The sequence below is a fragment of the Betta splendens genome, chromosome 4, assembly GCF_900634795.4.
Source record: "Betta splendens chromosome 4, fBetSpl5.4, whole genome shotgun sequence".
NCBI lineage: Eukaryota > Metazoa > Chordata > Actinopteri > Anabantiformes > Osphronemidae > Betta > Betta splendens.
The window spans coordinates 21,173,442-21,293,256 of NC_040884.2; the positions used below are offsets into that span (position 1 = coordinate 21,173,442).

At 46.3% G+C, this 119,815-nt stretch overlaps 10 protein-coding genes across 18 annotated transcripts in view; 7 read left to right on the plus strand and 3 right to left on the minus strand.

Moving 5' to 3' along the window:
• map3k15 (mitogen-activated protein kinase kinase kinase 15) overlaps window positions 1–8,558 on the plus strand; it is a 13,740-nt gene extending 5,182 nt beyond the window's left edge. For 2 of the 5 annotated variants that reach the window (XM_029148375.3, XM_029148376.3), the window contains 16 exons: window positions 134–221; window positions 304–437; window positions 518–645; window positions 920–1,050; window positions 1,491–1,596; window positions 2,217–2,374; window positions 2,461–2,644; window positions 2,733–2,910; window positions 3,367–3,541; window positions 4,504–4,689; window positions 4,777–4,882; window positions 5,018–5,258; window positions 6,755–6,867; window positions 6,939–7,045; window positions 7,131–7,207; window positions 7,619–8,558. In XM_029148375.3, coding sequence (XP_029004208.1) covers window positions 134–221; window positions 304–437; window positions 518–645; window positions 920–1,050; window positions 1,491–1,596; window positions 2,217–2,374; window positions 2,461–2,644; window positions 2,733–2,910; window positions 3,367–3,541; window positions 4,504–4,689; window positions 4,777–4,882; window positions 5,018–5,258; window positions 6,755–6,867; window positions 6,939–7,045; window positions 7,131–7,207; window positions 7,619–7,712 — 2,206 coding nt within the window. In that variant the 3' untranslated portion in view covers window positions 7,713–8,558. Of the gene's footprint in view, window positions 1–133; window positions 222–303; window positions 438–517; window positions 646–919; window positions 1,051–1,490; window positions 1,597–2,216; window positions 2,375–2,460; window positions 2,645–2,732; window positions 2,911–3,366; window positions 3,542–4,503; window positions 4,690–4,776; window positions 4,883–5,017; window positions 5,259–5,392; window positions 5,905–5,976; window positions 6,868–6,938; window positions 7,046–7,130; window positions 7,208–7,618 lie in introns of those variants that run through there. The other 3 variants (XR_008694482.1, XR_008694480.1, XR_008694481.1) reach the window with 3 other exon arrangements.
• A 6,662-nt stretch (window positions 8,559–15,220) lies between these two features.
• Window positions 15,221–16,581, plus strand: ccl20b (chemokine (C-C motif) ligand 20b). The gene is made up of 4 exons (XM_029148662.2): window positions 15,221–15,394; window positions 15,527–15,626; window positions 16,112–16,186; window positions 16,273–16,581. Exons 1-4 carry the CDS (start codon window positions 15,313–15,315, stop codon window positions 16,337–16,339), a joined length of 324 nt encoding a protein of 107 aa, XP_029004495.1. The 5' UTR covers window positions 15,221–15,312; the 3' UTR covers window positions 16,340–16,581.
• Window positions 16,582–16,864: 283 nt separating this feature from the next.
• On the minus strand, window positions 16,865–26,844 carry LOC114852857 (uncharacterized). The gene is made up of 8 exons (XM_055508679.1): window positions 26,716–26,844; window positions 23,174–25,608; window positions 22,821–22,938; window positions 21,261–21,515; window positions 21,207–21,210; window positions 17,757–20,271; window positions 17,386–17,503; window positions 16,865–17,261 (listed from the first exon to the last, which is right to left on the minus strand). Exons 1-8 carry the CDS (start codon window positions 26,817–26,819, stop codon window positions 17,012–17,014), a joined length of 5,799 nt encoding a protein of 1,932 aa, XP_055364654.1. The 5' UTR covers window positions 26,820–26,844; the 3' UTR covers window positions 16,865–17,011.
• Window positions 26,845–29,345: 2,501 nt separating this feature from the next.
• cnksr2a (connector enhancer of kinase suppressor of Ras 2a) lies at window positions 29,346–66,564 on the plus strand. Of its 3 annotated transcripts, none has more exons than XM_029146397.3 (24): window positions 29,346–29,503; window positions 36,364–36,527; window positions 37,168–37,370; window positions 41,109–41,196; window positions 41,701–41,742; window positions 41,927–42,046; window positions 42,352–42,411; window positions 42,613–42,681; window positions 43,345–43,491; window positions 44,226–44,338; window positions 44,447–44,589; window positions 45,200–45,289; window positions 46,765–46,979; window positions 48,117–48,171; window positions 49,787–49,962; window positions 50,602–50,675; window positions 50,773–50,844; window positions 51,257–51,324; window positions 51,545–51,642; window positions 52,034–52,246; window positions 52,347–52,488; window positions 52,918–53,142; window positions 53,726–53,913; window positions 64,721–66,564. In XM_029146397.3, the coding sequence occupies exons 1-24, from the start codon at window positions 29,440–29,442 to the stop codon at window positions 64,766–64,768; spliced, it is 2,877 nt and encodes a 958-aa protein (XP_029002230.1). In that variant the 5' UTR covers window positions 29,346–29,439; the 3' UTR covers window positions 64,769–66,564. The 3 variants fall into 3 exon arrangements, with proteins under 3 accessions (XP_029002230.1, XP_029002229.1, XP_029002231.1); XM_029146396.3 differs by lacking the exon at window positions 64,721–66,564 and adding an exon at window positions 55,413–57,088; XM_029146398.3 differs by lacking the exon at window positions 53,726–53,913.
• LOC114853249 (kelch-like protein 34) lies at window positions 57,348–60,722 on the minus strand. The gene has a single exon (XM_029146399.3). The coding sequence runs from the start codon at window positions 60,305–60,307 to the stop codon at window positions 58,511–58,513; it is 1,797 nt and encodes a 598-aa protein (XP_029002232.1). The 5' UTR covers window positions 60,308–60,722; the 3' UTR covers window positions 57,348–58,510.
• Window positions 62,501–69,475, minus strand: smpx (small muscle protein X-linked). 2 transcript variants are annotated; one of them, XM_029146401.2, is made up of 5 exons: window positions 69,363–69,475; window positions 66,681–66,740; window positions 64,683–64,769; window positions 63,923–64,083; window positions 62,501–63,059 (listed from the first exon to the last, which is right to left on the minus strand). In XM_029146401.2, exons 2-4 carry the CDS (start codon window positions 66,714–66,716, stop codon window positions 63,934–63,936), a joined length of 273 nt encoding a protein of 90 aa, XP_029002234.1. In that variant the 5' UTR covers window positions 66,717–66,740; window positions 69,363–69,475; the 3' UTR covers window positions 62,501–63,059; window positions 63,923–63,933. The 2 variants fall into 2 exon arrangements, with proteins under 2 accessions (XP_029002234.1, XP_029002233.1); XM_029146400.1 differs by lacking the exon at window positions 69,363–69,475 and adding an exon at window positions 68,194–68,376.
• Window positions 69,476–70,434: 959 nt separating this feature from the next.
• Window positions 70,435–78,473, plus strand: mbtps2 (membrane-bound transcription factor peptidase, site 2). The gene is made up of 11 exons (XM_029148627.3): window positions 70,435–70,738; window positions 71,568–71,716; window positions 72,223–72,361; window positions 73,061–73,164; window positions 73,463–73,590; window positions 74,948–75,066; window positions 75,685–75,865; window positions 76,016–76,122; window positions 76,827–77,025; window positions 77,136–77,211; window positions 77,420–78,473. Exons 1-11 carry the CDS (start codon window positions 70,664–70,666, stop codon window positions 77,640–77,642), a joined length of 1,500 nt encoding a protein of 499 aa, XP_029004460.1. The 5' UTR covers window positions 70,435–70,663; the 3' UTR covers window positions 77,643–78,473.
• Window positions 78,474–80,745: 2,272 nt separating this feature from the next.
• phex (phosphate regulating endopeptidase homolog, X-linked) lies at window positions 80,746–89,714 on the plus strand. Of its 2 annotated transcripts, XR_005897641.2 has the most exons (24): window positions 80,746–80,861; window positions 80,950–81,133; window positions 82,972–83,028; window positions 83,101–83,262; window positions 83,356–83,439; window positions 84,890–85,116; window positions 85,207–85,275; window positions 85,667–85,783; window positions 85,962–86,045; window positions 86,150–86,292; window positions 86,374–86,467; window positions 86,549–86,677; window positions 86,752–86,853; window positions 87,182–87,259; window positions 87,341–87,444; window positions 87,529–87,587; window positions 87,711–87,765; window positions 87,864–87,931; window positions 88,009–88,139; window positions 88,246–88,311; window positions 88,443–88,547; window positions 88,620–88,696; window positions 88,805–89,118; window positions 89,201–89,714. XR_005897641.2 is itself a non-coding variant. In XM_029149231.2 (23 exons), exons 2-23 carry the CDS (start codon window positions 81,010–81,012, stop codon window positions 88,905–88,907), a joined length of 2,238 nt encoding a protein of 745 aa, XP_029005064.1. In that variant the 5' UTR covers window positions 80,746–80,861; window positions 80,950–81,009; the 3' UTR covers window positions 88,908–89,714. The 2 variants fall into 2 exon arrangements, 1 of the variants encoding a protein (XP_029005064.1); XM_029149231.2 differs by having other exon boundaries at window positions 88,805–89,714.
• Window positions 89,715–95,212: 5,498 nt separating this feature from the next.
• On the plus strand, window positions 95,213–103,290 carry ptchd1 (patched domain containing 1). Its single transcript, XM_029148720.3, has 5 exons — window positions 95,213–95,584; window positions 95,839–96,410; window positions 98,072–98,786; window positions 100,838–101,550; window positions 101,645–103,290. Exons 2-5 carry the CDS (start codon window positions 95,997–95,999, stop codon window positions 102,743–102,745), a joined length of 2,943 nt encoding a protein of 980 aa, XP_029004553.1. The 5' UTR covers window positions 95,213–95,584; window positions 95,839–95,996; the 3' UTR covers window positions 102,746–103,290.
• Window positions 103,291–104,656: 1,366 nt separating this feature from the next.
• On the plus strand, window positions 104,657–117,907 carry LOC114852861 (mucin-2). The gene is made up of 21 exons (XM_029145524.3): window positions 104,657–105,075; window positions 107,246–107,337; window positions 107,417–107,742; window positions 107,843–108,110; window positions 108,724–108,753; window positions 108,936–108,968; window positions 109,341–109,475; window positions 109,584–109,625; window positions 109,710–109,786; window positions 110,211–110,314; window positions 110,504–110,637; window positions 110,973–111,084; window positions 111,156–111,220; window positions 111,304–111,351; window positions 111,577–111,644; window positions 111,726–111,763; window positions 111,882–111,924; window positions 112,010–112,044; window positions 112,124–112,251; window positions 112,333–112,450; window positions 112,588–117,907. The coding sequence occupies exons 1-21, from the start codon at window positions 105,041–105,043 to the stop codon at window positions 117,905–117,907; spliced, it is 7,251 nt and encodes a 2,416-aa protein (XP_029001357.3). The 5' UTR covers window positions 104,657–105,040.
• The last annotated feature ends 1,908 nt before the right edge of the window (window positions 117,908–119,815 follow it).

Consider the following 119,815-nt stretch of genomic DNA (forward strand, 5'->3'; position numbering starts at 1 on the left):
TGTGTCAGTCCGTGTGCGTGTTTGCTTCTGTTCGACACGTGCGTAGTGTCGAGTCACGTCGGCGTGCGACCATCGCACGTGAATGCGTGGATGGGAACGCGCCAACGTTAATAATGTGCGTGTTTGCTTCCAGGTTCTGCTCCATGGTGAAGGAGATGATATCTGATGGCACAGGAAACGCTGTGGAGCTGGAAGGCGAGGGAGACGGAGACACGCTGGAGGTCGGGGCCCGTTCGCAGCCGCGTTATGTTGCTGTACACGCATCTCTCTGTAAAAAGGCTCATTAGCGGTATGTGTTGGCAGTACGAGTATGACACCAATGAGACCGGGGACCGGGTGGTGCTGGGACGCGGCACCTATGGAGTGGTGTACGCTGGGCGGGATCTCAGCAACCAGGTGCGGATCGCCATCAAAGAGATCCCTGAGCGAGACAGCAGGTGGGTGTGTGAGCGGAGCACGCAGGAAGGTGAAGCCCGTGATGGATGAGTAAAGAGGTTCTTCTGTGTTCGCGGGTCAGGTACTCTCAGCCCCTTCACGAGGAGATCGCTCTTCACAAGTACTTGAAGCACAGGAACATCGTTCAGTACCTGGGCTCCGTTTCCGAGAACGGCTACATCAAGATCTTCATGGAACAAGTGCCTGGAGGTGTGTTTGTACGAGGCAGAGGAGGTCACGGCGTGGAAGTGCTGTGGTGCAATAATGCGATTATTTTGTTTGGCAAGAGAGACAGTTGTTAATGCTATAAAGAGAGTCAACAGAGCGACGTGATTCCCTAAAGGTAGAGCGATAGACAACAATGCCCGACTAATGGGCAGAGATCGATTCCTGTGACCTTTGGGTTGCCGGGCGGTCTCTCTACGACTTGGTCGTCTTCCCGTCTCACGATGGGTTGCGGACACTCCTTTCCTCCTTTCCCCAGGAAGCCTGTCTGCACTGCTGCGGTCCAAATGGGGTCCTCTGAAGGAGGCCACCATAATCTTCTACACCAGACAGATCCTGGAGGGCCTCCGGTACCTGCACGAAAACCAGATTGTCCACCGAGACATCAAGGTACGTGGAGTCATGACGAGGCCTGATGTAAAGACTGGGAGCTGTCAGTCTGAAGGAAGTTATATCCATAAATAAGGCCCCGCTCTGTATGTTGACATACTTTGACCTCAATAATTACTCTGAGGTTCGCCCAGACGAATTCCTGAAGTCCAATACAGTACACAGCCTCTAACAATGTGATTAAAGGTGATTACCCTGTGGTTTTGCTGTGTTGAGTTTTGACATGTCACATTGTCTGCTCCGCTGGTCTGATGACTCACGGTGACAGAAACAAAAGCCCCATTGACATCATCGCTCACACCTTTTCCCTGCATTCAAACATCAAAGGACTGACAGAGCACCTGTCACTTTGGGCTTCACAGGACGGGAGGCCTTCGAGGCCGCGTGTCGCTGTATTTCAATGCGGGTTGTTCAGTCTGTGCCTGTCTATTTCCCGTTAGGGCGATAACGTCCTGGTCAACACGTACAGCGGCGTCTTGAAGATCTCAGACTTTGGTACCTCGAAGCGTTTGGCTGGAGTCAACCCCTGTACAGAAACATTCACCGGTAATAAATAACTTCATACGTAAACACATTAATGCTTTTGATTTGTAACCAGCATGTTCCAAAATTCACACATTTCTGTTTGACTATGAATCTGTTTCATTACTGTAGTAAATGGAGTTCAGGTCTGTGACTCCACTCACAGACAGAGACTCACAGGCCCGAGCTCGACAAGGCGTCATGCATAAACACAAAGTAATTCAGTCTGAGCTGCATAAATGGAGTCATAGATATGTTGAAGTCTCCGACTATGAGTGTAAATATCAAATGACCCTCGAAATGTCAAGAGTCACTATCGGCCTCTATGGAAACAGGAGCGCGGACACACATGGACATGAACATTCATTGGCCATCTGTCCTTCTCCAGCAGCCAGCAAGGTGTGTAATTAGATTAGCTAATCAGGCAGAGGCAGAAGGGTGTTTGCCTTTCATTAGCAGGTGTGCCTGCTCACTCTCCCTTTATAGCTCCGTTTCTATCTGTTTACATCAGCATGCAGGGCAGACCTCGAATACCAAACCTGCTCCCAAATGTGGATTCCAAACAGAATATAGACTTAAGAGTTGTTAACCAGCAGCCTGGTGTCATCGCCCACTGAGTCCTCCGTCGTGCTCTCTGTTTCCAGGCACTCTCCAGTACATGGCACCAGAAATCATCGACAAGGGTCCTCGGGGGTACGGAGCCCCCGCTGACATCTGGTCCCTGGGATGTACCATCATTGAAATGGCCACTGGCAAACCCCCCTTTCACGAGCTGGGTGAACCTCAGGCAGCCATGTTCAAGGTGCCGCAGGGAGAAGGTGGATTTGAAGGGTTTGTATTGAACGGCATTTAAATATTACACCGCTGGTGCCGTGCTTGTGTGTGTAGGTGGGCATGTTTAAGATCCACCCAGAGATCCCGGAGTCTCTGTCTCTGGAGGCCAAGTCGTTCATCCTGCGATGCTTCGAGCCGGACCCCCACAAGCGCGCCATCGCCTCCGACCTGCTCAGAGACATCTTCGTCCGGCAAATCACCAAGGGCAAGAAGAGCAAGATCGCCTTCAAGCCGTCAGGTCAGCGCACGCGTGCGCCCCATCGTCAGCCCGTGGGCCGTCAGTAGCTTGAACAGATACTCACGCAAGTCCTCTGCGTCCGTTGCAGACAACATCCACAGCGTGTCTCTGCCGGTGCAGTTGCAGTGCGAGGCCACCGGGAGCAGCAGCAGCGAACACGGCTCCGTGAGCCCCGACTGCGACTCCAAGCACGACGTGTTCTTCCAGAAGAAGAAACACTCCGGCCCCGACGCCCTCCTCAAGCGCCCCAACTCCAACTACCTGAGGTGTGCACGCGCTGTGACCTATTAGTGGATTAAAGACTGACTAGAACCTAATTGATTTTTCATTGGAAGCACAACAGATTTTAAAGGGTCAATGGAGAACCATATGTTCCCGCTGACTTGTCCTCCAGTTGAGGTCACGTGAAAAGATGTGAATGACTGTGTGTGTGTGTGTATTTCTGTGGGTGGCTGGCAGGTGGCCTCGATATGCTCCCAGTGCACTCCGCTGCTTTTTACAGCACTGATATAAGGAAGTCAGAGGGTTTTATGGGCTTCAGCTGGCGGCTGAGCACACACGCACCAGCGCACGCACACGCGCAGGCGCAGGCGCGAGGGTGTGCGTGCACATGTGCACCGTCCCGGGTAGCCAGGAGAGGCTTCCATCTGTAAATAAAGATGCCTGCGTGAATCATTAGCAGTTTTATACTGCCGTGAGATCAGTGTCTGCGTGTGTTGCAGCGTGCCAGATGAGGGGCTGGCGTCAGAGGATCGCAATGCCCCCCCCTCCCCCGAGGACAGGGACAGCGGCCTGTTCCTCCTGAAGAAAGACAGCGAGAGACGGGCCATTCTGTACAAGGTGCTCAACGAGGACCAGGAGAAGGTCATCTCCAATCTGATGGAGAACCACATCCAGGTAGAGTTCACATCATCGTGATACAATGCGCTAACAATCCGAAGCTTCTGGAATTGACCACTAGGGGACGCAAGCATCACAGTTCTCACGAATCAGAGTAAATTGATTGAATGTTGATTGATTAAAAGTCCAAAACTGGTGGGTACGTCTTGTGTCAGAGCTGTTCTAGGTTCGACTTTAGATACAGGACACACTGACTGTAGCGATCTCCATGACCGCTCTTCCACCTAATGATAGAAGTTTAGGCCCAGGCACATTTTCTCGTTACCAGTGACTGTAGGTTAGAGACGTGGAAAACCCTGCTGCAGCCACCTGACAAGAAGAGATGAACCAGCATTCTCCACATAGCTAACAGCTAATGATAACAAAGAGACATATGCAGTCGTGCGTCAAAGGGTGGGAGGGGCGAGCAACATAAACAGGCTTACAGTAGTTGTTACTGAGGTTGGCTCCTCTCAGGTGGTTCTCAGAAGGCAGATTAAAAGGGGTTGGAATGAATGTGAACCATAATACAGTGTATAAATCTACTGTTTGTGTGTGTGTGTGTGCGTGTGTGCGTGCGTGCGTGTGTATTTGTGTGTGTGTGTGTGCGTGTGTGTGGTGTAGTCTGTGTGTGTGGCGGTGGTGCTGTATGTGTGTGTGTATTGTGTGGTGTGTGTGTGGGTGTATTGAGTGCGTGTGTGTGTGGCTGTGTGTGTGTGTGTGTGTGTGATGCTGAGTGTGTGTATTTGTGTGTGTGTGGGTGTGTGTGTGTGTGTGTGTGTGTGTGTGTGTGCGTGCGTGTGTGTGTGTGCGTGTGTGTCTGTGTGTGTGCGTGCGTGTGTGTGTGTGTGTGCGTGTGTGTGTGTGTGTGTGCGTATTTGTGTGTGTGTGTGTGTGTGTGTGTGCGTGTGTGTGTGTGTGTGTGCGTGCGTGTGTGTGTGTGCGTGTGTGTCTGTGTGTGTGCGTGCGTGTGTGTGTAGGGCAGCGAGGAACTCCAGCTCTCTGTCGAACACATCAAGCAGATCATCTGCATCCTCCGAGACTTCATCCATTCCCCCGAGCGCCGCGTCATGGCGGCCACCATCTCCAAACTAAAGCTGGACCTGGACTTTGACTCCACCTCCATCAACCAGATACAGCTGGTGCTCTTTGGCTTCCAGGACTCGGTCAGTCCACGCAGGAGCTCACACAGTGAAGTAAATGCAAAAAAAAAACATGGATTTGCCCTTGATCTGTGTGTTTAACATTGTCAGGTGAATAAGGTGCTGAGGAATCATCACATCAAACCCCACTGGATGTTTGCTATGGATAACATCATCCGCAGAGCTGTGCAGGCTGCGATCACCATCCTCATACCAGGTACTGTAGGTGGCTCAAACAGCTGCAGCCGAGCTTTTGGCACCACCTAGTGGACACAGATGCGATCATCAAGTCATGCAAGTGACTGTCAGTCATCTCCACAGACCGGCTAGTCAGATGTATCGTCCTTCACAGAGCTGCAGACCCATTTTGGCCCAGCGTCAGAGTGTGAGGGGGCTGAGAAGGAAGATGAGGTGGACGAGGAAGAGGCAGAGTTTGTTCCCGGTCTAACTTCCCACAACGACGACTCTGGGACGGCGGCCGATCCCGCCCCCTCCGCGGCGGGCACGCTCAACTGCGCCCCCCCTCAGGAGCACCAGCGCTCCCACCACCAGCTGGGCGCTCAGCTGGGGCGCCTCAAGCAGGAGACCAACAGGTGATGAGCACAGTTCCCTCTGTGGGCAACAATAGCGTTCCTACAGACACCCACGCGCATTAGGAAAAAAACGCTCCGCTCACATGGTGTGGAGGGAAACAACGGTCATGTGATTCCTGTCATATTTGTGGAAGGAACTGGAACATGGGGAGGAATGTGCACCTACCAGTCCAGGCCCGCAGGCACAAACGTGAACGCAGCAGAGCAGGAGCTGCGTGACGCAACAGAGTGCAAGCACAGCACAACGCAGAAGTTACTTTGTCAGGTTATTTTCACGAAATATATGATCGTCAAGAAAGTAAAATGACGGGTGAGTTGTGTAAAAGTTCTAAAATTTCTAAAAAATAGCTAAAGTCTCAAGACGTCAACTGGAAACTGCAAATGGAATTCAGATCTACTTCCTTCAGAACAATCTTCATCTGCCAAGGCCACATTAAATCACTGTCGTCACCCAGATTAACATCAGGCAGAACTGGATGGAGACAAACAGCACGCTTTGGCCTCCACTCACATGCCTGATGGAGCAACGCAGCCAGGGCTTGAACCGCTCTGAGCTGCCACGTTAGCGCTGCTGACCCGTCTCGCGTCCCCTTTAGCTCTGTGGCAATGGGACGACTTTCACTCCAGGCCCGAAGGTTTTATTCAGGTACAGGTCGTGCTGAACATTTTAAGGGAGGTTCAGCTTCGCTTCAGACCAGTTTCGTTTTTTTTTTTACAGAATCGGAATGATGAGGCGCCGTCCACGGCCGCTGCACGCGCTCCACAGCTCTTTGACTCACTGACAGCGATAATGACTGTTGATACAAGTCATTGCTTGTTGCATTAGCGTTTGGCAGTTTATTCAGTTTGCGGGTTCACACATCTGATTCACAACAAAAGGTTCAGCAATCTTGTGCAGCTCTCAGAAACGCTTCATTTTGATCTAATGAAATTAACACTTGTCAAGTGTCACAGTCGAGTCAGAAACGCTTGACTCCCGTCCGGGAGACGCCTCGGCACGTCCTGGTCGGTTTCACAATACGTGAAATCTGAGTGATTCCATGAGGTTCCTGTCAGTCTCATCAGTTAGGGCTGAGTGTGTGGGCCAAGATAGATAACATTTGCTTAGAACTTAGAAGCGTAGGCTTCTTATTATTGACTTGCCTTCACCTGAGGCACGTTTATCCATCGCTACCCGTCCTGGCTGCCAGTCCAGCTTGATCAACCCGGCTGCACCAGTTTTAAAACCTCAGCCAGGATGATTCATTGCTAACTAACAATGGTGATCTTAAATGTAATTGATGGACATATACAGCGCTCCAAATGTATTCCTGCTGCATCACTGCACCTTCATGCTGAGCCGCTGATGGTTCCAGCGTTTTACAAACACAGGACATGCAGATCCAGAGACAAACAGACGTGAGAAGGCAGAGGCTCAGACTCAGTGTCCTGTTAAAGCCAATGCGGTGGTCTGGTTGGGCGATGTTCTGACGTAGCAGATGCTACTGCCGCTGCAGGCTGCTGGAGGAGCTGCTGCAGAAGGAGAAGGAGTACCAGCAGGTGCTGAAGGCCACGCTGCAGCAGAGGACGCACGACCTGGAGCTGGTCAGAGTCAGACACCGGCCACCAGGTAGACGCCAGGGCATTCTCTGTTCCCATCCCATGTAGCTCTGTGCGGCTCAGACGCTGTGTGTCTTACAGACGCCTCACTTCCCTCCATCTTCCACGTCCCGGCGGACCACGAGCCAGACAAGCAGCTTGTGGACTGGCTGAAGGAGCAGGGCGCCGACGCCGACACCGTCGACAAGGTTGAATGTCTGAGCGCTGTTTGCCAGCAGCACGTAAGCACGCGGCGCCACGTGTGGTTTCACAGCTGCTTTGTGTGTGTCCTAGTTCGTGCTGGAGGAATACAAACTGACTGACATTCTGAGCGACGTCACCAAAGACGACCTGCGCTGCCTACGCCTACGGTAGCTACCTGCTTATAGCAGCTTATGCTTCATTTCATTTCTCCATGTTCACCGGTGGCATCCTGTTGATGTTAGTGCATCAATGTGAGGGCCTCGGGTTCTGGTAGGGCTCTTGTTCTATGATGTCATCCATTAGCGTAGGCGTCTGGTAGGATGCTCAGACGCTCTTGTCCTGCTTTGTCTTTTGACTGTGTCTTCTTACCAATTAAAAGAGCTTGAGTGAACAAACACAAAGTAGAACATGGAGGCTAATGATAAAACACCGTTCATGTAAATAATATGGTTTGTTTTGCATTTCTGCCACACGACATTTTTGTTTGTTTCCTCTGGCCTTTTTTACATCAATTTTTCGGTTCCTCTTTTGAGTGCAGCGTCACCCTGGCTCAGCTGACTGACGTGTCTGTCCCTCAGGGGCGGAGTCCTGTGCCGCGTCTGGCGGGCCATCCAGCGGCACAGGGAGCGCGAGCGGCTGCGGAGCGGCGCGCTCGCGGAGGACGAGGCGTGACGCGCGCGCACGCACATCCACGCACGAGCGGCCCCGCTTCGCCACCTCTTCACGCTCTGCACGCAGGACTGACGCGCGTGCGTCCCCGCGGTCGGACCTGACCGGACCAAAGCGCTTTGGCACCATGTATGTTCCTTTGAGTGCACTCAAAAACAGCCGTCGGACTGGAAGTCGACGACCCTTGGAGTGTGTTGGATTCTTCATAGAGGGCAGTTTGCGTAGTATCTGAAGCTCAGTGCTTTCCATGTGGCCATCCATGTCCTACGGATGTTTGAACCCATGCTCCACAAAACATTTGGCCTTTACATGTATTATTGTGTTCTCAAATACAGTACATAGATCTTTATAGCTTTATTATCTCCTATCTTTACCACTTAATGAACTAGTAGCTACGCAGCAGGTCAACCATCCTGTTTCTTTACTAATCTATGGTAAAAAAGATGAAGCCGCCGCTTCTTACTGTTAAGAAACGAACTGCGGACCCTCTGACCAAATAACGGAGACCACCCTCAGAAATATGAAATAAATATATCCACACTCACATCAGATGATGTTGCCTGCTGCCATGGTGCCTTTCTACTGTGTGACTGAAGCTCTGTGTTGGACAGACAAATGCCTTATATGTTGTGATGTTACTATTGTGGCCACAATTGTGGTCATTTGTTGACCCTGCACACACACGTCTCGCTGCCTTCACACTCGTGTGCATGTTATTTATTAGTCGTGTTGTATTGTCTACGTGCGCATCTGTGCTTGAATGTTTTTCCAACAATTATGTAAGTGCTTGTTTTTTTCATTGTTGCTTTGTAACTGCAATAAACAGAAACACAATGGAGCCACTGCAAACTGTCTGTTGCTGAGATATGTGCGTGGTCAGTGTTCATCATCCTGGAGGGTGAATAAAACACTAAAGGAGAACCGGCTTCCTCTTAATGTTTAGGCTGTAGAAACGACGGTTATGCAGTGGCCTCATATCATCTTCTGGCGTTTCATTCATGTGTTACAGAGCCAGGGGCCTGGAGGAAGGAAAGTTAATTAACTTTTACAAAGGCAAAACCAACAACTCAACATAGTTTAGAGGAGTAAATTGCTGTTTACTACAGACGGGCTCCCGCATGTTTGACAGACTGAATGCAGACTGAACTGCAGATTGTGTTGTGATACCGTATGTCACATTCCACATATTACTGCTGCTCGTTGCCAGAGTTTTTCCATCGACTTCTTTCCAATCACTCCCTTAGTTGCAACAGCTATGTTAGTGTATCTATACCATGTCTGTGTTGACGTTTGACCCAGTAATAGAAACAGACATAATCCAGCTCAAATCCAGGTCCTAACAGCCTATTTAGGCTCCATGTGATTCAGGTAGAGCTTGATTGGCCTTCCCCTTCTGTAAAAATCAATCAGTCTATTTAAGCTACCGGTGAATTCCAGAGCCTGTTGAGAAGTAGAGTTCAGTTCAAAGTGTTTTTTTGTTTCCTGGTTGTTGCCTCGTGTTGTTTGGACCAGTAGTTACACGGTCTAGATGTTAAGTAAGTTGTTGCTAGTATTGTGACGGACCATTAGCCTGGCAGAAGGAGACGGAGATCGACCAAAAAAAATGGTATCTACGCAAATGGAAAGCTCCAAGCCTGCCCCAAAACAAACAAGACAAGATTCTTACAAAATGGCTGAGAAATTAGCAGTTATTAGCAGTTGAAGTTGAAGAGCAGGCATGCAGACAGTTTAGCAAGGAACACCGTTCTGGGACATTTTATTGGAACCGGTTTCTATCAAGGATATAGTTTCAGTGGCAGAGATTAATGAACACTTGGTAGCTGTGGAATGACCAAGCGTCAGTACTTCAACCATCTCATGGTCACTGAGCTGAACACTCTATGATGATGCTTCAGCTCTTATTTCATATACTGTAACTGTTTTTTAAAATAAATGGAGGAAAGGAAGCAAACATGAAATATGTGAGAGCTTGTACTGTACCTGTACTTGTATCACAATGTCTGTATTTTATTGAGGAAATACAAGTACTTTACTCTGTACCCGTTCATCTTTCCCACAGTTTTAAATAGCCTTCTACACGTATGTGGAAATAACCTTGATAACCGTGCTATGCAATTTTTGCTTTGGCTTGAAGACGATGTTTATGCACGGTTCTGAAGACGAGTTATTGTTTGGAAGATGGTGAATGTCAGATTAAAACCTGCAGTAAACAGATTGACACAGATAAACAAGTAGGAAAACACGAGCGTAAGAGAAATGATGAAGCTGTTATTTTGCAGAAATGTAAACAAATGCAACTCACATCAAATTAGTAACAATAGGAGCCAAAATAAACAGAATCTTTTTTTTAGAATGAGTAGCTATTGTAGCTTCTAAAACACAAGTCAATGGCAGATGAAAATCATGTGTTACAGTAAATGAAATAACAGAAACTGCTCCTGGTGGAAGTGACATGCAAGTAGGTGAAGAGTCCTCCCACACAGTCATTTGTAGCCGTTGTGTCTGAATAATCTGAGGATGTAAAACCATCCAAACATCCTCTACCAGGACCAGGTTGGTGCCTGAATCCAACCAGCTGCTTATGACGATCTAATATTTACAAAACAATAACGGGAAAGGTAGTGATATATGACTGCATCCAGCTGTAAAGCAGATATTATTTATTATGGAGTCTTTTCAAAACATATGGTACAAAAGACCCTTGGCTGTATTGTACCTGGCGCTGGGTGGGGCCTGTGTGGGTTTTCTCAGCAGCACAGACTGAGAGTGAACAGCCACTCGCACTTACTAATATTAGATTACTCTGATAACGCTCGATATTATTAGCCGGGATTAAAAGCACCAACACAGAATGAACTGTGAAAACGAGAAGAGCATTTAAGCAGCTCCGTGCCTTTTTATTTAGTAACCGAAGACGCGTCCTAACAACAGCTGTTGGTGATTCTCGTTCAGCCGTTGGACGTCCTCTGCTGCCACTGCCTAGTTCTTCCAGTCGCGTTGTTGCTGCCGGACACAAACACAAAGTCGATCAGTGTTACTTCACAGTGACATGAAGTCTTTTAAACAGCAGGTCTATTTATAGTCGGGGAAAAATACGACTTGTTTTTGATTGGCAGCCGCAATTTGTAGCTAATAGAATAATAGATAATGAGCCAGATAGAAACGCTGTAAGGCTAAATTTGATTCAAAGGGTCTGAAATACAGGCCCACGCATCTGCCTTTTTCACATGAGAATGATTTGTGTGCATGTGAGTCTACATTACCACAGAATGCGCAGAAGGTTCCTCATCTTTCGGGGTCGTGGGTTCACACACATCTGGTGGTGTCTCACGGTCATCACGCTAGAGAGGAGATGTACAACAAGCACGATGAAGACGGATGGGAAGTGTTGGAAACCTTTCGTCACTACTGTCCGATTGTTGTGGAAGATGATACCGGCAGTGAGTTGGGAACTAGTTTGAACTGAACGGTGGTGGGCAGAAAAAGGGCAAACAATGAAAGCAGGAAAGAGGAACTTACACTGCGTTTATGTTGCAGCCTTCTGTGATACCCTGCCACCGGCACCGCACCTTCGCCTGTACACGCATCAAGCTTTGAGGTCGGACCCTAGTGAAAGCTGTACAGCACTGACGGTGCCCTGCAGCCACACACGCACAGACAGAGGAGTCATTCAATATGTGAATCAGACCACACCTTGATAGCAAAGTAACAAAAATACTGCAGCTTTTGTACTTTTATATAACATTATGTTTGACTTTGTAAGTGACAGGTTTGGATTTTTAAACTTTTTTGTGGTTGCGCAGCAGCTGTACATTTTAATATTACACATTTTAGTATTTGTACAAAACAAGAAAGTTGTGTGTCAGTTTGCCAAGAATTCACATACTCGTACATACTGTAAACGCTAAAAAAACAGCAACTCGATGTGGTTTTAAAGCTGATTGTTCCTACCTGCAGCGTCGTGCATGTACGTGACCACGATGACCAGCCAGAGAAGACCCATCTTAAAAATAAAAGCGCGTGTCATTGCACCAGTGAAGAAGCCACAGCTCCTACTGAGACGTTGGGAAGTGGGTCTGAGACGGAGCTGCAGCTGGTTATTGTTTGCAGCTCCTGTGGGACTGAATGTTGGGAAAGGAAAGGGAGGGCTCACCAGTGTCTCGTTTCTTACCTTGCATAATCGGTGCTTTCCGCAATTTGACAGGGCATTTTCTATTCTATTTAAACACACTATAAGAAACTATATCTGTCAAAGGATTTATACTGTAGTAATTTGATTAGGACTCAATCCAACAAAAAGCGTTCACATGACTTTTTTAAAACCCAAACAATGACTTTGTTCCACTTCCTTTTCAGTACCATTGAGTTGACCTTAAACCTCCAACAGCCAAGAAAACACACTGTTTAGATTAACGTTTGATTCCTGCTGCTGCGATTCTCAGCAACAGTGAAGTAACCAAACCCTTGCATCACACTTCACGGCGTTTCTGTAGATACAACTTATTGTATGCAGGCATAAACCAACAATTAATGAAACATCATGTAAGAAACACCAATGAAACTTTGCATTTGGATTTTACTGTAAATATAATGAGAATCTCTTTGCTGTGCGGGACTGTGGCAGACTCGTGTTTGGGTTTTCCTCCGTCTGACGCCACGCAGGTTAATTAATGTACAACGAGTGTTCACCGTCTGCGTATGAATGAAGGTTATTAATTAACCGGACTTCATGGAAGCCTGCTGTTCACTTCCTGATTCTCACTGAAAAGGAATGTGGTCAAAATGTTTAGTTGACATTTCTCTGGTACGAAGGTCCTAAATCAGGATTTTTAAGCCACAGTTCCAAATTCCAATCTGACGAGCTGAGAATGATTGTGTGCATCCACCATTGTATCCTAGAGGCCAATTGTAAATGATTAATGCAGTGATGTAGTTTGGAAAAGTCAGAGGGTTTTACCGAGGTTATCAAGCCAAAGCCAGAGCAGAGATAAAGGTTTGGTCACAGACTGTAGTTAAGTTAAAAGGTTTGACTAATTGCACATTTTTAATAGGAAAACTTGCTATAAAGTAATTCTAATTTGATTATTATAATATATTATATATTTGGTGTTGAAGGTTGCTGCACGATCTCTGTCTCACTGAGCAAACCAATCTGTCAATAGAAGGAGCTAAACAGGAAGAATGAATGGGAAGCTTGAAAGTCGATAACCTTGAACCCAGGTTACATGGGTTTAAGATACATTTTCATCATGTTCTTGTTGAGTTTGCGTCACCAACGAGGAAACGGCAGCATATACGTGACACCCATTTAAATGTCAGCACAGGCCCACTTACTGCCAGGTACTATTTTTAGCTCCGTTCTATTTTTAGAATAGAAGCGGCCTCATGCCTTTCAGATTCACTGCTCATAAACAGATCAGAATGTTTGGATTTCATAGAGAGCAAGTACGTGAACATGTGCTACTACATCACAATGCAATGGAATGGAAACCTTTACAGATAGTATGTCTGATAATGTGCACTTCACTGTTACTTAAAACGATAGTTATAATTATGCAACATTAGTAAAACTGACCACAGTCAGTGGCTACTTAGTAGTAGGTAGAGTAGCTCAAATCAACAGGTTCTGTTATTTCATTAATCCTGTTCATAGCAGAGATAGAATTAGGTCTCTCTTCATCAAAGAACAGAACTAAATGGCCATTTGTGTATATTGTAATCAATTACTTTTGTTGCATGAGTCCAAATGTTAAAGGCCATAATAAATTATAATCAAATGATCATCTCCTAAATGAAGACCCCAACCTGATCTCACTCTGATCAGGTGTAACTATACACTGCGCAATGAATATGAACATCAGAGTCTCACTTACAAACAGGAAGTTCTGGTTGTTTATGTACAGTACTGGAGTTTGTATTAGAGTAGGTGTGAGGTGTAACAGGAGGAACGGCTTGTGGGCGGGTGTGTGATACAGTAAACTATTCAGTGGTTCAGTGGCCGCACCTCGCAGACTTTTTTGACCTGTTTTGCAGCAGCATATGATTCATTCTGGCTGTTGTCAGACATTTGAATTTGGATTATGATGCAACTTTAAACCCTGTGGTTTTACAGATTAGTCAATGAAAAGATAAAGAAAGGAAAGTCCTGTATTATTACCACCATCAAGGTCAACACATGATGCAATGCAGGGTTTGTCTCATTAGGCTGAACTACTTGCTGTAACCAAGCACTCATGAGTCCAGAGGATCAGTCCAGAAGTGGAGGATGCAGCATGTTGCAGTTTGGTCATGACCTAAAACTGAACGGCTGCAACTCAAGTTGCATCTCGGATGATGTGAGGTTGACATCATCCATTAGCAAACACCAACCCTTCTGAACACACTGTCACCTACAGGTGCTGGACATATCATTAGAATATCATCAAAAAGTTGAAACGTCAGAATTAAAATAAATGAACATTTGAAATATGTCAGTCTTTTTAACTCTTTGATGATATTACAATTTTATGACCAACACCTGTATTAATATTTTACATCTCAGTCAACCAGGAAAATGACATCATTTCAGGAAGAAGATCTTCATTAAACAAATTAATAACCAGATCTTAAACATGCAGCCAAAGAGGGACCCAAGGTACTTTTACAGAACTCAACCACACACCTCTGTTCTTGTGTTCAAGCTAAGTAGCTATCTCAGTTATGTACTTTTCAGACTTCCTCTTTTGAAGAATGGTGTCACCTGTCACATAGATTTCAAGTAAGAGATCACTTAAAAGCTAATACTTATTTATTTTTTATTTAATATTGAGCCTCAGATCTTCCAGTAGGATTTTTGTGGCACATGATTCATGTATATAAGACAAACCACCATGCTCGCTTTTCACATACTGTTGAAATTCCAGTCCTTGAGGTGTTGCGAGTGAAGTAGTTACTGAATAACTTATGACAGAAACTTACAGCATGAGAGGGCTCAAGCTACAGCACGTGGCTTCATGCGTCTACGCACAAGTCATTTAAATATCATAAATAATAAAGTCGACGGGTCACAGTCCATCATAGCAGGCATTAACCTCCAGAATAAAATACATAATGATATAATTACTAAACTAAACTACAGTATGAGTAAGCAGTTGGATCACACTTACTTTGATAAAGATTAATATTTATAGTATGACTGTTTGCAATAAACGTTAATATCAAATCCCCATTAAGCTCAGTAAGTCTGAGCAGAACTGCACATTTTAATGTTGATCTGCACTTTTCACACACTTCAGATTTTCCTGAAAGACAAAGCATCAAGCGCTGATCTCTATGTGAAAAGGCAAATTGTTTCCACTGAGCGCGCCTCATGCCTCAGTACATTTCCTCTCACCTGGCCCTTGTCAGGCGACAGGTGTGCCTGGATTTTTTTTGTTTTTTTTCCTGGCTCGCTTCCACTCCGCTAACAAGTGGAATTACACAATCCAGCCCATCAGGGGAAAATCCCCGCGACTGCTACTTAAGGAAGGCCAGAGTGTGGCCTGTCACACTCTCCCTGGGCATCTTCAGAGCCTTACAAGCCTCGAGCCTCTCCAGCCTCTCACTGACATCGACCTGCTGATCCATGGCAATCCGCAAAATGCATCTCCTGGCAGCTCTGTGCTGCTTTGTAATCCTCACCACCTTCGTTTGTGACACACAATCTGGTGAGTTCACAAAGTGCAACATGATACATTTAAAGAGAACTTGTGCTATTCTTAGGCCGTATTATTATTGTTGTACAGTTTGCATTTGTACTTTAAATGAAACTGTCATTTATGCTATATTTTTGTTTGCAGCCAGCTGTTGTGTGAGCTACAGCAGGCGCCCGGTGCACTGCAGACGCCTGATAGGCTACACCATCCAGCACATCAACGTCTGTGACCTCCCAGCCATCATGTAAGTTAATGGTTTCATTTATATCACAGTCTGTGCTTAAATTAGCTATACGTTATCACTACAGATGCTCATACTGAGACCTATTAGCATATTAATGAACAGCTTAAAGTTTGGCCAGACTATTAGACTAACTAGGCCAAGAGTCACCAGGTGAGAGAGGGAGCTATTTAAACAGGCTGCCAACCAGTAGAGCGTTCTGTCTGAAAACGCTGATCACGCTCTCTGATACTATTGTTCTTCAGGGTCGGGCTGTTTTGTTATCAGTTGCATCATACTGTATTTTCAGTGTGTTACCACTTACGAAAACAGATTCATTCAGTGCTCACTGACTTTTTGAGGGTGGTGAGTTTGGACCTCATGTGAGGTTACCGTGATTCTCAGGCTGGAATGAGGCCACAGGGAGGGAAGGCGCATTGTGCGTGTAATTATGTGCATGTGTCTTGGGTGCGTGTGATCATTGTTTCTCTCTTTCCTGGATTCTACAGTTTCCACCTGCCAGGAAGGTTCGTGTGTGCCAACCCCCGTGAGGAATGGACCCAGCGAGCAATGAAATGTGTCGAGTGAGTATAAACAAGTCTGTGTGGGTGCGTTTAACAATTGGGTTCATTCAACAAACTCAAAATCTTTTTTTCTTGTCTCTGTGCAGTGAACCCAGGGGAAAGCGGAAGTCCACTAAATATACTGATGCTTCAACACCTCAGATTCACGCTTAAACCTTTAAAAATACTATAACACAAACTGTTCTATGATTTGTGTTGTTGTGTTTGGAGATATTTATTCTGTTTTATAAACAGGGAAGTGTAATATTGTTAATACATGTGTGGTAAACTGATGTTGCAGTGAATACCAGAAGGATGAGAACAAGTTTTTATTTACCAACTGCAGAGGTCATGAAACATAATCTGTTGTAACTTAATCTGAAGAATTTATTAAAACATGTTATTTAACTATGAAATTCTGTCTGTGTTTCTGTCTGAGCATGTAAAATTTTGTCACATGTATTACAACATCCAGAATAACACATTTTTTTAATCTTACATCTTCTATCTTTATCTTACTTTATCTTATAATAGTTAACAGAACCAGTACAATACAACATACACAAGAAATCACTTAGTTAGCACAGGAATAAGAATATGAATAAGAAAACCGACCCAGGACAAGAGCATGAAAATAATCTGAGTACTTTATTCAAATGTACCCAAACTGGATTTTGAAGAAAATGTAAGTAAATTAAGTTTAAGTAAATTTGAATTTCTTCATTTTCATCATATGAACAATATATTTGTTTATACAGTACATGATGATGCTCAAATTGGTCGTTTTATGGTAAAATCAGTCAATCATACCTGAAACATGAGATCTATACCCCCATCCCACTTCCTCTATTTCCCCCATGGTCTGTCTGCCACAATCACTTGTAATCTTTCGCCACCAAGATCTTGGTTTGTCTGCAGCGCCTGGTGGAGCTTCTCCCAGAAGACCTGGGTGTGCTCGCTGGCTTGGGCCCAGCTCAGGTAGGTCTTCTTCTTCAGCAGTTTCCTCATGCGGTAATAAGGAGACAGAAGGTAAGTTGGAATCTCCTCCAGAAACACCAGGATCAGCACGTCCTTCCTCTCATCAAAAAGGCGAAAGCTACAGTGGGCAGAGACAGACATAATAAAAAAACAACAACATAAGACAACATAAAGAAAAGGTCCCGGTCAGCTTAATCACAAATAGTTCATTAACAGAGATGAGATGTGCAGCAGCATGGTACCTGGCCACCTGGATCTCTCTAGAGCACCACTCACTCTCCAGGTACCGGCGACTGATTACACAGATGGTCTTTCTGCTGCTGTAGATGGCATCAGTGATGTTGTCTATGATGGCTTTACCTTGAAAAGATAAAAGGTCTCCTCAATAATAAAGATGCTACTGTATGATGACACCTTCTGGATTGTAAGTGGAAATGCATGATGATAAAAGTGTCCTGAGGCGACACTAGAGACCATCAGGTTTCTCTGGCAACAAGAGATAAGACTTCGGGTGGGAATCATTACCTTGTTCTCGAGGTTAGTTATAACGAATAGGGCTTTTTACAATTTAAAGTACTCATATAACCTCTAAGTTAGTAATAAGTCGTCCTACCTGGCTCAAAGTCTCGGTGGTGCAGACACAACTTCCAGCCCTGCTCCTCCTCCAGTTTGGGCAGCAGCTCTCCAATGACCCACGGCTCATGATGAGCGTTGTAGGAGATGAATGCATCGTACTCATTAGCAGAGTCCTTGTTTTTATGCTTTGAGTCAAAGACCAAAGCCAAGAGGAGGTAGTAGGCGTACGCCAGCTGCCACCTCAGGAAATGGTAGGTGAAGGATGCCACCATGAAGACAAGGACCGTGCACAATGTGGACATAAAACAGATGAACTCGATGTCTATTAAACACGACTGAACGTCGAGCCTCAAAAGTTTCATGCCTTTAAGATCCGAAGGGTAGTTGCAAACAAAGTTATAGGCGTCATAAACTTGGGTTTGGGTGTTGTTCTTTGTCCAGTTGAGGAACCAGGCATTGTCACAGTCACAAGAGAAGCTGTTACCTTGCAGATCCAGATAAAGGAGAGCTGGCAGAGCCCTGCTGCCCATCGTTTCCTCACTGATGACTGAATACTGGTTCCTTCTCGCCTGCAGGAACTCCAGCTGGGTAAGGTTGGCATTTATGAGGAAGTCGAGGGAGCGAAGACTTGTTCGAGAGATGTAGAGGCTTTTAAGGTTTGGAAGTGGGGAGAAAAGTTCTGGAGAGAGATTCTGAAGGTCATTGGAGCTGATGTCCAGTGTCTGCAGCCGAGGCGTGTATGTAAACATGTCATTTTCCAAGGCTATGATTTGAATGTTTCTCATAATGAAAGACTGCAAATTTGTCAATCCTTGCAGGAAGTTGGACGGAAGGTGAGCCTTCTCTCTCCGATGCTGTGAAGGAATGGCTAATGTCTCGAGTCGGGTCAGATTCAAAAAAGGAGGCTCGTGCAGCTGCGAGCTGCTGTTATATCTTACATGATTTTCCCTAAAGTCTAACCTTCTTAAATTTATAAGGTCGTTGAAAATACCTTTGCTTAGTTCAACTTCTGTAATTTGGTTTTTCTGTAGCAACAAGACAGTTAGATTCTTCAGGCCAATAAAACAGCCTTTTTCAAAATGTCCCAGTTGATTGTCATGTAGTGACAAGTTTTGCAGCGACCTTAAGCCTCCGAACTCTCCGTGTTTGAGAGCAGTGAGGCTGTTTGCATTCAAACGCAGCTGCTGGAGATTGGGCAGGTATTTACTAAAAGCACCCTTTAACTTGGACAGGTGGTTGGTCTCAAGCTTCAAAACTTGTAGTCGCGGTAAATATTTAAAAACACAATCACTTGGAGCTGAAGCCTGATGGGCAAAGTCTTCACATCCAAGAGTTTTGAGTCGGTTATTGTTCAGCTCAAGCACCTGAAGAGCTGGTAGATCCCTCACTGCTGCTGGTACAGATAGAAAACGATTGTAACTCAGACTCAAGATCCTCAACCTGTGCAGAGGCCTGAAGGCGTCATCCTGGATCTCGTGTATTCGATTCTGTGCTAAATCTAACTCAGTTACATTAAGGCACCTGTCAAACATCTGTGACGTGACTGAAGTGAGCCCGTTTTGCCAGAGCTGCAGTGAGGACAGGGTTGGGATGGAGCAGGAGATGCTGATGAGCGCTGTGAGGTTCTGTTTCATGCCATTCATCCTCAGAGTCCTCAGTGAAGCGTTGACAGTCTGTATTAACGACTTCATGTCATCAGAAGCCATTTGAAGGCCGCTAATATCAAGAGTGGACACTCTCCGGAGGAACGTCTGGTCGCTCACCTCCCATTTCATCTGCTTCTGTTGGGAGCCACCAAAGCTTAACCAGGTGAGCTCTGGGAAGACGTCCGCCGTGATCCTGAAGACGCTGATTGGATTCTGGGACAAATCAAGGGAACTGAGCTCTAGTGACGTGTTGGTCAGTTCCTGTGAGTGAAACGTGGTGAAACCGTTGCCTTTAACAAACAGCTTTCTCAGATGAGGCAGCTGCTGTAACACTGTCTGAACCTTCACCATGTGGTGCAGTTTGTTGTGAGAAATGTCTAGCGTTGTTAAACTTGTCAAGGGCTTAAAAGTGGCGGAGGAAACAGTTTTAATGTGATTCCTGATAATGTAAAGCTTGACCAGTTTGCTCAAGCCATCAAATAGACCATCCTTGAGTTCAACAAGTTTATTTTGGTTTAGATTTAAGTCCTTAAGGCAAGTCAGACCAACAAAGGCACCGCTGTCTATCTGTGAAATGTTGTTGTTAGTTAGATCTATTTCCACCAAAACAGTCAGGTTTTTAAAATCTGACCTTTGTATTCTTGAAATGTGGTTTTTAGACAAGTCAAAGCCAGTCACTGTTGAGGGAATCCCTTTGGGAACAGCAGTGAGTTCGCTCCTCTCACATTTTGCAACTTCGTTACTGATTCGACAAAACCTCAAAGCAAATCCAGCAGCTGGGATAAGGAAAGCGCTGATATTCAGTAAACAGAGGAAAACAACACGCAACTCCCAACACTTGGTTCCTCTCGTTAGCATCGTTATGTCTGCTCCAACTCCAGGACCCAACAAGAGGAATAAAATGTTCTACCCTTGAAGCTGAATAAAACATGACAACAACAAACAAACAAACAAACAATAAGGTCTCAGCAACCACTGCAGGTTGAATAATCAAGACAAAGCTACACAATATAACAACATTTAACTTGAAGTTGTTTTCAGTTTAAAAAAAATCAACATTTAAAATTAACATTACATTAAAATTTCATATTGATATTGTCCTTATGAAACTATGAGTATGACTATAAAATCGTCCTACTACTTACAGAATGTAAAGTGATGAACGTTCTTCTTAAAAGAGAAAGAGAAAAATAATGTGTGTGTGGGTAAAGTCCAGTCATAAAGAGTCTCACTGCCTTTAATCACTACTACTTTGGGCTGAGGAAGTGAAAGCGAAATGTTCTGTACCTTATTATTAAACATGATTTGTTTACTGTGTGTGTGAACCACAGTAACAGGCAACTTTGTAACCTGTTCTGTTTTTCAATTTCCTCATAGAGGTCCAGTGAAGGGACAGAGGAACCTCAACACCAGTGCTTATTGGCTGCTTTGTACAATAGGTCTGACAAAATATACTTTGTTGAGGAATTTCCTCAGTCATTTATAAATGTTCAGTGAACCACTTGATTTCTGCTGCATCAGGCTGCAGAACCTAGTTTATCTGCCAACCCACTGGCTCATTCATGAGGCAGTGATTCTTTTAGCAACATCCCTCAATGATCCTGTTGACCAAAGATTGCGAGGTGAAGCGGGTGCAGAAAAAAAAGTTCCAAAGTTTAAACAGATGGGAAGCCTTTATTGTCTGCACATATTCCGTAAGATTTTATTGCTAAGAGAAATAGTTTTTTTATTATCATTTGTGTGAGTTTCTCAGACGTTTCCTGAATTGTTACACTTATTACAAATCAAAAAGGAAAGCTCGTACTGTAACACGTCCCACTATGATCGATACTGTACTGTACAGCACTGAAAATATACAGCGACGATCAAGCGTTATCAGCCTACAAGCAACGGGCTAAACTGCAGAACTGCGCTGTCTGTCCACCACGGTGAGAAGCAACCTGTCTCCACCAAGCTCCTCTCTGGTCTGCAGCGCCCGGCGGAGCTTCTCCCAGAACAGCCCCGTGTGCTGGCCGGCCCGAGGCCAGCTCAGGTACGTCTTCTTCTTCAGCGTTTTCCTCATGCTGTAGTAAGGAGACAGCTCGTAGGTGGGGATCTCCTCTAGGAACACCAGGATCAGCACGTCCTTCTTCTCATTGAAGAGCCGGAAACTAGACAGAGGAAGACAGATGAAGAGCCTTCACTAGTATGTTCAGTACTGTGTATGGGGTGCCGAATGTAGAAGGCGCACATATAACTAGTTTTCTCACATTTAACCAAATGACAAAACATGTTTTCTCACATTTAGTTAAATGTGCAAAAGTCTAAATGTAAATGTAAATGCTAAATGTAAATGTAAATGTAAATGTAAATGTAAATGTAAATGTAAATGTAAATGTAAATGTAAATGTAAATGTTAAATGTTAAAAACGTTAAATGATTGCCGAGTGTAAAACCGAATTTTCAAGTAGACCCCACCCCTACCCTCAAACAGCACTCGTAATGCTGATCCCGGATCAGTAACGTGGACTCAAACACCTCAAACAGTGCACACAGCTCCGCTCACATCTGACCTTGGACGACAATACTGGAGTGAACCCTGAAGTCGAAGCAATTATGGCCGCCAGCTCCTACTCCCTCTCGTTAGCGGAGATTGAACAGGCTGTAACGTCAGGTGTGCGGTCTGAGGCTCCGCTTCAAACTGCTGTTCTGTCGTAAACACCATTAATGGGGAGTTAAGTCGGTTAAAATAGAATATTTCTGTGGCGCCGTGGAGAATTAGCTAGCTAACTTTACTAGCTAGCCGAAGTTACTTCCACGCTATAAACGAAGGTTTCCAGGTCAGATGTGGGCGGGGTTTGCGCGCACTGTTTGAGGTGTTTGAGTTTGCGTCACTGCTCTGAGATCAGCATTACGAGCGCTGTTTGAGGGCAGGGGTGGAGTCTGCTTGCACATTCATGAATATTCAGTCTTACACTCGGCGAACATTTACATTTACGTTTAACATTTACATTAACATGTAGACTTTTGCACATTTAACAAAATATAAGAAAAATTGTTGTGTCATTTAGTTATACAGTATGTGAGAAAACTAGTTATAGGTGCTCCTTTTACATTCGGAACTCCATAACTGTGATGCCTATACTTGAATCTAAATCTATGGCTTCTGTTTTGACATGTGTACCAATAATTAATTTCTGTGAAAACGAGACAAAGTATCAGCCTCTAGGTTTGCCTCCATGCTTTGACCACAAACTGTACAACTAATCTGAGTACTGACAGGTAAACGGCACCAGTTGGTGGGCGGGTACATTAGGGAGCAAGCAAACGCTTTCCCGCAAAGCTAAACTTGGATGCAGGATAAATGGGCACAAGTGAGGATTTAAATGAAACTTTTGGATCAAAAGCATCCAAGAAAAAAAGAGTAGGAACAGATTTATTATCATAGCACAGAGTTTAGAGAGCTGGCACATTACCTGGCCACCTGGATCTCTCTGGAGCACCACTCACTCTCCAGGTACTTCCTACTGATTACACAGATGGTCTTTCTGCTGCTGTAGATAGCATCAGTGATGTTGTCTATGATGGGTTTACCTTAAGAGAAAAGAGAAAAGAAAGCTGTCACTGACGCACCAAGGGTCCTCTCCTCTGACTGAGTATAGGAAGGAAGGACTATGGTCACACCTTCTGGAGTAAAGATAAAAGTCTACGATGAGACCAGGATCCTTATGGCTAATACTTGTGGATTGTCTGTTTGACAACTAAAACTGGAAACTAAAAACATTTTTTTTAATGGTTAGTAGAAAAAGGTAGACTAAAGACGTCCCACCTGGCTCAAAGTCTCGGTGGTGCAGACACAACTTCCAGCCCTGCTCCTCCTCCAGTTTGGGCAGCAGCTCTCCAATGACCCACGGCTCATCGTCGGCGTTGTAGGAGACGAACGCGTCGTACTGGTTGGGACCTTGCCTCTTTCTTTGTTGTCTGTCCACAAGCAAAGCCAAGAAAAGGTAGTAGGCGTAGACCAGCTGCCACCTCAGGAAATGGTATGTGAGTGCTGACAGCATGAACAGCAGGATCATAAATGTGGTGGCCACGAAGCAGATGAACTCAGTGTCTATTAAACAGGACTGGACGCCAAGGTCTAAAAGCCTTTTCCCTTTAAAAGGTGGGGGATAGTTGCAAACAAAGTTATGGCCGTCGAAAACCTGGGTTTTGGTGGTTTTCACCCAGTTGAGGAACCAGGCGTTGTCGCAGTTGCAGGTGAAACTGTTGCCTTGGAGATCAGCATAAACAAGAGCTGGCACTGAATCCAGTGCTTCTCTCCTGATGACTGAATACTGGTTCCTTCTCGCCTGCAGGAACTCCAGCTGGCTAAGGTTGGCATTTATGAGGAAGTCTAGGGAGCGAAGACTTGTTCGAGAGATGTAGAGGCTTTTAAGGTTTGGAAGTGGGAAGAACAGTTCTGGTGAGAGATCCTGAAGGTCATTAGTGCTGATGTCCAGTGTCTGCAGCTGAGGCGTGTATGTAAACATGTCATCCTCCAGCGATAGAAGCTTAATGTTTCTGGCATTGAAGACCAGTAGGTTGGTCAAACCTTGCAGGAGGTTGCGAGGCAGATGAGACCTTCCTCTAGAGCTCTGTGTCGGCATCGCTAACGTCTCCAGGCGAGAGAGCTGGGAAAAGGGCGGTTGTTGCAAAGCTGCTTTGTTTTTGTATTTTATCTGATTATTTCTAAGGTCCAATCTCCGTAAATTGATCAGATCCTGAAAAGCCCCTTTGTTCACCTCTTCCTTCTTAAGAGAATTCATCTGCAGCAGAATGTCCGTGAGATTCGCCAAACCGGAAAAACAACCCCTTTCAAGAAGTTTAATTTTATTTTGGTGTAATGACAAGTTCTGCAGCGACACCAAGCCCCTGAAGTCTCCACGTTTAACCCCAGTGAGTCTGTTTCCATTTAAATGCAGCTGCCGAAGATTTGTCAAATAATGTTTGAACGCACCATTTAACTTGGACAGATGGTTGCTGTGGAGCTTTAACACTTGCAGTCGTGTTAAGTCTTTGAAGATGCATTCTTTTAAAGCTGAGATTGAATTCTTGAAAAGGCTGAGCTGCCTAAGTTTTGTCTGATTGGCAAAATCATCACATCCAACTTGGCTGATTTTATTAGTGTTCAGATCTAACTCTTGGAGAACTGGTAGATTCCTCGTGGCAGCCGGCACAGATGAAAGCTGGTTGTGGCCCAGATTCAAGATCCTCAAACTGTGCAGAGGCCTGAAGGCGTCATCCTGGATCTCGTGTATTCGATTCTGTGCTAAATCTAACTCGGTTACATTAAGGCACCTGTCAAACATCTGTGACGTGACTGAAGTGAGCCCGTTGTACCGCAGCTGCAGTGAGGACACGGTTGGGATGGAGCAGGAGATGCTGATGAGCGCTGTGAGGTTCTGTTTCATGCCATTCATCCTCAGAGTCCTCAGTGAAGTGTTGACAGTCTGTAGTAACAACTTCATCTCATCAGAAGCCATTTGAAGGCCGCTAATATCAAGAGTGGACACTCTCCGGAGGAACGTCTGGTCACTCACCTCCCATTTCATCCGCTTCTGTTGGGAGCCACCAAAGCTTAACCAGGTGAGCTCTGGGAAGACGTCCGCCGTGATCCTGAAGACACTGATTGGATTCTGGGACAAATCAAGGGAACTGAGCTCTAGTGACGTGTTGGTCAGTTCCTGTGAGTGAAACGTGGTGAAACCGTTGCCTTTAACAAACAGCTTTCTCAGATGAGGCAGGTGCTGTAACACTGTCTGAACCTTCACCATGTGGTGCAGTTTGTTGTGAGAGATGTCCAGCGTTGTTAAACTTGTCAAGGGCTTAAAAGTGGCGGAGGAAACAGTTTTAATGTGATTCTTGTTAATTAGAAGCTCAGTGAGGTTACTCAGTCCAGTGAATAGATCGTCTCTGAGTTTATAAAGTCTGTTATTATTCAGATTGAGCCTTTTGAGGAAGACCAGCCTGGCAAAGGTTTCGTCATCGATCCTTAAAATGTAGTTGCGACTTAAATCCAGCAGTGTCAACAAAGGCACATTGCTGAAATCAGATCTTCGTATTTGTAAAAGTTTGTTTTGAGACAAGTTAAAGTCTGTGACTGATGAGGGAATATCCTGAGGAACAGCCTCAAGTTTTCTCTTGACACACAGGGCTTTATTGTAACTGATTCTGCAGGTCGTCAGTGTGAATCCCGTTCCTGGAACAATCAGCGTGCTGAAACTCAACAAGCAGAGAAAAATCACTTGTTGACACTGTGCGCGTCCTTTTATCTGAATTCGTTGGTGAGCTTTCACGCCTCGGCCCATTTTAAACCTATATAGTTAAACGAGTGATTTGAAGTTTCTTGTAGTTTGTTGAAGCGCTTCAATCCTGCAAATACAGTAAAACAAAGTCTGTGAACATCCCAAACATACAATTCACAAAAATGTCCCAAGAATTCTACTAATTCCCATTGTAGTGATTGTAATGGATCATGTTTTAGAGAATAAACATTTTAGCTGTACCTACATGTTGTAGTCTGACTAGACACTGGCTGCCTCATCTCATGAAGGACTGACTCTCCCATGAAGCCCCAGTTAAATGACTTTTACTTCTCTCTTCTGCATACTGTTGTTCTGTATTTAGTCAAAGTAAACTTGGTCACACGTGATTCACGGCCTTGTTGAAAGACCTATTGACTAATCACTGAGAGGAAGTGAGAAAACAACCCTCAACTCGGTCATACTGTATTACATGATTAATAAAACTATCAAAAGTTTAAGATCAGAAGATCATTATCAGAATTATCAGAAGATTAAGTACAAAATGAGAGCATGCTCTACGTTGTTTTCCTATATTTGCCCCTGGTTTAGTCACGTTTCTAGCACATCCCAGCAGGTGACGCTGCGACTCCTATAGTACAGCTCAGGGACTGAATCCTCTGTCAAAAGAATCCAGAAGGAACTGAGTGCATCATCGCCTGGTCCAAGACTTTTACAAACTCCCTCTATTTACCTTAGATCTGAAGTTTCAAATAAAACGAACACGAGGTGACTCTATCAAATGCAGTTTGTTTTAAAGTCGGCGTGCATCTTGTTTTCCAAAGTCCAGCAGTAACCATGGACCACTAAACCACTTTACCTTTTACCTTTGACCTGTACATGTACATGTATGTTACACAGTCAGAATCACATACATGAAATGAACCAAAGTATGGCAACGAGAAGCGATTTACTCCTCACTGTTATTCTTCTTCTTACAACTGTCAGCTTGGTTTAAGTAATATGGTTAAAAAAAAATGAAATTACCTTCAAATTACAAAGTTTTGTCAGATGATTTCTTACTTACTGCTTGTTGTGGAGCAGTAATCCACAGGATCTGATGTTGGAGATGAACCTTTCTTCCAGATGAGTAAGATACTGTGAAGCCCATTTAAACCATGAACGATGCATTTGCTCATCCGGTTCTGTGACTCAACACATGTATCTTTCTAGTTTCTTCTTTTTTCACAATAGATAGACTGAGGAAGTAAGAGTCGCCTACAAGGTGTGTTACTGAATGGCAAACGTTTGACCTTTTTTCATTCAGTGGGAAACAGTGAAAAGGAATGTTTGACTTTGTACAGTGACACATGAAATGATTTACTGTGTTTGTCACCAACCGATGATTCTTTTTTTAACCAACATTCATGTTAATTTACATGAATGAATGAATGATGTCAGTGAGGTGAACTTTGCTTTCACTTCACTTTATACAATAACTGGTGTCACAATGCAATGACTCAAGCCCAATTTCACACTAGTCTGATTATGAAAAAGTCCATATTTGCAAAATCCTCAAACGTTTTGGTTTGTTAGTAAAACGGTACATTTATTGGAGTTTAATGGAAAGAACCTGCAGAGGAAATGAACACATCAGCTCATGGGTGTGCACTTCCCACACGGTGAGGTAATTTTATTTTATCTAGGGTCCCAGAGTTTGTATCCAGTAGTTCCAGTAGTGAGTGAAGGCTGTTCCTGTTTGGTGTCACAACCGAGAACATGCGTAAACAATCGCATCAAACTCTACAGGTCTCTCCCAGACAAATTAAAGTTTTTAAAGTTATATAATCATGAGCTTCTTCACAGATCAAAATGTCTCCTGCTCTTGGAGGTTTCTGAGTTTGGTTCTTCAAAAAAAAGTTTAAGCTGTAATAGTGTTACAGTATATTAAACCACTTTGTTTCACTACTGATTGCACAAGCTCAGTTTGAAAGTGATGCTGCAACTGGATTTTTTCCTTTTACCAGTTTCTACGTTGAAATGAAAGAAATGTGGACATGATGTCATTGGTTTCCCGTAAACAGGAAACAGGTAAATCATAATTTTTACAAACGGTTTATATTAAAAAGATAAACCAGATATAAATTAATAATAAGCAGTATGTTTATTATGTATCTATATTATAACTTGTACAGTTCGTGTCTGATATTTTTCTATATATGGAAGCTAAGTGACACATGCCTCAGCTTCCAGCAGACGCAAAGCGCGATGCTGCTGCCGCCAGCAGGGGTCTCCGTTGGGAAAGGAAACTGTGGCTCTGCCTCCGCGGAGCGCGTGCATGCATCCACCTACAGAGGAGGTGACGCAGTATTGAATCAAATGAGAGGCAAAGAGATCTGTTTTTTATCTCCAGGACTTCTTGCCCCTTGCTTTCCTTAAACAGATCTGTGTGCCGTGAAAGTGTGTGCTCGTTCAAACCATGTAGCACATAAATAAAAAATGATTTCATTAGCGTGAATAATGTTCCAACCCTGTGATTGACTGGTCTGGTTCAATGTCACCCGGGAATTGCTTCCCCAGGATAAAAGCAGCCGTAGCTAATGAATAATAATGATCTTATCACATACTCATTATGTGATCATATTAACTCGAATTACTACATTACTAGGTCCTGCTACATGAATATGTATAAGAAATAATCACGACGCGTGAGGAAGGTTTATCTGCCAGAGACCAGTCATTAAAATGCTGCAAAGGGAAATACTACAAACAGGAAGTCTTCTATGATGGAGCTCCATGCTGAAAAAAACACAAAAAAGTTTAGTCGTTCAAAGGTTTGGAGATTTGCGTCTCCCTAGTGAGCCTCGGAAACATACTTGTAGGGTTCCAAAATTAAAGACAGAAGCGCCGCTACTTTTTTAACATAACAAATTCCAGACAAGGGGAGAATGGCCACTGAGAAATGGCCCTGGAGTGGCTTCATTAAGTTTCTGCGGAAAGTGAGCCCCCTGCTTTCACGTCCCCAGAGCTACTCTCCCTCTCTCCATCACACGCTCATGCGGCCTGATTAAACATCCTCTGAGAGCATCTATTCCCCATATCTGCTCATATCTGCACGGTTATACCTCCCCAGAGGGAAATACACCAATGTAGCGCGCGGGAAGACACCCACGGGCTGCGTGCACGGTTTAATATCAGATGTGGGGAGGGCGAGAGAGAGAGAGAGAGCGAGAGAGAGAGAGCGAGAGAGAGAGAGAGAGAGAGAGAGAGAGAGAGAGAGAGAGATGCTGTCTGGTGTGGAGTCCAGTGTGACTATCTATCCTACGCTGCTGCTGCCGGTAACGGAGCGGCTGCGCACACACCTACACACACTCCTCTCCATCTCTACCACACACACACACTCACACACACACACAGTGGGAGCGCAGGACCGGACTGGCGCACTGAGAGAAAGGAGGGAGGGAATAGAGAGAGAGAGAGAGAGAGAGAGAGGAAGGGAGAGACAGGCGACACATGTCAGATCGGATCGAGCAGGGGAATGTACCGGATTCCGCCGCACACACACCCGGTCCGCCCCGCACCAAAGGCTGCGCTGCGTTAACGGGACACGACACCGGGCTGAGTCCGTGGCGGGAGGAGGACAGGACCGGGATAGTGTAGGAGCAGTCACCTGGCGGCGCAGGGAGGCGAGGGAGGGATACGGGGAGGGAGGAGGGCGGGCGGGTCGGGGGGAGGCGTGATCGGCTGACAGAGCGTTGTTGTGGGGTCCCGCCGCTCACGCGCAACGGAGAGTCCGCGCAAAGTTTCCTCGATGGCGTTGGTGATGGAGCCGGTGAGCAAATGGAGCACGAGCCAGGTGGTGGACTGGATGAAAGGTACACACACGTTATAATGCGCACGATCACATAACAGAGCGAAATCCCCCAAACTGCACACCTGGCTGCACGTGAGCACAGGGACTGATGGACGTGCCATGGAGACAGAGGCTGGTGCGCTGTTATGCTGCGTGGGAGGTGTGTGTGTGTGTGTGTGTGTGTGTGTGTGTGTGTGTGTGTGTGTGTGTGTGTGTGTGTGTGTGTGTGTGTGTGTGTGTGCCCATGCATCATCCTGGCACACGATGATCTGAGGGTGATGATGTAATGTGCGATGTGTGAGTGACAGGAGGAGAAGCAGTAAAACTTTACTGGAGAGAGCAGAGGTCGCTTTAGAAACTTTCTAGTGTTTGTTGAGTGGTTATTGGGTTATTATGAAGGAGTGAGACTGTCAAACAGTAGGCACAGACATTTGCCCCCCACCTGTCCAACATGCAAACGCTGTAGGAGCCCAGATGGGAAGGGAAACAACTGCTGCTGCTGCTATTTGTAGTTCCTGGCTCCCACCTTTTGCTGCAGTTGTTTAACTTTGAAGCCGTTTCTGTTTTAATTCTGCATCCTTGCTGTGGCAGGTTTTGCGACGCTTCGCCTGCCAGGCCCCATATGCAATAAAACCTAAATTAGTATTTTCTCAAGTATAACTGAGTTTTGTTTATAGGTGCATATGATACCTCTCAGCGATCAGACCACAGATTATAGTCATGCATAATTCATCAGCAGAATGATTAGGTCTGTAGCCAGCGGCTTGTGTGAACACAGTAAAATACTTTTACACATTTGAAAAGAAATTGCTGATGCTGATACATCGTGCTTCAGCATCTGCACTGCTGTTTGGCATCGTTATGGTGACGGCACATCCACAATAAAGAGCAGGTTCTTCAGCGACAACTTTCCCTTTTTGCATAATGTGCTTTCATTTACCTCTAATAAAATACTTTCGTTGTGATTTGTTGCCATCAACCTTCTGGGAAAAGACAGATTTATCACGTAACCCACTTCAGTTCAAATGAGCTGCTGCGTTTTAGCTGGGATGTCGTTCCCGCTCACGTTCCATTTAGGAGAGTAATATATGTCCAGTCTGGCGAAAGCGGCAGATGTGAAGGTCGTTCAGAACAGAGTCTACTCTGTTCATAAAAGCAATCTGGCCGTAAACAGAGGCCATAATTTTTCATTTGCTGGCAGTGAGCAATGATGTCATATCCTAAATAATTCTCCCAGTATCAAGGTTTTTTAAGGGATAAAGGCACCAAAACAAAGTTGTGTTGTGTTGTGTTCTGAATGTGTTATTTAACAGTCCTTATTTAATGTTTAGCACCAAACACACACATTGTTAATGTACATGACATATTCTGAAACATCTGCTAATGCAAAGATACAATTAGCAAACCAGATGTGATGAACCGGTGAGTTCTGCTTTGGCCTGCCTGGTCACCTTCATCCCTGTCTCCTCATTTTGGCCTGCCTGGTCACGCTCACCCAGTTCCTCCCAAACCTTAGCCCATTTGTCCCTGCAGTCTACCTGGCCCCGCTAGCTCCGCCCACCGAGTCACCTGGGTGGCATCAGTCACAGCCTACATTCAAAGCCCTGCGTCTTCAGCCAGTCAGTGCCCGATTGTTTAGGTGGATTCCTCATATGTTGCGTTCTGTATGCTTAATTACCTGCCACTAAAGCGATGTGCCTCTTGCTGGGCTTTGGATTGTTGTTACTTTTGTGTTGTGTGGGTGAACTTTGCCTGCTTGCTGGATCCTCTTGTCTCTAACCCTGCTGGATGTTTTCTCCTTCCTGGTATTATTCTGCTCACTTAAACACAAAACGAATTCAGACCTTTATGTTCTGCATCAGGCTTTATGCAGTTGTGCTACTGATACTTCATCCGGTGATAGAATTATTTTGTTGTGTGATCTTTGCTGGGACTGTTCTGACCTTTTCAAAGAAACAATAATAATTTTTTCAGCCGTGCTTACTTCGACTCGTGTCTACTGTAGTACTTATATTGTTAGTATATAGGATGTATGAAGAAATCTGGATTTGACAAAAAATATAAATAGAATTTTCAATAATTTATTATGACCTTGTGACCTATAAAAGCGTCGCCATCATGTCTGCAAATGCCAGCAAGCTGTGCCAACATGCATCGTGACTCCCAGTTAAAAAACACAGGCTGATCTTCCGCTGCATCCAGTGAGAAAAATGACAAATTATTGCTAATATTAGCAATAAGTGTTATTAAAAATGTCAGTGTGTTGCATAAAAAGCAGGTCAGAATGAGTTGACTCACGCTGTAATAAAATGCAAATTGAATCGTGACCAAATGTATTTACATGGTGGACTGTGTCAGATTCTCTGAGCCACTTTGTGACTGGATGGTTTATTGGCTGGTCATGTGCATATGGCAAGTGTTTATATGTGCTCCCCTGTGTGTGTGTGTGTGTGTGTGTGTGTGTGTGTGTATGTGTGTGTGGGTAGATGGTGAGTTGTTCGTCTCAGACCGTCTGTGCAGAACAGCTGACAGACGCACACACCCGCTCAGAACAGAAGGCTCCACCCTGGTCCTTGGATATTTGCGGACACACACACACACACACACACACACACACACACACACACACACACACACACACACACACACACACACACACACACACACACGTGGCATGGCTTAGTGCGGCATTTGGTTCATGCTCGGTCTCTTGGGTGTGTCTGTGGCAACAGAGGGAAACATGATACAGTAAAGTGTGTGTGCAGACGTTCAGATCACATGTGCCACAGGCGTTTGGGGCCAAAAGGTCTGGCCATGGTGGACTTGGCAACGGCTGCGTACTGGCACGACTGATGCTGGAACAATATGGGAGTGGTGCACTTCAATGGTAATGTGAGACCTCCCTGCACATTTCTGGCCTTGCTGAAAGTTTTAGCTCTCCTTCCTCTTATCTGGTCACAGAAAACGCTGGGAAATTTGCACCCAATTTATCTGCCACGTATTTTGACTGCTGGAGTTGAAAATCAGCAGCGGAACACATCTGATGACACCACTTGCCGCAGCAGTAATCTGCCAGAGAGAGGGTCTGGACGCTGCGCTTGATCGTTTTAGATTTTATTTATCAAAGGTGAGACATGACAGGAGGATTGAGACGATCTGCATCCGTTTGCATTCAGAGATGCCGGTGGCTATTTGTCGGGGGGTCGGGGGGTCAAGCTGAAGCTTTGAGATGCAGTGGGAGGCTCAGTGCATCACTTTTTTTTCATAATTCTCCCTTTTTATTCCTGATCTTATAGCAGTCAGAGGGCAGCTGCTGCAGCGGCAGACTCGCCAGCGCCACTTTTAAAGTCCAATGTTTGCTGGCTTCCTCAAGATGCTGGCTTGAGAAATGCAGCCTTCGTGTTGATTGACAGGTGCGATTGACAGATCCCTCGTCTGAATCTGTCTCCAGCTCCTGGATTCGCACACAGTCCGACATCCAGAGCTTCTGCTTACATAATAAACAGCAGTTTCTCCAAGTTTGACTGTGGCTGTGGTTCCAGGTTTCCAAATTACTTTCTTCAATTTGAAAAATTTGGTCTCTTGTGGTACAAAGTAGTGTTTTTACAAGTAATGAGTTTTTAATACTTTTAGTAGTTTGGTTCTTGGTGATGGTCAAAAGCTTTCAATTTGCTCCCTTGTGTTTATGTCATGGAGGTTGTTTGCCTATTTGTAGGAAGTTGTAGTGAAGTCTTATGTTATAGAAGAAATTATAGTTATTGTCTTAGTCCAAATAACAAAGACATACATTTATGTTGACACACAAACAAATTCAAAGTTTGACTTTTCTGCAATACAACACTGGGATTGGACTTGGCAGCCATCTTGTCATAAACTTCCTTCTAATAGCTGTTGGGCTTCTAACGTCCTGCATTAACAAATCCCCGGCACAGTCTGAACACTCTTCTAACTTTTATTGTTCTGAAGCCGTAGCTGATGACGCATAACCTAACAGGGAGAAACTGAGCTTTTATGGGACTCTCGAAACATCCCAGAAGTCACAGCAGAATCAAGCTTTATTAGATGCGCGCGCGTGTGTGTGTGTGTGTGTGTGTGTGTGACAGAGAGAAAGGGGGAGTTTGTAGGAGTTTGGCTTGACTGCTGTTGTGAAAAGTGTGCCTCTGTGGGAGTAAGAGTGTGAGTCAGCTATGAATCACACGTTTTCTGTACCAGTCAAACCCATGCGCACACATGAACCTTCTCACAGAGACCCACAAATACTGTATGTACAGAAATGTGAGTGTGTGCGATTGTACAGTGACACTATTACACAACAAACCCACGCAGACACTGAGCTTGTGATTGTCAATTTGGAGGAATATTTGAGTGGCACATTTGTGCTGGATGTACAACGGCACACGTATTAGCATACGCTGGTGTGGTGGGTCTGCAGCTACTGCATCTGGGGTCTGACAGAACACAGGACGAGTGGAACGTGTGAAAATGAATGAATTCATGGAAGGAAAAGTCGAAAGTTTGTCACACTAACATAAGTAAGAAGCTCGTTTCTCAAAGTGAGAAACCTCCCAGTTTATTTCCTCTTTATTATGGACAGGGTTGGGCAGCAGCATTAAGCATACTGTATGTCGCCGCTTCGGTCCCGCTGATGTAACTTACAGTTTGACTCATCAGCATTCAGGGCATTCACGCGCTGCCTCGCTGCCAGCGATAAGCCGCGCTGATTATCAGTGATCTTTCGCCACACAGCGCATCTCTCCCCTTCTGCTTCTCTCCGCCGCTCTCAGCAATAGTAACACTCGGCGTGTGAGCGCCAACATTGTTTTAATCGGCTTCACGTCTATTAAGAGTCAGCCCGCGTTGCCGCTCGTTAGGACTAACGCATGGCTGTTAGAGAGGAGCGAGTGCGAGTAAAACTACCTGGGTGTGGGAACGGTGGAATGACTGTGGATGTGCAGCCCTGGCTCCTCTGGGGCCACGCTGCAGGGGTTTGCTCCATTCAGTGGCACCGGTGAGGTCCGCTGTCAGAGTCGGAAGCACATAATTTAAGCTCCAGCATGAAAAATGGGCCTAATTGGACCCAAGTTATTAAAACTAATATTTTGTGTATAAACTAAACCAAACAAGAGGACTTGGACTAGATTTGACAAACTCCAATGAACTGTGACCTGCCTCTAACAACACATAAATCACATTGGAGCAGTTTGACATTTCTGTCCTTATCGCGTCTGCTCACATTTGTTGTTGCTGAAGTCGTGAGTCGAGACATTGCATCGACATCAAGTCTTTGGGGTCCAGATAGCAGAATCAATTTGCTGAGTTCTCCTGCTAAATTAGAGGACAGCTCTTTGGTCCTTTAAAATCTGCAAATGTTTTATTTATGTTTCTAAAAAAATGTATGAATAAATGTTGGTCTTTTTGACAAGCATGATTTATAGCATTTTACAAGCAAAGTCTTCATTCAGACTGTAGATGAGGCAGATAAGGGCGAGCGCAGAGGCTGTTCGCATGGCGCTGATGAGAGCTGGAGTCTGTGTGTGTGTGTGTGTGTGTGTGTGTGTGTGTGTGTGTGTGTGTGTGTGCGTGTGTGTGTGTGTGTGTGTGTGTGTGTGTGTGTATGTGTGTGTGTGTGTGTGTGTGTGTGTGTGTGTGTGTGTGTGTGTGTGTGTGTGTGCATTTTAGCAGCTGGCTTATGAAGATGTTTTTGCTTTTTTTCCCTCTCATCATCCGCTTTTCCTCCCCATCTTTGTTAGCGTGGTTATGATAGATGGGCGTACTGTAAAGCAGGGACTTGAAACGGGGGAAATCGATGCTTGGCCTCAGAGGTGTGTGCGTGCGCGTGTGTTTGCCGCTCGGCTGTTTGTTAAGTGGTCAGAGGCTGGATACGCTCATTGTTTTGGGAGCCAGGGGCTGCAGCTGAGCTGCTCTGTCTCGATCTGCTTTCCTTTGACTCAGCAAACATACTCTGGCCAGACGCACGCACACACACACACACACACACACACACACACACACACACTGACACAGACGTTACACAATCACACCGTCCGCACCTGAATGGCTGCCTGATTGTCCACCTCCTAACCTTTTGTTCCAGTCCCTTACAGTAACTTGTTTCATGCACACTTTGTTTATTTTGGGTCCTTTTGGGGAATATTAAGTGGACCTAAACTCAAGTATATTGCTGATCTCAGACTCTTTTGAACTGTGTCTTCACAGATTATGTTGAAGCGTTGTGTGCAGCACATACGGCCCCATTCTCTGCTGTAGTTTTGGTGTCGTTCTTTTCTCTTTCCGTTTTATTCCCGTTACACGATGAAACCGGCCTCAGACTCACATTTGGCCTCGCGTGTTCTCTGCCTTAAGGTGTCTCCGAAAGAAAACTTATGCTTCTATTGCAAAACGTGCAAAAGCTGCAGCTGCTGTATTTTCGGAGAAATGCTGCAGTGAGCAGCAGTAAAAAACTAATCCCACATCTTCTTGTGCAGACAAAAACAAATCCATCCTCCCCATAGGCAGAGTTTGAAGAGGGACGTGTGTCTGATTAGTGCTCCTGGAGCAAAGACCAAACCCGGGAGTGTCATTTGAAGCAGGTGATTGATGAGGCGATCAACGAGTGTGTGAGTGGACGGGCAGAGAAGAGCGATGGTGTTGTAGGGGTTATGGTCCATTGTAGCCTATATGGCTCATCAGTTTCAAGAACATAAGTGTGATTACACAGTATAAGCTGCAGTGGAGCGGCTTTCTAACACTTTACCTGCTTCACACATGATTACTGTCCATCCATCCCATAGCCAGCCAGCAAACTGAAGGCTTACCCAGACAGACCACGCTCCGAGGCTCGTTGATTATAAAGCCTGTAACCTGTATGCGTGTTTATTTCAGGTCTGGACGACTGCTTGCAGCAGTACGTGTGTGTGTTTGAGCGCGGAGGTGTGTGTGGGGAGCGGCTGCTGAGGATCAGCCACGCCGAGCTCGAGGAACTAGGAGTGTCTCGCATCGGACACCAGGAGCTGATCCTGGAGGCCGTCGACCTGCTCTGCGCTCTGGTAATTGCCCGCGTGTTTGTTTTGCAGCTTCGATGCCGACTTCACGGCTGCAGCTTTATGTTGAATGCTGCTCTGCTCCCATGCACCGTGCACTGGACAGCAGAAGGTAAATTGTGGGATCTTAACAGTCACAGGTCCACAGTAAAAACCAGATCTATTTGCTATTGTTCTTGTTTATAATGGCCAGTTGTCTAATTTGAATTTTGTGCAATGACAAATGTTTTCTGGAGCTTTTGTGAAGCATCAGAAAAACGATGATGCATAACCCGTCTGTATGTGTTCCCTCGGACAGGGTTTTCATCAGTCAAATAAGCTTACACTGAAAAGTCTGTAACTCTGAAACACTCAAGCCTCTTATTAGCTTTAGTCTAAAACAAAACGTTTTTAGCTTTGATGGTTTGAAATGAAGACACTGCAGGAAAATGTAACTTATAAAATCTTAGAACTAAACCAAACAAATCTTTGATCTATACAAAATTCATATGAAGTAAAATTTCATTACATTAAATGCATCAGCGTTTTTGGGCAAAAGCTGCTCAACATGTTGACAAGTTACAGGATGTCATTTGTATTCACGGCTCTTTACGATCTGAAGGTTCAGCCAATCCGTTTCTACCTCCCCGTGCACGCGTGTGTGCAGAATTCAGGTCTGGAGACGGAGAGTGTCCGGACTCTGGCTCACAAACTTGGGGCCTCGGCCAAGAACCTGCAGAACTTCATTTCCAGCCGCCGCCGGAGCAGCCAGTCGGAGAGCCGGAGCTCGCGACGACTACCAAACGATCTGCTGACCTCCGTGGTCGACCTCATCACGGCCGCCAAGAGCCTGCTCGCCTGGCTGGACAGGTAATGAGTTTGGAGAAACACTCCCGCACTGAGACTTGTACAAAGGCGCGTTTGAGATGAGGCTGGAAGCTGCAATAACTCTTTTTCTAAGACACAGAAGTAAAACTGGGATAACAAACAGACAGAGCTCCAAGGTTTATTAGCCCCGCCCACCACAACTTAATTAGCCCTGCCCCCCATCTACTGAAGCTAAACCGCCTTGAATCGGCTCTAATGGACATTTTACAAGCTCATCAATCTGCAGATTGACCAAAATATCAGCAACAAGTTTCAGCTTTATGGTCTTATATAAGATCAAATTGAACATTACTGAGTAGGAACACGATGTGAAGATGCTTCCCTCAAATGAATACAGACGTCTTGAGTAGATTGGCATCTTATTTTGGCGGGGTTGAGGATCCAGCTGCCAGAGCTCAGATCATGATGCTGCCTCTAAACCCCATGCGTGGTTTTGTGTTGTGCGTAAAAAAATTACTAGAATGATCAATATTCCCCCTCCTGAAGTCAAGCATTTAAAGCTCAGGTCTTCGATACAGTACATATGCTCCTGCACAGCTGGTTGTTGACTGCCTTTGAAGTATATATATATATATATATATATATATATATATATATATATATATATATATATATATATATATATATATATATATTTCCGAAGGGATAATGTCAGAGCGTTTTCTCACCGTGTTCCCCCTCGCTCCTTTCTTCTCTCTGTCACTTCGTTTATTCATGACTCGACGCGATCTCCTGCGCACAACACACACATCACATACAGAACTAAAGGTCTTTGACATCAGTTCTTGAAAATGCCAGGCGCCCACGTCCGTCCTCGGGCCACCAAACACAAACACACGCGCGCCGGATGCATATACAGCCGCGTCCACGCACACTCAGACCCATAGAAACGCCCACGCACTCACACACACACACACACGCCCACACGCAGGCGCGCAGACACACGCTTACGCAGGCGCACACGCAGGCCGCCCACGCGCGGTGATGCAACTGTAAATGGCAAAGCGACACTGAAATGGGGAAAGACTGAGCCGAGCTCGTTATTCCTGAGTCCAGGCGTCGTCTCGTGGTCTCGTTTTTGTTTTTATCCTGCTCCTCGGATGCTCAGACGTAAGGAAAAGAACGTGTTGCAGCTGTGCATTATCATTAGGAAGTTTTTATACTGGATGAACGCTACAGCATGTGGCAGATAACAGCTAATAATGATGTGGAAAGGTCGTAAGATCCACACACGTTGGCTGGAATCTGTCAAACGCTGAGGACTCCTTCCTCCGCAGACTCACATTAGCACAGGCCGCGTCCGAGGTGAACCTCTGTCTCCCTCTGATTGCTGCTTATTCGTCCTCTCAGGGATGGAGGCAGCCGCCAACAGCACGTGGCAGTTTCTGTCTAAACGACTCGGAGACATATCGCAGCCTTTTCATGTATAAAATAGCACCGTAGGTTGAGCGCAGACGAGCTTTTTGCCTCTCGCTCACACAGTCACGCCCGATGATTCTCTGCCTCGTCGTGATAAACATCATTTTGGTCTCCACACAGGCATCGGATCCACACACACGCGGCAGAAGGCAATTTATTTTTTGTTAAAGCTGTCGGGAGAGAAGTGAAATCATCCCTCTGCGATGGATGAAATTCACAGTCATGTTCCTCTTTCTCTGAACTTTTCATGTTGAAATATGAATTAATAAGGCGGCAAAAAAGACCAGATTTTATGCCGATAGCTTGTAAATGCAGTGGTAGATGTTTTATTTCTGTAAATCTACTCTAACCATGTTGTGAATGAGCAGACTGAGCCTGGGGGAACAGGCTCAGTGCGGTCCGATCACTTAATCAGCCATAAAAGCAGCTTAGAACATGAAGCCATGATGTTTTTGGGATGCAATATTCTCAAGTGTTGCATAATTTGTTGAGCATTGATTTTCCCCAATTAATGTGAATATGTCACGCAGGAAACAGAGATTGAGCGTTGATTGATGGGATTAGTAACAAACCGCTGGAGGAGAAACGTCTGTTTCAGAGCTTCAAACTAAATCTACCAGAATAAAGGCAGTTATTCTGATTAAACACAAAGAGTAAAGGCAGTCTGAACAAACACAGATGCACTTTTCATTTGCTTTTTGAAATAGTCTGACTTTCAGAGGCTCCAAATAAATAAAAGATGTTTGCACAGCGCTGCCAGAGTGCGGCAGTTCACTTCCTGTTTTCCTTGGATCTGCTGTGACTTTGTGGAAGAGGCGTCTCCGTCCTCTCGGACTATTTGCAGCCGCCATCTCTGTATGTGGGTCTCCTAAAAGCGGCGCGGTAACCGTTCCCAGCATGCTCTTTGCAGCTTAGCAGGTTTTCCCCCCTTCCCGCAGACCTAGTTTTTATTACATCACATTTTTACAGAAAACTATTTTGTGTTTGCTCAGGCTGCGTTTGAAGATCTGACGCAGATGCTGAGATGCGCAGAGAGGAAATATCTGCAGGGGTTTTTAAATTAATGGTCTCCTGAAAGTTGACACTAAATGCGAGGTTCACTAGTTTTCTACTTGCCCTTGACAGCAGCACCTTTGTATCAAAGCGGAGATGAATGCTGTCATATTTCTCTGTATCGAGACACCTCGAAGTGTGTTAACACACAAGTATGTTCACACAGATGTACAAACAATCACTGGAGCTGGAAAGGTTTATACTTTTCATCTAAGTCCTTGTTTACCGTTCGTGTTATGATGTAAAAGTCTCCGGATGTCTCTCAAATCTGATGCAAATGGCGCCAATCTCACCTTGAGGCCTTGGGTAAATCCAGTTACCTTAATTAGCTTTCATCTCATGCCGGTGGACTCCGACCTCCCTCTGCCAGCCGGTGTCATCGCTCTGGCATGTTTTCCCAGTGTTTCTTGAGGGTCGGAGCCCGACTGTGGGCAAACAGTCTGTGTAGCCTTAGGTCCTGCGTATATATAGCACTCAGCCTCAATACTGATGACCCAAATCACACACACACCACAGATAAATCATGCACCAGAGGATGTGGCCGAATTTAAATCTAGGTCTTTAGAACAATGAAGTAAAGTAATGTGATGTGTGTGATTGTGTGTTCCTGTTGTTTAGTGCTTTACATGTATGTCATTCTGTTAATTCATGTCGGACCAAACAAACTATATCCAAAAAAGTAGGTTTCAGTAATTAAATTATTTTCTGTGGGTCGAGCAGGTAGCTCGTGACAGATAACAACCTGTTGCCATGACAACCGCTGTGCTACAGGGGAACTACTTTGTCCTCTGGGCACTCGCTCCACATTTGAAATCAAAAGTGTTACCTGATCCGAACGGGCGGCTCTCATAGAGACGGGGGAGACGTGATATGAGGATAATGATGCACATTTATGGACAATCTCCCCTGGAAGCCATTTATAGTTTGAAACGAAAGGGCCACAAATAGTACACATAGTATAGGTGTGTAAGAAAACTGATAACTTACAGTAAACTCTTTCTCTTCGGTTGGTGATGATGTCAGAGCATCTCATACCAGTTGTCAATTTATCTGCTGATTATTTCCTTCATTTTCATTCACAGCATCATCGATGGCCCTTGCACTTTCACTCAGTGGACGCAATGTTTTGCGTCCACTGCACAAATTGATTCTCCTGTGACTCCTGATCTGCCTTTCACTTCCTCTCCACATTATCTAATCCTGCAGAAACGTCCTAAAACACGCCGGTGCCTTATCTGTTCCTCGCAGGTCTCCCTTCGCCGCCGTGGCCGACTACTCCGTAACCCGGAATAATGTCATTCAGCTCTGCCTGGAGCTCACCACCATTGTACAGCAGGTGTGTGGACTTGTTTGTGTGTGTCTGTGTGCGTTAGGGAAGATGATAGCTCCTATTCTCCTCCGCTTGAAGTGCATGTCAGAGGGGAGCTGCTGTGGGCTGTCATATCCCCATCTGAACGGCGTGTGTGTGGGTGGGACGCGGCGGCAGCAGCCTCAGCCTCAGCATCAGCCTCAGCATCAGCATCAGCATCAGCATCAGCATCAGCATCAGCATCAGCATCAGCATCAGCCTCGCTTCGCTCCCTACATCCTTGAACCAGACTTGATTCCCGGCTATTTATGTCCCCGCAGTCTGTCCTTTGTATGACTGACGTGTGTATAAATAAGAGATAGACGTGTGTGTTCGCGTGGGCGTGTTTTCACAGAGCAGGTGTAGCGATCAGTGATGTGAGGCCTCGGCTGAAAGGGGGAGCGAGGGGAAGGAAATGCTGCGTGGCGTTTCTGAATGTTTGCGAGACAGGATGTTCTGCTCGCGCTACATTAAATTCTCCCTCTCCCTCAGGACTGTACGGTGTTTGAGACGGAGAACAAAATCCTTCACGTGGTGAGTCCTGCCTCCTGAGGCCAGCTGTTGCCATTTGCTCTGTGTTGATGGGCAGCGTCTTCTATTCACATGCATTTATACAATAAACGCACATTAAGGTTGCTCAAAGTAAAGAAAAGGAGAGAAGCAGGAACAGCTTCAATGTGTTTGTGATGGTGGTGCTGTTGTTTGTCCTTCTCTGCAGTGTAAGACTCTGTCCGAGGTGTGTGAGCACATCGTGTGTGTGTCTTCAGACCCGCTGGTCTCCCAGTCGGCCCACCTGGAGCTGGTCCACCTCACCAACATCAAACCCTCTGAAGGCCTGGTAACCTCCTGACTGTTTGCCTTATTGCTTACATGATGCACCTGTAATCTGCATAACCGTCTCGGTCTCAGAGATGTGGACGCGCTGCATCGGCTAATTAAAGCCGAGCAGCTGAAGACGATGCAGGAAATGTGTCCGCGTTTAATTAGAGGACAGCTACAGCGGCTCTCTCTGCTTTTAGCATGAATAATGTAAATGAGCTGCAACATACAACACACTGGGAGACAAAGGAGAGTGAACTTTCATGCCACAGATGCCATATTTCATCTGAATTTACAACCCTTTTTTGTTTTTCTGTCCATCAGGGAATGTACATCAAGTCCACTTACGATGGCCTGCATGTGATCACAGGAACTACTGAAGGGGTGAGAGCCTCTGAGCCACTAGTTCACATTCAAATGCTGAATTGAAGCGTTTGCATCCATAATATCAGTGCAGGATGTTCTCTGTGTTACATTAGAGCTTATTTGAATCCTCTTTGTTGTGAATGCGCCCAACTCTGTTACTGTATGTGGAGATCAACAAACTGGGATCAATACACCGTCTTCAGTTTTGTTTCTCTGTAGTCTCCAGCTGACCGCTGTAAGAAGATCCATGCAGGGGATGAAGTCATTCAAGTCAATCACCAGACGGTGGTGAGTTAGTGTGTGTGTGTGTGTGTGTGTGTGTGTGTGTGTGTGTGTGTGTGTGTGTGTGTGTGTGTGTGTGTGTGTGTGTGCGTGTGTGCGTGCGTGCGCGCGCCTGTTTGACCTATTGATGAACAGATTGTTTTACTCACATCCAATGCAGGATGTAAACAAATATTTGAAGTATGTGCAACACAGCAGTAATTCATTTGGTTTAAAGTGTCAGAAACTTATGAGAAAATGTGATGAAATAGGTGTAAATCCATGCAGGGTGCATAGTAATAAGTGTGATTATACCAGATCCCAGATCAGTCCCCGATGTAATTAGAATGGAGCTTGTTTGTCCAAATGAGAAAGTTATCTCACTGCGGCCATTTTTAATTGTGTTTACAGTGAGGTTCTGTTAACGAACCTCATAAACAAGCAACGCTGGCAGATAGTTTGTGCAGATAGTGACTAAAAATGTAGAAAGAAGCTTTGTTTTCAAATTGAGAGCAGGTTACATCACATGAAAGCGCTATAGATAGCCTCACCACCTCCACACCCACTTGCTTCGCACAGAAGGCTCAGCCAGATTCAATCACGATGTGGACAGGATTCAGACTCGCTGCCGAGCGTGACTGTGACGGCCGCTGCGTCCCGGCCCTGACCCCCGTCCTCTCCCGTCCGCAGGTGGGCTGGCAGCTGCGCAACCTGGTGGGCTCGCTGCGGGCCGACAAGGGCGTCGTGTCCCTGACCCTGAAGAAGCGTCCGCAGAGCACGCTCAGCTCCGCCCCGGCGCTGCTCAAGAACATGCGCTGGAAACCCCTGGCTCTGCAGGTTGGGGGGGGGGGTGCTCTACCTTTTATAGACTTTATCTGAGCGCCGCTCTGGCCTACATGAGTCCTCACAGCGTTCACGCTCCCGTACGACTGCAGCCAAAGCATGTAATTAGGTCGGGGTGCTGCGGCTCAGCGGGGGGTCTGTTTGTCAGCTGAAGCAAATGAAACCGATGGCACCCGACACCCACTTTCCCACAGCTCCCACAAATTATGAAACTTTATCTCCCCCAATTAACACTGATTATCTCACCATCGACGGGGAGCACACAAATTAGAAGACTTCCCCCCTTCCCTCCGTCACTGCATGCATGACTACATTAACCAAACCTTCCTCAAGGATAGTTAAGTTTTGATTTTTATGATCTCGCAATTATCTGTGTCACAAGATTGAGATGCACTAACCAGTTAAATGCTACCATCTGAGAACAGCAGAATCGCTATAGCAACAACAACACACCCCATAAACAGCCTGTCTCTAATCCAAACCACCTCATTTGAAGGTGAAACACTTAAATTGGCTTGTGCTACATGGATGTAGAATGTATGTTTGCTTTCCAAAACAGAACTAGCTCAGAACAAAATGATGATAAGTTTAAAGTAGAGATCTGGAGTTTGAACAAGTGTTTGTTTTATGATGTCTCTTATTGTTACATGTTTTAGATTTATTTAATGTTAATTAAATAAGCGAAAACCTAAATTTACAAACTGAACACGTTTTCTGACCTCTTGCAGCCAACCAGAAGCCCAGGCAGCAGTTCAGCCACGCCCTCAGGCACGCCCACCAAGAGCTCCGCCCTCCAGGACCTCTACATCCCCCCTCCACCTGCTGAGCCATACACACCCAGGTATCGTATTGGTATTGTTCGTTTGGCTGCATGAAGACACAATCTGGCGACAAGCTCTGACTTTGATTTACGTCTTGTTCGGTACATCTGCCTCTGCTGTTGCCATAGAGATGAGACAGGAGACGAAGCATCTCGTAACCACGGTGGCGTCAGCCTCGCTAAGCGCTCTGAGTCACCAAACTCCTTCCTGGACCAAGAGTCTCGCCGGCGAGAGGAGGAGGAGCCTGTGTACTGCACCACGCCCACTTATGGTACTCTCTCATGATGGTGGAGTGTGTGAGAGAGAGAGAGAAGGGGGATTGAGTTCATTCTTCATTCTGCTGCAATGAGCCACTTAGAAACACAACAACACATGAGTGTATGAATCAACCGTCCAGATCAACGTGACTAGAAAAGGTTTGAGAAAAGTCATGGAACAAGTCAAAATCTAAATCAATCATTTATTATTTCATCTTGCATCTTGTCTTTTACCACTGTTTAACAATCCAATTGCTTTTCAAATTACTTTGCCAACCAACAAAAGCACTTTAAAAGTGCTGGAAAGATTCGCACAGAGCTGAATAAAATATCTGATGTGTGATAAAAGCACGGAAAGCAGCAACGCCAAGAGTAAACAATGAGAAGATGAAATGATAGACAGTGTGGAGGTATGTCAGAACGGGTCGGATGGATTCATCCTGAACCTGTTGCCTCTTAATTTTTGAAACTTGTACGTCTAAACTAGAATGGTGTGAATTTGACGTAATAGATTTAGCTTTTCCTAATGTGTTGAAGCGATTTTTCTCGCTGCCTCGTCAGTTTCCCACTTTCTCCTTGTTTTGGTCAATTTGAATACATTTTAATACTGCTGTGTCCTTGCAGGCAGGCTGAGGCCCATCTCCATGCCTGTGGAGTGTAACTGGGTGGGCGACTATGAAGACCCGGCCAAGCTGAACAGAGAGAGCCGCAGAGGTGAGCCGCGGCGCGTGGAGTGCATATGCGTTCGCGCGCGCCTCCTGAAGAGCCTGTTAGAGTCTGCTAAGGGTCCCCGTCTCCCGTATTATGAAGAGATCAGCGTGTGGAGATCAATGCGCCTCCGTTCCTTTCTCTAATTCTCTCTCGGCGATTAGCATCACAGAGAAGCGAAATGAGAGGGGATGAGGAGGGAAGGGAGAAAAAAAGGGTCGACAGTCGGCACAAAGGCAGAGGAAATGAAAGGGAGGAACATAAAAGCGCTGGAAAGTAAGGAAGGGATGCGAGGAGGGGGCAAACTGGAAAAACCCCCCGACTATTTTCCCTAACCTCCACCTGAATCGCTCACGCAGTTGCTATGGAGACGCTGACAGCAGCTCCTCTCGGTGTTTCATTTTCCTCTGGCCGCTGCCTAGCAACCGGGGGGAGGACAGCGGGGCGGGAGCCGTGGAGGGAGAGGTTGAGGAACCTGGGGATGCTCGCGGGTGAGGAGAGGTTGAAAAGGATGAGAGAGAGTTGGGGAGTGGGCCTAAATATGAGCTGCACGCGAAAGCCTCACATTTACACACGCCGATGCCGCTGACTGTGCGTCGATACAGCAGGTGTCACTTATTCCACAGACACATGAATGGAGCTGTCAGTAGGAGCAACTCCAGCTCGGTGTTTTGCCGAAGCTACACGACTCCAGAGAAGGTTTTCTGTTTCAGCCTGAGCAGCGGCTGCACAGATAGGCAGGAAAACTGACAGATCTTACTGGATAAAGAGGGAGCAGAGGTCTATCATCTTCTATAAACCCTGTTGAGCTGAGAATGACAGAATCCAACTAAAATAAACTTTATACCTTGATAATCTCTTGAAGCAGGTGAACGATGATGTGACAGTTTTAGACATATCTTGATTTTCTATGTCTCACGACTCCAGTTGTTTATTTGCCTTTTCTCTCACGTGACAAGCAGCAGTGGGAGCGTTTGTTCGGAGCCTCTTCAGTCCTTTTGTTGACTGACGGCGTTGAGCCCTTGCTCCTCAGCTTTAATCAGATCATACACAGTCTTCCCAAAGCAGCTGCTGTGTGTTTTAGTGCATCATAGAGGCGACAGATGCAGTAAACCTCGGAGTTGATGGATCCTTTCAAATCCCTTCAAATGGCAAATCCAATATATTACAAATTTATGCATTTGCATATTAAAATAATAAAACAACTGATTAGCTCTGTAATGATGTGCTGATTAAAGGTCAGAATCTGTAACTCAGATACTAATGGTGTAATTTTGATGAATTTGTAACAGATGTGACCTTTATGCTCTGTTTTATTTATATATTTTATATACGGTTTCCAATTAACCCAGAAAACCTCAGTGAGATTACAGTAAAAGTCCTTGTGTGCAGCGGAAGATCAAACAGAAGATCGATATAAATGTAAAACGTACACATTATAACTTGTGAATCAGCAGATGTGACAACTGCGTGTTTCACAGAAGCGTCGCTGATGCGCTACGTGGGACTGTCCGGCGGGGACGAGAGGACCAGCTCGGACGACTACTCGTCCCACACGGCCCGGCCAGGCAAACGCTCCAACGACACGGCCAAGCGCACCAAGAGGCGGAGCCACCACAGCCAAAGCCCCTCCCACTACGTCCTCCAGACCAATCAGAGGGAGTCTCCTCCCCGAGACCAGGCCTCCATCTACCACGTAAGCCAGCTTTCATGACGTCTGTTCCATTTGTGTTTTATAGGTTTTAAAAGGTTAGAATGACCATGCTAGCTTAGCTTAGCTTGAAGCTTAGCTTAGCATGAAGAACAGGAAACACATCTGAAAGTAACTCACCTGCAAAAATTAAGCTGGACTGTACAATGATTTTTTAAACTTTACCACCTCAAGGAAAATACCCATCTTCCCCCGTTCAATATATCTGTTGTAGCAGAAGGCACCGAGTTGTGCAGTGTGATGCGAGCGAATGCTGACTGGTTATTACCCCCCGTCACCTCCCTGACATCTGCCTGCCCTGCCTGTCCGTCTGAGCGTGTCCAGACAGCCAGCTGGGCCGACCGTGACGGCAGCCCTTCGGAACCTGAACCCGTCTGCCCGCGCGTGTCCGCGCCCGCGTCGGGTCGTGCGTTCACGCCGTGCGCGGCTGCTGCGGCGGCAGATGGCGTGTCGGCGGGTGTGGGCGGGCCCCGTGTCATCTGGGCCGCGAGCGGCCCGGCTCCAGGCGCCGACACGTGTAGTGTTGTGACATCAGAGCTGGTCTGTTGGCCCATCTGACCTGTTGGGAGAGGTCGCGGCTCAGACACGTTGGCGGGAGCTCGGTGATTCACATCTGATGTCGCGCTACAGCGTGAGGTCAGAGAGGCAGGTGGGTTTGTCTTTGACACCATGAGTCATGAACCTGTCATATCTGAACACACAGGAGCAATTGAAATAATATATATAAATATAATCTGATTCGCAATTTTTGAGCTGCACCTGATGGATTGTGGCGTTTGAGGACGGAAGCACATGCTCGTCCTTCCACAGATCTGTTCCCCACATTGTTTCCATCACCTGGACTTCCCGCCGTGCCGCCGTTCCCTCTCCCTTCCTTTTCCGTTCTATGTTTAGAAGTGTGAGAGCCCCGTCACCCGTGAGGTCGACTGTTCCCTCCCTCCCCGTGTGAGGGGAACGTTGAGGGGTCCTCGGCCTCTTCGTCTCCACTTCCTGCTGCCTGTGTCATCTCTCATATCCCTGTAATCCTCCCAGCAAACCAAGGCCACTGATTCATCCTGACAGCCTCTCTCTCTCTCTCTCTCTCTCTCTCTCTCCCTGTCCTTGTCTTCTACCCTCTCACAGACCTACCAGCAGTCGTCCTCCTCGCTGCAGTCAAAGAACAGGAAGAAGAATAAAGGTAAGCAGGAAACGTGGCGGCGTTGGCTTCTCGCTGCCACGCCCACACGCTCACCTCCTTCACGCGGAGCAAACGGATGCTGTGAACAAAGACGAGAGCAGCCGCTGCTTCAGCTCAGCCGTCGTGCCCTGCATCATTTTATTTGCTTGTAATTTTAAGGCTTGGGTTGTTTATTAGTTTAATTTAGTTTTACTGTTAAGGGCAGTAAACTGATAAAACTTGGGATTCTGGGGTAAAGCTCAGAATACATTTAAAGGAAAACTTCACCAATTTTCAATGGAGGTAGACTTAAATGATGACGGGTAGTACAGTATTTAAAAACACTCAGCTTCCTCCATATTTTCTATGCAGATAAATTTCATCAGATAAGATAAATGCAGATAAATCATTTATTCCACGGCAAAAGTCCTCTGAAACATCTCAGAGGACCTTTTGCCATGTGCTCACAGGCTACAGCTAGTGCTTCCTGTTTTTGTCTTAACCTGCCTTGCAAAGGTCGGCTGAGAGGGGGCGGAGCTAAACGACAGGTAGGTCCAATCAGAGCATCTCAAGTGATTCGTCAGAGCGCAATGCATTCTGGGTGTTGTAGGATATGACTATTTTTAACCACAACACATATGACTTTCGTTTTCCCTGTTTTCTTTGGACACAGATCATTAAAGTTGAATGTTATTTTCTTTGCTAATAAAAATTATAACACAAAATGTATAACACAACTTTAGCGGTGAAGTATCGCTAAGATTAAGGCCGGAGCTCAGTCTTGGTTGGTCTCCTGTAGATTTGCAGTAGTAATTCTATTCTTAAGTTTCTAATTCCTTCTTCACTTTTTTAGTCATTGCATCTCATTAAAGCCCATCTCTGCCTCTAACTGACCCTTTTCTCCTTCCACCACACTAACAAGGACCAACATGTTGGAAGTCCTGTTTGTCCTCCGCTGCTCCGTTGCTTCTTTCACCATCTGCCATTGTGAGAAATTGGGAAAGCTTCGGCTCCATCTGTACCATTCTGGTGCCGGCTTTGTTTGTTTACAGCAATTAAACTAAAGTTTGTAAAATGAACCCGATAATAATGATTTAGTTTTTGCTTTTAGCAACTTAAATTAAATACGAGTCACAGCCTAAACGGACCTAATGAATAAATCGCTCTCAAAGCCAAACTCTAAAATTGGTGATGGTATCAGTTCACACTCTGTTACTGCACCTTTGTACATTTCTCAGAATAAACAGTTTTCTTTATCTAGCTTCTTTTCTAGTTGTAAGACTTTTGACACAGTACGATAGAACTTTCTGTTTGGCTTCTCACCTCGAGCCCCGTTTCTTTGGTAATCTCTTATGAGGGGCCTTTTGAGAAGTGTTGCAGGGCTTTCATGCCACGAGGACGAGGGAGTTTTAATTAAAAACCTCTTACCTTGCTGCAGGGCTGCAGGGATGTGTCCAGACGCTGAACCGTTGCCAAATTATTGGTACTGTACACTACAAAGTGGCGCGGCATAAAAGCTTTTATTGAGGGAGCAATGAAGGAATGAGTGTGTGCAGCGTTCAGCTCTGCGCTCTGTTTGTGTCTTTGTCTCCGAAGACTCTCCCTCAGTTCGCGTTGGCTCTGTGTGTCGTTCCAGGACGGAGCTTGGCCTCCCTGAGTCGGAGGCGTGTGTCCTGCAAAGCGCTGGGCAGAGGAGACTGCGAGGGCTGGTTGTGGAGAAAGAGAGACGCCAAAGGTTACTTCTCTCAGAAGTGGAAGAAATACTGGTTTGTTCTCAAGGACAACTGCTTGTACTGGTACATCAACGAGGAGGTGCGTCTCCTGCATTTAACGGCGGTTTGCCGCATTTGTAGCATGTTTCAAATGGTTTAAGAGGAAAGAATGAGACGTGTTTGAAATGTGTGTTTCTGCAAAGTGTGAGAAGTCGATGAAGACTCTTAATGTTGAGGGGAAAATCCACTGTGACCTTTCATCCGTCTTCAGGAAGATTAGGCCCACTTCACACGTGCACCGAGTCCCGACTTAGCTCCTATTATCTGAGCACAAGAGGTGGAGAAAGTCGTGGTCTGCTCTTCATTGCGTTCACCAGCCTGTTGAACTAAACCACCACCAACATTAGGAGTCTTAACCTGTTTGGTCGTTGGACGTGGCTACAAACATTAGCGCCGTAATGAAGCTCGCTGTGTTTATTTCCAGTCAGACGCAGAGACAAAGGCGTTTGGAGTGATTCATGTGAAGCTCATGTTTATTTGGGAACCTGTAGGAGGCGTGAGCAGCATGCGCTGATGCATGTTGCTCCCAATGAGTTTTTGTTTCCTCGAGTCTGTGCGATGGAGGTGGGCAAGCGCAAAGTTAGCGTGGCCCACGGAGCTCATGGACGGAAACATGTCAGCTTTAAATAACCTGACATGAGCTCTTCTCCCCTTTTCATGACATTTTCTGTGTGCTCAGGACGAGAAGGCCGAGGGTTTCGTCAGTCTTCCAGAGTTTAAGATCGACCGGGCCAGCGAGTGCCGCAAGAAGTAGTAAGTGTCCAATGAAACAATGCACAGTCTCAGTATATGTGCTGCCTGCACTTTATAAGGTACGATGGATGTCCCTCTCCTCCCCCACATCTCTCAGCGCGTTCAAAGCCTGTCACCCCAAGGTCAAGAGCTTCTACTTTGCAGCAGATGGAGTGGACGACATGAACAGGTGAGGAAGCACAAATGAAGGCGCCCGGCAGCGTCCTGCTCATCAAAACAAACGTCTCCTAGTTTGTTTTTTAAAACATCTGTCAGCACCAACATTTGCGAGCTGTAATGTACAGAATGAGGAAAGCATTTTATTACTTACAATTTGTCTGTAGAGCAAGGCATTAGCACGCCCAATTACTGCGGTTGAGTGGGGAGGACAGTATTTATGTGTAAATATTGACTACTATATCTGTCTAAATATTTTTATCTGTATTTCATGGATTATTACAACAGTCTGAGTGTCGCTAGTTGAACAGTGAACAGATAAAGCCTCAGTCGACGTTGTTTTAGTTTGTTTGTTCATGTGTAATATCACTTCGGTTTTGTGAAACTGTAAATCCACAGTCCTAATCTGTTCTCCCTTCTGTTAGGTGGCTGAGTCGTCTCAACACGGCGGCCGTGGGCTACGCCGAGCGCGAGAGGATGCGCCAGGAGCAGGGTGAGGGTTCACTCGGCGCCTTGCTGCAGGGCACCCCAGCAGATGGTTGCTGCGGGATGGTGTCTTTCACCAGCAAACGCAGTCACACCTCTTGGGCTCCCAGTGCGGCACAGACGCAGCACTTAAAGCCTTCTCTCCTCCGTGTGTGTGTGTGTGTGTGTGTGTGTGTGTGTGTGTGTGTGTGTGTGTGTGTGTGTGTGTGTGTGTGGGCTTCCTGCAGATTACTGGAGCGAGAGCGAGCATGAGGATGACACCACCTCCAGCCCCAAGCAGGACAGCCCCCCACCTCCGTACGATACCTACCCACGGCCTCCCTCGGTGAGTCACGCAGAGCCAGTGCTCTACCTGCGATGCTCACGCTCCCGACATGAAGGGGTTCTCTTCTTACTGCTCCGTTTCGGTCGGACATGTGCACAGGCAAATAGATTGTTGCGTAATTGTGCACTGACATGAGCGGAACAAATAAATGAATTAAGCCTGCAGGGAGTAGAAGAGCTACATTTGTTTTAATTGTTGCTATAAATGGTCCTGGAACCAGTTGCTCTATATTGAAATTCTTCCTTCGTGCGTCTTTCATAACCTGGATTAACATGAAAACAGTGTTTAATTCAAAACAATCAAGGTCATCAGGGACACAATAATGAAAGTTATTATAACTGAGTGAGACCACACTTTCGACAGACTTTTCCATTTTCCTTTGCTCTTTTAGATGAGCGCCTACTTGGAAGGCCGCACCACTCGTCTGTCCTCCACGGAGACGTCCCGCTCTCGCTCGTCCCAGGAGGACTTCCTGTGCGGCGAGCCCACGGTGGCGGCGGAGCCCCAGTATCACCCCGGTCCTCTTGGAGGCAGCACGCACAGCGGGAGGAAGCCGGGGGGCAGCAGCAGCAGCGACGTGCAGTACAGATGTGACCCAGTAGAGGTGGGCTTTATGAAAAACAACTCAAATTCACACATTTGCCCCAACTCATCAAACTGTTGCAAAATATGAGAACTTTTAATCTGGTTTCTGTGTGACGTAGTACCGGTCCAGCCCAGCAGGGGGCAGCAGCGAGACAGGGTCCCCTGGACGGTCTTCGTCATCTCAGAGACGCTCCTGGCAGGACCTGATAGAGACACCTCTGACTGAGGCTGGACTGCACTACCTTCAAACTGGGCCCCTGGGTAAGAGAACCCAGCGGACAAACGCATGATTTGGTATTCGATATTTCTTCGAATTTTAGCTCCAACAAAACCAGTTTTACATGGAGATCAGTTTCTGATCATGATTCATGAGGACTATGACTCAGGCTGTGGGGTTTGTTGTGTAATGTCCCCTGTAGCTTTTGAAGGAGCCTTTTAATCTGAAATCCCCCTGCTAACGAGCTGAGCTTCGAGACCTGTTTTATAAGCTGAAGGTGCAGTTTTCTTAAATCTAACAGGCAGGGATGACCTTCTACAGAAAAGAAGAAGAATGTACAAACCTTCATCTTCTGCCAGCTTGTTTTTGTGATGTGTATTATTAAAGATTGGGCAGATGTTTTATCATTTCTCGCCATTTTATTCTTGTTCAGGTCAGTTTACGTCCTCCCCCTTCTTCCTTATTCGTTGCAGAGGATGCCGTCTTCGCGGAGCCCGGACCGGTCGGCGCGACTATGATGGCCGGAGCCGTTTACACTCTTCCGGCACAGCGGAATGTCCCGTTGCCCATGGCGATGCAGAGGCTGATTCCTATGGCAACCCAGGGAGGGAAACCCCGCAGCTTCACGCTGCCGCGAGACAGCAACCTGCACGCGCTGCTGGCGCCGCCGGCGAAGGACGAGCACCAGCCGCACAACGGTGAGTTCAGCCGGCAACATGCGTGTGGTGGAACACACACGGAGGACGGAGCACAATGGGAGCACATTCAGTGCCTCAGCGTGGGGGCTGGTGGGTGTCAGGTAAAAGCGGAAGGCAGAAATGGGTCTCACTCTGAGTGACAGCCACCAGAGACCTCAAAAGATCCATTTCAAGCAAATACGTTGACGTCACTTCATGTGCCGGGAATAAAAACGCTCTCAGGCACATTTCCGCTTAAAGCGTCATCTGCATTGAGGAGGGTAACGCACACATGCCGACCTAATGAGGCTAATGAGACGGTGGCGCACTGGTTGCCAAGGTGAGCCAAGCATCACGCAGTGGAGAGGAAAGTGCCAGAATCACAAACAAGACCGATGATGATGCTGAGGAACAAAATGACACAGGTACAATAGGATCAGGTGACATAATGGGAGGAGAGGAGAGGGAAGCAGGCTTTTTCCTATTGTAGGTAATATTTGTAGGACGTGTACAACAGAAGTACAGTAGTGTGTGTTGCTGTCCTCCAGTGGTTAAAGCGAGATATGACTCAGTCTTTTAGCGAAACCCCCCGTTTGTGTTGAAGGTGGCAGCGAAGGCGCGTCCCTGGGCGACCTGTTTCGTGCCTGCGAGCAGGGCGGCGTGTGCCCTTTGGGCCGCGGGTCCGAAGCCAGAGGTCAGTCCGAGTTCAGGCAGTCCTTCCTGCGACGGGCCGCCGACCCTCAGCTCAACGAGCGGCTGCATCGCCTCCGCATTCTCACGTCCACGCTGAAGGTGGGTCTCTGGTACACGCGTCTGATTCAGCGTAATCTGACACCATCATCATCAGGCTCCACTGTTTTCTACCAGAGCTGTGTGAGGTCTGTTTGTATCCGCTGTGGGATGAGAGTCCTGAATATAAACACGTGACCTGGGTTTGTGTGAAAAACACATACTCTATCACTCTATCGACTCTATAACCAGATATGATGCATGACGCATCATATCTGGACAGTTGTTTGGCTGCAAATCTAAAATGGGATGGGAGCATCTTTGTTGAATGGCGCTAATGTCTCCAACTTGAGCCTTATCTACACTCACAGTGATCCCATTCACACACGCTTCATGCTGCACACACGCTGTAGAATGTGTCTGTCTGTTTCCGGCTGTCGTGTGTCCCAGTCTGTCCCCTGGGTTTGGTTCTCTTCGTCCCCCTGAGCGAGCAGTGACCACCGTGTTCATTGTCCCCACATCTCCTGCTTCCCCCGTGTGCTGCACGCTGTGACGAGGGAGCTTTCAGCTGTTTTTTATTGTTTGTGTGTTTGTCTGTTTCCTATAAGGACTTGTGGCTGCTCGTGTGTGCTGGTGCAGGCTGGGTGGAGGAGCTCGCATGTTCCGTTCTCTGTCTGGTGTCTCTTAAAGGAATACACCACGTACTGTATCTGGGGGAGTTTGGATGAAACGATTCACTCTCAAATTACGAGAACATGCGTTCTCATACATCTAAGCCGTCCGTGCGACCCTGCCGGACCCTCCGTTACCCCTGGTCGGTGTTTAGAAAGGCTCCAATTGTATTTGAAGGTCGAAGCAGCAACAACTGATCTGCGCCGGTTGCTGTGGAAACAACAGAGCGTGCATATTTTTCTGTATCTTTATGTATTGAGCTTAAACAACAAGCTGCAGCTCGGAGGGAAAGTGAAGATGAGGCCTTTAGTTCACCAGCGTTGTAGGAAAGCAGCGTTTTTGTAATAGATCGGGTCCGTGTGCGCTTTAAGGTCTGATTCAATTTAATGCAGCAACGCTGATGTGTACTTCAGTACAATGAGACTTAACTTTCTAACATATATTATTAAAAGTAAGAAGCTAAAAGATAAAAGGGTTCACTGTATTTTTAACATTAGTTATTATAAATCAATACAAAAAAATTAATAATGTCCTTAAAATAATGTTAAGCACTAAGAAATAATGTAATATTTGTTAATTAATAGGTTGAGGTCCAGACGTTCTACTGCCTCTAAGTGCTCTTTAGAACAAGAGTTCTGTGCTGGAGGACTATTATTATCTATTAGTTGCTATAAATGACATCCATTCACTACAACAGCACATCCATATTAATGACCTTTAATGGCAGATCTTAGATTCTGTATTTGCATAAATTATAAACATTGACCAACTCTCCCAAAAGTCAGTGTATCCCCTTAAGTGTGTCTACTGCTTTCCGTGTGTCTGCGTTTTAAAGAGCAAACGCTCCTAAAGGCGCTGAAACGTGACCCGCCCCTCCTGTGTTTCTATAGGACAGGGAGGGGGAGCTAGCGCTGATTGACAGGCTGTTGGCCAATCCCCAGCTGTCGTCGGCTGAGTTCCAGGAGTGGAAGAGAGCCTATCAGGAGCTGTTCTCTCAGGAGCCAAACGCGGCCGCTGAGTCAGACCCCGGGCCGCCGCTGACCCCGTCGCTCGCGCACACACACTCCTACATCGAGACCCACGTGTGACGCGTCAGACGCTCGCTCGTTGACGCCGGATGCATCAGCGTTGCGGAGGTTTCGCGGATAGCGATGATGATCGTGCCGAGAGGGGGGAGAAAGGACAAGTTGATCCACATCCTGATACGCTTTCAGCAGCCTCAGTACAAGCGCAACATGACAGTCTGTCAGTTCGGGGAGGGGTGGTGGTGGGGGTGGGGTGGGGGGCACCTCTCGTGTCACATCAGTCTACGAGCTGAGTGGTCACGAAGCTCCAAGTGGCTCAGAGGCACAACAGACTGATTCTTAAGTATAACACGCTAGCTTCAAGCACTCTCCGTGGACACGCCAGATCCAGAGGCATCAGTCTTTACCCTGGACCTCCATCATCTCGCCCACCGGGGGGTTGTAGAGTAGTATTTTTATGAGCTGCCGTTCATCCCGCTTGTTGTGCCCCGTTTATACTGGCGGCACGGTGTCACACGCTGTATTCCATCAAGCCTTATACCTAAAAGCTCGTGTACAGTGAGTGTTACAGCCGAGGACGATAAGCACAGGCCTTTTTTCAAACCTACTCCTCTGGGTTTCTGTCTGGTCTCACAGACTTGTCTGTGTTCGTGCTAGGATTGTGCTGGGCTGGACCTGAGGCATGCACACTGGACAGCAGCCATTTAAAGGAGGAAGTCCACCCCGACACCCACACTTTCACACCTGCTGCACTTTCATTTTTTCAGACCTGGATTCTGAATGTGGTCACGTTGTACGAATTGCACTTACAGTACTTGGAGCTGGAGCTCCGTCCAGATGGTTGACCGGGTGGAACAACCTCACGTCAACACGCATCCCTTTAGTCATCTACAGTACGGGGGAAAACACAGATGCACAGCACTCATTACCGGTCTGACTAAAAGTCAACGATTTAAACTATTAGAAGTGAGAAGGTCTAACCTTGGTTGTATTGGACTAAGTGTACCTAATAAATTGGCCACTAAGTGTATAATGAGCAGTTTAATGCCCCTTACAGTATATCACATATGAGCGTGTTCAGGGGTGGACGCTTCCTCCAGACCGCTCGGTTCTGTATCATGCATGTCACATAGAAAACACAGTATGAGGAGTATTTGCATAGAAACTGAAATATGGATCTAATCCAACATATTAGTTTGTTATTTGTATGCTGCTGCCAAATGACTTCATACTCAGAGACAAGCAATGACACTCTGTTCGAATGCTCGTCCCGTGCTGCTGCCGTGGTTGGTCTTAGTAGCATGTCTTTGTAGATAAACACAGTATTACTTTCATGTTTTGTGTTTGGAGTTTCTAGATACAGTAGATCTGCAAACTAAGTGTCTTGGATAATGTTCTCTAACTCTATCTTTTTCGGGGGGGCAGGGATTGTTTAATGTTAAAGCTATAAATTATGGTTAGAACACAGTATTGATTTATGTGATCATTCTTCATGTTCTGTTGGACGTAGAGGGTGAATCAATAAAGTTTGGTCATTTGGATGAAGGAGTGTTTGTTGTTGATTTGTGGAGCTGGGATGATGAGTAGCAACAGATGCAGGACCGCCTCTGGCAACAAAGGGGGAAAAGTCCAACAGAGATTCACCATAAGCACTAAAATGTAGTCAAACAAATGATTCAATTAATTTTTTTAATCAAAGAAAAAAGGTTTTAGAACAAAGAAAATTAAAATATATAAAACAAATAGAAGTAAATAGTAAATTAAAGGATCAAGTGACACATTTTGCAGGAGAGCTATTGGTTAAATGTGATATTTTTTAATAACTTATCATGTGACCCCTCAATTTACTTGGTGCATCAAAATTCATAAAATACAACAAACCTTTATAAAATATATTATCTTTATTATTTATTATTAATAATTTGTACTGTAGTTCTGAGTATCTAATCACTTTCTAAAGCATTCAAACATAGTCAAATGTATTTAACCCTCTAAGAGAGCATTTATTCATAATTAATTAGAACCGAGCACAAAGGAATGGGAATAATTGCCTCACTATTACTCTCGCAGTCTGAGCACAGTTTCCTGCTTCATCCCACGTCGCCTGTCAGTGCAAATGGAAGCGGGTCAAACAAAACGGAGGATGGGCCACTTCCATCTACACATCCACCGCACAGACAGTTACTCCTCAGCAGTAAATACAGGGGAGTGTCACCGGTAGTGTGTGCGTATGCAGCTCTGCAGCTCTGCAGCTATGCTCATTTCACACGTGCCCCCCCACATTCACCTCCTTCCGTTCTGACTTTTCTCCTGTTCCTCCTCTGCAGCTCGGCTCAGGCTCATCTGTTTGAGAAATACCTTGTTCCCACTAAATCTCCCTCTGCTTGTTCTCTAAAGCCCCTTTATCTCTCTCCTTAGCTCCAGATGCATTTATCTTCCTGAAACATTCCCACATTCACGCACAGGGGAAAAAGTTTGTTCTCATGCTTTTTCTTTTTTCATGAAAATGTCAATAAAATGCTAATTTTAGCATGTGAAATTTTGTAATTGGTATTGATATTTATACAGGATGAATCTTTATATTATGTAATATTTTAACATTTACATGAAACCACTCTGTTAGCTAGAACCAGTACCACCAGGTAAAAAGGCTTAGAAACAAGTCTGCATCATGAAGCAAACACAGGGAAATGCATCCACCTGTGAACAAAAGCAAGTCGTCTAAACGCAAGTCATTCGACCAAAGTTCAGTCAAATCAGAAGGAATTAGCTTTTTTGATGGCTGACTCAGAGTCAGTGAAGGATCATATTTTCCTTTCTAACTTTTTCTCTCATGACACAAACCGTTACTTCAGGGCGTCTGATTATCTTGATCGAGTGTTTACTAGATCAAAGCGTCAGATAATTATTTCTGATTTCTAAACTGTTCTCAACCTTTTGAGCACAACTACAAACTGTGAACGTTAATCCGGCAGGGGCAGCAGTGTGCACTCAGTGCCAGTGAGAGGTCGGGGGAGCTGGCTGATCTCCCTCCACTGGTCTTTCTTTGGGTCGTACTCCAAAACGGTCTTCACAATCACCTCCTGTCCGTGACTCCACCTTCTTCCTCCAAAGATCAGGAGGTTTCCCGATGGCGTTGGCGCCACCCCGTAGTTGAAGGAGCCAATGAGGAGCGGTTTGAGCCGCACCCAGTGGTCTGACTGCGCGTCGTACCGCTCGATATCGCAGAAAGGCTCGTACATCCCCAGCAGGGCGTACATGTAGTTGTGGACGGCTGCTAGGCGATGGCTGAACCTGGCGATGGACATGGGCGCCCTTTTCTCCCAAACTCTGCCCTTGAGGTCCCAGCAGAGGACTTCTCTGGTGCTATGCCTGTTTTCGTCCTGGTTGTCGGGGTCATTGCTGCTGTGAATGCAGTCCTGGTTTCCGGGGCGACCACCGGACACGTAGATACGGCCGTGGAGCACAGCGGCGGCGTGTCCGTAGAGCGGGCGAGGCATGGCCGCTCCTCTCCTCCACGTTCCTGTGGACAGGTCCAAGGACTCGACCGAAGCCAGGGACACCGGCGCGCTCGCGTGCGTTTGCCGGCCTCCGACGGCGTGAATCACGTCCCCCACCACGCAGCAGCCGAACTGGGCCCGCCTCTCCAGCATGGACGCCACCTGCACCCAGCAGTCAAAGCGAGGATCGTAGCGCCACACCTGATTGGACGCTGCCGCTGTGAAGCACTTCTTCCCGTCATCGTCCCCCTCTTGCACCTCTTCGCCTCCGATCACGAAGAGGAACCCTCCCACCGAGCAGACGCAGTGGTTCCTCAGACGCAGCGGGAGCCGCGAGCTCAGGGCTGAGAACCTCCTGCTCCTGTAATCAAACGCTAGCACCTGCTGGTCAGGCCAGTCGGCGCTGGGCCCTCCTCCCACCAGCAGCACGCGACCGGGCGACGCTCGCAGCGTGGACTGCCTGCTCTGCCTGACGGGCTGCGTTGGAACCACTCGGTGGTACTCCAGAGCCCGAGTCAGCTGGCTTCGTATCAACGGTGTGGCCATGGCTCTGTGATTAAGATGGGCCAGGTCTAAAGCTGAAACTAATCCAAAGCGCAGCCGACTCAGCAGCAGGTTGGACTTCAGCAGCGGGAGGGGTCCGTTTCCATCCAGCCAATCCAGCACCAGCTTCACCAGCTCCATCTCCTTCACGCCAGGTATTTCATGAGCGTCGAGCACCGCCATCAGCGACTGCAAGTTGAGCTCAAGAAGGTCACCCCTGGTTTTCTGCAGCAGTGTCCCCATCTCCATAGCGATGGTCTGATTGGCAGCCTCGAGTGCATCTGGGAGCGCGTGGCGCTCCGCCAGGTTGGCGTACGAGCAGCAGGTGGGGGCGCCCAACCCGTCGATCATGAACCGCTCACATATGGACACGGCCGTCTCCACCTGCAGGTACCTGGCCGACTCCAGGACCATGGGAAGCGTAGGGGGGGATAAGCTGAGCCAGCCTGAGTACAGGAAGTCCAGAACGGCATCTAGGCCCTCGGACGTGAGTGCCGGCAGTCGAACGGAGCCTGCTAATCTCTCCGCAGTAGTGTCTCCAAACAGAGCCCAAAAATACTCGCTGGAGCTGGCCAGAAGGGCGCGATGACATGGGAATGATACACCACCGGCCACGAGGACAACATCGCACATCTTCCCCTCAGAGCGCAGGCGCTGGAAGCCGGAGAGGAGCCCGGTTCTGTGGGCAGAACTGTAGAGGACAGAGTAGCTATCCATCCAAAAGGTACTGTAGGACGCAAGGAGACGCTGAAGGAAGGAAAAAAGTGTCCGAACCCTGAACCAGGAGGCAGCAGGGAGGCAGAGGTGGAGGGAAAAGGGAAAAGGTGGTGTCAAAAAGATTCACAAAAGGATGCTGGACAGGGAGGCAATGATAGAGGAGCAGGACAGTGAAATAGTGAAAGCAGGAGACAGGAAATAACGAAGCAGAAGCTTGTAGAGCATGTCCTCAGCTCTGAGCTCAGTTTGTGTCCTGCTCCGTCTCTGCTCCTATCATCATGTGACCGCCCCCCTTTGGCCCGTCCTCTTTATCTGTGACCCCTGTGTTGGCTTTGTGTGTGCCCACTGCCCTTTTCTCTGCATCCAGGGGGGAGGGTCTCCAAAAGTACATTCATGGAGCTCACCGGCTTGGCGAGTGAGCAGATGCACACACACACACACACACACACACATACACACACACACACACACACACACACACACACACACACACACACACACACACACACACTCACACACACACACACACACACAGGGAGGGAGGCTGGCAGGGTGCGAGTGTCGATCCCTGCAGATGAACTCATTGGTAAATACAGCTGCTGGAGCCTGCAGCCTGGATTCCAGGGCACGGTTGTCACGGCACCTATCGCTGCCCCCATCGACATGGGGCGAGGAATAGAAACACTCACATGAAGTTTGGCCAGACATTTCTGGACTGACAGGAGGATCCTGGTGTTAGAATGCGCTCTGCCCTTTAGAGCAGCATCTAACCTTTTTACCACCAGCTCGACATCATGTCCCGCTATTATGCAGATGCAGACGGAGGAGCTGTTTACAGTTGTCTGATTAGCTACTGTGCAGTGCGCTGCTTCACGGACACTCATCAATATGCGAACTTCAGCTTCACTCCTGCAGCCGCTACACTTCGCAGTGATTTGCGATCATCGCCTCTGAATAGTTGCTGTCTCACCTTGAAAGAGTGTGTGTGTGTGTGTGTGTGTGTGTGTGTGTGTGTGTGTGTGTGTGTGTGTGTGTGTGTGTGTGTGTGTGTGTGTGTGTGTGTGTGTGTGTGCGTGCGTGCGTGTGCGTGCGTATCCGTGGGTGTGTTTGTTTTATGGGAGGGCTACGCGGGTTCAAACCTCGGCACTCAGGCTCCTCACAGCAAAGAAAAACTGACTTGCGCCTTTTTGGAAGCTGTAAAGTGTTTTTAATCTTTCCCACACAATTTCACCTCCTCCCGTACGGCTGCTGCAGCACCACCTCTCTCTCTCTCTCTCTCTCTCTCTCTCTCTCTCTCTCTCTCTCTCTCTCTCTCTCTCTCCCTGCTGAGTATTCCACTGTGACCTGGTGAAGGCTAAACTTAGCTTCAGCTGCTCCGTGTTTGAGCGCTGGACTTGTGATGTGATGATGGATATGTGCTGTAACAGGCCGCGTGGCGCTGTGACTTATGATGTACTATTTCCCACTGAAGCAAAGACTCTGAGGTTTAGGTCAGGATCAAAGTGACTCCGTGCACCAACACACCCCTGACTCGTATGTAAAGCCCCATAATACCCATTAGATTCTGCCTACAGAAATAGTCCACTTGAATTTTTTTCCAGGCTATTTAATTTTACTAAATGGATTTTCCAGCTAACTACTGCATAATATTAAACCAAGGTCTTGACACTCTGGGGCGTCTGAGCCCTTTCAGAAATTTCACTTTAAATCTTTCACATCCTGTCACATCCGTCAGCCGGTACAATCAGAGCCAACAGGTCAAACAATTTCCATCTGTCATTAGACAAGTCAAGACAAAAGCATTTATGGTCAGGCCCTGAAGGCAGCGCCCTCCTCTCCAACAGGCCGTAGCGCACGTGCGAAGTGTCCGGCCCGACATCTGACAGTATATTTAAGCCGTGTTCCCGCAGGTGTGAATGTGATTAGGGAGCCTTGTGATAATCTCAGTGCTGTCCAGGGCTCAGGCCGACAGCTGGACTCGCCTCCAGTCCCACTTTGAGCCTCTAAAGGTTAAGCGCTTCTGATAATGGATGGATGGAATGATCGGGAGGCTCAATGGTGTGGGAACAATAAATGTTCACCCCATTTTCTATCAATCCCTCTAAAAGATGTTTGGAAATTTTAGTGTGAACGAAAGGTGACCAATCAAGAACTGCACAGCTCAACTGTATAAATACTGGACACTGGACCTGGTGATCTTTAGAACAACTTCATTTATTGCAGAGTTCTACTAACGATATCTATCATCATAACCCTTAATCAACAGCAACATTATAATAATCCCCCCAAAAGTAACACAACTAAAGTTAAGTCCCGCAAAATCCCAGCAACAGTTAAAAGGGTCAGAAAGGTAAGAATCAGTGCTGGACAGATTTGACAAGCTGTCAAAGTCTTCATTTGAAGGGGAATCAATTTTGGTTTCATTGGAGGAGACTTCAATGATACATTTGTGTTGGTTATAACAACATAACACAAATCAGAGAACAGAACCAACCACTTCTACGAGTACGTCCAAGGAAGCTGCAGAACAGAGTTCACCTGTTTGTTTACAGTGTGATTCGAATGACAACGTGACTGGAGGAGGCGATGGACGCTCTCGTCCCGGTGCGACTGGATCTCCTGCAGATGTTGGCGTGGCAGGAAGCTGTTGGTGGAGGGGCTGGACTGGGGTTTGCTCTTCTCGGTTGGCAGTGGGCAGGTCGGTGTCTAGGAGCATCGTCTGCGTTGGTATCGGCCTGGTTGGCTGCGGGTCCTGGAGGACACAGATAATCACACTGAGGGATTTCTACGGGTGAAGATCATTCACCAGCTTTAAAAGTCAAATTAAACCTTTGACTTAAGAAGTGAAAGTGTTGATAGTCCCAGGTTTAATCCAGATGTTTCACGGCTGAGCTGAAGCCATTTTGTCTGGTTACGTCTCCTTTACACAGAGAAGCGTCAGGTCTTTTATAGTTAAATTTTAAACCGGCTTTTCCTTCTTTTGTTTGATCCCTCCGTCCCTCTCATTTGTTTCCACCCACTGAGCAGCCGCAGCGTTTGGCTACTGTGGTTTTAACACACCGGAGGCTAAGCAGAGCACACTGACTCCCTGTGGCAGGTCTGAACACTGGATTTAAAATAGATTATGTTCGTACATCCAGGATCGACTGTACTTCACTGTGTCCCATACTCACATGTGGTGGATTTCATGTTTGTAATCACCCATCACTATTTAACAAAATCATTATTGAATGACTCAAAGTTTAGGGCCGATGGAAGGAGTTCATCCTTGTTATTGTTCACTTCTAACATTTATTCAGCTCTGTTCCATGTCAGCGTCTGTGTTTCCTGTTGGTATTTGTATTGCAAAGAAAACATGGTTAGTGTTTTCAAACCCCCGACGTGAATTTGCAAAATTCAAAAAGCTCTGCTGATTCGGTTTGTAAATGCATCATTGTGCTTCCTTACGGTAGTTTGGTTCTGATTTGCATCCGATGCGCTTTAGCATCTTTGGGTCGGCGCCGCCTGCCCTGCAGAGCAGCTACTTTAAATCTGAGGAGGGCCCGGTCTCAGGTTATGCCAGTAGCCCGGGACCCCTTTAGGCAAAGCTAGGAGTCACTGCCTGGGTCCACTCACCTCCACGCATGTTAATCCTTGGTGACCCATCGTAGTTCACTCTTCACGTTTTGCAGCTCTGACAGGTCGACAGTAGGACCGGGCAGTTTGACTGCGCCGGGCATCGTCTTCTTCTCCTCTGGTGTCTGCTCTGCAGCACTGGGTTCTTCTGGTGACTGAGCCTGAGAATAACAAACGCAGAAACATGTGTAGAAAACAGCTCAGTGCTTCTAATTATATTATATTTTCTGGCATTCTAAATACCACAGTGTCGGGCTCTGCATGTTTGCCTGTGATTTCTACTAACATTCCTATCTTTTTATAATTTCCGATGAAGTCATGTTCCATTGTCCTTCAACTCAGTAAAAAACTGTAGAGTTCTGCACAAGCTGTGATGATGAGTTCATGGGGTTGAGGCACTTGGTGAAAGTCAGGGAAAACTGTGGTCTGGTTTAAATCACACGGACACAGACTGTGGAGTCATCTGATAAACCTAATCCACAATCTTTCCCTAATGTTAACCAAAGTGAGTGTGTTGTCCAAGCTGTGGCGGGAGAGTCCTGTGTTTCTGTCTATAATACAATGATGCCATCACTGATTCCTGTCATAGTCAAGGTAATCTGATAAGTGGATTACTCAACTGCATGTCCTGGAGGACGGTGCCAGTTCAAAATATCACACTACTGATAATAGGAAGGCAAAGCCAAAACCATTCATGTCTCATTGTGTTTCTGTTTCAGTGGTCGTCCTGTGCAGGTTCTTTCCTGTCTTAATGTCTCACCTCCTCTGTGTCCACTGTCTCCTCTCTCCTCTTCACAGGATGTCCCGCCCCTGGACGCAGAGCTCCCATCGGGATGTTCAAATTAGCCTGACGGACAGAGAGAGCAGCCAATGAGAAGCGTCCAGCACTTAAGCAAATTGAGTCTTGTATCTCTGTCGTGTGTGTGTGTGTGTGTGTGTGTGTGTGTGTGTGTGTGTGTGTGTGTGTGTGTGTGTGTGTGTGTGTGTGTGTGTGTGTGTATTCCTGCTGGCTCCCCTTGTTTTGATTATGAACACTACTTCCTGGTTTGGAAGAGACTTGAGCTGTTATTAAAGCAGCTCACACACACATTGACTCAGACCTGCCTGCGCTGCTGCCTTGGTGTCCTGCTGCTGCCTGCTGTTTTGTATTGTACTGTTCTGTAAGGTGTTGTATATAAGCTGGTCTTGTATAGCTGTACAGAGAGGAAGTGAGCTGTGTGTCAGTGAGGATGCTTTTATTTTTCCAGCCATGTCAGGACATAGAAGGGCGAAACTGCCTCATTCACATAACACTCACGAAGAGTTTGTTTCTGTAACGCTGTTCAGCTCAGACTGTGACTCACACAGACGCAGACGCATCTGTCCAGTCTATAACCCAATTAGTAGGAAACATAATAACAAACTAACAAATACAAATGAATAAATGACTGTAGAGACACAAATAGATCCCATGTGTCACACTATATCTCTGTTTTACAACTGTACTGTATATGTTACAACCCAACCACCCTGTTAGCAGGGGCCGCCAGGCTCAACCAAAGATTTAAGGACCTGTTGCTCCTAAACAGACAACTCAGTGGTCACATCCTCTTTTAAACACATCCAGAACCAGATTGGAAGCAGCCTGTCTGCTTTGGTTCCATTATTCTGTTATTAAAGGTTTATTATCAGCTGTTTATAAAGACTAAACCATTTGCTGCTGTGATGTTCCTATTACCTCCACGGTGATTGTGTCTGTTGCCAGATTAAAGCTCTTTAAGTATATGTCATTGTCAACTTACATTTCTGCAGACCACATGCCTCCTGATGTGTTTTCCATTATAGTTATGTGTTCTGAATAAGGTCAGCATAACTACAGTAGTTATTTATTATTTGGAGTGAGGACGCCAGGGTTAGGGTTAGCACGAGCCCGCTGGGCACATGTAAAACTGTAATCTAACTGTAAGGAGACAAAAGATACTGGAAAATACACAAACGTGGAAGCAAAAAACTTAAATCATGCGGCACGAGCTGCTCTGAGCTTTTCAGAGCCATAAAAAGAAAAGACTGGCCTTTAACGTTCAAGGCGAAGGAGGTGGACCTGGTTGCCTTATTATGGATGACTCGCTGAAAGGGGAACGCGGACGTGATGTAAACATTTGAATCTGGTCGGGCAGGGAGGCTCCAGACGTTCAGTAAATGTGCAACTCAATGAAAACCCGTGCTGTGCTTGAGCGAGGCCTGCAGCAGCTGCTTTACCTGAAAATATGGGAATCTTCTGTGTTTTATGTCCAACAGTGGAATGTGCAGCTGCTTTGTGAAGTTTGTACAACCTTCACATCAAAGCATGTAAAACTAGACGTTTACTGACATGCAGTTCTCTGTGATGTAAAACCCCTTCTGCTGTTGTTGTGGGGAGCTGAGGGTGGACTCTCGTTTGTACTGTACTGCGTTTCAGGCCTGCCCCATGGTTAGACATGGAAAAGAGCACAATGAGAAGCCAGACGATGGAGGAAACACACAAAGCCATTACAGCAGATGTGCAGGCAGCCCCGCATCCCGTCGCCTCTGTATCTGCACTATGATAAAGCCTTGATGCTCCGTATGCACAGTCTGAAGTCTGTATTTGCCTCTGCCAATAAACATCTAAATGTGCAAACACATCTATCACCTGGGACGTTTCATTATTTATGATAATAGGGGAGATGTGTTTACTGTGAACCAACTAAATGAAGTTACAGCCTCAGACAGGACACATCCACACTCACTCACGCTTTACCTGAAGGGCCTTGACGTTGGTGGAAGGTTTGGACATAATCCACCCGGTGAGTCCACTGACCTGAGGAAGCAGATCACACCATCAGCTGTTATTGCGTGTGGATTTCAGCGTGTGCGTGCTCCGTGTCTGCGCTCCGGTGGCCCGGGATAGTGTTTCGGTTGCTTAGCGACTCCGGCAGAAAGGAGCAGGTAGAGGGACCGTAATGTGAATCATTGATGTGCGGCAGACACAGAAACAGGATGGAATGTCAAAATAAAAGCAGGAACACCATTTGCATCGGGTGGAAATGTGAAGTGTAGGGAAAAAGCCACAGGTTTCCCACTTTTGTTCACTGCAGGAACAAGTGAAGCAACTCATTGCGTATCATCTCAGTCACAAAGGGATGAAGCCTTGTTAGGTTTTAGTCATCATAAGGCTCATTTGCTCATGTTTATGAGGAAATGAACACAATCATGTGTTTTATTTTGGGCGGCCTGAAGTTGGGCTGCACATGTCCCATTTTCTAAAAAAGGTCAAATAATTAAAGATCAGCGCTTTCTCCCCTGCTCAAGTTGCCAAACAGAAGTTTCCATGGCCCATTTATCTCATTGGTGAGGAGCAGCAACACACAAACAACTTGGAGACTGTTTCCAGGGTCCTGTTTGTCCATCAACATACACTTAGAGCTTTGCTGGCCTTGACACACACACACACACACACACACACACACACACACACACACACACACACACACACACACACACACACACACACACACACACACACACACACACTCATGTTGTTCACAGCTGTCCTGACCCTGCAGAGCCGAGCCCCTTTCACTTTCACACGTGCACGCTCATTCTTTCACGCTCACACAGCTGAACACACTCATGACAACAGTCATGTTGTGTTTGTTCCAAAACAATTGAATGGTTTAAGCAGGTACAAAAATAATCTCAGAGGTATGTGTGTAGGCGTCACAGCTCGGCGTTACGATGTCCCAAGAGAACCGGGGGCAGACGCAGTGTGGCGTCTGAGGCTCCACTGTTTAGAAGCAGCTGCTTTTACTGAAATCACTGCAGCAGCAGAACCGGACTAAATGTGACACGAACCCGTGGTTCAGTCACAGACGTCCAGGTTTGTGGTTGTAGCTGCATCACCTGCTCATTTCCAGTGAAGCCTGCATTACACAGAAACGTTGTGGCTTTACACAGTTCATTTACACTGTGGATTGTTTCCTGAGGCCATGGCTAAGATGCTGAGTCAGCTTTCTGCTTTCTTTTCACCCAGCAGCTTCAGCAGCAGCGGTTCAAAGCCTTCAAATGTTTCTACAGAGAACTTAAGAAGTGTCCACACTGCAGCGCTAGAACGCAGACAGATGATACATGACAGAACCTGTGGGTTCCAGCACTTCCAGATTGTTTCGTTCCAAAACTACGACAAAATCAGTTATTTTTACAATAATGGACCATGACGTTTTCCCAAGTCAAGTCAAATCTCCTCAACTTTCCTGCAAGTGAAAAACACTCACCTGTTGGTGACACAACACACTATCGTCGAACGCTTCCTCACACTCTGTCTGCTCTCTCCATCTCTTTCCCTTTCTATTCTCACCTTCTCTCCACCCTCTCTCTCTCTCACTCTCCCTCTCTCTCTCTTTCTCCGGCTGCCTGGTAAGTGGTTGAAGGATTCCTCTCATATCTGGGATTTGTTCTCACTATAAATAGACTGGTGATATACAGAAGGGACCTGCTTTCTATCCACACACACACACACACACACACACACACACACACACACACACACACACACACACACACACACACACACACACACACACACACACACACACACACACACACACACAAACACACACACACACACCGAAACACGATCAAAGCTCTGTATCTTACACTGTGGATGTTAAATTCATCTGTGAGAACAAAACTTCATTACAAAATAAAACATCTACCACTGAACTTCATTAAAAAAAGACGACATTAACCATAAGAACGAGGAGCTCAGAAGCTGAACTAAACTGTCTGCTTATATACACATGTTGACACGTGAACTTACATGTGTTTACAACAACAGTGTGGTTTCTAATTTAAACATCTGTCATGTACTAAGCTGCAGCTTTAGGGAAATTTTTCCAGAAGAGCATTGAAGCAAAACAACCCATCAGATGCAAAGACTGTCAGCGTGCTGTGTATTATAGTAAGCATTGCTCCTAATTTAAATACTCCCTCAGCTCTAAGTGAGTATGTTCCACTGAGGAACATATTTGACTATGAAACCAAACTTCATTCAAAGAATATAAAATAACAACAATGTGGTTTTTAGTATTAAACATGTCTCAAGTGTCAACTAAAATGTTTCACTGAGAAATAAAAAGAAACACAAATCTAAATGTACAAATGTCATTAAGAATAAATGCAGATGCTCATAATGACTATATGTTTAAAGTGCATTTTTTTTTCAACACTCTCAGTGACTAAAATGGCACTGCCCTATTTCTGCGCCACACACACACACACCCACACACACACACACACACACACACACACACAGAGTCATACTCCATTAAGTAGCTCTGCTGGTATATCTGCATTTATTCGCTGATGCTCCTCCGCGGCCACACAGTGACAGCGATCTCACGGGTTCAAAGGCGGGTGTGTTCATGGGTGTGTGCTCGCTTACCTCCTACGTGCGTGGATCCTCTGCCCGGCCTGTGCTCCCTATGAGGTCCTCCTTGGCTACCTGACCTGTTTCCACTCGGCCTGATTGGTTCTGAGAGACAGGAAGCTCCTCCCTGACTGGAACCCGACCCAGCAGGAGAGAAGTAGAATGAGCCCTCCCTGTGTGTGTGTGTGTGTGTGTGTGTGTGTGTGTGTGTGTGTGTGTGTGTGTGTGTTTTGACTACAGTATGTGCTGTATAAGTAAGTGTCTTGAAGTGTGTGTAGTCACAGATCCCACCTACCTTTCTTTCAATAGTTTTCTCAATGTTTCCTCAGATGAAGACGGCCATCATCCACTACACAGATTCTCCACAGCCTCACCTATGAAAATGAATTCTCCCTCTACCGAGGTAGTAAAATGAGGCGACTCACACTCTGGGCTTGTTTTATATATTGGCCTATGCAAATAAAAGCCACAAACACACAGTGTTGGCAGGGACAACCCTTGGCTGCTCAGTGTGTGTTGTGTTCAACAACGTGAGCTTACTGTCACGTTTGCTCTGGGTGCTGGATGATGTGGAAGTAGAAGCTGCATCAACACAGTTTTATGTTCCACAGGCCACATGTGGCTTAATGAGGCAGATTGGGAGCTATAGCTTTACAGTCTGACCATCCACTTTTATTGGAGCCTGTTTACCCTGCTGACCTTTTTGGTGAGATGAAATCCAATATACAAACACACACTTCCTTTTTTATGGCAGCAGCTTAGCCAAAATAGCCCCGCAAACGCTGGCTGACGGTCTAAGCTCATGAACTCACAAATAAATTATATTTACTTCATGCACTGCCTAATTTAGCTTAGTTTGTACAGCAGCTTAGCTGAAATGATGTGTTCATATGTCTTATTTTGTTTATTATAATGTCAAATTATTCATTATCAAATTTTCAGAACATTCCTCTCAAATACAGTATTCGTGCAACTCAACTGAAGTATTTTGTATTTGAATTACACGACGCAGTTTTAATGCAGGTGCAGTTCTCGCATTGAACACGTGGTGGCGACAACGCTCCCTTTGGTCGTTTGTTGTTGGCTTTTGCCCGTAAAAGAGAAGACGAAGAAGTGGAACGGGGAAGTGTTGACGCGTATATTCATGCAGAGCATCCCCCATTTTTTTCATTCTAATCAGTTCTGGAGATAAACGTTGTAATGTCGTGTTCCGTTTGTATAACAGCGGGCAGCTGCGTGTCGAACAGCGGGCAGGCGGCGTGATGGAGGCGGCGCAGTTCGGTTGATTCTGTCCGCGTAGAGTCCTCTAAGGCACCATGATCCCAGTGTCTCTCCTGGTGTGTGTGATGGCAGGCTGGTGTGCCGTGTACCTGGCCGACACGCTGCTCAGGGTGAGCACAAGTTGCGGGGTTTTGTGATGAATAAGATTTCCGCTAACACGGTTAACGACGTCACCAGTCTTGGTTTAGCTAGCCTAGCGTCCAGGCTGACATGCGTTAGCTAGCGGCAACCTTTGTCCGTGTTGCTTTTACTGTAGCGTAATATGAGCTCACGTTAGTTCAAAAAATAAATGTAGTAGATATAGAAATGTGGAGAGAATGCTTGGTCCAATGTCTGGAATACCCATATAGTCATAGTCATTGTTAAACATCTGAATGACGTTCATTTAGTTATGTGTTCCTTAAAACACACACACACACACACACACATACACACACACACACACACACACACACACACACACTATTAATAATTAAATATATAATGGAACTGATGAACTAATTGACCAGAAGTTGTTGCATCACTATCAGTACCAGCATGTTTGGCTGTAGGTAAAATCGTTTTCTCATGCTATGAGAACTTTGGAAGGAGTGAATATTGACCTGTTTGTGTTTTCGTAATATCTGCACATGCAAATTGTAAGTTCTATCTATGTCATTGATTTTGTTTGTCTGCTGTTGTCAAGATTTAAGGGGCTGACACTTAAATGCGCATCTGTCAGATTTCCTGGATCCAACTGCTGCATTGCTTAACCTCGTGTAACAGTTAGTATTAATGAGGTTCCTGTTAAACTTTTTTATCAACCAATAAATTCTAAACAGACAGTTATGTTTGATGATGTCTATGTTGACTCTTCGATAACTTTGACCGTTTAATTTCAGCCTGTGCTCTTATCAGACCGCTTGTTTGACAGCGGCCTCTGTTGTCTCTGTCCCACAGTCATCGGCGACGCACCGCATCAGCTACGAGTCATGGCTGGCGAGTCGAGGGCTCTCGCTGTCTCCTTTTCATGTGCGATGGCACACCACCATGTTCAACCGGCTGTTTGCATACTGCGCCCGCATCAACCCTCAAGCCCTTTACCTGTGGTGAGGTTAACTCCATAATGTACTGTACTACTGCCAACAGTCCATCAGAACTGGCTCCATTTTAAGCTGCTGTTTTGCAAGTTAGGCCATTAAGGCTGCTAACATTTGCTTTGGCATGTTTATAGCTGTGATCAGCCAACGAACCTACTTTGCATTTTGATAAATTACTCTTAATTGCTTTTCATTTTTAGGGATTTCACTGTACACACACTAACAAGCATACTGTAGATCTTGTCAACCTGAATATTATCCCATTACAGGCTCACATAAACATCCTCTCTGTTCTGCTGCCCGCTCATTGGGCAGGACTTGAGCTCTGCCTTTGTTCTAGTACATATTTGAAGATATTTTAGAAACTAGAGATCAAAATAACTTACACCTTTTATACACTCCTTCCTAGTGGTTAATGTGGTATAATGGTTTAAAAATGTTTTTGTCCCATCTCCAGAAATTCTCAACTCCTGGACCCTACTTTTAATAAATGATCTATTTTATACATTTCCCAGGTTTAACAGTGGTCTGGTGTTTGGAATAGTCGCCATGCTGGGATCAGTTGTGCTGCTGATTAGGACGCTGCAGCAGACACTCGCTCAGATGACCACAGACAATCCTCGTATAGGAGGTCAGCAGGCACTGCAGGTGGTGGTATGTAGAAAAACAATGGGGCAAGCTTTTACAAGAGATTCACATCCAGTGAAATAAGAGGCAAACAAGAGGTCCAACTTTTAGTGTTGTTTCACAGCACGAACTGTGGCTGTGAAAACACAAGGACAGATTTAACATCAGCTAAATGTTCCTTTAGAGTTGCATGTCTGTTTTCAGTGTAAATGGTCAGATTAGCAAATTCACACCAAGCCTGCAGAATTCAGATTCAGCAAAGCTTCCAATTATGAGGATGACTTATTTAGTATTTTCCTCCTGTTCACTTTTTATTCATTGAGGTGTCAAAGAGCCATGCATTAATGTGAGCTCCATCCCCAGTGGACCTCTGAAGGTGATTCATAGGAAGCTATTAGCAGACCATTTACACCCAAGCGTTAAGGCTGTAGTGGCAGAAAATGCATCACGCAGCCGGGGGAGGAAAACGCAGACCACACAGAAAACCACAGCTTCAGCGGGAGCATGAAAGCATTAATCTGGAGGAGCCACAAAACAGAAAGGAAAAAAGATTTAAAAGCGCATTAGGGATACAAATGTGTTTATTTGTTGAATGTGCAGGTCACTTTGTATTGAAGGATTAAAACATAATCAATGCTATTGGCTGGTAGGACTTCATTTTGCGTTTCTGTATCGGTCAGAGCTGTAGGTTTCCTTCAGCTCTTTCGCTCTCGGGTGTGTCTTCAGGTTCCTGGTGTCAATCTGCCCACCAGTCAGCTGGCCTACTTCTTCATTGCCCTGCTGCTCAGTGGAGTTATACATGAGCTGGGCCACGCTGTGGCAGCACTGAGGTAAAACCCAAACACATCATTTGTGGAGCACATTATGTTACTATGGCAACCAGCACACTACAAAGCTACTACTAGCTACTTGGCATTTAGACCGTCCGAAATATGCTATGTTTTGTAATCGAACAGAGCAACAAGATTACAGTAGCTGGAAGGACGACACTTTGACAAATGCTGTTTAAGCATAATTGCTCTTCCTCTTCAAACACTGAGCCTGTGTCATGCTGCAACGCACGCCAGGCTAACTGTAAAGTGCTTTGGTCTTTTTGAAGGGTATGTAACATTTTTCTTTCCCCTTCAGGGAACAAGTGCGGGTTAATGGATTCGGCATGTTTGTGTTTGTGTTGTACCCCGGCGCGTTCGTAGACCTCTTCACCACACACCTCAACCTCATATCGCCCTCTCAGCAGCTCCGTATCTTCTGTGCTGGTAAGACCCTAACACACAGACCCGTTAATAACTGTTTATAACACGTGTGTAAATCCTGGTGATTTTTTTCTTCCAGCTAATGTGATTACTGCTATTAATCACAGTTATTGCAGGCTTTTTGTTAAATACTCTATTTAGTTCAGCCTGTGAAGGTCACTCTGAAGTTTTTAATTTCTAAGCAACCAACAGCTGCTTCTCATCAAATTATTTCACTCTGCAATTAGGAAAATTGGATTTTAATGAATTGATTGGTAGAGCTGATGGTTAAACATGACGCCTCCGACCTCTGTCACATTGAGAGCCAGTAAATGGGTGATCATTTCAGTGCAGTCTGATACAGAAGACTGCACCGTATTTGATTGAAAAACAGGAAAGAAAAGATATGAGGAAAGAATCATAACAACGTAATTGCAACAAAGAATATTACATAAAAGGAGCCTGTAGAGGGCAGTGGAGGTCTGGTTTAAACTGGTGTCTTTTAATGAGAGAGAAATTCCTGCAGAGTGTACTCTGTTTGATGTGACAAGAAAAGAAGGCAACTGGCGAGTGCCGGCATAAAACCAAGCAATGATGATCCAATCAGGTTAAGACAAAAGAGCTGCGGGAAACGTCCCGTTGGCAGCAGAACGACATGGTGTGTTTGTGTTGGTCTCGCTGGCTTCGTCCACAGCAGACGTCGCTCCATCCACAGCTCTCACACAGAGTTTATTATGTATCCCTCCAGTGACTGGGTTGTTTACTGGATAGCTGGAGCAGGTTTGAAATGATGGTTCTTTAAATCATTCTGTGATGCTGTTCGATTTTAATTAGGAAGTAAACAGCACAGTCTCCATTTACAGACATTAAACATTTCCCCAAGATTTACCCCAAAACATTTTATCTAAAGCTATTAATTTTCTCCTGGCCTCAGACTGTGTTGTTTAATGTGGCTACTGTCGTGTTTGGATGCTGGCTTTCTACCAAATAATGTATTTTTCATGGAAAAGAAGTGGCTTGACCTCATCACTCATTGACAGACTTCATGATGTGGTTTCAGGGGACAGACGCTGTCCTCTTGCGTAATTAAGACGGTATAGACGGTTATTTTAATTGCACAGTGGTTGCTGTTTTTCCACGACATCCTACAGTCTCTGTATGTGGATCACACGCAGAACAGCTGTGACAACACAACACAACAGTGTGAGGAAATTCCTAGAGTCGTGTTTGGACTTGAAGTAGTTTAATTTTGACAGTTAGAATAAAACAAGACTTAGTAAACAACAGCCCAAGGAAAATTATTACAATCATGTTATTTAATATTAATAATAGTTCAACTGATGACTAATGCTTTGAATCTGAAATGTGTTTTTGTCTGCAGGGGTGTGGCACAACTTTGTCCTGTGTGTCGCAGCATTGGCCTTTCTCTTCCTGTTGCCTGTCTTACTGTTCCCCATGTACTTCACTGGAGCCGGGGCGCTGGTCACTGAGGTTGTGCAGGTCGGCAAGTGATTTACTGTGTTTAATTTAAAGACACAAGCTTAAAAGTAGTTCTGGTTCGAGAAATACAACTATTCTGACAGTTAATTAAGAAAACTGCATAGTCAACAACATGAAACAAGTACAAACACTGACGCAGCCACTAACATTCTGGCAGGTAGCAGTAGCAAGGACCTGTACCAGGACAGACCTTTTTAAATGGGAATGTTCTCCATAATATTGCTGGGATTTAAAAATTCATATGAGTTAATGGTTATTGTATTAACTAATAATAATTAAGAGCAGGTGCTCTTTCACATCGACACATTTACATATTCATGCAGGTATAATTAAATAATAACAGCAGTTATGAAATAGCAGATGTGACAAGATGAAAAGATTTCAGGACCTCTGAATGAACCAATTAACATAATTAAATGAAAAGATGAGGAAACGATAACAGAAAGTACAAGGTGAGGTGATAAGGTACTGTAGTTTTCTTAATCATCTACTGATGAAGAACTTATTGGAAAATGTTTTAGTTCAGTCCTGTTCCTCCCTTTCTGTACGATTATATACAGTAATCTCCTCTATAACCAAGTTCAAACAGGTTCTTTAATGGTCTGTCTTGTCGAGCAGGGCTCTGCAGCAGACGGTCCCCGGGGTCTGTCAGTCGGGGACATAGTGACGGGGCTGGAGGAGTGTGCGGTCAGGGGAGTGGACGACTGGAGCAGCTGCCTGTCTCACCTCTCTCACACCCCACAGACTGGATACTGTGTCCCGGTGGCCAGTCTGCAACCCAGCTGGGCTCACGGGCGACGTGAGGAAATAAATAATTTCTACAAAGGCTATTACAGAGTTGCTGTTAACATCTGTCCTACCCTGTCCTATTGTTGGTATTTGAACTATTTTCGAATTCAGGCATGTTTCTCATTGATGTCTTTTTTTTCTTTTATGTCTTCACTTGTAGCTTATAAGCGGTTGGATGGAACAATAGACTGCTGCAGCAACAGCAGCATGACAGACCTCTGTTTCTCTTACAATAAACCACAGGGCAAGAACAACCAAGAGAGAGAGGTGAGACACACACACACCACTGAGGCATAATGTCAATGGACTCACCATTGACATAATGCCTTCCCTACCCCCTTACCCTAACCATCACTAAACGCCTTTGTCTAACCTCTAATGTCTAACCTCTAGCTCAATTCTAACCACACACACACACACACACACACACACACACACACACAGAGGGGCTTTTTGTGACTGGTTCAGCATTTGTGCAGGTTTCCAAACCATTTTGGAACACTAAAAATATTCATATTGCTTCCTTTATCCAGTTCAGAGTTCCTTCTTTTTATTTTGTTTGCTCTTTGCTCATGGTTTGACTAGATGCACAAACAATGCACTTATCAAATGGAAAAAAAATGAAATAAAATAAGGAATATGCTCAGACGTTTTATTTCCTTTTTGTTTCATTACTTATGTGTCATCTTTTCTGACTTCTCTGTATCTCTCATTGTTTTTGGCATTGTTGCAAATTTGCTTTTAAAATGGGTCATGTTTTTATAAAAAAGCTGCCAAACAGCTGTTAATGTGAGATAGCCACTGTTTGACAAGAACAAGAAGGGAAACATTACAAAATGTACAAACATGCAGTAAGATATCAGAAAAGCAAAGTCAGATAATAACAGGGACAAGCACAGAATTCGACAACCCGTTCATTGTTCCTCCAGATGTTTCTAGTTCTTATTTTTGCCTTTGTCCTGTTGCTGCAGTACGCCTGCATGCCGGTGCGTAAGATGGTGACGGGGACGCCGGTGTGTCGCACGGATGATGACTGCGCCGCTCACTCCCGCATGGCCAGCGTCTGCGTCACTCCCTCTCTGGAGAACCAGACGCGCTTCATCCGCGTCACGCACCCGCCCAGCACACGCATGCTGTTTGTGGGGTACCCACCGCACCTTCAGTATGCGGGTACGTGTGTGTGGAGAGTGTACAGCCTGTTGAACTTACATAAATACATTCGGAGACTTGTGTGTACAAACTTTAGCAGTGTCACCATTGAACATTAATGTCTTTTCCAGTGAGTCTGACAAACTTCGTCCCTCGCTTTGGTTTCCTCCACTTGGATCTGCCCGTCTTCCTAGAGACTTTCTGCAAGTATCCTTACATGGCTCTGGTCATAATCGGGAAATGATGTCATAGTGGCAAAGGGTGATGCAGTGCTGCATGGAGGAGTTCAGAGGATTGTGGTGTACTCATTGGTAATGAGGTTTTGATTTAAAAAATCTTATTAATGAAATATCATTTATTAGAGCATGAAACTCAAATGATTTATTACGCTGAGTGTCCTTAGCCTCCCCCTCAGATATGTAGTGTCCCTCTCTGGAGCACTAGCAGTAGTCAACTCTGTGCCGTGCTTCGCTCTCGACGGCCAGTGGATGCTGAACGCTCTGCTGGAGGCCACGCTGGTCGCCGTGGTTACAGACCGCCAGAAGCGCGAGCTGATCGGCTTCTTCCTGCTGCTGGCGGGCAGCGCCCTGCTGGCGGCCAACGTGGCCCTGGGCCTGTGGATGGTCACGGCGCGGTAGCCGCAGCGGGCAGCCGGCCGGCGAGGCACAAACTCTGACGAAGTGACTGTGATGCAAGACTGAGAGACGTTGTCTCAGGAAGTGTTTGAGATGCGGGGACCATCTAACTGTGATGAACGGGAACAGGCTGCGTTAGAAGCTGTTTAGCAGAATGTTACTCTGCCTTTCACCCCTCGCTGGACCTCCAGGAAAAACAAATGGACTTCTTCCAACTTATTGCCGCCATATACACAAAAGCACATATGAAATGAAATAATGCACTTGCTCTAAAGCACTGTACTATGTGACTGTTTACACAGGCTGCACATAAGTTCCACAATTTAATATCTGTGTTGTGTTTGTGCTTAAGGTTGGTTTTTAATGGTTTCCAAAAAATGCCATATTTCCAGCTGAACACCAAGAGAGTGCGTTGTCTACCTTAATGTACCTTTGGCCATAAAACCGCCTTAATTTCTCTGGCTAAGGCGTGAAAATACCTTTACTACCACAGCTGGAGAAACTACCTAACATTACTGTGACAGTGCTTCAAACGAACTGCCTCCTCACATGTACAGTTATTCAGTGACACCTACAGCTTTTGTAAAATTGAAAAGGAAAACATTTGTAATGCAGGTGGAACATTTAATTTCCCAGTTAAGTGTATTTTCCTTTCTCAGGCACTGCAGTGAAAAAAAAACGTTTCCCTGCCTCCTTTTCAACGGATTAATTTTTGTTCCTAGTCTGGTGTCTGTGCTCTGTAGAGGTTGATTTATCAATACTGGATACAAGGACTACCTTTATGGAAGTGCTCTCACTGTTAACGACAAAGAATAAAGGGTTTGATTCACTGCATTTCGAAGTCATCATTTCAATCCGCCCTGCTAATCAGACTGGAACAGACTGTTTTTGCTGTCCTACTCTGGAGCTGATTGCATTTTGGTTTTGTGGTGCTGTAATACTGATGTTCTTGGCTTTTTTCAGGCAATGAGAACTCAGAGTTTTAGCACAGTTTAACTTGCTGCGTATGAAGGCTGTTGGAGTGGATTAACACCCTGCCCAAATGAAAACAGGGCCAACAGATCAAGCACAGCTGAAGCCAACATCCCGGAGAGTCCAGATGTTCCAATTGTCTCATCGTTGGACTGAAAGAAACCTTTTAATTAGAGTATTTTTGTGAAACTGTGACTTTTACAGTGGACATAGTGTCTACCTGTACAACCCAACCTTTAAAAGTTGTGAAATTCAAATTGCAGCTGAGCTTGTAATTGATGCATCAGCTCCACGGCCTCTGTTATGTTGTCATGCATTTGAGAAAAGGTCAGGGCTTGGCGTGTGCGGTTGCCAGATGTTTTCCTGTGGAGATCGTCCCGCCTGCAGATCGCCTGTCTATTTTCATACCCCTCGTCCTCCTCGGCACATTAACACATTGTAGCCCTCAGACACTAACACAAGCGCTGCTCATGCATTTAGTAACGGTCCCAGACCGCAGCGCTGCCGTTGAGTGTTCGAGCGGTAATTACCTTTCCTCCGCTCCAGAAAAGACGTATGTAATTTGGCTGGGTGTTCCCTCAGACATATAAATACCCACAACGTTTAGCTCCGCCACAGGCCGCTCTGACCTACGATGAGCAGACACCTCTGTCAGCAGGTTCATAATTGTTGCCTGTTTGGAGACGCTATCGCTGAATAATTAGGGAAGTTTGTGGGAGGATCAGAACATGTTGCACATGGAAGCTGTCGGGCCTTGAGTCCAGATAAGGCTTTAAAGTTTGATTTTCTGAGTCTTGATCATCAGATCTCGCGTGTTTGTTTCCCCTGCTTATCTCGCGCTGCTGACGGCCTGGCGCGATGTCTGCGTAAACACACGTAGGATGGTGATTAAGAGCAGGAGGAGAGGGGCTCAAGCAGGCGTGTTCTGTTTCGCTCATGAGAGATGGGCTCCAGTTAATGTAGCGCTGCACTTTTCCCTACAAACATTCCCACAATTTCAAAATAACAGCTCTTGTGTTCAGCAGGTTTTATACAGTGTCACTTATTTTAAAATGCTGTATTCCTAAATTTAGCTGAAGGAACTTATTGCTAATCCAAGCTGTCTGATGGATAAAACCTAAACATGCGTCATGAGATACTGCTTCTGGTTTTCTGTTTTTTATGAGAGGACAGATTAAACTAGATGCTTGTTTCTCATAATGTCCTGTTCTTTCCTGTAGATAACTCCACCGTATCTCAGCTCACATGAGGAAGACGCATCCCATTCAGATGTGGTCACATTCCAGCATTCAGGTCCCCCTCACACCGCTGTCACTCGTCTCATGTGTCCCGGCTTCTGCGCGACTTGCACGTCACCTTTCCAACACATTTATTAGATTTAGTTTTTAAGTAGCATTTCTGATGCCATCCTTAGAGAGCTCTGCTTTTGTGGCTGAGGATTAGAGGCTAAATGAGCAGCAGCAGCAACGAAAACTAAAGGGGAAGGTCTGAGATGTACAACAATAAGAATTAAAAACAGACCTCGAGTGATTTTTAGTCACTCCAGTGAACAATGGCATTGTGGATGATGAATGGGTGTATGTAGCAGCGCAGGAAGTCAAGTCCATGTACGGGCATTCTGGCAGACGCCCCAAACCCTAATGAGCACGTGCAGAAAGAGTTGTGGCCTCAGCGCTGGGGGGGTTGACGACCAATCAGTAGCTGTGGCGTCATTAACATCAGCACATCTGTCTCTTCAAAGGAACCGTGGATGCGCCGTGACACAAACACTGATGTGTTGTTACAGGCCACAACGTCGTCATCGTCATCAGATTAATCGATTTGAATCAGCGTCCTGTGTTTAATTATGTTCTGGTCCACTGACTGTCTGATCTGATAAATGTTTGGAGCAGAACACCCTGCTGTTGTGTACATGAGATTAGACACACACATTTCACATGTGCTTACGCCACTAACAATGTGCAGACGCTAATGCACCCACATGGATAATGTTCTGGCTTTAGCCGGTGATTTTAGTAAATGGTCTCTGTTCATCTCACCGGGAAGCCTGGTCTCTTTTTTCCTACAGGGAGGGATGGGAGGAGAGGAGGGTTGTGTTGGGGGGAGGAGTAGTGATGAGGGAGGGAGCCAGACCAGAGGAGCTGTGGTGAAGTTAGAGTAGCGGCAGACAGACAGAAGCAGAAAGAGTCAGACACTGAGGGAAATTAATGACGTCCGGACAAGACGAGGGAACAAACTGAGCGATAGAAAGTGGGAAAAACTTTGTTTTTTCTGAAAGTAGTTTTTCTCTTTGACACTTTAATATCTAACTTATTTTTTGTATGTATTCCCACCACAGATCTTCGAGGTGTGTGTGCGTGAGTGTGTGTGTGTGTGTGTGTGTGTGTGTGTGTAAATCATGGAGCTGGAGCGTTTAGGAGGCGGTGGGGTTAAACCAGAGAAGGGCACCAGTCGTCTGTACAGGATCGCTCTGGCCATGTGTGTGTGCCTCTGTGGAGCTCTGCTGCTCGCGCTCATACTGGGTAAGTCAACGCACGTTTGCCCTCACGCCGCGTTATAATTTGTGAGGATTCTTGCGGAATCGTGCCGTATAGTATCCTCGGATTATAGCGCGGCCTGTAAGCGCACTGCTTTGGAGGGACAGCGGAGAAGTTGTGTCAAACTATTTTTGGGTCCTATAGGGTTTCATACACGCCTACACGCTCATACACAACCTCTGCCTCTCCGCTGCACCGTGGGAGTGGAATTGGACAGTGGGAGCTGAGGAAGGAATGCGTGTGTTGACACTTTGTGGGTATTGTGTCCTGCAGAATGTGAAATTAATTAGCAGGGAATCCTGTGGCAGAGGAGTGGGTCGGCTGTGTTTATTGGTTTATTTTTAGGAGTCTCAGTAATTAGCTGTGAGAAGCAGCGGCTTGCACCTGTAGGCCTCGAAAAATAAGGGTGAAAACCTCAACCTTCAGCTTTTACTTTCCTCGTGTGTATTAGTACTATGTAGTAGTGTAGTACAGGATTTCAGCATTCTGAAAGCTTGGGAGGGGTACTTGTGTGTGCAGGGGTGGGGGACGTCTTGTCATTGTTATGTTACCACAGCATTCCTGTGGTGCCACTGAAGTGTAATTATGTTATGTGCCTATATGCGCCACCGCACACCCACTCGAACGGAAACCTTCCTTCGAGTGACCAGGAGCAGCAATGGCCGCTCAGATGCCCTTTGGTTATTAATGAGCCCAGAGAGCGAGTCACGCAATGTGGGTTATGTGTCTGTGGCCTGTTTCGATGTTGCAGTGATGAGGCCGGATTGAAGCCCCTGCGTGTGCATTTCTTGAGGGGCAGGGGTTGAAGGGAGGGAGCCGGTTCATGGAGGTTGCTTCAGGCCAAGTGGCTCGTGAACGGCTGAAGCTTTGAGCCTTTGTGTTTATTTCTTCCTACTACCAGTGGCCACAGCGTTGAGCAACCGGCGCAGGACAAACAGAACGAGTCGACCTCGCAGGTCACACGGCGCTCCGCTCGTCCCTGCACGACGGGGCTTTGGTTTCTAAATCTGTCCGCTCGCTCCGTGGGTCAGAACCACATCACACGCCGGTGGTTCCGGGCGCGAGGCCGGCTGACAGGCGTCTAAGGACGGAAGTGAGTGCGTAAAGCCAGCAGAATGGACAACGGAGGCGTGTTCTGTCTCCTGGCGGCGTTTGGGTCCGTTCTCTGCTCAGGAACCTGCTCCCGGGCCTGAAGGCACCTTGTGGTTGTAGATTCGCTACAGGCTGAAGTTTGAAACCATCAGTCCACCAGCTGTTTAGTCTGTCTGGGTTCTCTCCAGCTGTATCCACTGCACTTTGCTCTGTTTTCATCCCCGTTTGATAGAGCCTGGATTGTAGGAATGTGCTTCATTACGCGCGGCTGTAATAACCTCCTACGACAGTGTCATTAGCCGCCGCTGGGCTTTATTTACGCTTGTGGATATTTTTGCTTCCTTCACTAAGTAAATTAGTGGTGTGACAGCACAGTAGTTTTGCACGTGGAGGGTATTTTAGTCCGTTTACCGCAAGAGAACAGAATCCACTGGTTCTTGTTTACAGCTGCTGCTGATGCATGTGTTCATGTGCTAACCTAGAAAATTGTGTGGCTTTTCTGTGTATGTAGTTTTGGGCCTTAATTGTTTTGTTTTTTGTCTAATTCTATGTTTTCCTGTGGGCAGAAACACAGTTCTCTTAATTATCTGTATGTAAGGTGTGTTTATGTGCAGGTTCATTTATCAAATCATAATTTAGAAGCTGCTCATATTGTGTATGTAAATTAGCCTTTGTTACAAACATGACCGAAATGCACCAGATACTGTTTATACTCGTCTCTCTCCTCTCAGTCTCCCAGAAGTCCCACCAGGAGGAGTTCTGTCTGACCCCAGAATGCATCGAAGCGGGTGAGCAGAGATGGAGCAGCTGTATTGACTGGTTGTGCGGTGTTGTATTTATAATCTCTTCCTCTGCCGTAGCTGGGTCCATCATAAGTAAAATAGACCGGTCCGTTAACCCCTGCGAGGACTTCTACAGCTTCGCCTGCGGAGGTTGGCTGAAGGAGAACCCGATCCCCGAGGACTCGTCGTCGTACGGCATCTACCCGTGGCTGCGGCAGCACGTCGACGTCCGACTGAAGGGTGTGTTTTAACCGCCTCGTCAGCCAACGCCTGTGTTTTTGTGTTTAACGGTGTTGAAGCCATCAATGACATTATCGTCGTTTTTCTTCTCAGAGTTACTGGAAGCTCCGTCAGAACCAAATGAACTGGAGGCCGTGACCAAGGCCAAGATCCTCTACCGCTCCTGTATGAACGAGAGTGAGTCTAATGCACAATGCACACTTTCACTCAGGAGGATACTGCAGTAATGGACATGAATTGCCTGGAGACTAAGACCTAATCCCACCGAACCCCAAAGTAGAAAAGAGCATCAAGCCTCCAAATGGCTGCTGAATCCCCAGAGTGTGACTGTGTAACCACATTATGTCCTCAGTGTGTAAGTAATACAACAGAGACAACTTATGGATGCTGGTGTTGACATAGCATCCTTCTAAGCCCCTGGTCCAGATTCAGCTCATTGTCATTAAATCAGCATCAGCTGCAATGAAAAAGCAGCTGTAGTGTATCTGAACGGCTTCCTGACCCCAGACTCTAAAAAAATTAAGTGTGACCTGTAAGCGACCGTCATCAGCGTCACACAGTCAGCAGCTCTTTAGTTATCATTACTGTCAGCCGAAACGACCTGCTGCAGGCAGCGTTTATCATTTCCACCAATTTAACGCAGCAGCACATCAGCGCCGGCTAAAAATGAGACTCTGCCGTTTTCTAATGATAAATGGCGTCAGAGTTTAGTGAAAGCATCTTTGTGACTTCCTCTGGGCTGCGAATTTGCCAGTCCCCCCCCCCAAAATGTTTTCCACTCACAAGCACTAAATTTCACTCTCCTGATTAGAGCAGCAGCACAGCACAAGCAAATTGAGACAAATCACATTAGAGGTCCATAAAGAAAGGATTTTATCTTGATCTGCTGTTAGCTGAAAAATGATCCTTTAACATCTGCCCAGAAAAGCCCAGATAGAAGAGAGGTATCCGACACAGGCGCTGCTAGGAAGGGTTAGGATGATTCTAAGGGCCCACGAACTTCGAGGGACCCACAGAGACCAGCTTAATTAATAATAGCATTAGCACTAATATATTAGGTATCATAAATGTACATGTGAAATAGTTACAAATAAGACTTAATTACAGCTGATTTCTGCCTCTTTGGCCAAATTCCACCCCTCCCTTCATTTACTGGATGGTTCTGTCCACCTGGATCCTACGTATAGACGCTACTGAGTGAGATCGTCAGAGCGTCAATGGTTGAAGCTGCAACGTCCTCGCGGCCAAGAAAGCATAAATCCAGCCACCAGAAACCTTTTAAAGAAAGGTTTGTTTATCTTTGAAATCCACCTCTACCTGCAAAAAGAGCTCTTTGAAGTAGCCCTGGCCCAAATGTCCCTGAAATCCAAAACCGCTCTATCAGTCAGGAGCAAAGGCACAGACACTGGAGCGACAATATAAAATAGCATGAGCCTCTATTGATTCTCTGACAGATCTGGGTTATTGCCGAAGGAAAAGCAATGAGATATGAGGTTACAAACGGAAAACAGCCCTGAGAGCACAAGGCTGGAAGATGATCGTTTAAATCAATACACTACTGTTGGACTCCAGGACAAACACTGATCTGAGCTGCAGCCTCCCAACTCTGTGGCGTCTGCCCACGCAGGTGTGCTGGAGCAGGTGGATGCTAAACCCATGCTGAGGACGCTCAGGCAGCCAGAGTTCCGGTGGCCCGTCGTGGGGGACGGGCTCGGTGGGGACTACCAGTGGTCAGCGGGTCAGTGGAGCCTCCTGAGGACCCTGGCGGAGGTGAGAAACCAGCACAGCAAGAGCGTCCTGGTCCGCCTGTACGTCTCCCCCGACGACAAGAACTCCTCCCACTACATCATCAAGGTCAGACCCCCGCAGGTCTCTGCCCGGAAGCGTCTCCACCGGACGAACACGTCCTCAGGCAGCTGATTGTCCTCTCCTGTGTCCACGCAGCTCGACCAGGCGTCCCTGTCCCTGCCCTCCAGGGAAGACTACACCACCAACACCTCCTCTGCCCGGGCCGTGAGTTCCTGCTTCATCACTCACCCCTGTTCACCTGTCTTGTAAAACCTTCATTGCCCTCAGCAGCTATTTCCTTTCTGCTTGAGTGAGAAATTGTTGCAGACGATTTCGGCCGCGTGTTACAGGCGGCAGTTGTTCTTTGGGCAAGAGTGTCCTCATGATTTCGACCTTTTAATGAATGTTAAGCTGTTTTTACACAATGAAATAATCAGATGAGTCATCCAGTGTTTATTAAAGTCTAGTCTATTATTATTAGCATTACATGTCTGCTTTTGGGAGACTTGTTATCTCTGGCTCATTTTTAAACGTGTCATATTCAATGCAATATTCTGTAAATGTTACTTTAAGCGTTGCTCCTCATTCGTTCGCGTGCTTCTGTTCGTCTCTCTAGTATCGCGCGGCCTTGCTGAGTTTAATGGTGGACACCGCCGTCATGCTGGGCGCTCCAGAGAAGGCGGCGCTGGCCCAGATGGAGAGCGCTCTCGCCTTCGAGACCAAACTTGCTCACGTAAAGATGTCGCGTCACATAATATTTAAACCCAGCTAATGTATGGAAGTGACCGGCCTCTGGGGCTCATTGAAGCCCGGCTGTGTTATCACACGTGACTGTGCTGAGTAGAGCAGACGAATGTGTGCATACATGCCAGTCAGTCACGGCAGTGTGACGTTCGTGCTTGTGTCTGCAGATTCTGATTCCGTCTGAAGACCGCACCAGTGAAAGCATGTACAACAGATACACACTGTCTCGGCTCCAGCGCCACATCCCACAGGTGTGCTGGGAATATATACAGATGTACACTACATGGATCACTAATATTTGGCTTTAAGTGTTTTTTTGTAATGATTTTGTCAGTGACATATGTCTACTTTGCAGTTTGACTGGTTGGGTTTCGTAAAAGCTGTGGTGGAGACTAAAGGCGACCCGGCTCGGTCCATCTCCTCCTCTGAGCCCGTCATTGTCCGAGCTCCACAGTACTTCAAGGATCTGTTTAAGCTCATTAACGCTACAGATCCCAGGTACTTCACACACACACACGCACGCACGCACGCACGCACACACACACACACACACACGCACTTAATGAATGTTGCTTTCAGGATTGTGGCCAACTATGTCCAGTGGAGGACCATTTTTTCCAAGATTACTTCTCTGAGCCGTCGCTTCCTTTACAGATACCTCGACTTTGCTCGGGTTGGTAAAAAAATTGTTTTTCACTTGTGATTTATAGGGGAACAGACGAGTCACCCTGTCTGCCTCTCCCTCCCCCGCCAGGTGACCACGGGAACCACCTCTCTGACGCCGCGCTGGGACAAATGTGTCAACTACGTGGAGAGCTCGCTTGTTTACGCCACCGGGCGCCTCTTTGTCAACACACACTTCCAGGAGGACAAGAAACTCATGGTGCGTGTGTGTTTGCAGTCTGCTCCGGACAGAACGCCGTCTCCTAGATCTTCGGTAAATTGCTCCCGTTTCAGATGGAAGAGCTGATCGAAGGCGTTCGCTGGGCGTTCATCGACATGCTAGAGAAAGAGAACGACTGGATGGATCAGGCAACGAAACAGCGAGCCGTAGAAAAGGCAAGAGAACCTGCGTGATTCCAGTCTTCATGTGCTGTTCAACATGTGTGCAGCTTGGTTCTGAGCTGGCGGGTTGGATGTGACTCAATCCACCCGTTTGTCCAAACTAGCAGAGCAACATCTGGTTCCAGCCTCCCAGATGTCCCACTTCTTTAAACTGAATATGCCTGTATGCGGACTGTTGCTTGGATGTAGATATTTAATCCTACACTGCAGGTGCAGGAACGAGCAACGAGATAATCCAACATTTAGTTACTTTAATACAAAGCTATTGAAATATATGTAGATTTTTTGACTTTTAACATCTGGTGGAACTCTTTCTCTCAAGGCTCACGCTGTACTGGCAAAGGTCGGCTACCCTGAGTTCATCCTTAACGACACCTACCTCAATGAAGATTTGAAGAAGGTTTGAAGAACACTGGTTTAGCTTGATTTGAGATTGGTTGTAATCAGTCATCAAATCTGAGGTTTCTGCTGTGTTTTCCAGTTGGAGTTCAGGGAGACGGATTACTACGGCAACGTGATGCAGACCCTGAAGTTCATCGCCCAGTCAGACCTTGACTTGCTCAGGAAGAAGGTGCCGCGTACAGAGTGAGTGGTGGGGTGGTTGTGTAGCCGCAGTATTCTTACATCCATTGTTTTGTCCTCCCAGTAATGTGCTTGTTTGTGTTTCAGCTGGTTCACAAACCCAACGACTGTTAATGCCTTCTACAGTTCTTCTACAAATCAGATCAGTAAGATACTGTGTTGATACTTAATTATGTTGACCCCCTTTCTGAAGCCCCTACCAGGCACAATGAACCGTGCTGTGACAGAGCTAAACAACACAAACAAGCTATTGTGGTTTTCTCACATAGGATTTCCTGCTGGAGAGCTTCAAAAGCCTTTTTTCTGGGGTCGAGAGTATCCAAGGTGAGATGAAAGGAATGTGATGCACTCTGCTAACAGATCAAAGCGGTTCCAGACCCATCATTTATCTAGAGGATGCTCTTGTTTCTGTCTGCTTCCAGGTCCTTGAGTTATGGAGCCATCGGAGTGATAGTTGGACATGAACTAACCCATGGCTTTGACAATAATGGTAAAAAGTAAATCTTAATGTGATTTTATGAAGGTCGTTATATTGAATTATGATTTATTATTACTTATCCCACACAGGTCGCAAATATGACAAGAATGGTAACCTGGACCAGTGGTGGAGCAGCGTATCTGTAGCAGCCTTCAACAATAGGACCGAATGTATGATTAATCAGTATAAAAACTACTACTGGGAGGAGGCGGCTCTGAACGTAAGACACTGCTGCATCAGTCAACGCTAGAGCAGAATAAACATGTTCATCGATTCAGAGCCATGACGCTCTGATAAGCAAAGAGGTTTGATGGTCTGTTTCGCAGGTGAGCGGCAAGAAGACTCTGGCAGAAAACATAGCGGACAACGGAGGCATAAGGGAAGCGTTCAGGGTATAAACACCTACATGTTCCCTAACACTTAACTGGAGGCTTGTGAATGTAAATGGTGACACCTTGAATTAAATGAGATGGAATTAAGTCAGAGTGAGACTGAAGTGAGACGTGTGTGTGGTTGCGTGTAGGCTTACCGGCGGTGGGTTGACAGGAGCAGGGGTGGTGTGGAGGAGCCTCTGCTGCCTGGAGTCGCTCTGAACAACAACCAGCTCTTCTTCCTGAGCTACGCACACGTAAGGACGATGCAAGATCTGTGGCTGATAATGCATCCGGTGGGGAACTCAAACTGTGTGCGTTTCCTGCAGGTGAGGTGTAACGCGTACAGGCCAGAGGCAGCCAGAGACCAGATCCACAGAGGCGCCCATAGTCCACCAAAGTACAGGTCAGCACATCAGCAGAAACACGGATGAATGGATGAATGTAGGCAACACGCTGATGACTGTATGAATGTATGCGCAGCCTGACCTTTACTATCACTGCTGCCCTGCAGAGTCATCGGGGCCATGAGTAACTATGAGGAGTTTCAGAAAGCCTTCAGCTGTCCTGACTCATCAATTATGAATCGAGGAGCACAGTCCTGCCGGGTGTGGTGACCTTTGACCTCAGTTTGACCCTGAGCGAGGCCGAAGACTGCCAGCAGGACATCTGTGCTGAAGGCTCCGAATGCTGGACATGATTTACATGAGATGGGAACAGTGGAGCTGATCTCGCACAGGAACAAATCCTAGAGTGAGACTCGAGCCTTTTTCAAAAGACTGTTGTTTATTCTTCCTGTCGCAATGATGGAAATTTATAAATGTTCAGGTACGTTTACTCACTCTGTTGCATTTACTGTGAACATTACGACTGAAAGCATTAATTAAGGATCAGAGTTTATGGGTTACAGATTTTTTAAAGAAGACCTGCTGTATACGTACTAAACCAAAGCTGGAGCCTTATGGAAATAAAGAATTTATATATAAGGATCGAAGACGATACATAATTATTACAGGATTGTTGTTTTATTGTAACTTATTACGTTATGTTGTAAAAGATTTACTTCCTGAAATGATCATACTTGTGCTAACCAGAGGCTGCACAAGCTAAAACCAAACTACATCTGTTTATTATTTTATGTTTATTATTTGAAAGCTGTGGACATGCTCATCTTTAATTTAGAAAACACCATTGATTATTTTGCCTCATTGATCTGTCATCTGTCTTCCTTTCCACCTTCTGCTCGATACGTTCATCTTTCATTCTTTTGCTGATGATGCATTTTCAAATCTGTAATTTCCCTTTCTTTTGAGTTTATTATTTGTCATATTTATAAGAGTAGTAGAGCTTCTATGTAGAACTGAGCGAGAGGTCTGCCCAGCTCCTCAGGTTTTATTCTACTATAAATAAAAAAAAAAAACATACTGTGCAGCATTCAAGCAGAAATAATTGACCCTGTCTGTCGAGTTGGAGGGCGAGCATCTCTCAAAAACGTTTACAAGAGAATATCTTTGCACCGCGGACGTGTCAGGGTCCCAGAGGCCTCGGCTCGATGTTTCAAAGCATCATGGAGCCGATGTCCACATTTAATATTTGATCTGTCAAATTAACCATTTAATTTACAGAGAGACATCTGCCTTGAACTCAATGGAAGAAGTGGAGAAAGGCAGCAGGCTGAAAGCTGCAGGTCGAACAGGCAGATGAAGACAAAGAGACTCTTGAAAACACTCTTACCTTTAAAGATCAATTATGAGAACATGATGCTGTGATCAACATCCTCCTTGAGGCTGTTGACCTGCAGCCTTAGAGGTGACTCACCAGCATCGCGCTACTGATTCTGCTTTCAGCAGTAGCTGCTTCAGCTCTTCATACAGTGACTCATTTATACATACGTATATACATTTGCACATGTACAAATCAATATCCTGATAATCATCTCCAAACCTACCAACCTGTTTTTGCTTAACGTGATGCGATTATCATTTGCTCTTGTTGCTTCTATAACTCCGACACTGTTTTTTTTTCACCTGTAACTTGCTCTGAGTGAAAAGGTGACTTGTTGTATAGAGACGGAGACGAGACGCGACGTCACTGGACAACGGACGCGCAGCCAGTGACATAATAAGACCTGGCTAACACAGGAAATCGTGTCCCTTCATTGATTTAACCTCCGGATCCGCTTTTCACACACCTACGCATGATAAAGCGCTGCTCTATGCCAGTGGTTACCACGGCAACGTGCTCTGCGTTCATGGAAGTGACGCCGGGGCTGCGTGTCTCTCAGGTTGTCGTACGGTACCAGGCGGGGGGTAACGCTAATGACTCGCATCTGTGGAAACACCAGCGGAGGCCTCGTGAATACACAGCGATTAGAAGCGGCCTGTTGAGTGGGTCGGGGGGAAATGAGATGGGGAATAATAGATGGAGTGGTTTTTGGAGTCATAATCACTGAGAGCCTGGGAGTCAACAATGACATGAACACAACCAATCAACCCACACATTTATTACTGTACAGCATCCTCACAGTTCCTAATGCGACATTTCATTTTTGTGTGTTCAACCACAAATGAAAGAAAAAACCCTTTTTTTTATTATAATATTCACAAAGCTCAAAACGTGTGTTTTCCAGGCTTGCAGTCGGCCCTGTTATCAGGCACCAACGCGCCCGCAGCTCCCTCCAAGCTCTGTCTCTGTACAGCTGATAATGATGAGCTACCGCTGCTCTTTGTGCCATTACTTCACTGAACTGTGCTAAATCTGCTTTAGTGGCCGGCGGAAAAGATGGCGCCCGAGGTGATTAAAGCTCTGATTTGTCGCCTGGGTCCAGTTTCTGTTGAGCAACATTCATGAATCAAGTCACAAAGGGTCAAACCCCGACACACGGAAGAATCTTTACAGGAAACGGTAACAAGTGTTAGCAGGTGTTTGTGTGTATTCAGCCACACGAACAGAAAATGAAGGAGCCTGTACAACCAATACTTCTCCATTTTATTGCTCTTGACACCGACTTCCTCTTTGCCTTTAGTGTGTGGTTATTTTTTGCCCTGTTGTTTTTAGAATTTTCCACATATTTGGACCTTGACCTGCTTTATTGGATGTTGTTCTGGGAGCTAAGACTCCTGTTTTTCAGTCTGCTTTAGGTTTATTTCATCCCAGTATTGACTCTGAGTGTGTCCATGCATCTTTTGTCCAAATGTGAGTTTATATTTTTTTCAAATCAAGCACGACAAGTTCACAGTGCATGTATTACATCACAATGAGAGGTTTTGGCTAGAATGTTTTCACATCATGTCTTTAGTTGCAAAGCAACTTTACTTGCTTTGTAAAACATTTTAATAATAAAATAATAAAAATTTAAATCTCTAAACATGACAAACAGTTCAAGTTTGTACTCTTGTGCTTCTTTGGCCTCCATTTTCCCCTGATCTCTGCTCGATGAAGTGTCTGTGAGACCACTTGGGTCCATGATGCCTGAACCAGCAACTTAGGTGTGTGGCATATGTGACTGTCCAAAAACGCATCCGATCGCTAAAACCTTAAACCTGTCAGGAACTAACACACATGTTCTCCCTGACTTCAGCTCGTCCTCGCCGCTGTCCAGTCGTGCAGTTCTGCTTCCGTCCGACGGAGGGCAGGGAAGCGTGGCACCGATTACAGATGAGCCTGGTAATCACAGAGATTGCGTTTTGCACCCTGAGAGGTGAAAATGGCTTCTCTGCGATATCACAAACTGGGTTTTCCTCAGGCAGTGCTGAACCCGAGCCAGATTTTTTTTTATCAGGTTTTGCCTTTATCTCCTCTGGTTTTGTCCCAGATGTACTGTAGCTGCAGAACGAGTGCTCTATCTGCACCCGTCTGCATCTATCCTGTCTGTTCTGCTCTGTAACTCTAATCAAATCTCAGAGTCTCTAAGAGGCCATGAAGACGACTTGACTGTGCTTCCTCGCTGCTGCCCCTCCCTGTGACCTCCCTATTCCATCACTCCACACTCCTGTCCTGCCTGGCCTCATGAGGTAATGACATTTAGAAATTATGAATGCTGCCAACAATCGGAAAGATGCAGAGAACAGATACAGAGGCAGAAGAGAGGGAAACAAAGATAAATGGGAAAGCTGATATTATAGAAAGAAACAGAGATTCAGATCTGGGAAACGGCTGGACATCATTTAATAGTTTTACATCTCGCAACATAACTGTTTCAAATCATTCTGAATAACACAGTTTCTCCTGTTTATTAAAAACTTCTCTGGTAAATGTTGACTCATTTAACCGACTCAAGATTTTTGAGAGGTTTTTTAGAATAACATTCTATATTCGTTAATTTTTTATTAATTTCAATATCTTAAAAATGACTTACAGTACTGTATACTTGAGGTGTGATGAGGATAATATCAGCATTTATTTATTTTATTGTGGGCAACGCTTTCCCTGGCTTCATCCAGGAGGATGCTGCCAAATATATCTGCCCATAACTGGGGATAGATGAGTAAATAAATAATAAAGGAGGAGGAGAAATAGAAACGAAAGGACAGACTCTTTATTAATGGATGGACTCCACCAAAACAGATGGATTGGGGGATGGGAGGGGTGGATGAAAACGAACGTGTGCAGGTTTGAAGGAGCAGGAACGCAAAGAGAGAGGCCTTATTCATGAAAAGCATCCATATTTAGATCTTTAATAATGGAGAGGAGGCGAGAAGGTGAGGGGAAAACATGAGGGCAAACAGAACATGAAGCCCGCGCAGGCAGAAGATGAGCTTCTGTCAACAGCGAAGTCGTAAGAGCTGCTCTTACGTCTGTTGCTGTCCCTGTTCTCCTCATCTGTCTGTCGTGTGCGTGTGTTGAAGTGTATTTCTTGGCAGCGGGTTTCAGCCCCTGGAGGATTTTCCCCTTCTTCATTTCTGTAGGTGCAGAAAATAGCCTTGGCGAGAATGGGCAGCCTTTCAGAGGACTTCATTCATTTTCTCCAACCCACAGGCACACACACACACGTGCACACACACTATTCTTACCGCTATAAATCATTAAGCAACACTAATTAGTACTTTTGTTATCAGAAACTGCCCCGAGCCTCTCATGTCCCTGCAGTTTTTCATTTTCCACTCTGCTCTTCTTCTCTCCCCAGGGAGACGCGTACTCATCCATTCCTTCACCCTGGTCTCTCTCGACTGGAGATGGGGATTAAAGGCTAACTGACGCTTAATTGAACAGGGGATTAGGCCATGATGAAGCACGTGCACAGATGTTGGGTCCGCTTTTTTACAGTTTTTCCAACTTTTTCCTGTAAACGTGCGCTACAGGCACAGCTCTTTCTCAGCAGACTTGTTAACCCTTGATTAGAAGGTCTACAATACGTCTTTTATAATGAAGTGCAGGCTTTTAGTATCTACTTTAAAGATTAGGAAGTTATTTTAGAAGGTTTTAGTCCAAACAGTCTTAATTTAGTATGTCTGGGGAGCCATTAGTGTTCCACTGTGGACTGACCAGGAGCTGTTTACTGATTTGATTTCAACTCTGCGTCTAAATGCACAAACAAGACATGCACACACAGAAAGAGAGTGATCCCTGTCTGCTCTCGTTACAGAATTATCTGTTCTCCCTGCTGTACCTGTTCCTTTTAATGTCACAGAATCAGTTCCACACCAGGAGCAGATTGAGAGTCAGCAGGTGTGTGACACAAAGAGAGAGAGAGAGTGTGTCAGAGTAAAGTGTGGGCGCTCCTGCGTGTACTGTATGTATATCTGTTTTTTTTTGTTTTTTTTTTTTTGGGGGGGGGGGGGGGGGGGGGGGGGGGGGGGGGGGGGGGGGGGTTGGTCGGCATCATCGTTGCCACGACAACCAGGGCCTTCGTAAGAAGGAAATTATTTATCTGGTTTCCATGGCAACGTGCTATACAACAGCAAAAGGTGCTTCATGCATCTGCACAAAAAGACACATGAAACTAAAAATTAATTGTTGTATTGTAATAAATGATTGTGTTGTTGTTGGACAATAAAATGATAAATCGTGCTAACAGAATGACACAAACTCGAATAACCATGATCACATCTTAAAAGGTAATGCGAATAAGTTAACCAGCTACAACTGTGTGTTTTATTGACTAAAAATAGTGTAAGTAAAAATAAGTAATGCCCAAACAAAGCAAGCGACAGAGGAGAGAAACTGAACCCAGCTTGTGGTTTCCATTCCAATAAAAACACTCTGAATATAGTCTTTGAATAAACACCAAACCACAAACACATAGACAACACACCTACACAGAACGTGTGAGCCAGAGCCACATGGAGTCAAAAACACACAAACAGACTAAACCATGTTCAAATGAATAATGCTGACAACCAAACCAACATGTGACTGACCTCCTGGACAAGAGAGGCCATTTAATACTTCATATAAATAGCCATGCTGTTTACTTTTATATTGTTGCGTCATTTATTATATTGCTATATTAAAGTGTTCATAGGTTTTTTTATTATTTAAACTGTTTAAGATTCATTTCACGTTTGGCTACTTCAGTTGTTCAAGAATATAGTTCACTGCTCATTAATTAATACACACATCATGCTACAGTATTTAAGCAGCATAGGATACCGTATAACCATCATGATTTAAAGCACCGCTGCACCTGAGTGTCCAAACGCTAACAATAAAACAGCTCATATTTTGTGTCATTAAACGCTTACGGACTGATCATGAACCAAACGGTTACACGTTTCATATCATTAGGCCGCCATCACACACGATTGCTCAGTTAAATTCCTACACATCTTCCTCTGTCTCTGTCTCACTCGCTACACAGCGACGTTTGTTTCTCTGCATTGTAGCGGTGCGCGAGGCGGCACAAAAAAAGAGCGAGCGGTGAGGGCGGTGCGATGAGAGCGAGAGAGGGAGAGAGAGAGAGAGAGAGAGAGAGAGAGAGAGAGAGAGAGGCGGATGAACGGGGCTCTGTGATACGAAAGCCGGTAATTAGCGGCGTGCCTTCGCGACGAGCAGGGCACTGCTGGCAGAGGAGCAGCCCGGTGGCGGACGATCAGCTCCGGGGCGATGAGGAGAGGGGGGAGCGGACGGCGGAACGCATTCAGCCGCAGAGGAAAGCTGTGGGGACCATTTCACAACCAGCTCCAGCGGCGTCCCCGGCGCGCGCATCCTGCGTCTCGGCCAGCCGTCGGGCTTCCGTGGTGACTTGTTGATGTAGGGTGGAGCTGGACGCGCGCACGGCCAGCAGCAGAACGTCCCGGTGTGAATGAGATGATCTCCGTCGTCACGGTGCCGATCCCCCGGATCCGCTCTTTCGGTATGTGCAGCACAGCGTTCAGTTTAGAGCCACTACGGGTTTTCTGCGAACTGCCCGCGCGCGCACAGACAACTACTGATCATTATTACGCTTAGAGAGACGCTCGTTGTGAGCCACTTTGGCCACGCAGGTCGCACGCGGCGCTGCACGCAGCAGGGTCGCGCCTATTAAATGTAGAGGAGGTTGTCATTATGCTGACTAACGGCAGCGCAGAGCGACGCTGGCTCATTTAACAGCTTTCTGTCCTACTCCAGCGGGGAAAGGGGCGCCCTTCTGACCGCGGCAGGGTTGGGTTCTCACGTCTGGTGACCTCCTGCTCCGGGGACGACCCCCCCCCCCCCCCCCCCCCCCCCCCCCCCCACCAGCGCAGACTGACGGTGACGGAGACCACCGATGCGTCCGGCAGCTCCTGATGCTCGGCAGTGCTCCGGGGCTTTCCGGTCGGTGGGAGAGGCTCGAGCCGCGCCCGCGCGCTAGGATGCTGCGCCAGGTGTTGCACGCGGGCCTGAGGACCTCCTTCCACGCGCTGGGCCGGTTCGTGGCGGGCCACCCGGTGTTCTTCGCCTCGGCGCCCGTGCTCATCTCCATCCTCCTCGGGGCCAGCTTCAGCCGGTACCGCGTGGAGGAGGACGTGGAGAGCCTGCTCGCGCCCAAGCACAGCCTGGCGAAGATAGAGGGCAACCTGGTGGAAAGCCTGTTTCCGGTGAACCGCTCCAAGCACGCGCTTTACTCCGACCTCCAGACACCGGGCAGATATGGGCGCGTGATCGTCACCACCCGAAAGGGCAGCGTGCTGGAGCCGCTTCACCTGGACACCATATTAAAGGTATGCACGCGCGCTGCACGTTCAAAGTTGTAAAGTCGGTGAGCTGAAGGCGTTCCGACCCTGAGAAACAGAGAAGAGAAATAAAATGGGTAACGTGCTGTTGATAACAAAGAAATGAATGGACACACAGGCAGGTTAATTAGTTGTATTTCCCGAGGTATTGGCCATAAACGGAGCAACCTCTGTAGTCAGGAAGCAGAGCAGTAATTACTAAATGGATTTAGCTGCAGCTCCGAGGACGCTTGTCTCCACATTGGTGCTCCTAAATGGATTTATGAGTAATTCATCCCTGGAGCAATCAGTCAAATGCTTTTATGAAGTTCTGTGGTTAAATACACATCTTGCAGGCTCTTTTGTATCCTCTATGGTTATGGTTATGGTGAACTGCTTGTGTGCAACAACAAGGCGTTAGTGCACAGAGAACTCAGCTCTTTGGGATGTGCATCCTTTTCTAACACAGCAAAGCAGTGTAAGATTATGTAACAGAGATGCTTTTACTTGCACGGCGCTCCAACCTGTTACATACAGTATTGTCTTCTAGCTTCAAGATTCTTCAGTTAGCCTTTTTCTGTCTCCGCTTGCTCAAAGCCGGCGTTGCTTATTTGCCAGTGTTTCCATTTCTCAGAAAGCTTTAAAGAGCCCTCTGAAAATAGGTCTGAACCTGTTGCATGAGACCAGAGTATGTTTTAGTGTTGACAGCATCTGCAGTATAAACAAGTGGAAATGGGGAACTCTGGACTGTATAGTGGTGTAGTTGTTGGCTCCGTCCAGTCCGGTCACATGTGCAGTTTGCATGTTGCTCTCACGTCTGCAGTACTGCTTGTCTGTTTTCCTCGAGTGCTACTTCCTCCCACCACCCGAACACATGCAGTCGGGTTAATTGTGCCCTTGGGTGTGAGTGTGAGCGTCTGTCCGTCTCTGTGTGGACTGAGATGGACTGGTACCTGTCCCTCGGCAGGACCGAGCCTGAGTCAGAAGATTGTCACAGTGTGATGCTGAGATGCTGAATTATCTCATCAACATGCAGACATTCATGGTCCCCAGAGGATGATGTCGCGATCCCATTAATTTCAGTGTCACCACGTCCTTTAACACAGCAATTAATGCTTTCAAGAAAAGTCAAAGACAAAGAATTTTGTAATATCTGCAGTTAATGTAGCCATAAAAAGACTGATTGGATGGACCTGTGGGGGATTAGAACTATCGAGAACCTGCTATCAATCATTATGACTGATAATACTGTTGTTTACAATAGAAAAAGTAACAAAAGCAATAACAAAGGAGTTTTCTAAAAGCCTCCCTCCAAGTTTTCTGTACACATTCCTACACAAACACACACTTCCTCACTGAAGCTAATGCAGCAATCTGAGGGAGGTTCACTGTGGTAGAGACTGGCATCAGGCCTGTTGCTTAGTAACCAGCACCGAGGATGCTGGCAGCCATAGAGACAGAGCCGGAATCAGAGACCACTATTGAGAGACACTACCACACGCACACTCCCCCACACGGACATTATCTGCCTCTTCTTTTCAGTACACGAGGTTCACCACTGAGTTTTGTTGGACCGCACAGGGAGGAACTTTCTTCACAGTTGGTCAGTGGGAAACTGGACCACTGGGAATCTAACTGAACACACTTCTGTGTCGTGTGTTTGTGCACAGCTCCACAGACGGATCTACCAGATGCAGGTGACGGTGCCGGCCTCGGGCTCCAACAGCTTCAACTACTCCTTCTCCTACCTCTGTCTGCCCGATGACAAGAACGTCTGCATCATCGACGATATCATCCGCGCCATGGAGGAGATCCAGTCGGCTCGCGCCTTCAACCGCACCATCCCGGTGCTGCGCTACCCAATCACGCAGCTGGCGGACGGGCGGCAGGCGTACATCGGCCACCAGCTGGGCGGCGTGCAGGGGTGGGGCCCCAACGGCGCCGTGAGGGGTCCGGGGCTGGGAGCCAGGGGCGAGGCTGTGCGATCCGCCCGGGCGCTGCAGCTCACCTACTACCTCCAGGCCCGGGGCAGCCTGATGGACCGAGTGGCTGGCCAGTGGGAAAAGGCCTTCTGTGCAGAGTTACGGCACTTCTCGGCGCTGCACCCGAAGCTGGGGCTCTACCCGTCCACTTCCTCGTCTCTGAGGACCGACTTCCAGTTCTCCTCTGTGCTGGCGCGCCGCCCCCTGTTGGCCAGCCTGGGCGTTTGCGGCTTCCTGGCCATTCTCTGCTGCTCCATGAGGGACTGTGTGAGATCCAAACCCTGGCTGGGACTGCTGGCTCTGTTGTCAATCACGCTGTCAGGCCTCACGGCTGCTGGGATTCTGAACCTGACTGGAGCGACCTACAACTCCACCTACTTGGGCATCCCCTTTGTCATGCTCGGTACGTTTAAGTCGAATACTTAACACATACAGTATGTGTCTTTTTTTTAACCTTCTCCACTTACAATTGTCTGGAATTGGCCTTTCATGTATAGGTCACAGCATTTTTTCCCTCAGTCCTTACGGTTGTTGAACACATCAAATTCACAGCAGCAACACATAAAGGCAATCAGAGAAAAGGTGAAGCTGACGCACGACAGGTGGGCTGCTTTTAAATGGCAGACTGCCTGTGCCCACCGTCTGCTCCTCTCGCACCTGTGATGGGTTTTGCAGATGCCAGCCTCAGGCTTAATGCCATTTCAAAGTAGACAGTACATCAAAATGACTGACAAGTGGTGGGGCATGGACGTGACTTACTGAGGGGGCGGATGATGGCAGAAATAACACATTTTCTGACAAGAAAACTAACAGCGAAGAGTCTTAAAAATTTGCTTGATGTTCAAACTACACGGGTGGGATTTGTTTTTGGTTTTGCAAGAACAATTTGAGCTCACAGTTACTGATGTGACTCTATAGTTAATGCTCGGCACATAATTGCTGTATTTCACCATATAAATAAAGTGTGCTGCTGCACACTGGTGCACACATCCAGCTCCAGTGTCAGAGTCTCATACAGTAACTATCAACTACATCAGGACATGTGCAAAGAGGAACAAATTGGTGCAGACAGGACGCACTTACCCACGGAGCAGCTCCACACCGAGCTCTACAGCCCACAAATAGACTGTCAGCTGAGGGGAAATGTGTCCAATTTTATTTAGATCGAATACGTTTCTGCTTTTTTCCATCTTGTGGTAAAGTGAATATTTGCGATGGGTACAGTGATGTTTTTTGGCTTGGGAAGTAATATCAGACACTAATATAATTAGGGTTTGTTCTTAATAATCCATCAGCAGTTCACCCCAAATATTCTGCATGGATGCAGAGCAGCGATCACACTCGAAGCCACTACAGAACTCAGTGTTTAAGTGTTTCCTTTATGTTTGCTCAGCACTAACAGAACGTGTTTGTGTGATGTCAGTCTGTGTAACGGAAAACTCTCCCATGTGCTGTGAATACCCACCAGCACACACATGCAGTCTATACCGTAATTATTCCGTAATGTGGAGGAGGAAAGGCTGCAGTTAGTCTTAAAATAGCTGCAGAGACGCGAGGGATTGCTGGATGAGGGGAGTTCGATAAAATATCACTCTGAATAGCGTCTGATGTCGGGATTCTCTGCAGAAAATAAAGTTAAACTGTAGCTAGGAGGAAAAGGAGCAGGCAAAGGCGAAGGCGGGGGAAATCAGAACGTGAGCGCTTCTTAGCCAGTGACTGGGCTCTACTTGTTTGGGTCAGGTTGGGGCAGGACTGGATTAATTATCTTTCTATTCTAGATAATCATTAGCAGAGCTGGAGCACGTCTGAGTGTGTGGACAAATAGCTGCTGAAGCCATGACCAACGGCTCAAATGGTGAATTAGAAGCAGCCGTACAGTAAGTGTCGGTACGTTACGCCTCTTGTGAGTGCTAAGCGTTTTGTCATGGTGGCAGGAGGAGAGGGGACAGGGGTGACTGTATCACCGCTAACTCACGGGTGCCATGGCAACCACAGAAAAATACATCCACATACCATTTCCTGTTTGGACCCGACATCCACAGGTACACGGCCAGACCATGTTGTGTATGCGTGAAGCTAACGTGTGTGGACCTGGATCACAAAAAAGCTTCATTTCCACGGTTTCTTGGATCCATCATTTCACATGTTCCCACTTCAAAGAGAGTAGAGGTGTGATATTGTGCAGGGAAGAACAGAAAACCCGCCTGAGACGCAGTGAATCAAAACGATTTCTGTTATAATAAAAGCATTCTAGACAAAACTGCAGGGCGCTAAGAAACGAACCAGCTCCTACTCCCTCAGGCTTTTCAGACTTCACTTGATTTGTGCTTTTTTTGTTTAGTCACATAGACTTTTATTGAACTGAGATGAACTTTTTGTGTGTAGACGAAAAATATATCAAGTAGCCTGTTTGAACCTGAATCCCTAAGCCTCGACATTTGTGTCTCCGATCAGGTCACGGCCTCTTCGGCTCCTTCGAGATGCTGTCGTCCTGGAGACGAACCCGCGAGGACCAGCACGTCAAGGAGCGGGTGGCCGGCGTCTTTGAGGACGTCATGCTGCGTTTCTCTGGCTCCACCATGCTCCACCTCATGACTCTGGGCCTCGCCGCCTCGCCGCTCACCAACATGGAGGCCGTCCGGCTCTTCTGCCGCACCGCCGCTCTGGCCATCACCATCAGCTACGTGTACATGCTGTCCTTCTACAGCTCCTGCCTGGTGTTCACGGGCTACTTAGAGACCGGATACAGACACGGATGCTTCTGCCGCAGAGTCCCCAAACCGGAGCGCCTGGACTCCAAGCCGGCCTGGTACCGGTGCCTCATGTACACGCGCTACCAAGACGAGGCGCAGAGCACCAGCGTGCCGCACGCAGCCGGCCACGGTCCCCCTCACCCACCAGCTCCCAGCCTGACGCACACTCACGTGCACACGCACCCGCACGCCGCAAACAACCCCAACGCACACGCTCACATGGTGAACTCCGCGCACGCGCACCCGCGCACGCAGTCGACGGCCAGTGCGGACCCTCATCCTCAGGACTCGCACCTGCTGCTGGGCTGTGTGAGGCGTTGCTATGGGGACTGGATCACTAACACCTATGTCAAGCCCTTTGTGGTCCTGCTGTATCTGATTTACATCTCCTTTGGGCTGATGGGCTTCCTGCAGGTGAGAATCACGTGCACATTGAGCTTGTACTTTACGCAGACGGTGAAGTCACAAATGAAGTCTGTATCAAATGATTCTTTTGTTCTTTTGGCAGGTGACCCAGGGTTCAGACCCCAGTGCGCTGGTTGCCATGGATACAGCCACAGTGTTGTACACTCGCGCCCAGCAGCGCTACTTCAGCTCCTACTCACCTGTCATTGGATTTTACATCTATGAGAGCGCCCCCTACTGGAACTCCTCGGTGCAGCGGGACCTGCTGGAGTACGCCAAGGGCTTCCAGCGAATCAGCTGGCTGGAGGCGTACCTGAACTACCTGTCCGACCGCAACCAGTCCACCAGCCAGCCCCGCGAGAACTTCACCCACATCCTGCGCCACTCCTTCCTCCGCGAGCCGCAGTTTGCCCACTTTGCCGACGACATCATATTCGCAGAGCGGGGCCAGGGCGAGGAGCCCGATGTGGCGGCCTCTCGCATCTTTTTGGTCGCCAAGACGACGGAGAACAAGCGTGAAGAGATGTCGGTGCTGCTGGACACGCTGCGGCGGCTGTCGCTGACGTCGCAAGTCCGGTTCCTCATCTTCAACCCCTCCTTTGTCTATTTGGACCGCTACGCTGCAGCCGTCAGCTCGCCGCTCAGACACTCACTGCTGGCGGTGCTCTTCCTCCTCGGTTTGTCCTCTCTGGCGGTCGTGGAGCCGCTGGTGTCCGTGTGGCTGGGCCTCACCTTGCTCTCCGTCCAGTTTGGAGTACTGGGCTTTATGACCTTGTGGGGGGTGGAGCTGGACTGCATGTCTGTGCTGTGTCTAATCTCGGCTTTGGGGCACTCAGCGGACTGCAGCGGCCCCCTGCTGTGCAGCTTCACCTCGGGCCGGGGGGAAAGCAGGACTCGCTGGGTGAGAGTGGCGCTGGAGAGACACGGGGTTCCCTCTCTACAGACGCTCATCTGCTACAGCGCCGCCCTGGTGCCTGTCGGCTCCGTGCGCTCCAACCTCACGTGCACGCTGTTCCGCTGCCTCGCCGTCACCGCCGGATGCTCGGCCCTGCACACCCTGGCGTTCCTGCCCACCCTCCTCACGTTCCTGCCCCCCTCCAAGAACCGCGGCCACCGGGCCGGGGGCGAGGGGCAGAGACAGGAAGTGGAGTGCGTGGAAATGAACGACAGCACTCGAGTAGTCGACCAGATCACCACTGTTTAAGCACGGGACGCTGCTGCTTTTATTTGGCCTCTTTATTGCCATGGTAACCACAAACTGGGAATTAGTTAATGTAGTTTGTGCAGCCTCTGTGCATGCTATAGGAAAAAAGGAGGGAATCAGACATTGACAACTCAAAACAATTACTAACAAGTAACGTGAAACAGGAGGCTGGTAAAGACGAGCTTTGGGCCTGGACGGTACATTAGCCCATTAGAGGTGCCACAATTTTCACATGTAGGAAACTCGCTTTATATCAAATCACATTGTTTTGCTGCTGCTGCATCTTCCCATCACACAGCTGCAATGACGCGAGGCAATCATCTGTGACTTTCTACTTGCCAGACAATGACGTCAAATTAAGAGGACGTGGTCTGGACTGGGTTTGGCTTTTTAAATGTTAGCAATGGGCGATTTGTTAAAGGGCAAAGTAGCCGTTCACATTCGTAGGTCAAAGGTCAAACGATGATGTCAAAACTGCACTTTACTTTGTTACTTTGTTATGGTTTGGTTTGGCTGGAATGATCAAATAAAGTGGGGTGAACCTACCTGTGTCCAAATGGGCTCATCTTTCATGCTAACTGGTATTACTGATATATAATTGTACGACACTCATCGTTCATCGTAAACCACTCTGAATGAAAGTATTCTCTCATTCTTTCTCCATCTTCTCTTCTGTTACATCCTCATACTTTTTCTTTTACTGTAGGTAGGAAAAGTTGTTGCCATCGAATTCATGTCTGTGTGTGGGAGTGTTTGCTATTGTTAATCCTCGCTCCTCTCTGACACTTGTCTGAGTTAAAGCCTCGTTAAAGCTCTGTTCAGCCCCCACAGCCATTAATCTGATAGGGAGGCAGTTCCTCCTGTGAGCTGATATTCTTATTACTACATACTTATTTTAACTTATTTTACAGGTTTTGTCCTTGATGAGTTGTGGGTAATCTGGCAGTTACTTTACAGTTGAATATATTGTCAAAAACTGGGATTCTGTCTAAAATAGCGATATATTGCAATTTCTTTGTGGTGTAAAGAGTAAACCACCATACGAAAAACACTCACAATGTGTATAACACTGCCATCTACTGGGCTGGAGTATTTGTTGTCTGTGTCCATCTGCAGACAAGTTGATTCAGTCAGTTCATTTCTTTTTCGCTGTCATTCAGTGTGTGTGTGTGTGTGTGTGTGTGTGTGTGTGTGTGTGTGTGTGTGTGTGTGTGTGTGTGTGTGTGTGTGTGTGTGTGTGTGTGTGTAGTGTAGGTTTGTGTGTGTTTTGAGTGGAAGTAATTAGGATGCGTTCATTGTAAGAAACATTGTAGGAAACTAAACTAAAGCAAGAAGCGACACGCTCTGATGTTGTGTCACTAGTCGAGCAGCAACACTCTCGCTCTGCTCCACTAACCTGCTACTGTTATCGATGGCTTAAAATGAACAAAGGCTGATATTTGAGCCACCGTGGAAAGAATCGCTTTAGCCTTTATTGCCCCCTTGTATTCAGCATCAAACAAACGTATTTAATTACCCAGATTACCTCCTCAACATACACACACGCACTGACAACACAGGAGCATCCTGAGATTTCTGAAGATCGAGCCTGAGGCTGTTCTTGTTTTTTCTTTGTAATTTTTCATTTTTGATGTTATGTCATAAGCCATTCTTCAGTTTCACTTTGCTGCGTGCGCCTGGACAAAGAAAACGAGAGAGAAAGGGATATGTTAGACTGGTTTGGCGACCAAAGCCTTGTTGAAAACCATGGAATTTTGCATGTTTTTCATGTTTTGCAAATTGTTGAAATATATGGAATATATTCTTTTGTGGCGCGAGAACACCCCCCCCCCCCACACACACACACACACATTTGCTCAAACTGAAGGTTAATACCCTGTCCAGGAATTGTCTGGCCCCACATCCTGTTAAAGCAGCTGCTGCCCTGCAGTCATACTGAGATTAAAGAATAGATAGAGGGATAGATAGATACAAAGACAGACAGAGTCTGTCACTTAAACTTGGTGATGATCCCTCCCATCTGGGGGTGTGTCAGTATTTCTTTACTGTCTCACAGGCAGACCTCACATTACAGACATTGTGATTTCCTGAGCGCACCTCCACAGGCCACAGAGGTGGATTCAGGAGTAAAGAGCAACTGAGCACAGAGAAGAGCGGACAACAAGAGAGTGTTGGGGCCAGTTGGATCTTACGAAGACGGATGAACAAGAAGCCAGAAGCGATGGAGCGACATGTGAACTGTGTGACAAGAGCGAAGCGACAGCGTCCTCCAACACAGAACCCCTAAAGGTTTACATGTTCCCACCCTGGATGCTTTTAGAAAGCAAGAGGTAAGAACGCACTTGACTTAATTAGCTTAACCAGCTAAACACGATCACTATAATTAAAGAAAAGTGCTCTGAATCATGTGAAACATGTTCTGTATGCGAGGGTGTGGAAGCAGCTGACAAAGAGCTTTAATCCTTGCAACAACATTAAACTATGGCTCTGACAATAGAGACACAGGAAAGAAAAGAGCCCGCAAACAATTCTAGAAATGTCTGTGAGCTGTTTTCAAGTCAAAGAGTGTGGGAACAAATGGACAGACTCTGGTTTTATTTGAATAGAATGTTCATAAAAATCTAATGAGCTTTTAATTAAAAACATATTAAACCTGTTTTATCTGTAAAATCGCTTCTAAAAACTCTCATTAAACCTTTAATCTGTAGATGATATTTCAGTTAAATCCATTGTTCAGTGTATCGTGAGATCAGATGATGTAATTGTGACAACACTGTATCAGTGGTGGTGATATGGATCAACTCTCTTTGATATAGATAAACTCAGCAAAGCCAATGATCAGATTTGATCTGTGTCTATAAATGAACCATTCCGCATAGTGGATAGAAAAGCCAGTTGATCTACAAGCAGCAGTATCTATTTACAGCAGTAATTGGAATTATACGAGGGAGCGTTGCTTACACACAATCACAGTCTAAAGGCACCTGATGCTTCCGCCGCATGATTATGATTGTGTTTATATGATTTCACGCCAGAGGTTAAAACAAGGAGTTGCGGAGCAACTACACAGCTTCTGTTTTCACGAAAATGCAAGCAAATAGTTATGTCCCCTTATTTATTGTCACAGACGAGAACAAAGTCAAGCATTATGTCAACAATACTTCTGTTAAATCTTTAATATTGCAAGAATCGTAGGACAAGACATAAATATTGAATATTCTCAATTTATAAACTATAAATAAATGATCTTATTTAAGATAATTTTTTATATAATAATAAAATTAATTCAGCATTTTATTCAGAGTCTCCCTTCTTTTATTGCGTATGTAAATAAACTGCCTGTCGTGACAAGTCAGTCATGACCCAACGCATTTGATGAGCTACAAAAACATACACAACAATGTCCAGAACTTGGAAGCACACACGCTGCACCATGTTAAAACAACAAGAACAATCAAATCAAAAGAGCTTTTCAGCTCAGATGACTTCATCCTTCTGAGAAATGATTCCAGGTCACAAAGTGTAATCTGAACACTTTCTATTCCTTCGTTCACTAGTTGTGAACATGAGAAACATTGAGTCCAGTGTCCAGTAGACGGATGAGGTGGTCATTCAGCACAGCTACTGTTTAATGTGCTTGAATTCAGCTGTAACAAAGTTTGGAGACGTCAAGCGTAAGTTGTGAGTTAACGCTTTAGACGTTGCTTTTATTGAATTATTATTAAGATTGTATCGTTGCTCACTGGCTTTTTATGATGTAGTTGTCTGGATCTGGACTTTAAAGTAGAGAGTCAGATTCTCTTTTTTTGGAATAATGTAGTGTAATATTTTTATACTTCATAAATGAATCTTCTCCAGCAACGTTTGGACATTTGAATATTAAAGCAATATTTAAACGGTTGCAGACAGTTTCCATTGTTAATATCCCTGCTTCAGTGACAGTGAACAGTGACAAGTGATGTTTCCACTGGATTTCCCTAGATTTAGTTTCAGTAACGCACATGTAAACTCATGCTGCTGAGCCTTGGTGGCAGCCTCTCCCCAACCCACCGGCTTTAATTCCTTTGTAATTCACTTTGTAACGAAAACAGTTTAATATGAGATACTTAGCTACAATCTGCTTTAGGAGTAAGCTGAGATGAAAAACAGCCACTTGAAGGTGTGACTGCAGACGCTGTAATCCAAGCCGCCGTGTGCTGCCCGCCCCTCCGCAGGGACAAAGCCACAGATAACATTAGATCGTTTTACTTTACAAGCTGTAAAGGGGGGTTTCTGTGCAACCTGGCAGGTTACGGGACACAATGACACACCGCTATCATGTCAACGCCTCAACTTCAGGCAATCGCTGGAGGAGGAAGCTCCTCGCAGTTGTTATAACAAAAACAAGCAATTAACAAACTCGAGTTATGAGTTAAGATAGAGATCACAACAACAAGGATGGTGAATAATTCAAAAGTATAACTCTTCAGTATGAGTTTAAAGCTCTGATTCTGTTTCCAGGAGGATGCATTGGTTCAAGGGACGGTGGAGAGGTTCACATCATTTCCATCTCCTCATCTGGCTCCTGCTGCTGGCACTGGCTCCACCCACAGGTAAAACCCCCACAGGGTCTAAATGGATCTGTTTCTACCAACGTGGTTCAGACCTTGAGTCCTACCGCTGTTCCTGCAGCACTTGCTTCCTTCCTGGGGGACACCAAGGCAGTATTAAACGGCTGTGAGGACCACTGGACCCTGCAGGCCAGGGCCGCCGTCCCTCAGCTCTCTCGGATGACGCTGTGCGTCCACATCCGTGTGGTGGCCCCCGGGGCCTGGGAGGCCTTCTCCTACAGCTCCACCTACGCGCCCAGACCCCAGCTGGGTTTGGAGGGAGACGACGGGGCGCTGTACGTGTGGCTGCTCAGCAAACGGCACAGGTTTCCTGTCCGGCTGTCCCCAGAACAGTGGCACTGGGTGTGTCTTCGGATGGACGCACCTGGCAACTCCTTTGGCATGAAGGTGACAACAACAGCTCCACTGAGTAAAAGCGGACGCGTCATCAGAGGCACAGTTGACACATTCTGTTCTGTTCTGATCTGTCACTGTGTGAACGATCCAGGTGGATGGGGAGGTGGTGGCTGAGAGGACGGTCTCCGCTCAGGCCATCCCCTCGGCCGGCTCCCTCTGGCTGGGCTGTGGTCCCAGGCCCCGGACCCCGGGGGCCAAACGCGGAGCGCTGGAGCTCTACCTGTTCGGCATGTGGGCGGACCTGGGCGACCACGGGCCCTGTGAGGACGGGACCCTGGTTCCCTGGGACGCTGAGTCCTGGGGAGTGACCAGTCCCAGAGCTGCAAAGAGGGACCACAGCCTGATGTGTGGCGAGACGAGTACGTAAACTTCAGCCTAAACTCATCCCTGACCTCACGTCTGACATACAGTACTATAGGTGTTGCTGTGATGGAGGTTTCAGGTCAGGCCAGCTGCTATAAATAGCTGCAGCTGCGTGACACTCGTGCGTAATGCGGCTGCAGTGAAGTCGTAGAAGAGCTTCTTTAAGCTGCGTGTTTTCATTCCTGTTCTTCAACTTGTCATTCATGTCACTTATTGTTAACCACTGTTTGTTCTCCAGTCATAAAGATTTGTTCACGAGAGCTGTTATTTTGAGGAGAATAGCAGACAAACATGTGTCTGTTCATGGAAATATACATTTCTGCTTTTGTTCTCTGGTTTGGCAGCTGGGGGAAACATGAAATTACAGATTTCGGCTTATGTGACACCCGTCAACACCAAGTCAAGCCACAAATCCTGTGCCAGACACAGCGAATTAGACTTTTAGTGTCTTTTCCCTAAAGTCGTATTTTCTCAGTGTTACCCATCCCACTGCACCTCACACTGAACACCATGCCTCCATAAGCACTTCTACCATCGCTAACCCCTGAGCACGTGCATGGACTCACAGCATGTTACAAACTGAATGTTGCATGTTTCTGTGTCTTGTAGACCACAGACGCTTGAGACGCCGCAGAAGAGGTCAGTCAGGTGACTTACTGTGTATGTCAGAAGCATCTGTGAGCAAACTAACAAGAAGATTACTAATCATTCATGTTTCATGTTTTATCCTATTTCTCTCCAGTGTTGCTTTTTTCAGCTACATTTCACAACAACAACATCTTTAACTACTGACTGTGTTTTTCTTTTTAAATTAACTACAGATCTCTTGAGTTCTGCTCCAGCAATAACTACAGGTCAGTGATAGTTAACGCCCCAATAATAAAAGGATTGTACGCTACATGTTTTTGATTGAGTTTTATCTGTGCAGGTGGTCATTTGTTTAAAGTCTGTATCTAATTTGCAAATATCTGATACTGTACCTGTGTCATGTTCACGCGGCTTCCTGTGAACCACTGCAGCTTTCTGTTGAAGAGGCACCACTGCATTAGAACCCTAACCCAAGCACATTGAAGTGTGTGAAGCTCATTTCAATCTAGTTGATTTCTGTCAGTTTTGTCCAGTTGGTGGATAAGAAATTATGCAGGGCTGCACAAAAATGCCTTTATTTAGCATCAACAATTCAAACAGCAGCGTCATTAATGAAACATTCTTCCAACTACAATCAGCAATAGGCGTCATCGCAGACATCCTGGCGCCACCTGTGACACCAGCTCTGCCCACTCAAACCAGCCCAGCCAATCAGATGCCAAGCATGCTTCTGCCTGTCAATCAAAGCACACCTGGAATATCACTCATATCAGGTGAGTGTGATACAAATACGGTTAGGACATATTTGTGTGGGTGTTAGCTGCAATGACACACTCGTTGTGATACTGATTTCAATTTAAATGTTTTCCTGTTTTGTTTAGGTTATTTAAATTGTAACATCAGCCAACTCTGCTCAAACAACAGTAAGAGACAATCAACATTTGGCCCATCACAGTTTCACATTCAAGCACATCTGGTCTTTTTTGTGACGTTGTATGTTCATACAGCTGCCTACTTTTGGATGTCCATAAGTGTGCAAGTCAGCGGGGGCAACGGGATCGACCAATCCGTTGTGAGAGATCTGGTGAGAGTGGAATCTTTCCCCGGTTTCCTCGTCTGACTTCACGCATTTCATAACTTCAAATGTCAAAAACGGGTTTTGCCAGCAGAGGATTAGTTTGTAGGCGCAGCAGCGAATTCCTTCTGAAATTGCAGCACATTCCAGACATGTGATGCAGCTGATATTATTTGGACTTAAAAGGCCCTGAGTTCTTTGATGTTTACTTGTAAAATGGATGCGAGATCAGTGTCAGTGTTGTTAAGATTGAATGGTCTTGATTTAATGAATGCGATGGCAGTGCAGCTCCAGTTTCAGTTGGCAGATATCGACTAAGAACTTGTAACAAAGCCAGTGCATGTTGAAGCTGGACAGGACAATCACCCTCCTCTCATCGCATCCTCCACACTATTTGCATCCATCCATCTGTGCCTCTCAATCTTTCACACAGGTGTCCAGTGCGTTTGACTGCACAAAGTGGCTGGCAGGCTTCTGCCAGGGGGGCAACCAGCCTCAGATAGTGGAGGTGACCTGTGCGGTGAACACCAGCATAAGGTAACGAGGTGTCAGCAGCTTTTCTTTTGAAGCCGCTACATTCTGTGCGTCCGCCTGCGGCTCCTCACAGACGTGTGTGTGTGTGTGTGTGTGTGTGTGTGTGTGTGTGTGTGTGCGTGCGTGCGTGCGTGCGTGCGTGCGTGCGTGCGTGCGTGCGTGTGTGTGTGTGTGCGTGCGTCGGGGTTCCAGGAACACGACCTGCAGCGTGCTGTTGATGCTCAGCCGCGCCGTCTCGCCCTGCGAACTGCAAGTGGCTGGACAGTCTGCACTGCAGCGGTCACAGACGATACAAGTCGCCATCGTAGGAGTAGTGGAGCGAGTCGGTGAGCGCCGGACAGTCAGAGGTTGAAGCTAGTGGAGCCTAAACGCCCCCCTCCGAGGCTCACAAGCTGTTAGAGTCACAGTATAGTCACATAAAGTCACTTTTGCATACAAGCTTAGCCCTAAACAGACACATTATATAATAGATATAGATATACCTGTTACATGCAAAACAGCAACAGGAGGACACACATTTGCATATACTGTACTAACAAGAGCAGAGCACTTCTGGTGACTGTGTCCATTTAGTTTCTCTACTTTTAGCCATAAAACTTTATTAACCTGCGTTTCAGCCTCTGTGAATCTAATTAGAAGAAGTGACTTGGTTGTTTTCCAGGTGTGAACGTGTGTGAGCAAGAGGCGCCCCCCAGTGGCGGGTTCCTGAGGTGCACCTCCTCCCTGACGCTGAGTCAGATCTGTCAGTCCAACCAGCAGCCGACGCTGACGTGGTGAGCGCTCTTTGTTCCCAGCTAGTAGCTCCACCTGTGCCTCCACTGTCTCACCCCCATCTCCCCACCAGCTCCCCCATGGAGTCCGGCTCCAACCCAGTCTCGGTTTTACAGCCCCAGTCCGACACCTGCGTCTGTGAGTAACCCACAGGCTCACTGTGCTCTGCAGGATTCGGTGTCGCTTCTGCTGCTGCTTAACCATGTTTCTCTGTGCCTCAGGGGAAGCGTCTCGCTTTTGTGACTGCACCGCTTTTTGTAGCTCCTCAAGTAAGAAAATGCGACGTGTTACTGTATGTGTCTACGTCAGGTTATGCTGGCCTGCCATCAAAAGGCGTGTCTGTATGTGTAGAAACAAAAGTGATATTAAAGCATTAAAGTCTCGGAGCAGAAGGTCGTAAATGTTTTTTGAAGGTTTGGATCTGAGGCCAGAGCTCTGCCCTGAGCTTCCTTTGTCATGCTTTATGTCCTTTCTTACTGTGTTTTTCTTTTCAGGCCAGTTTTTTGCTACGGAAATTATTATCACAGACTCTTCTATTACCATGAGTGTCCTTCAGAACGTGGTACGTGCAACACAGCAATGCACAGCTGTTCAGTACATCCTGTTCTACGCTCTGTCCTGACTGTCTGCTTTTATTGAACAGTTGTCAGAACTTCGAGTCCTTCACGCATGTGAGCCGGGGTACGTTTGTAGCACCAGTAAAACCAGTAGAAACAATCACAGCTGTTTAATCATGTTGTGATATATAACAAAAATTCCAGTAGTAATAATTCACACATGGACAATTCTTTGTGTGCAGGTCAAACTGTGCAGATTATGTAGAGATTGTGGCGCGCTACCAGGTAAAGCTCACTGCATCACTGCAAGTAAACGTTCCCCATCCGTTCACGCTGGCGATCACGTCTCATAACAAATCTCTTTACCCAGGCTGCACATGTGGAATGTCCGGGCGCCCAACAGAGGTACCTCCTAGCATCCATGTGCTCCAGTCGCTCCTGTTGTGCACATCTAACATTGAGGTGAATGCTGGTATGGTTCCAGGCTGTACAGCTGCATGCTGATACTGGAGATGTCCGGTCCGGTCAATGAGTGCTCCCTGGGAACGCTTCTGCAACAGCTGATCAATGGCATCCCTGGCATAACAAGCCAAACAGCACTTAAAAGACTGAGTTAGTTTCCATGTTCCACATTCTGATAAGTCATATTTAATGTTGTAAATGCTTTCTCTAATTATAATCGTCTGTCCTCAGTGGTTTGTGGCCCTCCTGGGTTGAACGTCACCAGCTTCCTGACATATAATCTGACCTGGGCATCCCTCAACCTGCTGAGCTCTGACATCTGCCAGCCTGACCCCTATCAGTTTGAATGGTAAATATATAACATGTTTATGTAATAAATTATGTACTTCACATGCGCAGTTATGAAACTGTACGTCAACTGTAAGTCAGAAAATTAATTTTGTGATTATCGCTTAATGTTTATAATATTTCTCTGTTCCATCACAGCCAGCAGGATGAGACGCTTGCTGTTCTCCTAATTAACACCTGCCCTCAGACGCCTCTCACAACCAACAACAGCACAGCGCCGACCTCCACTTTGTCCAACAACACCGTCAGCACAACTCCAGAAGTGAACAACACCACACAAGCCTACACAACTCCACAGACCAATATGTCACAAGAGACGGCTCAACCTAACGCCACAGCTCCACCTTCCCAGTCTGCAGCTACACAACCTGTGCCACAAGCCAGCTCACCTGTGGCTGTTCTTGACAAAACAGAGGCACAGTACAATGACCAACCCAACACAACCACTAACGCTGCACAACTAAACACAACTAGGGTGTCTGTCAGTAGCTCTACAGAGAACATCACACAATCTCCTGCAATGCAGTCTACAAATGATTCAGCAGTGCAAAGTGAAAATGCAGTTGGAGCTTTGACACGTTCACCATACAACACAACTACAGTTACACCTTCTAGTAGCACAACAGATTATTATGTAGGAGCAGTAGAAGCATTGACACCCCCTCCAAATGACACAGCAGCGAACAGTGTAACAACAGCTCAGCCTGTTACAGGACACATTGTAATAACATCTGGACCTCTAAGTGACACAACAGTGAACAATATAACTCCAACTTCACCTGTTACAGCTTCTCCAGTCAACACAACAATGAGGAATGTAATATCGACTCGAGCTTCTGGTGACACAATCGATAACACTGCAACAACAACTGGAGCTTCTAGTGACACAACAGGATACAGTGTAACTCCAGCCCCAGCTGTTACAGCGTCTCCAGTCAATACAACAGTGAACAATGTAACAACACCTGGAACTTCTAGTGAAAAAATAGTGACCAATGTAACTTCGGCTCCACCTGTTACAGCTTCTCCAGTCAACACAACAATGAGGAATGTATTAACAACTGGAGCTTCAAGTGACACAGCAGTGAACAATGTAACTCCAGCTTCATCTGTTACAGCTTCTCCAGTCAACACAACAATAAAGTATGTAATATCGACTGGAGCTTCAAGTCACACAACCGATAACACTGCAACAACAGCTGGAGCTTCTAGTGACACAACACGTTACAGTGCAACACCTGGAGCTTCTAGTGACACAACAGTGAACAATGTAACTCTAGCTCCACCTGTTACAGCATCTCCAATCAACACAACAGTAAAGAATGTAATATCGACTGGAGCTTCTAGTGACACAACCGATAACACTGCAACAACAGCTGGAGCTTCCAGTGACACAGCAGTGAACAATGTAACTCCAGCTTCACCTGTTACAGTTTCTCCAGTCAACACAACAATGAGGAATGTATTAACAACTGGAGCTTCAAGTGACACAACCGATAACATTGCAACAACAACAGCTGGCTACAGTGCAACAGCTGAAGCTTCTGGTGACACAACAGTGACAACAACAGCTGGCTACAGTGCAACAGCTGAAGCTTCTGGTGACACAACAGTGAACAATGTAACTCCAGCTCCACCTGTTACAGCTTCTCCAGTCAACACAACAATGAGGAATGTAATAACAGCTGGAGCTTCTAGTAACACAATGGTGAACAATGTAACAACTGGAGCCCCTAGCAACACAGCTGGCTACAGTGCAACAGCTGAAGCTTCTGGTGACACAACAGTGAACAATGTAACTCCAGCTTCACCTGTTACAGCTCCTCACATCAACCCAACAATGAGGAATGTAATATCGACTGGAGCTTCTAGTGACACAGCAGTGAACAATGCAACTCCAGCTCCACCTCCTACAGCATCTCCAATCAACACAACAGTAAAGAATGTAATATCGACTGGAGCTTCTAGTGACACAACCGATAACACTGCAACAATAGCTGGAGCTTCAAGTGACACAACAGAATACAGTGCAAAAGCTGAAGCTTCTAGTGACACAACAGTGAACAATGTAACAACTGGACCCACTAGTAACACAACAGGTTACAGTGCAACAGCAACGACACCTGGAGCTTCTGGTGACACAACACGTTACAGTGCAACAACTGGATCTTCTAGTGACACAACACGTTACAGTGCAACACCTGGAGCTTCTAGTGACACAACCGATAACACTGCAACAACAGCTGGAGCTTCAAGTGACACAACACTGAACGATGTAACAACTGGACTCGCTAGTAACACAGCAGGTTACAGTGCAACAGTGGGTGCTTCGAGTGACACAACAGTGAGCAATGAAACTCCAGCTCCACCTCTTACAGCATCTCCAATCAACACAACAGTAAAGAATGTAATATCGACTGGAGCTTCTAGTGACACAACCGATAACACTGCAACAATAGCTGGAGCTTCAAGTGACACAACTGGTTACAGTGCAAAAGCTGGAGCTTCTAGTGACACAACAGTGAACAATGTAACAACTGGACCCACTAGTAACACAACAGGTTACAGTGCAACAGCAATGACACCTGGAGCTTCTAGTGACACAACACGTTACAGTGCAACAACTGGATCTTCTAGTGACACAACACGTTACAGTGCAACACCTGGAGCTTCTAGTGACACAACAGTGAACAATGTAACTCTAGCTCCACCTGTTACAGCATCTCCAATCAACACAACAGTAAAGAATGTAATATCGACTGGAGCTTCTAGTGACACAACCGATAACACTGCAACAACAGCTGGAGCTTCCAGTGACACAGCAGTGAACAATGTGACTCCAGCTTCACCTGTTACAGTTTCTCCAGTCAACACAACAATGTGGAATGTATTAACAACTGGAGCTTCAAGTGACACAACCGATAACATTGCAACAACAACAGCTGGCTACAGTGCAACAGCTGAAGCTTCTGGTGACACAACAGTGACAACAACAGCTGGCTACAGTGCAACAGCTGAAGCTTCTGGTGACACAACAGTGAACAATGTAACTCCAGCTCCACCTGTTACAGCTTCTCCAGTCAACACAACAATGAGGAATGTAATAACAGCTGGAGCTTCTAGTAACACAATGGTGAACAATGTAACAACTGGAGCCCCTAGTAACACAGCTGGCTACAGTGCAACAGCTGAAGCTTCTGGTGACACAACAGTGAACAATGTAACTCCAGCTTCACCTGTTACAGCTCCTCACATCAACCCAACAATGAGGAATGTAATATCGACTGGAGCTTCTAGTGACACAGCAGTGAACAATGCAACTCCAGCTCCACCTCCTACAGCATCTCCAATCAACACAACAGTAAAGAATGTAATATCGACTGGAGCTTCTAGTGACACAACCGATAACACTGCAACAACAGCTGGAGCTTCCAGTGACACAGCAGTGAACAATGTAACTCCAGCTTCACCTGTTACAGTTTCTCCAGTCAACACAACAATGAGGAATGTATTAACAACTGGAGCTTCAAGTGACACAACCGATAACATTGCAACAACAACAGCTGGCTACAGTGCAACAGCTGAAGCTTCTGGTGACACAACAGTGACAACAACAGCTGGCTACAGTGCAACAGCTGAAGCTTCTGGTGACACAACAGTGAAAAATGTAACTCCAGCTCCACCTGTTATAGCTTCTCCAGTCAACACAACAATGAGGAATGAAATAACAGCTGGAGCTTCTAGTAACACAATGGTGAACAATGTAACAACTGGAGCCCCTAGTAACACAGCTGGCTACAGTGCAACAGCTGAAGCTTCTGGTGACACAACAGTGAACAATGTAACTCCAGCTTCACCTGTTACAGCTCCTCACATCAACCCAACAATGAGGAATGAAATATCGACTGGAGCTTCTAGTGACACAGCAGTGAACAATGCAACTCCAGCTGCACCTCCTACAGCATCTCCAATCAACACAACAGTAAAGAATGTAATATCGACTGGAGCTTCTAGTGACACAACCGATAACACTGCAACAACAGCTGGAGCTTCTAGTGACACAACAGTGAACAATGCAACTCCAGCTCCACCTCCTACAGCATCTCCAATCAACACAACAGTAAAGAATGTAATATCGACTGGAGCTTCTAGTGACACAACCGATAACACTGCAACAACAGCTGGAGCTTCAAGTGACACAACACTGAACGATGTAACAACTGGACTCGCTAGTAACACAGCAGGTTACAGTGCAACAGTGGGAGCTTCGAGTGACACAACAGTGAGCAATGAAACTCCAGTTCCACCTCCTACAACATCTCCAATCAACACAACAGTAAAGAATGTAATATCGACTGGAGCTTCTAGTGACACAACCGATAACACTGCAACAATAGCTGGAGCTTCAAGTGACACAACTGGATACAGTGCAAAAGCTGGAGCTTCTAGTGACACAACAGTGAGCAATGTAACTCCAGCTCCACCTCTTACAGCATCTCCAATCAACACAACAGTAAAGAATGTAATATCGACTGGAGCTTCTAGTGACACAACCGATAACACTGCAACAACAGCTGGAGCTTCTAGTGACACAACAGTGAGCAATGCAACTCTAGCTTCACCTGTTACAGTTTCTCCAGTCAACACAACAATGAGGAATGTATTAACAACTGGAGCTTCAAGTGACACAACCGATAACATTGCAACAACAACTGGAGCTTCTAGTAACACAACAGGTTACAGTGCAAAAGCTGGAGCTTCTAGTGACACAACACTGAACGATGTAACAACTGGACTCACTAGTAACACAGCAGGTTACAGTGCAACAGCGGGAGCTTTTAGTGACACAACAGTGAGCAATGAAACTTCAGCTCCACCTCTTACAGCATCTCCAATCAACACAACAGTAAAGAATGTAATATCGACTGGAGCTTCTAGTGACACAACCGATAACACTGCAACAATAGCTGGAGCTTCAAGTGACACAACAGAATACAGTGCAAAAGCTGAAGCTTCTAGTGACACAACAGTGAACAATGTAACAACTGGACCCACTAGTAACACAACAGGTTACAGTGCAACAGCAACGACACCTGGAGCTTCTGGTGACACAACACGTTACAGTGCAACAACTGGATCTTCTAGTGACACAACACGTTACAGTGCAACACCTGGAGCTTCTAGTGACACAACAGTGAACAATGTAACTCTAGCTCCACCTGTTACAGCATCTCCAATCAACACAACAATAAAGAATGTAATATCGACTGGAGCTTCTAGTGACACAACCGATAACACTGCAACAACAGCTGGAGCTTCCAGTGACACAGCAGTGAACAATGTAACTCCAGCTTCACCTGTTACAGTTTCTCCAGTTAACACAACAATGAGGAATGTATTAACAACTGGAGCTTCAAGTGACACACCGATAACATTGCAACAACAACTGGAGCTTTAAGTAACACAACAGGTTACAGTGCAACAGCTGGAGCTTCCAGTGACACAACAGTGAACAATGTAACTCCAGCTCCACCTGTTACAGCTTCTCCAGTCAACACAACAATGAGGAATGTAATAACAGCTGGAGCTTCTAGTAACACAATGGTGAACAATGTAACAACTGGAGCCCCTAGTAACGCAGATGGCTACAGTGCAACAGCTGAAGCTTCTGGTGACACAACAGTGAACAATGTAACTCCAGCTTCACCTGTTACAGCTCCTCACATCAACCCAACAATGAGGAATGTAATATCGACTGGAGCTTCTAGTGACACAACCGATAACACTGCAACAACAGCTGGAGCTTCAAGTGACACAACACTGAATGATGTAACAACTGGACTCGCTAGTAACACAGCAGGTTACAGTGCAACAGCGGGAGCTTCTAGTGACACAACAGTGAGCAATGAAACTCCAGCTCCACCTCTTACAGCATCTCCAATCAACACAACAGTGAAGAATGTAATATCGACTGGAGCTTCTATTGACACAACCGATAACACTGCAACAATAGCTGGAGCTTCAAGTGACACAACAGGTTACAGTGCAAAAGCTGGAGCTTCTAGTGACACAACACTGAACGATGTAACAACTGGACTCGCTACTAACACAGCAGGTTACAGTGCAACAGCTGGAGCTTCTAGTGACACAACACTGAACGATGTAACAACTGGACTCGCTAGTAACACAGCAGGTTACAGTGCAACAGCTGGAGCTTCTAGTGACACAACAGTGAACAATGTAACAACTGGACCCACTAGTAACACAACAGGTTACAGTGCAACAGCAACGGCACCTGGAGCTTCTAGTGACACAACACATTACAGTGCAACACCTGGAGCTTCTAGTGACACAACAGTGAACAATGTAACTCTAGCTCCACCTGTTACAGCATCTCCAATCAACACAACAGTAAAGAATGTAATATCGACTGGAGCTTCTAGTGACACAACCGATAACACTGCAACAACAGCTGGAGCTTTTAGTGACACAACAGTGAGCAATGCAACTCCAGCTTCACCTGTTACAGTTTCTCCAGTCAACACAACAATGAGGAATGTATTAACAACTGGAGCTTCAAGTGGCACAACCGATAACATTGCAACAACAACTGGAGCTTCTAGTAACACAACAGGTTACAGTGCAAAAGCTGGAGCTTCTAGTGACACAACACTGAACGATGTAACAACTGGACTCGCTAGTAACACAGCAGGTTACAGTGCAACAGCGGGAGCTTCTGGTGACACAACAGTGAGCAATGTAACTCCAGCTCCACCTCTTACAGCATCTCCAATCAACACAACAGTAAAGAATGTAATATCGACTGGAGCTTCTAGTGACACAACCGATAACACTGAAACAATAGCTGGAGCTTCTAGTGACACAACAGTGAGCAATGTAACTCCATCTCCACCTGTTACAGCTTCTCCAGTCAACACAACAATGAGGAATGTAATAACAGCTGGAGCTTCTAGTAACACAATGGAGAACAATGTAACAACTGGAGCCCCTAGTAACGCAGCTGGCTACAGTGCAACAGCTGAAGCTTCTGGTGACACAACAGTGAACAATGTAACTCCAGCTTCACCTGTTACAGCTCCTCACATCAACCCAACAATGAGGAATGTAATATCGACTGGAGCCTCTAGTGACACAACCGATAACACTGCAACAACAGCTGGATCTTTCTGGTGACACAACAGTGAGCAAAGTAACTCCAGATCCACCTCCTACAGCATCTCCAATCAACACAACAGTAAAGAATGTAATATTGACTGGAGCTTCTAGTGACACAACCGATAACACTGCAACAACAGCTGGAGCTTCTAGTGACCACAACCAGTGAGCAATGCACTCCCAGCTTCAC

Excerpts from the sequence above, each read along its gene's own strand:
- ccl20b (XM_029148662.2), top strand. The coding sequence starts at position 15,313 with ATGGCAATCCGCAAAATGCATCTCCTGGCAGCTCTGTGCTGCTTTGTA. Across the intron at positions 15,627-16,111 it reads TGTGACCTCCCAGCCATCAT|TTTCCACCTGCCAGGAAGGT; the intron begins GTAAGTTAATGG and ends TGGATTCTACAG. Across the intron at positions 16,187-16,272 it reads CGAGCAATGAAATGTGTCGA|TGAACCCAGGGGAAAGCGGA; the intron begins GTGAGTATAAAC and ends GTCTCTGTGCAG.
- LOC114852857 (XM_055508679.1), bottom strand. The coding sequence starts at position 26,819 with ATGCATCGTTCATGGTTTAAATGGGCTTCACAGTATCTTACTCATCTG. Across the intron at positions 22,939-23,173 it reads CCACCGAGACTTTGAGCCAG|GTAAACCCATCATAGACAAC; the intron begins GTGGGACGTCTT and ends TTTTCTCTTAAG. Across the intron at positions 17,262-17,385 it reads AGAGAGATCCAGGTGGCCAG|CTTTCGCCTTTTTGATGAGA; the intron begins GTACCATGCTGC and ends TGCCCACTGTAG.
- cnksr2a (XM_029146396.3), top strand. The coding sequence starts at position 29,440 with ATGGCGTTGGTGATGGAGCCGGTGAGCAAATGGAGCACGAGCCAGGTG. Across the intron at positions 29,504-36,363 it reads GGTGGTGGACTGGATGAAAG|GTCTGGACGACTGCTTGCAG; the intron begins GTACACACACGT and ends TGTTTATTTCAG. Across the intron at positions 43,492-44,225 it reads GGAAACCCCTGGCTCTGCAG|CCAACCAGAAGCCCAGGCAG; the intron begins GTTGGGGGGGGG and ends GACCTCTTGCAG.
- LOC114853249 (XM_029146399.3), bottom strand. The coding sequence starts at position 60,307 with ATGGATAGCTACTCTGTCCTCTACAGTTCTGCCCACAGAACCGGGCTC.
- smpx (XM_029146400.1), bottom strand. The coding sequence starts at position 68,361 with ATGAGAGGAATCCTTCAACCACTTACCAGGCAGCCGGAGAAAGAGAGA. Across the intron at positions 66,741-68,193 it reads GTGTGTTGTGTCACCAACAG|GTCAGTGGACTCACCGGGTG; the intron begins GTGAGTGTTTTT and ends CTGCTTCCTCAG. Across the intron at positions 64,084-64,682 it reads AGACAGTGGACACAGAGGAG|GCTCAGTCACCAGAAGAACC; the intron begins GTGAGACATTAA and ends TGTTATTCTCAG.
- mbtps2 (XM_029148627.3), top strand. The coding sequence starts at position 70,664 with ATGATCCCAGTGTCTCTCCTGGTGTGTGTGATGGCAGGCTGGTGTGCC. Across the intron at positions 71,717-72,222 it reads CCTCAAGCCCTTTACCTGTG|GTTTAACAGTGGTCTGGTGT; the intron begins GTGAGGTTAACT and ends TACATTTCCCAG. Across the intron at positions 73,165-73,462 it reads CACGCTGTGGCAGCACTGAG|GGAACAAGTGCGGGTTAATG; the intron begins GTAAAACCCAAA and ends TTTCCCCTTCAG.
- phex (XM_029149231.2), top strand. The coding sequence starts at position 81,010 with ATGGAGCTGGAGCGTTTAGGAGGCGGTGGGGTTAAACCAGAGAAGGGC. Across the intron at positions 81,134-82,971 it reads GCTGCTCGCGCTCATACTGG|TCTCCCAGAAGTCCCACCAG; the intron begins GTAAGTCAACGC and ends CTCTCCTCTCAG. Across the intron at positions 85,117-85,206 it reads CCTCCCACTACATCATCAAG|CTCGACCAGGCGTCCCTGTC; the intron begins GTCAGACCCCCG and ends GTGTCCACGCAG.
- ptchd1 (XM_029148720.3), top strand. The coding sequence starts at position 95,997 with ATGCTCGGCAGTGCTCCGGGGCTTTCCGGTCGGTGGGAGAGGCTCGAG. Across the intron at positions 98,787-100,837 it reads CATCCCCTTTGTCATGCTCG|GTCACGGCCTCTTCGGCTCC; the intron begins GTACGTTTAAGT and ends GTCTCCGATCAG. Across the intron at positions 101,551-101,644 it reads GGCTGATGGGCTTCCTGCAG|GTGACCCAGGGTTCAGACCC; the intron begins GTGAGAATCACG and ends TTCTTTTGGCAG.
- LOC114852861 (XM_029145524.3), top strand. The coding sequence starts at position 105,041 with ATGTTCCCACCCTGGATGCTTTTAGAAAGCAAGAG. Across the intron at positions 109,787-110,210 it reads AATCCGTTGTGAGAGATCTG|GTGTCCAGTGCGTTTGACTG; the intron begins GTGAGAGTGGAA and ends TCTTTCACACAG. Across the intron at positions 112,451-112,587 it reads GACCCCTATCAGTTTGAATG|CCAGCAGGATGAGACGCTTG; the intron begins GTAAATATATAA and ends GTTCCATCACAG.